This window comes from Pleuronectes platessa, chromosome 20 (assembly GCF_947347685.1).
Source record: "Pleuronectes platessa chromosome 20, fPlePla1.1, whole genome shotgun sequence".
NCBI lineage: Eukaryota > Metazoa > Chordata > Actinopteri > Pleuronectiformes > Pleuronectidae > Pleuronectes > Pleuronectes platessa.
In genome coordinates this window covers 8,956,098-9,100,029 of record NC_070645.1, presented here as the reverse complement: position 1 = coordinate 9,100,029, position 143,932 = coordinate 8,956,098, and the positions used below count along the sequence as shown (strand labels likewise).

Below are 143,932 nucleotides of genomic sequence, written 5' to 3'. Positions count from 1 at the left end.
AGAAAATTCTGAGATTTTGAGAAGGAATTTGTAATTGAGGAGAACTCACAATGCTACAGGAATACTAGAGGAAAGTCAAAACTTTACCAGAAGAAAAATCTAAATACCAGAATAAATTCATAATCGAGAAGTAACTCACAACACTACAGGACTAAAGTTGTAATTTTATAAGAACAAAGATCGGAATATTACAACTTTATTCTCGAAATCTCTGATTATTTTTTCTTCTTCTACATGGCCCTAATCCACGTCATAAACAGTCCCTTTACTTTTGTCTGTGTCCATAGTTCTTCTCATATCTTTGTGTATTAATATGACTGGAATGACATTACAGACTGACACTGATGTCACAGGCCTCAGCCACTAATCCTACCAGGAAGCAAGTAGAAACTGGAGCTGGTGCGAGTCGAGACCAAACATCACACACCCACATGCTAATCACATCCTTTAAACCCACACAATAGCTGCTATAAAATACCTTTCCACATCAAGGCAATATATAAAGTACACGCATACTCATGTAATACTCTGAGTTTAGTTTGGAATCACTCATGCGACTTTTGGAATAACACACAGGCTCTTTATATTTTTGTGGTTTCTATCATTTTGGATATTTTTTTCCTAATTCCTGTGAGAAAAGTGCTGGATTTTTCCCGATAGCCTCAACAATGCATAACATGCGTCACACATTCCTGAGGCTGCTGAGGCCGAGCCAGTGGCCGGCCGAACGTTTCTGGCCTCCTCCTCGTGCACGTCTGCAGGAGCCGACGTGCATCATTTACACACATCAGACCACTCCGAGTCACAGAGAAGCCGGGGGTTAGTTTAAATGACACTTGAAAAATATTTATGAGGCTAATTTTACGAGGTGGTCAAAACTAAGAGAGTGCGGCCGGTAACACAAGCCCGGACGGGGAAGAGAGCGCGCGGGCTCCAAAACCACGCTGGAAGAAATCGAGCATCCGTGGAATTTTATTCAGAGTCGTTCAATATCAATTATGTTTTTTGTATGGAGTGGGAGTGATGTCCGGGGTATGTGCGTCTGCCGGGCTGGACGGGCACCGCCGGAATGCAGCAGCAACAATGACCCCAAAACTGCCCCCCCCCCCCCCCCCCCCCAAACTTCCGAACAGCTGAAAGACTGAGTAGCGTCTGAGGTCCTCGCTGGCTCTGGCAGAGCAGAGGAGGGGAGAGGTGCTCTCTCCTCAGCACAGAATGAAGGTCTGTTCTCTTTGATAAGTTTTCCTGATGCTCGGAGACCTGGCAGGGAAAAGTCAGACGCAACCAGACCAGACGCTTTTTTTTTTCGCGAGCGAGAAAAAGTGGGTGTTGTGGCATGTTGGCCAGCCACACTGGCTGCTCGAACAGGACAGATGGGAATGAAAAACTAAGAGCTAGATTGTGTCTGTTTGGCTTGTGTCGTGTACCTGACTCACACTCCAGGACTTTCACAGTCTTCTCTGTGTCGTCGCTGCTCGGGGAAAATGTCGCGTGTTTGCTATTGATGGGTCGAAGTGTCCCGGTGCCTCAATCAGGCCTACAAGTGACCGTGTTGTTCTCCAGGGTTAGGGTTAGGGTCAGGGCTCGATCTTCGCTGAACTCACAACAACCCCCTCGTGGAAATGAAGGGGGCCATTACCTCGCAGGTCCTCTGTTGGGCATTCCTCTCCGGGACGTCCCGGCAAAGCGCCCGCCCTCCATAAAACTGTACTGCAACAATAAACAACGCCGCCGGTGATTTACGACTTTGCCCAGACAGTGATTTCATGCAGATTTCCATAGAGGGGGCCTCTGACGGTGCATCACAATTGAACTAATATTGTATTACATGCATATCAAACTCCCTCCAAAAAACCTGATCTGCCACATCTCTTTTACGAGCAGGAAGCCTATTAATAGGCCTGTGTTCTCCTCTTGGTGGCTAATGTGTCTCAAGTTAGGGGAATTTGTCTCTGCAGCGAGCAGATGTCCACAGATTGAAACAATAAGAAAGCGAGGGAGGGGGAGAATTAGCCTCAAAGCCGCCGTCTGTAGCCGGGGCTGCAAGGAGTGTTCTGCTCGATCCGAGAAGCGGAGCGACATGCTGTTTGATTGTTTCAGCCTGTCTTTCCCCGACTCTCGGTTTGGCCGACGCATGTTTGTCTTGAGGCGGCGCAGACAAACCAACTGTCCCTGATTGCAGCTCCTCCTCCGGTGGTTTTGTAAAGACGGGGAGAGCCTCGGAGTGCGGCAGGGAGCAGCGAGAGTGACAAACCTGTTGTCATGCTGCGGCGGGCGGCGGCGCTAAACTAGGCCCTTTGTTTACTGCTTGTTTATTTCTCAGTTACTGGGATTTGACAGGGAGAGTGGGGCACGGACAGCTGGTGATCAGGAAGCTGCGGATGCCAGGGATCCCGGGCCAGGAGTGTCAACTCCGGAGGGGCCGGGGCGTCCGCAGCTATGCCTGTCCCACAGAGACCTGGCATTCCCGAGTGGGTCTAGACTGTGACAATGCTATTAATGCATGGTGGTGGAGGGTTTGGGTCGGAGTTCAGATAGGGATACACACACTCAGGTGCCCACAAGGTCTGACAGTATTTGCGGTGTGTATATTATATTAAGGCTCTCTGGCATCCAGAGCTGCAAATAATCTGTAATTTTACCAGATGGAGTTGTTTTGACAAAGCCCACACTGTTCCAATAAAGCGCTGACATACAGTGGAAGCCATTGTAGGAGTCTCCCATCATGCATCTATCTAGAGTTGCCAGCCCCCTGAAAAATAAATAAGGGACACCTCATTGGCAGGGCAGGCCGACCCGAGTGCCTTCACCCTTCCTGGCGTGGTGAATCTTTTTAGCCCCTTTTTGTTTGACGATTCCGTTTTTCAAGGGACGGTTGGCAACCCTACATCTATCCCACATCAGCGCCGCAGAAGCATTCTTGATAGAACATCAAGAAGCAGAAACATGTTGAAATTCAACTCTAACTTTCAGTTTTATTATCATTTTGTAAAGCAGCACGTTCACTTGCTGCTGCTGCTGCTGCCGGGTTGAAAGTGTTTCGAGCGGCGTCACCAGGGCCGGAGCTGCAGCGGCCGCTCGCCCTCTGCCCGACCACATCGCAGGGCCACCTGCATCTGTGGTCACACACACACACATTTACTGGGCCCACCGCACCACTCCATTTGATGGTGACTGGCAGAGATTTATATGTCAACTCGGGCCACCCTACCCCTGAGAGCGTGCGAGTGAGCGTGCACGTGTGAAGACTTCTCAGCTAACTCTGGGCTACCAGATCCACCGAGGGTTTCTTTGGCCGCGGCAGGCCCTCCAGACCTCCCTGTATGTTCTGTGTGACCACGCACAGGGTGTTTACGCGCGGGTGTGTGTGTAAGGACCTCCCTCCCGGGTGTTAATTGGGCCAGCTCTCTCCAGTTAGGAGTCGGACGCAGGCCAAGCTCCCGCTCGTCTGGCAGGAGAAGGAGCCTCTCGGCCAGTTTTATACACTCGATGTCATCCGGTTAATAAAACAGCCCCGCGTCCCACCTCGGCTTGTTTTCGCTCGATAAGTCATGGGTAATGTTTTCTTTCTCCTCTCGTATTTTTTCTAAAAGTAGAAATGAAGGAAGGGTGAACCCTGTTTTCTGAAGGTAGACTGTGTGTTCCCTCTCATTGGACTTTTTTTAATTTTTCTCCCACAACCGAAACCCCCCGTCCTGTTCCCGCTTTATGTCCTGAAATATACCACAGTGAAGAAAATTCATTTAATTACTTTATTTTATGACCACAGCCATGACCACATATATTGGAGTATCAGATTTTTTTTCTATATATCTGTGACCAAACTCGAGGAACGAAATGAAATCGGAGAATTTGAATTTATGTCATAATTTAAAGGAGTGGACGATGTGTGTGTTCATTAAACAGTGAACGCAACGGCCCAGAAGCAATGATTCACCGAATGTCAGCTGGATTGTTTTCTCCTTTCAGGCCATTAGGGTGTAAAGTTCACTGGTATTGATCCAGCAGTATTCTCCTCTCACTAAGGATTTCCCTTTGGCACCTCCCCCGTGATTCACTTCTTGTTTTTCAACATCAGTAGATCTTTGAATCTCTAATTTTATCTCCATGAAATGTCTTTGTCACTGGCGATGTGATATCTCTCTGTTCTCTGATGCCTGGAGGTTTGCTCATGTAATATTTTTGGTCTTTGCAAAATCTTTGTAAAGTAATGTCATCATTTTACATTTCACCCAACACTGACCTCATCACCCCCCCCCCCCCCCCCCTCAGGCTGTAACTGTATTTGCATGGGTTGTGACTTTTTGCAGTGCCTGTGTCGTCAAATTTAGGAAGACGTTTCCTTGATTTGCAAGTGTTTTTTCTATTTGCATGTGTTTTCTTAGTTTGCAGTGCGTTGAGCTCTCTCGGCCACTGTAGTAAAGTGCTTTCAGGGGTCATCAAGAAGAGAAAAGTAGTTTTACACCAGCAAAGTGTTGGTGGATGTCGAACCCTAGTTCTTCTGATTGTGATCCAGCTGTTGAAACACAAAGAAGCGGCTCCGAACCCACAGACGAAGGGGACTGAGATATCTGCTGGGATGGATGGATTTTATCGAGTTGTTAGAAACAGTCATCGGGACAACATTTTATTTCTCGTAAACAGATGATAAGTTCATAAGTGTAAATATAAACTGTCTCGTGAAGACAAAGTTAAAAAGGTTCAAATGTTGATCAACAGGGTTAAAAAATAAAAACCTGTGCAAAGTGTGTAAATCTGGGATCTACCTGTTCGGCCTGTGTTCGTGTTTGATTAGTGATGCCTGCAGGGTCCGGAAGGGGGAGCATATCCTCTTTTCCAGTCGTTGAAGCCACCACAGAAGAAGAAGGGTTTATTTCCATGTGTCCTCTCTGGGTGCGTGATCAGCACGTTAGCGGCTGAACTGTCGAACATGTCATCTGGGCTGTTTCACTGCTGTTCTCTGTACACACTGACTGAATGTTTGGAAGCAGTGTTTAGCTTTGTGATTGTGTTAACTGCCACATTGTTAACTAGCTAGCTAAGACTCAGTTTATATACAGTAGCCTCAGTAGTTAACTGCAACACAGATTGTTTATTTTGCCCAGTAACACACACATACGGTAAAATACTTTTACACTTCTGTGTGTGTGTAAGTACAGCTCACAATGACAAACAGGTTTTATGTATCAATAAATGTGTTTGTTTATTTGATACATATTAGTTTGTTGATTTAAATTTGTTTATTTATACATAAGTTTATTTAACCTGTTTTGAAATTGAGAAGTGTCGATGTTTACTTTGCTGGGAAAACAGAAGAGAATTTTGATACATAAAAAAGAAAAAGGACTATCGGATAAACTATTCATATTCATATTTTTTCGGCTTATTTCCCCCTTTTCTAGGTGTAACACCCATAAAACAATGTAGGTTAATGAAATGTTGATAGATGCTGATAGTTCGAACTGAGGTCTTTGGGTTTTCCAAACTAACCTTTACATGTTCCTGTTCAAATTGTGGAATGTATTTTTATACAGTAAATTGCACAAATGCTTTTGACCTCCATAGTATGACAGGAACAAAAATCAGGACATAACACATGAATCCAGCTGAAGAGATCACAGGTTTTCAGTTTGTTATTTTACAGCACATCACTTCAGTCGGACCTTATCATCAAAAGCTCTAATCTCCTTTTTTGCAAGTTGCAAGTTTACAAATCTTCATCTGTGTCTTCTATATGTGTGACACCTCTTTCCTCACCACTCTCTTAGATATTTGTAACATGACCACTCATCTCAATCTCCTGCTGGTTCTCACATATACTCAACTGGACATTATCTGGACATTTTACGAAAGGCCTGGCAGGAGATACTCCGGAGCACGTCTGAGGCAACAAATTGGGCGAGTTGCATTCGGACACACAGCAACTCTGGATAATTTCAGGAGATTATCCGGATCTCAGTGCGTGTCTGAAAGCAGCTTTGATCTACTGGTACCCCCTCTTTGGTCTATCTGTCTCTCTCAACCTCATACTGTCCAAGTAGGAATGTTAATGTCTCGTTCCAGTTGGCTGAAATGGTTTCTGTGCTCGGCCTCTCACCGGGCAGGGGACACCGAGGCGTCGGAGGGGGCAGGACGGGGCCAAGGAGCCACTGGTATCGCAGAAAATATTCTATATCCTGGGTGACTCCGCTCTTCTGGGGGATTACAGAGGGTTTAACTGGCGGATGAAGGAGAGCAAAGTGGTAAGTGACATTTCTGGTCTGGGAATATGGCAATCAGCAGGATGGAGCCATGGCAAGTCTCCCGGCCTGGGCCAGAAAACGCTAAAATGGGCTTGGGAGAGTGTAAACAAACGCGGCCCTGGCTAGCAGTGAGGGGAGGGGGGGAGGGAGTGGGGAAGGGAGGGCGGTTGGGACGGAGGGGGGTTCGTCCAGGGGGACAGATCTGTTAACCATCAGTAGCTGCGTTTCATCCTGCCGCCCCTCTCCAAAACCTTCAAGGGAGGCTTTGTGTACCTGTTCCACAGACAGGAGCTGGGAATTTGGGGAACAGGAAACCAAGCCCCCACCCCACATCCCTACACCTCACCCTTTCCTCTTCCCCTGTGCCCCCAGCTGCCCCCCAACACACACACACACACACACACACACACACACACAAACCCTACATTCCCTGCTATGCCCTCAATCCAGCACCACCTCCCTGTTCACTCGAATCGCTCATACCAAGCATGTTGTACACAGGTATGTCGTACAGTACACCATTTGTAACACAAACTCACACCCCACACAGCTACTGAAGTTGATAAAGGACACAGGTTCAGTCCCACAGCTCGTCTCCCTCCATAAGAGGTTGACATCTGTGCAGTTCTACAATCCCTCTTTCAAATCGAAGACAACACTTGGAGGTTCTTCTCGGCCAGTTCTTGCTATGAATAATCTGCAGACCTGTATCCTGAAATCAAACAGAGACGAGGATGTTTAAACCGCAATCCATAATTCATGATCCTCCCTCTGAACCTCCAGCCCAGAGAAATTAGAGCATTGACAGAGTTCACTGTGTTAATTGTTTCAGTGGGCTCGAGAGCTGCTCGGGACTGTTCACCACGTAGAAGGATATTGTTCCTGACAAAAAGCTGCTAGGCCTATTACTGTTACTCTGTGAATTATACCATGGGAGAATGAGTTCAGAGCAGCAGTGCATGTATGGATGATAAACAGTGAGGGGCTAATATCCAGGACTGTCCTGTTCATATGTATTTTATAGTTCTGTTTTGGTTCATGGATATTTTATCAGGTTATAATAATAATAATTTTATTTTTAAGCAGGCAAAATAAAAGAATATAACTTAAACACAAGCAAATCGGCGTAGCAGCAGGAGTCACATGCCCCAGATAATCAACAAGTTCAAATGTTACTTCTACAAGAATCTTCTCTACAATGTGTATTATCACAAGCACTGCAAATTTCCGCTGTGTTAAATCATCACCCGCTGACACGTCCTCACCACAAATGTAATGTTATAAGCTTCAAATATCATCTTTTGCAATGTTTCTTTAATGTTCTCATTAGTCAGAGCTGAAGGAGTTGGACGGCTGTCTGTTCATTACAATGAAGTCTTTGGCACCGAGATGACACGCATCATAAAGGCCTCATTGTGAATGCGGACTTGTCTCCCAGTATGTTAAATTAAAAAATAGATGTAACCTAATATGGGATGGTAGACGAGATAAGATCTGCAGTCGGCCCGTGTCCCTGCAGGCCCTTCTCCTCCTCCTCCTCCTCCTCCTCCTCCTCCTCCTCCTCACTCCTCCTCCTCCTCTTCCTCCTCCTCCTCCTCCTCCTCCTCGCTGCACCACGATGGGAGGCAGCGCGGTGACAAGAGGAAGCAGCGAACACCCCTGCAGATCAACAGATAATATTTTTTTGGCAAATAAATTCATTCCAGAACCTTAAATTACATTTTCACCTCCCTCAAAAAATGTCTGCCATCGAAGCCCGAGGCAGTGTTTGTCTGAGTCGGAGGAGGAGGAGGGTGGGGGGGTATCGTGCAGGGGGAGAGGAAGTGCAAGGTGTTAACTGACGGCGGGCCCGGGCAGTAGGCTGTGTTTATGAAAGTGTGTTTACGTGTGTACGCGTGTGTGTTTACAGTTGCATACATGGATGTCGGTGTTTTCTATATGATTAAAGAACACGCGAGGGAATGTCTCTACTTGTTTTGTGGAGCAGGGAACTTATTTGTGTGCAATTGTGAGGTTGTGAGTGTGTGAGTGTGTGTGTGTGTGTGTCTCTGTGTAGAGAGAGAGAGTCACTCCGCAGCACCATGACAACAGTGGGGCTGTCTGATCCTCTCTCTCTAATTGTCTGTGACCTCGTAACTGGAGACGCGCTCTCAAGGCAGGAGGAGGGCCTTTCACACGGCAATCACTTTTGGATTTGTCCTCTATGCAACTCCTGAATACCACTGCCAAAAAGGTGTGTGTGTGTTTGTGTGTGTGTGTGTGTGTGTGTGTGTGCGCTTATATACAGGTGTGACCGCTTCTTTAAATCCAACCCCCCCCCTCCCACTGACTGGCAGAGGTGGACGGTTCACGATGTGTGGTCACAGGATTAGTTTCCTTTTGATGTTCTGGAGGAAGAAGAAAAAAAGACCATCCACAGAAATCATAAAGACTTGATTTATGATCTCAACCTAGTGTGTGTACCATCATAAAGGATCCATGACAATATGAAAGAGAATATGGACTAACAACAAAAGTATGTTGTTCTAGGTCGTCTTTTAATATAGTTTGTCTATTTAGGAGTGAAGCTCTGTCTGTTTGTGAAGTATCCAGGGAAAAATTATAAAATATGAAAAAGTGAACTCTATGCAGTATTGTGAGCTTTTGATTTACTAATTTGGGATGTTTAAAGGGCCTTGTGCCGGTTGTGTTCATTAAGATTCAAGAGAGAGTTCACTTTTTGCTGCAGTGTTCGCAGAATCTTCTCGAAAAACCTCATCTTCCTGATCTCTGCACGTGAACACCAGCATCCCAAACAAGCCGGCTTCCTTTGCACGACTCCAGTGTTGAGTACACATAGATAAAATAAAGTAATTGATTCCGACAATCCACTCTCCTCTATCTCTTCCCCCTCCGTCTGTGTGCAGAGGCCGGGCTGTTCTGATGTCTCTGCTGTGCTCCGGCATAAAGGGGCCTCAGTAATGGCCCCTGTCACACACACAAAGGTATTAAGGCCTAAAGCCTCTCTCTCTCCGACGCCAGTGGCAGCTGGGCCGGGGGAATAATTTGATTTGGTATTTTATGCTGGAAAAGAGCCTTTCTTCCCGAGCCACATTTGCGCTTGGCTTCTCCTCGGCTCCGCAGCCCCCTGAAAGACTTTACATGACATTAACACATTTCAGAGAGCATTACGGCTTGAAAAGAGATTTGTCTAGACAAAGACATGGTTTATTTGTAGTTAAAGCTTCATTTCCTGCCCCGTTCCTTCTCCTGCACTCTCTCGCTGCACCTTCACTCACCCCGGGCCGCTCGCCCCTCCTCCCTGCCGGGGCGCACAATGGCTGGCGTCCTGACAGGTAAGAGGATTTCAATTAGTTTACCTCGGAATGGGCCCTGCAAAACGTGATTAATGAAAGCAATTAGTCTCTGTCATGTCTTCAGCACACTCCTGCTAAATCACCGGACTGCTCCTCACTGACGCTAAGAGCAAATTACATCACCCGGATCCTGTCTCTCTCTCAGCCTCTTTATGAGCTCCCCACGTCTCAATGAAGAGAGCAGCGGAAAAAAAAGGAGGAAAAGAAAGAGAGGAATGAAACCCAGCTGATACCCATGTGCGAGTTCTTCCTCTTTACCCCTTTTTACGAGGGTATCCCATAAACATCCACAGTTTACAAAGACCTGTAATAAAAAAGAATAATACCCATCTTTTGCAATCACTATTCAAAGAGTTTCGGGACACCGCTGCAGAGAAATGAATGGAAATGTTATAGTGAGAAATGAAACGCGTGTTAATCATGATAAATATACTGTGTGCGTGTGTGTGTGTGTGTGTGTGTGAGTGTGTGTGTCTGTGTGTGGTGTTAACCAGCAGTAAATGAATCAGGGGCCTGGGTTTTGCTCCCCTGATTGTAGCGCAGATGAGCTCCACTTCGACACACATGTTTACACTCCACGATTGTACTTTCCCCTCCATAACATCACACAATAAACACAACCTCTAAAATAAAACTGGGATTTATGAAGGCATGCGTCAAACTGTTGAGGCTTCAAAGTGTGTGCATGCGTTCACGGAACCACAGAAACTCTCACCCAGACAAAAAAAGGGGATCAAATCAAATAAAAGGGAATTTAGTGAGCCATAGATAATGTTTATCTAGCTGCAGGCAGGGTGGAGCTCAGCCAACAGTAATCACTGCCCAGTAGGAGGGAAACAGCCTTACCTGCTCCTAAACCATCGCATGCAAGCTTCCTCTTCTCACAGCTTTTGCTCGGGTTATATATTTATGCCACCATCCCACCGCAGCCGCCCACCCACCATCACTCTTTAGCACTCTCTCTCTCTCTTTCTCTCTCCCAGTGCTCACTGACTTCTCTGCTCCGACTGTGGCACACAGTCCCCGGCCCTTACATTCCTACTCAAGTTATAAACAGGGCACACATCTATAGTTCTTTGTTTTCCCCTCTGTAACATCCCAAAAACAGCTGGGCACTGTATGTTTTTGTAAACTTTGCAAAAGCAGGATTTCATTTATATTTCCTGGTGACCATGGAATGGGCTGGGCAATAAAACAAACACTGAGTGACACTCGGTAGAGCGCACACCTCCACCAAGGCCCAACCGTCCCTGCTGGAAACCACATTTACATTCATTACATCTGGATTTTTATCAGAATTTTACACACACATGATGAGGAGGTAGAACATACCATGATTGGTTGTAATGTTCTTCTGCAGATTTGAGGGTTTGTCATTCTCTGCCCACAGGAGGAAAAAACAATCCCTATAGAATCTGTCTTTCTTCAGTGGAACCTCTGTGTGTGGCCTCGTCTGCACAGCTCTGTTCACTTCAACAGAGCTAGTGACGCACAAACAGTGATGTGTTTGTCGTTCTTCACTTTGATTGTTTAATTATCATTTCGAAATCTCTTTTTAATGAAGTTTCCTATAGGTCGCCAAGTCTCTCAGGCCGCTACAGCCGTTTGGCTTATTTTACTGTAGACGTCATCATCACACATTTTTTTGCTCATCGTTAAAACACATTTCTCAGCAAACTCCATAGAATTGTTTCATCTGGCAAAAGGTTAATCTCTTTAATCCTACACCGGTTTGTCTGTGGCCTTTGGAAAGGTGTGCCGGGGATGATAGGGCTTGCATATTTTGATGTTATCCTATTTCTTCATTTCCTGCGCTGGCTGGGAACGAGGCAGCAGCACAGGCTGCAGCTCGACCAGACGTTCTCTCTTTTCCTCTCTCCTCCTCTGCCGTTCCTTCTCTTCCTGACCTGCTCTGTCTGTCAGATGGAGGATGATAATTTGACAGGCTCATTCCTATTTCAAATGAGGATGGTCGGGGGTGTTTGGCATCCACCCGGGCCTGGTCTCCCTCTTTTGTTCAATGCAAAGAGGCAGAGTCCACCTCGGAGCAGAGTTTGTCAGATTGAAACACATTCCTGAGCGTATCCATAAGCGCGGAGATGTGTGTGTTTCTTTAACGCTTCCTTGTCAAGCTGTCATGCTTCAGCACGAGAACATCTGAGGTGCCCCCCCCCCCCCCCCCCCCCCTCTGCGAGCCTCGCCCCCATCACTCAGAAATTGGGAAAGCCAAAATCACTGCACACACACACACACACACACACACACACACATTCAGTACTTTCTCCCACTATCTGTCAGCCTTTTTTTCTTTTTCACCCCTCCATCTCTCTCTCTTGTTGTCTCAGTTTTTTCCTGACACTGAGCCAGAGTCTAATTGTTCAAAGCTCTGTCAGCCTCCGACACTTTGATATTTTTACGAGGCTTCAAAAGAGCCAGGCAACAATGGGCTTACATGACTGCAGGGCACACAGAGGAAGCCAAGTCTATATTAGCTATCGTGTCTTTTTGTCTTAATTTTCGCTGGCAGAGCTCTGAGACTTTCACTGTGCGGGGGGGGGGGGGGGGGGGGGGGGGGGTGTTTCGGAAGGAAGCAGCATTGTTGGTGGTTTCTCAGGCGGCTTGTTCGGTGCCCCGGGTTATTTTTTGGTGCAGGTGAATATACAGTGTCTAAGCTCCAAATGGTGGCGTGTCTATTCTATGTTAATAGCAGTGTTGAGGTCTGTGTAATTGACACTGGCTTAATGCATGTCACTTTTACACGTTGTTATTCACCTCACCACAAGGCCCAACCTGTATTTAATGGTCGGGGATGATCGAGCCTGGAGAGGACAGATGGGATCGGATAATTTGTAACAGATTTTTGGCAGCACTTAAGTAAAAAAGGAAAAGTTAGTAACAGAGAGATTTAATAAAAAACCAAACTGCTCCAGTCTCTCTTTAAAATGAGACTGTTTAGACAAATAACAAATATCCTTCCTCTTAAAAACACAATTTGTTTAATTCAAATGACTACAATTTAAAATGGGGTTTTACTTATATGTCTGGTGACCAGTATATTTTTTGTTGTCCACGATTTGTCCTATTGTTTGGATTTTTTAGCTCTATGATTATCAAAATGCTATGCTACTGTTTGGTAAATGCTTTAGCAGCATTTCTCAATATCTGCAGCATTTAAGCTAGCTTTAAACAGCATCTTGCATTAGTTGAATAGTAAGTTACTTAGTTCATTTCTGTGTAGTGAGAGGAAGTGCAGATGCGTCGTCCATCTTTATATCAAATCTATGGTTGTAACTAACTTGAATGTTGTGTCAAGTTTGCATCTTTCCAGCCACACTGAAATCGATCTTCCATCTGTCTTTGGTAACTCTCCCGAACTGTTCAAAATGAAAAAAGGACACACTCTTATTTACGATTCTTTCAGCTTTTAAATTCAATTTTAACATTGTTCATGTTGAAGATGTTACCTATGTTGAATCGGGCATAACACACAACACAACCTAAAGACATCCTTGTTGTTACTCAATTACTTGTAATGTAATTCTGTCAAGGGAACCAGCACTTGACAACAATACACATTAGATTGTGTTACACTTTCTTGTCTTTAACTCCACATAACATTTGTTCACTTTTCACACAACACTGATCCGATTTCTGTGTTTCTCTGTAACAAGTATTGTTTAGTGTGAAGGTTGCCAGCAGCAGGTTAGCACCTCCTCAGCCCTGCTAACATGATAGGCATTCACCTCCATGGGGGATACGCTCCACACGTTCTATTTATGGATGCTGAGTAAAATGACACTTCACCCTCAAACCCCTCTGTCTGAAAAGGAAAAAAAAAGACGGACCACTTTCATGATTATCAGACGGCACAGATGGACAAGCTACATTTTCATTTTCACATTTCAGATTATGTACAGATTAAACCATATACCGGAGATGGACGCCACGACAGCTTCCAAAAAGTGAAAACCAAAGCGTCCTGATCACCACCTAGTGGCTGGCTGCAGTATAGGTCCTAAACCCTACCTCCTCCATGTCAGCAGATGGGACATGCTACAAACTAAAAATTAAATCTTATAAATTATGCTTTGAGGGGGGTGGAGTCTCTGGTTCTTGTGGATAACCTGTATGATAAACACCTGCGGGGAATTTCATTCTTCTAACCCTAATCCCTCATCAAATTTGATATAAATATTTATTGTGACCTCATATAAAACTTAAAGAAATGTATGTAAACTTTGGTTTTGTCATGTCTATGGAAATATTGGTACCGAAGATACTGTTGTGATGTAAATTTCTAGATCCTCTATACTCTTCATAGGTTTCCTTCTATTATCCTCATGGCTGGATTAATGATGTGACCAAGCAGAGAAGGGATCAGGAATGTAAAACTTTTAATTCAAGAATGTTTTTTTACAAGATACTTGAATAAGCTGATCAACGGAGACGCCTCCGGAGGCAGAGGGCGGATCACCTTAATGTGGTACAGCCAGATGGTGGGCATCTCTTCATCAATGTCAACAGCTGATCTATGACGTCTTCCAGGACTTTAACTACCTGCTCTGCTGTTCAACATTTAACGCAGCAACAGGCCCATCCAGCAATCCAGCTCCATGTCAGGCCCATCTTTAAACTGACAAAAACCTGGCGCACAGTCTGCCACAGTACTCTTGGTGGCCTCCAAGCTGCCATGGTTGAGAAAGCTGTCAAAAATTTTCAAAAATGATCTTGGAAAGCGTCTCCATCCACCTGTGGCTTGGTTTGAACCGGTCTGTGCTTCTTCCTCTTTTTTAGCTTGATCTTGATCCGGCTCCTTTCCACCAAAACCCTGGGAGATTTTTCTAATTTCAGACTCCTGCAGGAGAACGATGGTGGAGTCAGACTGTTCGCTGCTTTGCTGCATCTCCTCCTCAGTGTTCTGGGTGGATGCAACATCAACAGTGTCCTCAGACAGCTTCTCCTCCTCCTCCTCTGTGACTGAGGTCTTCACATGAGGAGTGAGATGAGGTCAGTCTGGCTGCTGATTGGCTGCGTCTCCCTCTCAGTGTTCTGTGTGGATGAAACATCAACCTCCACCTGTGGCTGCTCTTCAGAAGAGGCAGCACCTGCGACCGGCTCAGTTTGAATAGGTCTGCGCTTCCTCTTCCTTTTGCGCTTGATCTTGGAAACGATTGGCTCCTTTCCACCATAACCCTGGAAGATTACACTCCTTTTCTCCTCCTGCAGGAGATCCCCCCCCCCCCAATTTCAAACTGCATGTTTCTCTGTAATTCTTTTGTCGAGGTCAGTGAATTTAAAAAGCAAATTGCGTCCAGAAAGCAAAGTAAACCAAGCGAATCGGTAGCAGAGAGCTAAGTTATCACCAGGTGAACTTATTGAACCAAGTAAACCAAGTGAGGATTTACTTCACCACCTTCAAATTTTCTGCCAATTTTGGTAAGAATTTGAGCATGTTCGAATGTTCGAAAGCCTTCAAAAAGCCAATTAATTTGCCTGAAAAATAATAATAATAATAAATAATCTTTACAATTTCAAAAGGGCCTCACTGTCTGTTAGTGCCTGTCAGTGCTCTGGCCGTAATAATGTTTTTTTTGTGATTTTAGTTAGTTCCTATTATACCGATTTTTGGGTTATTTGTTCCAGCAAGTTTGGTTATAATTAGTTATTTGATGGGGTGAAACGTCATGATTGACAGTTGAGAATGTTTCGCGATTGGTTGAGCACATGTACCAGCCATAGACTGTTTATGGTATCAGCAGGACTTTGATGCCGAAGCACCAGCCCACGATCGCTACAGCACAGAATCTGGCTCCCATCGGCAAGATGGAAGCGTTGTATCCGGAATATTTTGGCTTCATTTCTGGATGGCAGGAGGAAGCGGAGACACGTCATCCATCTTTATATATAGTGTATGGATTAAACAAATGTGATTTAATTGATCTCATTGAAATTATTGAATTTTAAGGGTTTTGGTTGGTGTTCATTTTTACTTTGGAGAGAGCCAGGCTAACTATTTCTCCCTGCTTCCAATTTACCCCTAACTAAACTCACTCTGTGGTTTCGTGGTTAGTGCTCACATATGAGAATGTTATCAATTGACCAAAACTACTGAAATTAGGCCCAAATTGTTGAATCCGGAATCTTGCTTTAAACGTAAAGTACATTACGTCATACCAACTTTGATCCCTCTCCACCATAGTGACTGCAAACACCTTTACCAGGTAGAACAATGTGTGAAAACGGCTGTGGTCTCGGGCCCTGACAGGCTCCTCTGTTTTGACTGAGTCTCTTTTCAGCTCTGTGGGATTTCCTCCAATATCCCACAGCTCCCTTTGAACGGGGAGCGGGTGAGGAGAGAACAGCCTAACAAGCTGCCTTCTCGTCTGAACACCAGGCTTTCACTCACTCTCGCAGAAAATGGCACTTTCCGCTGGGACGGGCCAGGTTTGGCTCGGGCTTCAGAAGCAGATCGCGGTGAGGCCCGCTGGCAGTCGCAGCCGCTCGGTCCACCGGCTCCTCTTCTCCCGGCAGCTGGGAACAGTGGGAGTTACGGGCTGTGATTGCTGGCCAGGACAAGAGCCGAGGTGGAGATCGTTTTGACTCACTCACCAGGAGCTCTGTTATTACAAGCCTCCAAACGTGAAGGGAAACGGGCAGCAAATGAGCTATGATGCCCTTCATCAAAACACACATTCTGATTCTGTTTTTCCCCCGCACGACTAAATATATCATACAATTACACCTATCCTGGACTTTCAAACAACTATAAAGCAGACACAAAATAAAGATGTATAAATCAACCAATGAGGGAAGTATGTCTGTATTTATCAGGTATCAAATTTCAAATTTACATTTATGCTCTGGAAACTGATCAGACAGTATTTACACAACAGCCGACCTACGCACACATTAGCATAACAATAGGGGTACAGGCTACAGCAAGACAACTGTCTCTTGGCCTTTGTGTGTTTTTGTGTTATCAACCAACAAACCATCCTTTTTTTTCCATATTGCCTCCCCGCCTGTGGAGCATCTCTGCTTCCCATCACACTCGTATTTCAAGCAAGCTCAAACAATACAGGAGGAACACATGCGAAATTGAACATGCAATATCCTTCGATAAGCAATCACTCTCTGGTAAATGTATTATGGAATCAGACGTACAGCTCCAGAGCGGATTGGCCCCAAAATGCAAAGTGATCTTTTCATGGTGTCGGTGAAAACACAGAGGAAAACAGAGAGAGAGAGAGAGAGAGAGAGAGAGAGAGAGAGAGAGAGAGAGATGACCCGCTTCTCACTTACACGCATCTCACAGCATTCCGATTTCCCCGAAACGGAGGAAAAAAAGAATGTGGTGTCAATTAACTGTTTTGACACACGTACATACCAGTCCCTGTAAAACAAAGTCGAGATTAAGACAGGAAGAAATTAATTGTGATTCCAGAGGCTTCTCATTTCACCGTGTATATTATTGCAGTAGCTGCTGTAGATATTAAGCCTTGTGCAAAAAAAAGAAGAAGAAAAGCCACTTCCCTAAAAAAGAAAAAAGTTGAAATGATGTGCATCACCTGGCGATTCATGTGGTTTCGGCTGCCTCCACAGAACTAGATGCTATAAATTGTGCGTGGTGTGTGAAGGAACGTGTGTAAAAATTTATGATTTTCATGCTTTTGTTTATGATGTTCACCAAAGGCCTTTATGGCGTCAAAAATCCATTGCTGTCACTATAAAGAAAGAATGTGTTTCCTTTAAGAGCTACATTCTTTTTGGAGTAGTGGCGAGGTCCTTATGCCACTCTCTCACCGCCGCCATTTCCTCTCTGCCTCTTCCTTTTGTGACAGCGAGTGGATTTATGTGTATGTGGTTGCCCAGAAGACCCTCTACTGTACCCTCCCTGCAGAGCCTGTCACACAAGCTGATGTATTCCCCCCCAACCGCTCTCCCTCGCCAAGCTTTATGATGGAAACTGATACAAACCCTGTGATAGGGTTTCGGGATAAATTATTCACGCTTCCAATGCTCTCTGCTGCTGTTTCCCTTCTTAGAGGACGTCCATTTCACAAATGGCCCTTTTTTTAGACCCCATCCTTTTAATTGATCCGTGGCAAAGACAATACGTGTGTGATTGAGGAGGGAGCGGAAGATCACCCGGTGAAAGTTCAGAGCAACACTCTGGCCGGGCCGGTGCACATCGTCGGGCGCTGGCGGCCTCGGCTGTGGGGGCTTTAGGTGCCTTGAGATTTACTGCCTGGTAAATGGAATGGCTGTCCATCGGTTGCAGGGGCAAGCACATCAACGGAGCGCTGCCCTAATGTCTCCACCATCTGGGAGGATAGGCCTTTAATTGAAAAGAATTTCTGGACTGAAGGGGAAGAGCTGGACCAAGTCTCCCGGTTCCCCAAGAGAGAGAAGTAATGAAAAGAAAATAACTTCTCTCCTCTTTAGTGCCTATGGAAGCCATAAAGAATAACAGGACATGGTGATATAACAGACGCGCTGCCGTAGTGAGTGGGTGAATAACTTTCATATTACAGCCGACCATCTGCTAAGACGGTTTCGGAGTGAGGAAGCCAATTGGATTAAGCGTTATGGCCACTTTGCTCACTGCGGCTTTTAGGGCTACCTTCAGGTGGCAGTTCATAAAGCATTTTTTGTCAGATTTATTTAGACATGAAAGATGTGTTTTTACTTTTGTGTCAGACGCACCCACTCCATACTCCCACTTTGAGAGTGGGATTTTTCTTAAAACAAACAGGAGGGAGGAGAGGGCAGACATCCTGGAGGCCATAGAGGATAACTGATGAGTCTAGCAGGACTGAAAGGCAGAATAACAACACTCACCTTTAATGTGGCTTTCACCGTTCGGGATTCATCGAGTCCCAGACACAGCCGGTGTGTGTGTGTGTGAGCCCACCAGTGTGTTTGTAGGAATCACACAGAATCATCTCATGCATTATGCTCATCGTGAACCTAATTGTGTGACGTGTTTGGATTCGGTGTCAACGGCAGGTAAAGTGCACGTCACGGCTTTGCTATTCTCACGTGGCAGTGATTCAACCTTCCACTCGACAGCGCTGCCGTCTGTGATGAGCACGCGCTGCCAACACGCTGGCTGCCTCGGTGACAACCCTCCCGACTCCCAGACTATTCAAGTGTGTGAGAAAATATATCGTTTACATCCAGAACACACCAGAAAAGTGCTGTATGAACCAATTCCACACTTACTTGACAAGTGTGTACACTGGATGAGATCATCGGCTTAATCACTTCAAGCACCCAAAGGAATCCCCCACCCCCCCACGCCCAAGGTAAACAGATATAGATACGTAAGGTAAACAATAAAGTGAGTTTAAAGGAGGCATCATCAATGGTCAATACTGTACTGAGGCAGATGAAATGAAAACAAGAGGTAATAATGATTTTCAACATCTATTTTTCCACGTCTCTGTGTGAATGTCTGCATGACAGGCTCTCTCTGAGCACAAGTCCAATGTCTCTTGTGTGTTTTGGCATTTGTTGTGTTTTACGGGCATCACACTGGCGTCTATACAACCACACACACACACACACATTTTGATTGTTCCAAGACCCTTCGTTTCATGGCATGTCGCTCAGAGCCCGGGCGTGGGATAGACTGCGCTGCACTCGACTGTCTGGCCTCGATGTTGAGTTGACAGGAATGGAGCGTTGTCACAGAATCTGCAAATACGAATAAAAAACGCTCATGTCAACAATGTCTTGGGCGTAATCAGATATATGTCCAGTCACAGATACAACACTGAACAAATTGCACATGGGTAAACCATAATGTGGCAACAATGGCCAGGAATAGGCAGGGTGACACAGACTCTGTCCCAGTGTGCGTGTGTGTGTATGTGTGTACTTGTGTGTGCTTGCAGGCATGGGTCACAGCTTGTCCACTGACATGAAACCCCATTAGATCAGATGACAGCACTTCATAATATTGACACATTCACAGCAGGAGGTGTGCTATTCCAGAGGTCGCCGCCCTCATGATATACTGTACGCACCTGACGTGTCACGGGCTAATTCTGAATCGGCAAACAGCCGCGGTCACCAGACAAAATGAAGGAAAGCTGAGACTTATGGAAATAAAAGGTTTGAATGTAACTCTGAGGGATGAGACACATGCAGGCCGGTGTGTGTTACACACTGTATATATAGTTCATGAATGTGAAAACATGGGTTAGATATATACATTTGTGTATATATGAATTTGTAAAATCAATTTATATCATGATTTAATACTTGATTAGATATCTATATTGATATGAATGTGTGTGTGTGTGTGTGTGTGTGTGTGTGTGTGTGTGTGTGTATGTGTGTTTGTGTGTGTGTGTGTTTGTTTGCAAGTGCAAAACATAATTTCTGAGGCCCTGGTTAAGTTTAGGGACAAAGTTTTGCTTTGTCTGTCCACAATGAATTGAAGTCAATGCAAAGTCTTTATAAGGCTACACAAACCTATGTTAGTGTGTGTGTGTGTGTGCGTGTGTGTGTGTGTGTGTGTGTGTGTGTGTGTGCGCGTGTGCGTGCGTGCATTAAACTCTCGTCCAAATAAAATTAATGGAAACAAATGTATCCCCTATAATTTATATGAATTTAAAAATTCATACACTTTAAAATCATATGAACAGTCATGCTACCATATAATAATTTTGAAAAATGTGAAGGATTCCAGCTAACTTTCTATACTTCTTTGCAATTATTGTTTTATGTCAGGGTAAGTATTTGAAATCACAGCATTTGCCCTTTTCAGAGGAGGTCAGATTACCTCAGAATAATTTGTCAGTGTTCAGAGGGCCAATGGGGTAATTGTGATGTTGACGGCCCAGAGATGATTCAAACTCGTCCTGAAGCCTCCCCAATTATGTGTGTGAGGTAAAGAGGCCTCAGCCAAAGCCGATGAGAGCAGCCGTGGCTCTCCTCGCCTCCTCGCCCTTGGACAAACACGCCAGTCAGACATCAATAGGAAGCGTTTCTGTTTTACCACACCTGACCTTTAGCCGCTGCCCCAGCTTGTGCCCACCAAGACCAGGCCTGCACGTCCCAGACATTCTGCAGTAATCACTAACACCCACGTAGCTCGGTATACACCACGCAAAAAATACATCGTAAACCTGGTGTGACCCCCCCCCCCCCCCCCCCCCCCCCCTCTCTCCTCCACCGGTGGCCGTACCCAGATGATCTGCAAAGTATGACGGACAGATGCATCGCTTCAGAGAACGACAGGAGACCAAAATAAATAAAACAATGCTGCCGGATGACAGTGTGAGGCTTTAAACGGTGGGTGATGGCGGGTGGTGGGAAAGGGGGGGAGAAGAGAAAGAGAAGGCATGACTGAGAATGCGTGAGTGTGAGAGAGAGAGGATCGCAGAGGAAAGGGGCCCTTGTGGGGCTAACATGGTCTGTGTTATGCCGTGCCATGGGGCCAGCTGGCAGGGCCCGAAGCTGGCATGACAGAATGTGACAGAGGATCCGGAGAGCGGGGACTCGGGGAATCCCGACACAATAATGCTGATGGCAGGGCTAAAGCCCAGATTTAATCACAGCCATCACCCACCTGCCAATAGAAAATTACACAACGGATATCGATGGCACCCTCCCAGTAGTGTTGAGCCCCCAGCAGAGTTTCCCGGCATGGCCCTGTTGCCAATCACTGGGCTGTAATGGGGGAGCTCGCAGACACACAAACACAATGAGATGCTATGCAGCGAGCAACAGAACAATGTAACCTCGACAGAACATATGGGAAATTCCCTGATAAACTTTGACAGAGTAGGGGAGAGCGGGGTAATGTGGGACATTTTTTACATTTGCTCCCCTCTAGGCGAGCTAAAATGATATATCAGTAAAAATTTACACATTTCCCATTAATTCAGGATGTTTTCTAGAAACGGAAATGGTCAGAATGTCTTCAGGACAAAGAGCAGTGAAAATATGATTGTTTTAAAAAAAGTGGTCTTGTGTCCCACTTTACCCCGGCTACGGGGTAAAGTGGGACTTTACCCCGTGGGACTTACTTTTTCCACTTTAAAACTACCATAACAACACATGTTGTAATAGTTAAAATCCTGACAGCTAGATTGACAACCACTAATATCGGACTAGTAACAGAATCATGGGGATTGGTCAATTAAGCACATTTATGATTATTATGATTCACGTGATCTCTTGCACACCCTAGCTTACCGGCACAATGTTTCTCTGTCCAATTGGCAGGGACAGGGATATTGTCTTTCTCTGCGTATTCAAATGCCAGTTCACGGCACTTAACTGGAGCAAGACCATGGAACTGGTCAGCTAGTTGATTCAAGTGTTTGGCAAGCTCCTCCTCCATCTCATCTGTGAATATTCTCTTTACCTCAGCTACTGCACCCCAGGCTACTGATTTTACTTTCTCTTTCTCTTTTTTCTTTATGAATCTTTTGAGGGTTGTCTTATCAATATTTTTATCCCTTCCAGCTTTTCTTAAGAACTTCTTTCCTTGCATGACCTCAGCGGCTGCACTCTCCATCTCTGTGAGGGGTGTTTGGCCCCAGGTTGTCTTCCTGGTTTATAGTTTCTTGGCATGATGGCTTTTCTACAATGTTTATGACATTAAAAATAAAACATATATAATGTAATATAACACTAAAATATGTTTAAGACTAAACTTAACTTGTGCTTCATGGTGGAGTAAAGTGAGACAGTGTCCCACTTTACCCCACAGCACCGTTTTAGAAAAAACAACATCTCTTATCAATTCAGGCTAATCTTCAGCTAGTATCAATCACATGGTTTTATATGTTGGAAGTTCACCAACATGTATGATATAAGTTTGTCTACCTGAAAATTTACTTTTACATGCAAAAAAATAAAAATTGTTAAAAAACATACTTTCCACAGCACCAGCACCAACTTCTCCTTCATGGCAAGGGGGGGCTGGGAGGGGCTTGAAAACATGATGGTCAAATTACCACAAATGTGTCTCACATTACCCGATGTCCCACATTACCCCGCTCTCCCCTACAACTTCAATATTTAAAATCTGTATATTTGCAATAAAATCCTCAATTCAATTCTAAAATCAGTTAAGGTTTAACTGTTGGTTCTCTCTGTAATGCTAATTGTATAACATGTACCTTTACAGACCTGCACAATTTATATTATAGACGATACAGAGAGTGGGGCGGAAAAGAAGCTTTTTAACATTGTGACATAAGATGTTTTTCAACGTTTTGGATGATTTCTCAGAGAATAACTCAGTGTGTGTAATTTGGTGCAGCCCAAAGCAAAATTTTGGTCTAGTGAATTTAAATGTGAATTCTGTGAACTGGTGGACTTTGGCAGAGATGTGTGCCCCTCGACTTGATTGATTGTTTCAGAGGTTAAACACGTATATACTGTAAATACATATATGTATTTAGAAGAGATTAATCAACTTCCAGGGGTGTGTTCATCCACATGTTTTTCTTGTTGTTCAAGCTGAGTCAGGTTACTGTTTCAGTTTCACGTGGCAGCTGCCAGGTTCTGACCATCACATCAGCTTGAAAAAACATTGGTCTGGTTCATCAAGGCTGATTTTCTGTGCGAACGTACTTTCTTTTTGGTTTTTCCCTCGGTGTGCCGTCAGAAATCCAATGACCATGATTTAGATTGTCTGATGGCGTTGTCAGCGTGGAGCCGAGCAGACCCTCTGATTTTAACCAGAGATTTTTTTCTCTGTGCGTCTTGAGCAGGCCTCTGGTTCAATCATACCTAATCATGTACGTACACACACATTTACACGTACACACACACGCACAGACATCTCATCAAGTTAGTAAGTGCTGCTCCGACTTGACAGGTAACGGTCCTGTGGTTTGGATACCAATCAGTCTCTGAAAATGTTTACATTTGGACTGTGCTGCGTGCCTCGACTCTCAGGTGCCCCTGTATAGATTGCGCTACCACAATTAAGATCTCTGAGAATGAGAGCGATTTTACATACAGGACACACACATGCAGACAGAGTCATACATATGTTCTTTGTGTTACCTTTGGCCTTATCTTTTTATTTTTTGCTTCAATCTTAAACATAAAGTAAATGATTTTTCTAAATTCTGCTTCATTAAAGCATTTAATCGCACAGATTGGATTCAAAAGGTTTCATCCTCATGTTTCCTCCATCACATGATATTGACCAAAACCCCAAAAGCCCGAATCCCTCAAGTACCCTGTGTTTCAGTGTTTCTTTCTCTGTCAGTTTGCTTGGCCCTGCTTGTGTTTATGTGGCCATGTGCGTGTTTATGCTTCTGTGTGTTGGATCCTGACAGCTATCACTTCTGACACAAAGTGGTTGTTTTCTGAAAGGCTTTGCTCCGTTTCATGCTGTAATAGCTTCCCTGCGATGGCGGAGCGGCCCTCTGCTCCACGCGGCTCTCAGCCATGACTCCTGCAATATTTACATGTTTACGCTCCACAATTTCCATCTGTTGTTTCTGGAACAATCAGCGGCGCGGGGGCCCCGGAGAGAAACGCGGGGGGGGGGGGGGGGGGGAAACAACGGCTGTAAGTTGCGCTCAACTTGGGTTTCATGATTGGGAGGCTGGGCCTGATTATGCTCGACTCAGCGATGGGGTGGTGGAGGTGGTTGGGGGTGGGGGGGGGGAGTTTTCTTTTCTTCAAGGCCCTCTCAAGGTTTCTGACGGAGGGCTGGAAGAAAAAAAAAAGCGAGGGCTCTTGGGATCTGTCCGAGCTCGCCCTGGGAGAGAAGCTTCACCAGGGTGAGATCAGTCACTGCTGGCCAGTAACCCCGCTCACCCCGATCCAACCGGCCAGGGCCAAGCTCGCTAATGGATTTCAGATCCATTACTAAATCAATGGCAAGGTTCAAATGTGGTCAAAAACATTTGAACGTGGCCGATTATGATTTATGATTAACATGCTTATGTGTTTACCTGACTTTAAAACGAGCAAGTTATTTTGGTCTGAATAAATACATATTACTTACTTAAAATATTACTTTTTATATATATGCAATATTTTAAAATGCATTAATCGTTTTTTTTTTTTTATCTTGACTCAAAAACACCAGTCAGAATTTACACAATAAAAACTGACTGTTCTCTCTTGTTTTCTAACCACACTACACCCCTTCATGTAAAATTATTTGTAGGGAGTAATTAGACCCTATCATAGTATCAGTGACACTGGTATGTGTTACAAAATGGCACGCTAAATAATCATTTGGCGTCAAAAGAAAACTATTACTACTGAGAAGTAAAGTTAAAACCCCCGAGGACAAGTGGGAGCTCTACAAGAAAGGGGCGATACTGATGACTGTGTGGATACAGGGAGAAAGAAAGCAAAGAAACACAAGTAGGATGAAAGGGTGTGTTGGTCCCTTGTGATGTGGCTGCAGACGTAGCGGGTCCCAGCGTCGGCCCGGCCCAGCGTCGGGTTTCCCCTTACCGGAAGTGGCGCATTTCCCCTGGCGACAAGCTCTTCCTGCAAAATAAAGAAATCATTAGAAAGATGACAGCTGGGCCAGCTAGCAGAAAGCCCAGGGGTCCCAGCCTCAGAGAGCTGCCACCCAGCATTAGCCCGGTGCTTTCGGCTTCGCCATCACCTTCTCCAGAGGGTAAACAACGGCACAGCCCTCTGCAAGATCACCGCTCCCTATGTCACACTCCATCGCTTTTCTAATTTGTCTTCTCTATCTCTGATCTGGATGTGCTTATCTGGCACTTGGCCTTTGTCTTGCACACATCCCTCAGCTCTCTGCGCTCCCGGAGGAGGACGGGTGGCGAAAACAATGCGGGGGCCGGTCAGCGAGCTGAGAAATATTCTGACACGTGAACCCCAAATCACGCGCAGGGAGTTCTGAAGGATGAAGGGTCCAGGCTTGGGCAGTGACCCCTGGCAATCACGGCGTGTGGCAGCCACACTGGGGCCCACTGCAGCACGGCCTTCGGGGAGCGAACCACGCCACATTCCAGCCAGAAGTCTCCCAGAGCATTTCCTCCCCAAGCCATCGCTTACTTCTGTCTGCCAGACGAACGTAGCCAAAGAGCCGCAGGACTTAAGGGTGCATTAAGAGGGCTCTCCCCAAAAACCATCAGTACTTGACCTCAGCTGAAATGATTACACTGTAAGGAAGATATTCTGCAGTTGATCCCAAAAGATAGTCTCATCATGTGCTTAAAGGCCTACATGGCATGAATTGAAGCTGCCCTCGGAGAAAATGATTGCATTGAGTTATTATTTCAGGAAATGCCTGTTTGATTCAGAAATACTTCATTACTTTGTAATCAGTCAACAAAGCTAAACTCAAATATCATCATTAAATGTTGAAGGAAAAGTTGCAGATTTCCAGATTGATGCCACTTTACATAGTTGTGCAATGGAGAGCAGAAGTCAGGAGACCACTAGCTTGTCATAAGAGCGGCTGTGGCTCAGGAGATAGAGCTCTTTGTCCACTAACTAGAAGGTTGGTGGTTCGATCACTGGCTCCTCTAGTCTGCATGTTGTAGTGTCCTTGGGCAACCTAGAACAGTTCCTGATGGCTGTGAAGCATGGATGGCTGAATGTGACTTCATGAGTGAGCACCGACCATTTACTTTAAAGGGGACATATTATGAAAATTCCACTTTTGTAGTGCTTCCTACGGTGGCCCTGAGAGCTCAACGAACAGCAACTTAAGAAAATACATGCAAGTTAAGAAAACACATGCAAGTTGACAAAACACAAGCAAAGTCAGAAAACATTTTCATCAAGTTCACAACACAATACAACACATTACAGAAACGCGCAGCAAATAGAAAAACGCGCTGCAGATAGTGAAACGCGCTGCAAATAGCGAAGAAACGAAAACGGAAGTGTTTTCAGAGGACAGCTAAAAGTGATGGACACTGCTGCCACAGCAGACACAAAAACGTCCAATACACCATACAAATTCGGTTCCACACAGGGGTCGGCCAGCCGCATCTCTGGAGCCGCATGCGGTTCATATGCACAACACTGTTCTGTACAGCCCCTCTGCAGTGGCTGTACAGAACAGTGTTGTGCATATGTTTCGCGAACGCTGAACTTAACGAATCAGTTTTCATATTATTAACGTGAACCTAACAATTTGTGTGTGTGTGTATGTGCGCATGTGTGTGTCCCGGCGCTCCGATCCCGCCCACTCGCTCGGAGAGACCCCCAGTGAGCTCTGAGCACGGAAGATGGTCCGATCTAGAGACATGCCGTCTTCTCCTGTTAAACTGAATAAACAGCGCTAACAAGCAAGCCCCTGTTTGTGAGGCAATGTATTGTCCATAGTTTGCAGGGGTACGAAACCTTTACTATCAAAAGAGACATTTTGCGCACGGCCGGTGCGCTCGCAAACATACAAACACACACACACACACACAGAGGGGCTGAAAAGCCGCATTCGGCTCCAGAGCCGCGGGTGGCCGACCCTTGTGTGGAACCGAATTTGTATGGTGTATGGGACGTTTTTGTGTCTGCTGTGGCAGCAGTGTCCATCACGTTTAGCTGTCCTCTGAAAACACTTCCGTTGTCGTTCCTTCTCTATTTGCAGCGCATTCACTATTTGCAGCGCGTTTGTCTATTTGCAGCGCTTGTGTCTATTTGCTGCGCTTTTCTGTAATGTGTTGTGTTGTGTTGTGAACTTGATGAAGATGTTTTCTTACTTTGCTTGTGTTTTCTTAACTTGCATGTGTTTTCTTAAGTTGCTGTTTGTTGAGCTCTCAGGGCCTTCTTGTTTACAATACAGACATGAGTGGCACCAAATTTCTCATAACATTTGGAAAAAGAGTGACTAAGCATATATAGAATATACACAAGTACAGGGTGTGTGTGTGTGTGTGTGTGTTTGTGTGTGGAGATGCTCAAAACATTACCACACCCTCACACCTCCAGGTGCCATGACTCTGTTGCCATGGCGATTAGATGTGACATAGGTTAACACCTGCTAGCGCTCACTCATGGAGATTAATGTGCCGGCTCAGCAAGGCACACATATGGAGACACACACACACACACACACACACACACACACACTAGACCCCTGTCCCCTCTAATGGCGACTGATAAAAGACAGGCTCCATCTCTCACAAACAGGACCGACTGGGCAGCTCGGGGTCAGTCCCACTGCAGCCGGTTCCATGTGCTGCTGCATTTACACATACAGGCCCATGACTAGGAAGCAGCGCACACTTTCTCTGGACTCACTCGGCGTCACCGCACTCCCCGCAGGAGCATGACACAGGGCTGGTGGCTGTATGTGGTCGCTACGTTACATTTTCTCTGTGATATTTTAATCATGTGAACATGTGTCGGCAGGTCGCCGGGGCTGACAGGTAGACAGAGGTTGGCTGCTTTTCACTGTCTCTCCAACAGATGTTTTCGGCAGGAAGAACAAGCCACAGATACACAAAAATGAAATCATCTGTCCGTAAAAAAACAACAAGCTGATAGACATGTTACAACAGCAGCCGTCACATCGGGCAGTCAGCACTGTCACATGCTAAATGAAGCAGGATGAGCAAGCAGATCTGAGCTGCTCTGAGGCTGTTGACACACTGTGGCTCATTTCCATCGCTGCTGCCTGAGCCAGAGGCCAGTGTCGTTCAGGCTCAGGCTTATTTACACACACAAATCAGCCTGACAGAAGAGTCACATGTTGCACTGGCGGGGGGGTTGTCAGGATCTGCATTCGACAGCACAATTATTCTGTTGGATTCCCTGTCTTCTCTGAACATCAGTCGAATTTGATAAAATGTCACCAACCACGCTGAGTGCATATATATTCAGATTGGGTTTTATTACCTGTGCCAAGGAGGTTATGTTTTCATCTGTATTTGTTTGTCTGTCTGTCACGGAACTTGTTGGAAGGATATGGTGTTGTGTAGCAAAGAAGCGATTACATTTCGGTGCAGATCCACAGCAGGGGCTTATCAAGGAAATTCGTTTTTTTAAACATTCAGAGAATAATTCATGGATCTTGATGAAAACAATCAGGTGTGATTAGGGGACTGATATTAATGAATGTGCCAAATTTGGTTTAGATCCAAATAAAAATCAGCATGAAGTGAATTTAAATGTCAGAAGGGGATTTTGGGTCCTTGGAGGAGGAGGTAAGCTCTCTTCACTCTCCTCCATTGAAAAGCTTCCCTTCATTCAGAAGTGTATCAGCGACTCCACAAGTGGTTTTCATTGGGCTCAACAGCCTCAGGCGACTCCCAGCCCCCGTGCCGATGTGGGTCCCAGAGCAGTGACTGTAAAATCCATTTGGGACCCTGTAAGCCCTTAATGATGAAGGGATGCTTCGGTAAGGCAGGTACCCTGACGTCCCTCCTCAACTCTGATGGTTTTTTGGACAACTCTAACTCCCCTGGACTTGGCTGTCCATCTGGGCCAAATCACTCACATGGTACTATTTATTTGGCCTGTTAGAGACTCGGGGATAATCGGACCCCCCTGTTTTTGTCTGTCTTTTTTCTCCTCTATTTCCCCTTGTTCCTAATAGCAATTGATATGCCCTATTAGAGGGTATTCGCTGTGTAGTTTGTGCTCACATGAAAGCAGTGGTCTGTTTACAGGATCGTAAATGATTGGGATTTGGAACGCATTGTCATCACGGTTAAGACTCGGCAAAGGATACGAGGCACTTAATAACAATGAAGGGAAAGATCCATGGGCACGCTTCACTGGCCGGGCAGAATGTTGGAGGGATTGATCGCCAAACCTATACACCAGTCAACTGTGGACTGGCATGTTTATCTGTAGCATTTATTATGTTCACTGAAGATCTTAAGGACGCACATTATTTGCTCATGACTTGAGGTCCATAATCAAACAGGATTCTTGGTTTACTGTGACACGGTTGTGTGTTTTTTTAAGAAAACAGATTTCAACTCAACGCAGTGTAAAAGTCCTTCCAAACCGCTCCTGCCATGGTTATGAAAACAAACTCATTCTCTTTCACATGGACAGCAATACTTCATTTTCGAGGAGGGTGCTTCCCGTCAACTAAGTCAAACACTGTCGAAACAATAGTCATAACAGCAGCGTTTTTTTCCCTCGTGATCGATGCCAACTGCAGCAAATGCAACTTAGAGGATCTCAATCTGGTCATGATTATCAAAAATACGTCACTCAGCATTAAATCTGATAGGAGCTGTTGTCAAAGCGCTGTCACGCTATGGGCTGCCAACATAATGACACACAACAACAATAAGGCCCCATTGTGGAGCAGCCCTGTGGGCCACATTCGCTTCTTCCAAAGTTCCCAAAATATGTTTTTTGCAATTGATCGGCCCTGTTGTGCATTTTCGCGTGAGGAGGGAGCACAACAAAGCCAGGAGGTGTAAAAATAGCCCAGAGGCTTCGGGAGCCATTGTTCGGTCCCTCAATGCAGAAGGGAGGAGTGAGAGGAGCCGAGGCTGGGAATCCCCCCGAGGGCCGAGGGTGGGGAGGTGGAGGCACGCTAAGAAACAAAGTCCAGGTGACATCCCAGTGTCAGTGTCACCCATTTAGGGGACGATACAGCCGTATCGGTGACAAGAGACGCTGCGGGCTGTAGGGCTCCGTCAGTGCTGGCGTGATTCTGACAGGGAGGAAAGGAGTCAAGGTTTTCAACGCAGACCTTAAGCAGACAATGTGTCTTATATAAGGCCTCAATCATTGTACAAGCTAAACGTTGCCCTCTTTCAGCGGGTGTGTGCTTTTTTTTCCTGCATGGTTGTTCCTTAAAATGATCTATGGTTGAGACGACTGAAATATGCTGGTCCACCTCCCAAGAAGCCAACTTAGTTCTGTGGGAAGCACATGATTTACATATCATGGAGGGGCCCAGTGTCAGAGCGGCTAAACTATCTTTAGATGAAGTATGCACAAGGCAGAATTTTAAATACACATGTAAAACTTTGGATCATTGTATCATGATGTAATTATTTTGGTCACTATTCACTATATGAAAAATGTATAGTTTGCACCGGAAGTTTGGCGAAGGACACAATCTGGGATTTTCTGGATTTGTACATTGTTTGAAATATTTTGGATTATATAAGAACCCAAGTCAACAAAATATATAACATAGGTCTAGTTACTTTTAGACATTTACATCCTTACATCTTATATCTGTAATGTCCCAGGGTCCAGTTGGAGGATACAAGTAGGAAGTATGACATTGCACCTGCTTTGTTTACCCTGAAGCCACTTCAAACTAGAGCTATAGCTAAGCAGCAGAAAATGAATTCAGACCACGATGTGGAACTCTGGTTTTGCCTCTGTCTCCCTCAGGTGTGAGTGGTTTCTGTTTTGAGATCTGAGCTGGGCCTCCTTCCAATCACTGAGGTGGTCAGGCATTTTCCTATGACGAAGCAGGGCCTAGAGTAATGGATCCATTTAGCAGTAATATTCCTTAATGGAAACAGCCTAATTGCAACCACAAATAACCACAGGCCTTCACAAAGGATTAAATATACAAAAGCAGAAAAAGGGCAGGTATACATTTTCCAAATGATGAAAAAGTGAAACATCTGCAGTTCTTAGCAGGTTAAAAAAGTCTGGGCTGGGGCTCGGAGGGAGAGAGAAAAATGCTTTGTCACTTTAGATTTCACAGCGGCAGTTTGAGCGACGAAGGCGGCCGGTGTGGATTTCAAAGCCCCCGTACTTCCAGAGAGAAAACAAAAACAAATATTTGTTTTGTGGTTTATTGTGTTTTAATGTGGCAGCCAGACGAGACGCAAATTGAACGCAGGGGGAGAAAAAAGCGAGATGCAGCTGCTGGAATCAACGAAAGGGATCTGTCTCTGTGACGATCGGGAATAACCCGTGACTTAATCTCCCTTTGAGGAAGATTTGTGATTTTGATTACTGCCCACTTTGAGTTTTTAAAGCTTTAATCTTTTGTATATGTGACTCAGATACAGATTTCATAGGGTACATGAGTTTTTTTCACTTTCTCAGAGGGTATTCTTAATTTAACTGGTTCTGTCCTTTCTGCTTTATTCAAATTTCCCTTGTTTTTTAAAAACTTTAAAAAAAAACTCTTTTAAAACCTAAAAGAAAACCCTCAATGTACGCTGGTATATCAGAGAAAGTGCCTCTTTTGAACAAAACACAATTTAATCTCTGTACTGTAAATAGTTACAAATAAGGCGTGAGTGGAAACCCAGTACCCGCGGTTATTAATAGTGGATGGCAGGCTACAGTAAGTGGCAGGTATAAAGAAATGAGGCCACTGGGGACTGCTGATTGTGAGTGAGGGCCGGTGATCGTCACTCATCACCAGTCATTACAGCCCTGTCGCTGCCGTCGGCTGGTCCCACTGGCTGCTAAAATTGAATCTCAAGTTGTGTCCTATTTTGGTTTGAGGAACAGGTGATGCACTTGGCCCGACATGTTCCCCTGCCTCCACACCACCCCCTTGGGGGCTGCTGGTGAATGCAGTGACAACATAGTTTTCCAAGAAAAGGAGCAGCGGCAAAAGAAAAAGGGCACGGATCAATACTTGATTAACATATATAGCCCGGGAGCTGCAGGGCTGTGGCCCGCATGGTTGTGTTTAGCATGGGAAAAAAACTGGTTTCCCACAGAGCAACTCAATAAAAGGCAGTTGTCTCCGCTGTTTGGTGAAATAAATCCAAGCTGTAATCAGCCCGGCGCTGTTTTATTTGCTGTCAGCTTGCGTAGAGTGCAGAGCCGTCTCGCTTTGTTGTGCTGTGTTGACAAATGCTTGACTGACTTGAAAATAACCACTCAAATTAGGCAAATCCTTCCTTCCTCGTGTGCCCTGACGGAGTTACACAGTGTAAGAACGTGAAAATATCAAGGTACATGAGACGTCATTTAACCAAATGATTTTCTACTGGAGTAAATCATATGTTCATCTGGTTTCTAGCTGGAAGACAAACAGCAAACACAGAGGACCTGTGTCATTGTCAGCAGCAGGAGCACCTGGACGTCCCTGTGCCCTGCACCTGCCCGGCCTGCTCACAGTGTAAACTTCTCCCAACCCACCATTTACATGCAGGTCAAATCCTATTCAAATGTCTCCATCTAAGCAGCAGAGCGTTTCAAAACAGACCTCCTCAACTGATTTGGGATTATGCATTCATTTGTTTAAGGCCCTACAGACAAAAATAATCAAAAATAATGCTGCAGACATCAATCTGTAATTGTTTTAATGCCAATAGAGGCCTAGAAATTCTAATGAAATACATATTTTCTTAAAATTAATTCACTAGGGAGTATTTCTTGATCATCCTAAATCTATATCTGGCAACAGTAAACAAAAATATCTTCCCTATTACTCACAGCGGGGTGGGATTGAGAGGAATAAAGCTGCACTGCTGTGACAAAATACTTGTTATTTGTCTGGCACGCGACCTAAAACTTTCCTACAATCTTACAATTATTTGTACCATGGGGATGATTACGGGCAGAGCAACAGATATGCACAGGCAAATTATAGTCCAATCTGGGATGCTTAGATTTGAATACCAGCATGCTTAACTGCAAAGACCGAGCTACAGAGGAGCATGATTCATATTAAAGGGGGGAAATAAGAGGAAGAGAGCGTTCAGCCAAAAGTTCCACATCCTTGGTTTCAGGGGGACGGCGTGGTTCATGGATGGTGTATCAGTCTAGTTGGACATTATGTGCAATTATGAGGCTGAATTTAAATGGTTAGCGGGTAAAAACTCTGCAGGATTTATACATCCTGCAGGAATAAATGCCCTGACGCTGTAACTTCATTTACAGAAATGACCCGTTTATATTAACCACAATGAAGACAAACCGGCGGAGTGGCTGCTCTTTCCTGTGAAAGTGATCACATCTTTATGGCTCCCGTCACTGCTCTTTACAGATCTGTTTCCCAGAGGTATTTGATGGGAGAGCCAAAGAGGGAGGAAGTGTGGGTCTGCAGCCCCCGTGTTAACAATGGCTCTCCTCAGACCCCCCGGCCCAGGCCCAGCCAGTCATGAAACACCATGGAGATGTTATTGACCTCAAGGTTAACTCTCCTCAGGTAAGCCTGGGAGATAATGGACAAAGAGCAGTTCTTTTACAGGTGGAGTGACACGGCATATCCGCACAGTGCAGCTCCTCTCGCATTGACAGATTTTCTAATTCATTGCAGATTCCCATAAAACTGGGTGGCCAGGGCCAGCTCTGCCCCGACAGAGGGCCCATTCATGCTGGGTGGGATCGGGGGCCCGGCCAAATTAACCTGGATTAATTTAAAAGAGCAAAGGGCCCTTACATCCGAATAAAATGAAGATCAATAAATTAAACACGCGGGTCAGGATGTCAAGTTGCGGCGATGATCGACTGACATCCAGAAAGCTACGTTCTTTGGCTGTGAGCGGGAGAAGAAAAAAAGAGGGAGGGAGATCCTTAATTACTTTATTCCAAGGAAGAGAAGTGCTTCCATGCATCTCTCTTTACATGCTAGAGTTGCACTCTTATAAACACACTCACGTCAGAAAAGAATGCTCATTACTTCTCTCATTTGGCCACAGGATTAGTTACTGCAATAGAAAAGTCATCAAAGAAACCACACTGAGATTCCTTAAACCTGTTTGTATTACACAGTTAGAATTATTATGTAAATGTGTGATTTATGTCTCTCAGAATTTTCCACGAACTTCTGTTTCCCTGTTTTTTCCCTCTTTTGGCTCGACCCCTCTCCTCACGCTCTGTTCTGTACATTGGGTGTAAACGTGATTCCCCTTGAATTTTTATCAAACCTCGTAAAATGTTTTATCCGTCCACCTGACACCATGAAGTTGTCGCCTCGAAGAATAAGGTTTGCGCAAAAGGAAAAATGTTGATGGCGTCTCCCCGGCGAAGCAGCTAGACCTAAACCTGAACCACATCATGTCATTCACTGCATGATCAATTATCCAGGAAGGGCAGCCTTGTAAGGAGGCCATCTCATCATGCAGCCATTAATATCTAAACAGTGTCTGCCTGGAGATGACATATAGGACAATGGAAAGAGGGCCAAAGAAATGAGCGAGTGGCCCAAGTCCAGGCTGTTAGCAGATTAAAGTGACTTAAAGATGCAGGGGCCTGAATTCTGCATGACAAAGGTAAAGCAGGTGATAGAGATTTTGTTGAGGTCGTCTGAAGGGTGGTGAGTCATTTATGCCACAGACGTACAAACACTATGGATATAAATTTCCGGCGATGACATTCATCCACTCAATTTAGTGATTCCTTCCCGAACCAAACCATATATGAAAAAGGGTTTTAAAGCCTATTTTAAGTAGCTTTTTATTAGTTTTATCAGATTTCAGTCCGGATTTGAAAAATTTTCAGGAGTGAAAAGCTATTTATCCACCTTTACAATATCTCCACTAGAAATCCGATGAGATTTCATTGTGGAGAGTTAAAGTCATGTGCGAATGTGGAACTAAAATGTCTCAATCCTCCGCCAAGGCCCAACAGTCCATTTAGGAAACCACATTAAAACGCACTAGATCCAGATCCTTATTTGGATCTGTACCAAATTGCAACCACTCATAAATATCAGCCTCCTAAAAAAATTTTGATCAAGATCCTCGACGAAATCAATATAAATGATGGGGGGAAAAAAGCCCTTTCCCATAATGAGTGGGAAAAGAGTCTTGGATCTTACCCCGATGCAAATCCGCACCACGATTGAATTGCTTCTTTCCTGACCGATGCCACATCCTTCCACCAAGTTTCATCCAGTAGTTTTTGCATAATCCAGCGAACTAACAGATAAATAAACAAACGCAGACATACAACCTCTTTGAAGGAGGTAATGAAAACGAGAAGATCTTAGTTTTTTTCTCATGTGACATTTATGTCAACTTTTCTATATCCAAAGGATATTAAAAAATTAGAATTAAGATGTACATATTGAATCCTTCCTCCACTGTCAGTCTTATGGTTGCTCTCCAAATGAAATACCAAACCTGTCGCTGGGGCAGCCTTCAGAAATATGCCAACAGGATACTTCCTCAGATTAGCAGGGCTGTTTACACAGTCCCCTGGTAATCTGGGCCACAGGGGACATACCTGTACTGTGTCAGGGGCCAAGCTAGAGTTACACAGTGGGACCAACCAGCCACAACGGCCCAGACCAGAATACGATCCAGAGGGTCCAGCGGGACTGGCCTGGCTCCAGAGGGGTTGGCACTGGGTACAACTGGCCTTGTCTCCTCCTGCCAGACATGGGGAGGAGTGTATGTGTGTGTGTGTGCACGCTGGCGTATAAGAATGGCAGTGGTAGGAGTATACCAGCTGCCACCTCTACATCCTTCCTTCCTGTTCTGTGTTTCTTTTGGGGGGGACATACTTAGGTAATTAGTTTGTCTACAAGTCCAGAAGCAAGACTGTTGAAATACACTGGCACACGCATATGCAGCCACATGTAGAGGAAGCTTTCTGACAGGTAAGGAAGAAAAAAAAGGGCAACCATGCCTTATGGGCCTGGGCAATGACAGCACACAGATAAATATAATACTAGTGTTATTGTGCAGAAAGGAGGACAGGTTTAAAGGAGCCTAAAGCTCATGGAAAGATAATTTGCCATGTTTTAACTGCCTGCATTATAACCATATATCCACACAGATAGAGACAAATACAAGCTGTGTTTACATGCATGCTGGGTATGTGTGTGATTCTCTCCTGGCAGCACTGTTCCTCACAGGTGCTCCTCGCCATTTAACCAGCAGCTGCTTCTCTCTACAAACACACGTCTGAGGACAAAGGGCGGGGATGCTCACCAGGGAAAGAGACAGTATAACCCACACCTCTCCTCGACCAATCACAGCAACACCTCAGTTTGCTCTGCCCAAATAAGTTGCTGCCTGTTCACCAAACTCTATTCACCTGCAAGGGACAGCAGGAACAGGTCTGGTGAGCTTGGCAGGTTCTACATTGATTTACCTGTTTTCCCACTATACCCATCGGTCCCTAACAGAGGGATGGAGGGATTGTGTACCGTAGGGCAGGACTGCACCACACAAAGAGTTTCTTTATAACAACAGGGCTTCAGACCCAGCAGAGTTCAGTTTTCACAAGCTTATCAAGATCTTCTGCAGGCATGCTGAAAAGCAATGGGAAAAACACATTTACTTATGAGGTTGACTGTGTGGATTTCCCAAACCACCCACACACATGTGTTACATTTGAGGTAGAAGGGATGTGTAAATAATAGACAGAAAAGTGATCGGCCAAAAGACGCAGCACATCAAGGTCATGTCTCTGTAATGTATCATGTATTTCAGGGGCATAGGCTACATCCATACTACTGCGTTTTCATCTGAAAAACAAAAACATATTTTCAAGGGGCCACTCACATCCACTGGGCATGTGCATGCCAGTGTAAACAGGAAGGCATACACATGCTTGAATAATGGCTTGGTATAGAACAAGTTATTAGTTGTATCATCAGCAGCGACAACAGGGTCAGCAACGCAGAGGTAACCTCAGCTCCCGCCGGTTTTCTTCCCAGAACGAGGTTGTGTGCCTGAGGAATCAGCAAAGATTACGTTGTGACTGAAAAAAAACAATCAGCAAGTGGTTGTGAGTCTACATCTTCATTTCCAAATATATTTGTTTCTGCCTGTCAGAATAAAATGCAGCACCAGGTCTTTCAAACTAATTAAATGGGGCCAGCAGCGTTTCCAAACCTCTCCATTGTAGCACCTCTAAAACACTTGAGTAGTGTGGACGACAGGTTTATCTGTTGAAGAGTTGATGCATTTTCAAACGGAAACGCACTACTGCAGCAGCTACACAGTAAAAGAAGAGATGAGAGACGTATAGCAATGCTGCTAATGACGGTGAGAATGATAATGGTGCCATTACCCTGTCCGCCCTCCCTCCTTCCTACCCACCCTCCTCCTAATGGGAGAGCAGCTACAGGGCGTGTTCGACAAGCGAGCGAGTCGGGAGGATGATTCCGGAGTAAATCGCTTGTGGAAAGGTGAAATGTGGCCAGCATGAGTCGGCCCTAATCCATGCCAGACATGTGCAGAGCACCAGAGGAGCAGGTGCAAACAATTGACGCAGCTGTCAGTGAGCTGCCGTGATCTCTTCTGATATCTTAATTGTTAGTCAATCCGAGAGCAATTCTGGCAACATTGCTGTCAGCCCCAGGACTTGCCCTGCGCCGCTCCCATCTGTCATGGGGCTCACAGGGCCCTGGTGCTGCTCTCCCTCCCAGAAACCAGGGCCCATGTCTCTGGGATGTGTGTGTCCAGCCCATCCAGCATCTCCGAGGGAAATCGGGCCTGATTGCTGCCATTTCCGCTCACTTTGGCTGTTTGGGTCGGGAGTGCAGGCTAATACTGATAATTGCCACGTTTCAAAACTACTGGAATTTGTCGGGCCTCCCACCCAACTCCGTCTGGCCCTGTCCCGACCCCCTTGTCGGTTCAATGCTCCGAAAGATTGTGATTAGCATAAGAGCAGAGTGTGTGTCAGTATAGATTCAGGCCTGTGTTCTGAGACTCTCCAGATACCCCTGTTATGGAGTCGTTAGGACAGGGTTGATCAGGCGCTACAAGGCCTGAGCTCCACATGTTGAGGCCGAGCAATCAGACAGTAAACAGCACCACAAGGAGCATGGTGAGCTAATGCAGAGCTCAGCCAAGAGTAGCTGAAACAGTTGTGCTGATGTGACTCAGTGGCCAAATTAAAGTGGAGAAGTGCTTTCCAAAAAAAAAACGTTTTCCCACACACACATACACACGTGCTCACACACATTCAGAGACAGCCGAAAGGCGTCATTATATAGAGATAAGTCAAAGTGCAGTGACAGTGAGTGACCCGCTCCTGTCCATTCAACATGAGGTGAGTGCCTGACTCTAGGCCCAGCCTGACCCTCCCATTGATTTATGTGGCCCCAGTAAGCCGGGGTCTGTTTGAGTGCCCAGTGAGGAATGAAAGTGTTAACAGTGGGTGTTGGGGAAGGTTGGGCGCTGAGGGGAGAGTTATGAGTTTTCTCAGCTGAGCGCCAAGCTTTAAGTTTCTGACATTGTTTTCATCTGAGAGGGAGGGGAGAGCAGGAGTAGTAAAAGGTGGAAGGGGTGGGGTTGGGGGGGCTCCGTGGAGCCTGCAGGCTTGAACTCCACAGCTGAACCACTGACCCCGACCATCCATCAGTGCAGGGGTGTGACAAGGCAGGGGCAGGGGTATGTGACAGGAGGGGGGGCAGGAGCGAGGACTATAGGGATGGGGGGGTGGGGGGGTAAAGGGACTGAGGGCCTGTAATGGGCTTTGGGACATGGGAGGGGCCAGGGTGGGGTGGCAATAGGGGAAGGAAAGGCCGGTGTACTGTAGAAGGATGGAGAGGCGTAATGGGCTGGGAGTGAGGGAGGGGTGTCTGGCTGCTGGATGAAACAATGAAATAGGTTTTGTGGGTGGGTGTGTGTGTTTGGGGGGGGGGGGGGGGGGGGGGGTTAAACCTCTTCTTGGAGGTTAAAGTTTTAGTTTGAAACTGCTCTAACTTTTTCATGTTCGCGATGCAACTCAGATCGGAAGAAGACGTTGCTCATTAGGAAGCAACAGCTGGTAAAATGGGACAGATTTCTCTGAATAATGTATCGTAAATTATTAATTTTCATCACCATTAGTCATTTGCGCCATCAGAAATGTATTGGTTATATAACTGAGTCAAAACACCTTGGTGAATAAAAGCATATATTTATATGAAAGAGAACAACCTGAGTTTAGTGTCAACATTTACTTTTGCTGAGAAAACTGGAAAAACCTAAAAGATTTGATTAAAACGTTTAATTAAACTTGTAGAAAAAACGAATCCAAATATTTTGTAGGCAAGGATCTACAAATTCCTAAAATAAAAATCATTCTGTGGACGGCAACTCTATTTTTCTGTTGTACTCTTTCCATTTTTGTGAGATTTAGGCCGAGCTCACACCAGACTGAACCCTCCCCCATATAGATTCAAACTGCCAGCGCCTTTCAGCTGTTGCCAAAGACTCACTGTCACTTGGATCCACACACACACATCCACACACACACAAAATGCATGGCCAATGGGTAGACAGGATCTCAGCATCCGTCCTCGGAGGGGCACTGGCCCTCAGCCAGACAGGCCAGGGCCGAGGCCCCTGTCGCACTGAAAGACTGGAGTAGCACTAATGGTTAACTCTGAATGGGGGAGAGGGACGAGAGGATCACTTTAATATGATCCAGTTTGGAACTCCATAACACATATTCCGGTTTCATTAGAGGCTAAAGATGGAGCCTTATGTCGGCAGCATTAGCAGTTATGGGGGTGACTGTGTTCATCTGCTTGACACTGTGTAAAAGAGGGTTAAGGCGCCGAGACCATGAAGATATGAAAGGGGGAGGAGGGCGTAGAGAGAAAGGGAGATAGAGGAAGAGAGAGTTCACGGCCCTCCCAGTTAGGTTATGGCACTGCAGCATGGACAAATCCATGAGCAAGCGAAACCACTGTTTTAAATAGCAGGTATCTGGTGTCAGCGTGCCCTGAGAGAGGCCCTCTCCATCAATATGTTCCTTTGCCCTTGTCTGCTCCTGATATCTTTATCTTGTCAGGACCTCTCCTGGATGTTCCACCTCAATGGCTTCCGTCTGTGCTCCGCCTGTCCTGTGCAGATGGGCCGCCGCTGGTCCGTCCGATGCAGGCCCTCGAGGCTGGATGCACGGCGGAGGTTGGGCGAGAGCACGGGGGGGGGGGGGGGGTCCAGGCGCAGCGGAGGCGAGCTGAAGTCAGTCTCATGTCAACCTGTATTCTACGGGGGCCTCATTACACAGACGCCAGCGGAGAAGCTTTTAGAGGGTAATTAGACCATTACAGATAGCCGAGGGAATAAATGAGCGCTCCCTGTGTCTTCTGAATGAATGAGATGTTTAAATGTGCAGCCACTTTTTTTTTTTCAATTAGTATTGCATGGAGGAATGTTTCCTTTTCTTCCCAGAAAATATGTAACGTAAAAAGTACTGCACAAATGCACAAAATGCGAAACTGAGCAAAAAGTTGTTTTTTTCAAAACATGTTTGTTTACAATAATCTTTAAAAATGTACAACCTACAAACATACAAACTGGTATGCCTGCATTTATCAAGAAAAGACTGTTGAAATTGACTTGGTGCCAAAGTCAGGGGGAAGTGTCCACTGTTCTTTTCCTGTAATTTCCGGCTTACCCTGAAATGAAAATGGGGAGCAGGATTGTGGGAAATGACAGATGCGGCTCGGGAGGGCCATTGAAGAGGTCATATGTCATCACGGGGTCGCACACGCCCTTTGAGCAGGGGCGGCCGAGGGGCGGTGGAGGGCGGGGGGGTTCGCCTTCCCACACTATACCTGGGGCGACGGTGGCGGCGGGGGGGGGGCCTGGGAATGCAGCCATAACCTGGACCTGACTGACTCCGCTCACCTGTCGTTCCGGTCATAAGCAGCAGCCTCGTGGATTTATGTTGTCATGCCAGTCTGGCTGACTCTTTGTCTGTTCTGAAAGTGAAGCATTTGGCTTTCTTCTTTCTATTTCTTTCTATTATCACTAAATAAATAAAGGTCAATACAATTTGGCCTTAATTTCTGCTTCTATGATTCTGCTCTGAAGGTTTTATCAAAAGCCCTGCTGCACCTATAAATCCTCCTCCTCATCAACGCCATGCTCCTTGGCCTGGTATGTCCTGCCAGTGTCAGAGTCTCACACAGACCGGCGCCTGAACTATATTTCATCTGTCTCTCTTCCTCTCACCCCTTCTCCTTTAGTGTCTTTAAGCAACTCGTCGTGTGTGTGTGTGTGTGTGTGTGTGTGTGTGTGTGTGTGTGTGTGTGTGTTTGTGTGTGTGTGTGCGTGTGTGTGTTAGTGTGTGTGTGTGTGTGTGTGAGTGAGAGAGAGAGGGGAAGAAAGTGAGAGGAGTCACGGACCAAGTGTGTGTGTGATTTTAATAGCCATCAGTTACCTGCTCACACATGATACCCCTCCAGCCTGCTTGGGCAGATGGCTATTACTTTCCAGTTGTGAAAATCAAGCTTATACAAACACAGGCAGGACTGAGACCTGCTGGTCCAAGGGTAGTGTCCCTCCAATAGATATTGCTGTGTGTCAGTGTATGGTTGTGTGTGTCTGTGTGTGTCGAGGGCCTGATTCTCTGGCGTCTGTCATGCACAACCTATCCTGTGGAAATCATTAAGTAGGAGCACTAGGCCGTCACTTCCTGGCAAAGCATGCGAGCGAGATGAAGAGCTTTATCACTTTCCAGGACAGGTGGGAACATTATTGAAGGCCGGGCAGCAGCCCGTTGGTGTCAGACCTGAATGAAAAGTGAAAAGTCATTTTCAGTCCGTCACGGTTTTGCATTTCATTCAAGCTTTGTGGAGCTTTCGGTTTCAACTGAGAACATCTTTTTTACCCCTTGCTTCATTATGACTGCGAATTGTTTTTCAATGACAGCTGGTGCAAAAATAACTTTACAATTAAAAGAACACAGGGGCCAGCTTTGATTAGATATCGTGTACCAACGGTGATTTTCCGGTTTCATTAAGTGTGGCCACTTCATTTTAGGTATGAAACCTGAACTTCTCGCTGTCTTGAAACTCAATAGTCCTTTTAGTGTCAAGGTTGGCCCTGTCCTGCTGCCTCTCTCATGGAATCCGCCGTCACGTGACGTGCCCTCGCTGTCCCAAACCGCCGGGGTTATTGATCACTGGCTGCTGTGAGTGAGACATTTACTGTGGCCCATAACGCTGCACACCGGAGAGCCTCTTTTCTCTTCACTCGATCGATGGGTAACATTGTGGTAAATTATTAAACCACTTCAACAGGCCGACAATGTAATATCTAAATAACAATTATCATAATAATAATAATCTATTCTCCAATTTACAATTTAATAGTAATATTGTGAGAGCGTTAATTACCGATTTGTATTCAATTTTTTTTGGAGGATTGATCTGTTCAAAAACTGTTGAACAAGAATAAAAACGCTAATAATAATAATAAAAAAACCAAATTATTTAAGTACAATGTTAAATAGCAATTTGTGTAAATCACACTTATATAGATGGATGCTAGATGCTTTTAAAATTTTACCTGATTATGCTTCCAGGTTGTTATAACAGCAACACATTATTTTATAACTCTAATTATGATGTAATTTTTAATCACTCTAATTCAGATTTAATGAATTATTATACTATTATATAGGCCTTTCTATTTTGAAGCTTCAGATATTGCAAGTAAGGATTGCAAATTACCTTTAAAGGCTATCTTAATTAAACTATATATTTAACTACATATTTATTATTATCAAATTTGTTTTAATATTATTATTATTATTATTCATCTTTTTAATTTTCAATGTTTCAAATTGTTATTCAAGTTTTATTTATAATTTTTTTATGTAGCCGATTGAAATGTTTATACAATTAATAATCAATAAATTTTATTTTGAACATCACCATAAAAAAGGGAAGAATTAGAAGGATATTTTAAAGAGTGACTGTCCTTTGCAGTAACGGAGGAGTTGGAGGTTTATTGTCTTAGAGCAGAACACTCAAAGGTTTCCATTAAAAACTTCCTCAAGCAGAGGACAGTCTGCTTTAACCCAACTGAAGCGTTGTTCTCTCGGCTAATTAAGGGCGCTGATGAGGGGAATGAGGCCGGATCAGGTGTCTGTCTCTGACCGCTGGCCTCTGCTCGGGGAGCGGCAGCCGAGCCGCTGGAAGGCCGGAGGCCCGCTCCTGGATGACGGAGCACTTCCGTGTACTTATAGCGCCATCTACTGGGCCCAGATGAGGCATAAGCAAGCAGGTGACAGCAGTCTCATGTTTTATAAAAATGTAAAATGACACATGGCTACTGTGCCTGGGAACATGTTCAGGATTGTCTGTATTTATACAGTCAATACTTTATGGTGGCCTCAAATATATTTGTGTTAATACTGACAACGATGATGATGATTATGATGAAAGACTGAGCGTACATTTAATACTTATACATATACTCGTATACATTTTTTATATATATAGAATCAGAGATACTTCCCTGGAGGAAATTGGGTTTCACATCATTCGCCAGCCAAGAATAGAGATACATGCCAAGACAATAACAGAAGATAGGAAAACAAAAACAGGTAACAGAATAAGAGAAAGCGTTTTAAAAAGAGGAAAAATGTCATTATAGTAATATATCTACAAAGATGCTGAAGTATATATGCATAGTAGAAGATAAGTTAAGATATAATAAGGTGAAATGTGTTGACCGGGTAAAATAAATCCAGCTCACATATACATACACATATACTGTACATGTATGAGCTCTAGAACAATCACCTCTAGTTTGTTGCCAAGGAGATTGAGCGGATCGTCCACTAACCAGAAGCATGGTGGTTCGATCCCCGGCTCCTCCACTCCACACGGGCGAGATACTGAACCTCAGTTTGCCCCTGACGGACGTGCCAGCAGAGTGTGAATGGTGTGTGATCGAAAAAGTGCAGCACATAGTAGCACTTTATGAATGTGTGTGTGAATGTGACTTTGAGTAGTTGATAAGACCAGAAGAGCACTACATTAAATACAGCCCATTTAACATTTTATGGTTTCTGGCTGGGTGTTCAGTTGCACTTTCCAGCTCCTCCAGCACTCAGCTTTTTTCCACTTGTACACAGTGAGGTTTTCCAACTGTTTCAAATGGAGATAATTTTTCTTTTTTATAACATAATGTGGAGACTTTGGGACAAGATGTTAATGTTTTTGTTTTGGGCGGATACTTAATGGGAAGTAATTCCAATTATTTTGTCTATCTCAGGGGTGGCTCCTGGTACAGGCGACATAGGCGGTTGCCTAGAGCGCAAAATGCCGAGAGAGCGTCACAAGAGACTGATTTATCATAACGTGACACATGCAATGTAAAACAATACAGTAACGTCACACCATCATCCTCTAACCCCGGGACGCACTGGAGGTAGAAGCGCTGTGAAAAGCGGTCCGCCTCTTTTCCTCGCCCATGTTAAATACATGTGCGCAGAACCGAACTGCGCACATCCTGCGCAGAAGGCCTGCAGGATTTTTAATTTGTATTAAAATTTTATTTATTTAAGTTTTTTCTGTTTTCATATTTAATTAACTTACATTTACATAATGTACGATAATTTGCAATCAATAGGAGAAATCCTGGTAATTTTAAGAGTACAGATTATTGACAGCCTGAAGACAGGAAAGAGTGGGGTTTGAACCCAGCTCCTTCTTGTTGGAGAACAAACGCTCTTCCAACTAGGCCACACCTCGTGATGATGGCTGTGAGGAACTAAGCAGTATAAGAAGATGGACAAATTGTCGTGTGTGTGTGTGTTCGTGTATTTCTATGCTGCTTTTGATATAGAGAAAATATTTTCTACTTTACTACATATATTTGACAGCCTTACTTAAAAGTTACTTTCATAACTTTACAACCAGCAATCAGTGCACGAAAAAAATAAACCAATATATACAATGTAAATAAAACACAATACAAAAACCCTATAGACTAAGTAGCAGGGGGAAATTAGCTTTAAATAAATGAATTGATAAGTCGAGCAACAGAAAATTACCCATCAACTATTTAGATATTCTAGAAATATTTCTTTCTACTTTTAATTTCCTGTTGTGTTTTTAATTATTAGTAATGTTGGTGACATTTCCTTGATAAATGTGTGGAGGTTTTATTACCTCTGCTAAGGAGGTTATGTTTTCACCTCTGATTTGTCAGTCAACAGGTTTATGTAATAAACTACTGGACCAATAACCACACAACTTGGTAGAAGGAAGCTGCATGGATCAGAGATGAACCTATACAGCTCTATTGAGCTCTACTGAGTGCCAGTCTATTGAATGATTCTGGAATCTTCTCTCAAAAAACATTTCCCCCCATAGGGTTTGTAGTGTGAAGCTAATGAGGTGTTTTATAAAGATGTGATCGAAAACGTCAGACCAAGTGAATCCACTTTATTTCTGCATGAAAAGAAAAAAAAGAAGAGAGTTTCATTTCGTCTTAAAACAGTTCCTCACAGCCGTATGATGCATACAAAGAGAATTATAAAAACCTACTGATTTTGGCAGCATAGTAGAGACATTTGCTCACCCGTGTCTCCGTGGACAGGCAAGCCAGCATCTAAAACATCCTCCTGGATGGCTCCCTGTGTGAACAGTCAGGCGGCGGCTCGCACAGAATTTGCACTTCCGCCTCAGGTGTGTCCCTGACGTACACGCTGCGGTGATGGACTGCGGTTAGAGTCAAAGATGAATAAAAAAAAGATTAAATTATCAGGTGCGCATTCAGAAAGCCCCAAAGTAGAGGAGGAGAAGAAAGAACAATATAGAGGTAAGAATCACCCCGATTGTGGACATCATTAATGTTTATTTGTGTCGACATGACATGATATGATATGCTATCAGTACAGGACTCTTTTTATATTTTTTATTATATATTTTTATTGTTTTTTATAGCTTACAAATTTGTCTGCCTGTGTGGGCATCTATATACAGTCCAAAAGTTCTTGGGGATGCATGAAAGTTTGCGTGTGTATGTTGGGGGGCGCCAATTTGAAATCTCGCCTAGGTCGCCCCCCTGGTCTATCTGTTGTACATATATGTACAACAGTCTATCCCTGTGTCCACTGAATCATTTCTCCAACTGAATAATAGAAGATTTAACACTTCTCCAACTTGATCTTCGATCACTGTTCACATAAAAAAAAAGAGTAAAGTGTGTTAATACATGTATGTGCTGTTTCTGACCGGAGGGGGGAAAAAATGCAGAATGTATGTTTTGAATTCTTCCACCGTGAATCTGAGGGGTCCGTTTGGAACTGTCTGCTCGACCAGAATCTCAGCAAATCAAACTTTTACTTCTGCGTCTGTAATCTGCACCGACTCACCCAGTGCGAGTCACAGAACGCAGCAGTGGTCCTCACAGGCAACATATTGCACAGAGGCCAAAAAAACCAACATAGCATTTATAATAATGCTGAAACTGTCTGGGGGGAGGGGGGGGGGGATCCCACATGTGCCTGACTGAACTCAGAGCCCTCTCTGGCTGTATATGGTCGAGCCGGGCCTGGACAGGACCCTTGTGTGGCATAAACTTGACTTTTTCCCGACGCGGTTCATAAACTGATCAATAATAATCATAAGTCAAAGTTACAGCTCCAATTGCGGAATAATTGTTAATATTGGGACGGGGGGGGGGGGGGGGTGGGGGGGGGCGTCTGAGGTCCCTGCTGCCCTTTTTAAGAACAAGGCACTTCATTCATTCTTGCTCGGTTGTATGTTCCTTGAACTTTGCACAAACTCGTCTGAATCGCGTCCAGCTCGAGTTGATGTTTCCACCAAAACAGAGCTGGTATCATTTCCACGTTACTGGTCAGCTCTCCCTCAGCATCACCTCTGACCGCCTTCCTCTATCTCAAGCCCTCACAAACTTTCCGCAGATTCCTCCATCAGCGTAAACTCTCCAACATCTTTGGCGCAAATTATAGTCTGCCGTCCCTCTGGCATACGCAGAATACAAAATAAACTGCCTGTAATTGTGATGCTTTGACCATCTTCCCCCTCGCTGTTATTTAGCTTGGCTGCTGCCGAGGCCTCTGTGGTCACAGCCTGAATAGTTCTGCCGGCGTGATAGGGCGAACGCCTTATTATTCCTGCTGCCTGCTACACTGCACATGCTAATAAGGGAGGACCGGCGGGATGGGGGGAGACGGTGAGGTCATCAGCGCTTTATCAGGGTTGGGATCTTAGAGGGGGGGTTGTAGTTGGGGCCCGGGAGTGAATCTATGGCTTTGCCAGGAAGCCTGTTTGAGGAGATTACTCAGTCACCACACCTTTGTTACATCAGGGGAAAAGCCACAAGCTGTGGATGTCTCAATCAGACGCAATGATGAAGACCTTTTGACACCTAGATAAAAGTCATCGCTTATCTGTATTCGTTGTAATTTCAGGCACTTTAAAATTTTACTCCACTACATAAATCAGCAAATAGCTGCACTTTCTACTCCTGACTTTTGACAGTCTAGTTGCTGATGCTGCACTTTCCCTGTGTGACGTTATCCTGCGCACTGACCTTCCATGTGTTTGTGCGTAAATAACCTTGAACATTTATGAACATATTGTTTTTTACATCTTGGGAACAACATGCAACAGCAATTTTTTCTTTGTGCAAAATGCAACACAGGCAAGACAGTGAGGAGGGAGAGCTGAAAACAACTGAAAAGCAAACTCCTCCACTGGCAGTTGGAGAAAGGTCAATCGCCCTTTTTTAGCAGGTTTACCTACATTTAAAAAAACCTGTGTAAACCTGCTTATTTTGATGTAAATCCCTGATGATGTAGTGGACCTAGAGAATAGGCTACACTCGGCAGGTACTTTTAATAAGTACTTACTGACTTTTACTCAAATAGAAAAACTTAATGTGGTCCTTTTACTTTAACTTGAGTATATCTGTGTCTATTTATTTAAAGTTTACTTGCAGAGTACTTCTTCCCCCACTGCCTGAGTGCCAGGTTTGCCTTTCTGTCTTCAAGGACAGAGGAGAATCAGTTACGTTTTGAAAAGTGCTGATCTGAAATCCGGTTAATCCTAAATAAATCATCAGATGTTTGATCACAGACAACGCGACATTGTTAGTGCAACATTATAGCCAGTTACACCGCATTAACTGCTCATGGCAGACTCACTTAATCAGATAAAGCCAAACACTACCTCATACAGAGCCTTTGTGGTGGTTTCATGCAGTATACGTTAACAGATCCAATGTACTGGACAAATTGTGATTACAAAAATGAGAAAGACACACTTTGTAAAATAAAAAGTAGGATACCCCCGTAGAAATTATTGCTAAGCCACAATTGAATTAAGTCATTTCCTCGTGGTCTGGTAAAGAGATGGAAGTTGAAGTCGTCAGTTACGCGCTCCGTCCTCAAAAGTGATGACTTTAGCGCACAATCGCTTTGCTGCCATGGATCCGAGGGTACAAGACCCACAAAATGCTTCTTGGTCAAAGTTGAGTGAAGAACAGAATCAGATTTGTATCTTGTTGCAGTTACTAGATTTTCCCTAATAGCAGAGTTATCGGACTGAGGAGGCATAAAATCAAATATGCTGTCTAAAACTTAAAACGCTCCCTTCACTGCTTCACTGCTCTTTGCATTTGTAGGCCATACTCCGGGTAAATCTTTATCCTGATTGTCCACGGTGGAGGAGGAGTGAGGTGACAGGCTGGGACTCCTTGAAGGCGGGTGAGTTCCACGGTGTAATCGAGCCACAAAGAGCCTGATTTTATTGCCCTGATAAAACGTCCCTCGGGGTAATCATGGCAGGCAGTTGCCCCCTTCCCATGCCCACGCTCTGACGGCACCACGAGAGGCTGGGGAGAAAAATTACACATCTCATTTCTCTCGTTCCGACCCAAAATGCGTTTTATGGACACCCCTCCCTGCTTTGCTGCAGATGGGTTAAATAGTACATCAAAGCGTCTTTAATGTTTCTCAGTACTTCTCACGTTTCTGCTCAGTATCGAGTTCAAAACTGATGCGGGCTGCATTTTACAGTAGATTTAATGGATCAGTGTCCATAATCACATTGGCACTGGCTTAACGTATAACAAATTTCCCCGTACCAGCATCAAAGACATGACCTCCTGTTAAAATCAAGCATGGCATCTTTTCCTTGAAATTGATGTGTGGGCCGTGTGATGCTCAGAGAAACAAAAAAGTTGTCAAGGCCGTGATCAGCTGTAGCCCCGAGAATATCTGTATGATAGGAAATCGATTTCCCCTCCCTCATGGTCCTCACTTGTTTTTCACGGATCATGCTGATAATCCTTGTCTTCTTCTCATGGAAAAAAAAAAAACTGCAACTTCAAAATACCAGAAACCTTCATTTCTCAGGGGCGCAGGGCAAGCGGAAGGTGGTCCGGCTGAGTGATGCAATTTTTCGTAAAAGAAAAAGAAAGCATGATGTACGATGTCCCGAGTTGGGAAGAAAAAAAACAACACCGCCACAGTCTTCACTCAGCACTTCCTGCGCAGGGCCAACAGGACATCAATGAATAATACAGATTAGCCAAAAATTCAAACAGACAAACTGCAGACAAACTAGAATTGATGGCTTCCACTGAGCCACTCAGGGAACAGACCATGACGTAAAAGGAAAAACATGTCGGGTTCCCCCGGCCAGGTTAATCAAGACAAGCTTCCCTCGCAAAGAGACGTGTGTGTGTGTATGTGTGTGTTTTGGCGGCGTGGGGGGGTTGATTGCAGTCAAGCCCTTTTCATGTATGTGTGCGGACGCATTGCTCATTCATAATATGCAATCTTATTTTACGGCTGATTGTATTTGCCATACACGGGCTGTATGCATGAGGTCCTTGCCCGTATTCCTCTACCCATGCAGCATAGCATAAATAAACAGCACCCCAGTATAATCCATCATCCTGTGTGCTGTGGGAGTGTGCCCAACACAAACATGGCTCCTGTTTTCTATCTGTGTGAGGGAGACTGTGTGAGGGCTAGGATGGGTAGCGCTATTATGTTAGTGCTCACTGATTGTCCATGACTGTGAAACATAAACCGCCGGCACTAAATGAGGATTATACAAATGAGCTTCCTCTGTGCTGGGCTTCTTTTTTTTCTCTCTCTCCAAGTCCAACTGCCGGAAGAAGACGCAGCAAAGGGAGAGCGCACTTTGTTTCATGTACCCCCATAATTCTTTGAAGTCCTCATGTGCGTTTGAGAAATGCTCGTGATATTTAAAACGGCCATCTTGGCGGATACAGTTGGTTTCCATTCTGTTTTAGCATTTAGCCTTTGCAAATTAATATGGACACTGAACAAAAAATATTGAAATTGACCTGTAAGTTTTAAACTGTGTCCCAGGACGTGGGGAATCTGGAAGCAGCAGGTGATTAGCTACCAGACTTTTTCCTTCCTCAACAAGCAGCATTGAATTCCCAAACAGCGCTGGAACCGACTGCTGCGATGGAGCTGCTCCGTGATGGTTTCAGGCAGGTGTGAAATTCTCGGTTAATTCAGTTTAAGGGTGATAAATATTCACGTTAAAAAGAACTGTGTACATGTGGTGCATCACAGTAAAATGTGTATTTATCACTTTTTAACCACTCCTAATATGGCTCTGGGGACGACTCCCTCTTGTTCAGTCAGTCCAGAAAACAATGTGGATCAATTATAAGATAAATATTCCTACTTTTGCAAACTGCAACTTACTTTGTCTTAAGTGTCTAGGCCTGTTAACACAAAAAAAAACAAGATGGTGGCCTGTATAAAACGTTCGATGAGATGACGCCTGCAGTTTAGGCCATCCAACCCACCTCCACCATGTTAGTGGATGGGACTTGGACCAGATGGTGTCTATCATTCTGTATTTTTTCATCACATAGTTGTGTCAAAGTGCTCATTTTCTGATAAGTTTGGTTTGAATTACTTACTTGATGTTATAAGAAGGCTGGAGATGATTGACAGCTGAGACTGACAAATGACTGTACAACAATCTCAGCTCCCCTGTGTTGATCAGGCACTTCATTAACCCGAATGTTGTAAAATCACCGAGAATTTTTGTACTCAAGTATTATTTAAAAGCGAAACTTTTAAATAAAGGTAAAAAACATATATTCCCTCACATGGCCCTCAGGGAGCAGCGATGTATTCTACTAAAGTTAATTATTTACTCTTTATGACTAGATACTGCAGGTAATGGTGCGGTTACATCAGATTTATGGTAACAACTGACCTCATCTACAGTCGCGTAGATTGACTTCCTTGTTACAGTAACAATGGTATGGCTATTGTGCCCATAATGCACTTTGTCCACAATATCCTCATTCATTGCATGTGGACTCTATTTACAGAACCCTATGGGTAACGCAATGCCACGCTCTGATCACACACACACCAGCCCACTGCATGTAATTATCCTCGGCCTGCTCGCCAATCTGTCACTGCCCAGACTCATTTGTACGTGTGCATGTACGCGGTGATTAAAGAAACTTCTGCGCCACTGCAAAGAGGGGGCTTCTATCACTCCCTCGCCCCGCCCTCCTCCACATTGGGGGAATTCTCCAGGAATGAGGCGAAGCTGCCATGTCAGAACGAGCCAGGCAGACGTGTACAGATCGCCAACATTGCTAATGCATCTGCGGCGCTGGTGCAGCAGTCAAGTCATAATAATTAAAGACATACAGCATCTCAGGGCTTCATTAATCATGGTTTATATGGACTTTGAAGCCCTAATGAAAAACAGCCTGCCTCTCCGGGTTTATTGTGTCTGTACAAATTGTGGGGACGGCGTACGCCAGGACTGCAGCCCCCACCCCCCACACACACACAACCCCAATGACTATAGCTGTTACAGGAAGTCTTGATGGAAAACAAAAAGATAAGATTTGGTGAAAGGTCTAGTGCTGGTTACAGAGAGGTCAGCGGTCAGGGTTGTTTACGTAGACGCAGAACGCCATTCAATCAGACACGAGCAAGCTGCTGACAGTGATGGCAGGTCGAGTGTACGTGGCTTTGTGCTTGCACATTTGTCCTCTCTGGTGTGGGTGTGTGATACGATTTTCATGGCCCCTTGTGCTCCAGAGATTCCTCTTGCAGTGTCACACATCATCGTCTTTGATTTACTATTTGTTTCTCAGATTCTCACCGTGCTCCCCGGCCCTTCTGGAGGTGCATTGCAGTAAGATCAGAGACAGAGATTACTGGGTATTATAAGCTCTCAGTGCCAGAAGTGGAAATTACAGAGAGCCTGTCAACGCCAGAGTTCTCCCTCTGCTTGTTTTCTCCTATAGAGAGAGAGAGAGAGGTAATGCTTAACTCAAAACATTTCATCCCAATGGCTTGTGACATGGGCCCTGGCAGCTCTGTCGGAGGTGAGTCACAGCGTGAGGTATGTGTAGCTCCACAAAAGCATGAAGAAGACCGAGGGGGAGAGACGCTGCCCAGGACACATGCATCTTCTCCCAATAAAAAGTGTCTTTGGCAGGTTTACACCACATTAGTCCACTGAGCTGAAGGAAATGTACAGTAGAGGGGATGACGTCATTAAATGTCATCCTTAAAGACAAGTCCCAATTACAGGTGCAATATCCTCCAGTCAAGGGGAACTATCAGCATCACTGTGGGATTGAGTCCAAGTTGTGTGTCTATTTATAGCCATTTATATGGAACAACTATCTGCCTACTTTAAATACACAAAGAGCTGGAGTCCGTCCACATTAAAACTGAATTCAGTGATTCATTTCCTGTCCGACACAAGCTCCCCACTTACATTTGTCACGTTATGGGGTGCCTGTGACGGAGCACAACTGACAGATGAGAGTTAAAGTGGCCCCATAGGAGTAAACAAGTCAGAAAGCTCCAGAATGAAAGGAAGGGAGGTTGGGGAAATGGCTGGGATTTATTTGGGAGCCGAGAAGCATCGTTGCTCTGTGGATCCTGCGGTTTCTCAGCGTTCCTCCCAGGTGAGCTCACATTGGGCCATGGCGACCGTGTCCAAAGCCTCCCACCCACACAACTGACGTCCCAGGATGGAACAGCGTCCTCAGCTCGAGGGGTTGACTCACACAATATTTAGCTGGTAGTCAAAACAAAATTCGCACTGGTTTGTTGTTACTAGTTAGCTCAGCCGTGGCCCCTGTGTTTATCATTTCTGAGGTGAGCGGGAAATGTTTAGTTGCCACCTTGGAGTTTCTAGGTATAGAAGCAGGATTTATGATTCAGGATCAGTGGTGATAAGACATCCACTTTGAATAGGAGATATGCTGGGACATTAGGATAAAGAGACATAGAAACAATAGGGGAAAGGAAGCAGAAAAAAAGCAAGAACTTATATTGTTTTGGGTCAAAAACAATGAACGTGCATCCCAACTTCAAACAGTAGATTGAAAATTAAAGTACCACATCAATCGTACAATTACAGCTAGAATTTAAAGATTAAAGTGCAAATTGTGATGGGATTATATCAAAATATCATATATAAAAATAATATATATTAATATAACGCAATAAAAGAGAGAACATGTTTATACATCTTTATAACTATATACTCTCCATGTTTTGTTCATGTCGGCCCAGAGCAGTGCTGGACCTCACTAAGAGAAGTCAAACTAGACAATGACGCCACCCTGTGTTTAACACTGTGCTTAACACTGTGTTGCAGGAGCATTTTAGTCCTTACCCACAAAATAACTTTCAGCTGAGACATGAAATCAGAGAACAAGTGCTGCATCAATGAGTTGTAAAAGGTGTGTCAAATCAGAAAGATAGAAAAATATGACCAACACATAAGAATACAAAATAATTTATCTTTATCATTTTTTGTACATCACAAATAATTTATATAACACAAAAATGTGAAAACAAATTTTAGCCATTTTGTAAATTTTCTCTTCCAATGTTATATCAATGAAATGTTTGTGTCACATTGACACGTGATATATTTAAGAATAATATAAGGTCTGTAATATAAGGTGACTATTCTAGTCGCCCCCAACAAATGTTGTTGACATATATTTCATGCAAGCAGGACTAAATAAAACTCTCTCTATATAAATTAGAACAACTGACTATTAAATACTAATAACTTAAATAAATTGCTAGCTTTTTGTACTGGTAATAAAAACGCTAACTAAATCCCAGAGTGGATAATGGTGGGTGAGGATAAGTGTTGACTATGTGAATATCTAATAAATTATAAGCACCATATGGAGATGATATTCTAGTTCCTTTCTGTCAAAGGTTCACATTTACAGTAAGTGCATCTCTATCTTCTGTACAACTTTGAATGAAAGTACTTTTTCAGGGTTGTAAAAAGATCCTCATTCTTCTAATGCTCTTTGTTTCCTTCCCCAGACCGTCCACCTCATCTGCCTCGCTAGACTTCTCCCTGGGATGCAGGTAGAGGTAGTACAGGATGAGGCTGCCCAGGCCCAGCACTGACCCTCCACCAATCAAACAACCAACTACCAGCAGTAATGTCTGCTGTTCTGGCTTCAACAGAGCCAGCAAGACCGGAGCCGTAACGTTTATGAGAAAGTTGAAAATGTAGTAGATGGTCATGAGCACTTTCGTGTCCTGTCCTTTAACATTGAAAAAAGTGAAGGTGAGGATGACTCCCACGACGGTCTGGTAGAGGAGCTCGAGGCCTTTGGATGAGCAGAAGTTGGTGTGAAGCAGGTGTGTGAAGGTTGTCATGAGCAGCCAGAGGAGGACGAGGGCCACGGTGCTGTAAGAGCTCAGTATGAGGAGGAGGCTGTAGCTGAGGATGTGGCTGGTGATGGTGCAAAGTTTGTACAAGAGGTAGATCGCTGTGGGGAGGCCTGAGGGCATCTCCTTAATAAGAGGGAGGGATCTGCGCAGGCAGCGGCGATAGTCCACCAGGGCCCAGGCGATATTGAAGAAGGAAAAGACCATAGATAAATCTGAAAGTAAGGGACATGTGGTGTGAATAACGACAATGTAAATTCATGAATATGCAAAGACTTGATTGTAACTCACTTACACTGCATTAGAGAGGCTTCTTTGTGATCCAGCACTATGTAAAGCTGTAGAAGGAGCTGGGGGGCACTCTCCAGGAAAGCCTCAAACAGTTTGAGCATGCTCAGATCAGCAGCCAGGCAAAACAGAAAGTAGTGCTCCTCCCTCCTCTCCTCCGCCGTGCTGCACTTTGGCGTCATACTAGTTACTTTAAAGCCCCTTTTCAGCAGGTGGTAATACCTAGCAACACAGACACAGTGAAAACACAGACAAACAAGTTTCTGCATAACTACACATTGTATTTGTCACTCGTTCATCATTTGCCCTGTGCAACTAGGATGTATTTGCAAGGCTTTCTCCTGATGTGATCCAACGCAGCTTAAATGTGGTTATTCCAGTTTCCACATACTGCAATACCAAGCCATTGGGCAGGAGTGGCATGCCGAAACTTTTGAGTCACCACGTGCAGACATTCCTTCTTCCAGCCTAAAGGATCAGTTCGTGGTACTATGTAGATATAACAGGGGGGATCAGGGCCTTCTGAGGCTGCAGCGCTCTTATCACAGTCAGTGTCATCATTTCATACCTGGAGACAACTCCCATGCCAAATACGTGCAGGACAACAAGTAGACCAGTTGACATGCCGGCCACGGTTCCTCTGCCGCCTGGGTTTGTCAGCCCATCCTTCATGTCGTCCCTGTACCAGGCAAAGCTGAAGATCTGGCTCACCAGCAATCCAGCCAGAACAAACAGGAGAGTCAGTCCAGCCCCGACATATTGTTTCTCACCAACATATCTCAGAGCCAGTGCAACGTCTGTCCCAATGTCCACCACATAGAGGAAAAGTCCAGCAATGGTTAGTAGCCATCGCAGTTGTGTGTACTGACTGTTAGAGTCAAGCATTTCGATGGCACTATGCAAGATCAACCAGAGATTTAACTCTGAGGTCTCGTGAGAAAAGCTGCTGTGGACTGTTTCTTGCTAGAATCTGGGAGTTCAGGTGCCATTTCAGTCGATCTGAAGAAGCAACACACAGGATAAAAATCTGTAAGTACTACTCACAAACCTCTCATGCAGATTTACAACAAGGTGAAGCAAAAGTTTGCGGAAAGACAGTTGACGTTTTAAAATGTAGCGTGACTGCAGTCAGCTGCTGCTGTGTCATATTCTACTGCCCTTTGACCTAATGTAATAAACACTTTATTATACGGAGTCCTGATATTTGACACACTTACTGTTCGTGTGCAATAGAAAAATAATCAATGTTAATTGCTCTGCCCTAAATCTTGCCCTGCCCATTCTGAACCCTTACATAACTTATTTAGTATTTGCCCTGTAACTTCTTACACTACATGTGAGGTCTCCTGAGCATATCTGGCTGCAATATAAGTGTTAGGTTAAAGAGAGTTACTAAGAGACATATTTTAAGGCAAATTCAAGATATGACACTTTCAAAATTACATTCATATTTTACCCAATTTTTTTAAATAAGCATGTTTCATGTCCAATCATTGTATTTTTATAACGTTTCTTTATAAATGAATCAGAACTAGAACCTAGACACCTACTACTTTGAATTACACACAAAAATGCTGTCCTACAAAGATATTCACATCTATACACATACACACTTACCATAATCTTTTCCCCGTGGTAGACAGCTGAGTAGAGTCACACAGGGAAACTCGTCTGCAATCAGCTGTTTGCTTTCTATTTGCTTGAAACTTGTGACAGGCTCCACCTCAGTGACTCTGAGCCAAGATAGTCATACCGGATAGACGCTATTACACAATCTACCTTGTAGGTATGAATGTACAAATGCGTTCTTTTGTTGCTTCATTCCGTGAAACGAAACATGAATACACGCTTGCTATTTACACAGAGGGTGGGAGGCATCCCGTGACACCTTGCACAGGTTTCCCTGTAATTAAAGTATTTACAGTAAGTGTTGGAACAGATTTATCTCAGATCAGGAGACCTTGACTGCACCTGATTATTATCAAATGACAAATTTGGGCCACTGGTGATCACGTGTGGAAAATGTGGAATATGTCCAAAATGCCCACTAAATGCAAAAAAGCAGGCTTCCTGATGCGTTTTTCAAATTGCACCTATAGACTTTTTTGTTTGCCTGGTCAATCGATTTTTGCAAGAATTAGAGCATGTTAAAGCCCTCAAAAAGCCAATTCATTAGCCTGAATAATAATAATATCCCTTACAATTTTAATAGGGCCTCACTTTCTGTCAGTGCCTGTCAGTGCTCGGGCCCTAATAATCTATCTAACATGTTGTCGTGTTTTATTTTTATTCACATGTTTTTATTTGTATCTACTGTACAGTGTATGTAAAGCACTTTGAGCTTCATTTCTAGTATCACAGGCTCCTCCGGGCCTATAGGGGGCGACCGAGGGTAGCAGCTGCACCCGTCCTGTGCATAAAGCAGCGTCGTTGGGTCGAGTCTCCCTCTCCTTGGACCCTCCCACTCGCGAAGAGTGACACGCCATTCAATCGCTCGCCTGGCCCTACGCTCGACGGACTCGGGAGGGAGCTCTGAGCGATCTCGAACGCGCGGATAACAATAAACACCAATCTGACAGAAAGCGACCACCTCGGCGCGGCTGCTGCGTTAAACCCCGCAAGACAGAAAAGTTGAGCCGCATCGTGCGCGTCATGGCGATCCGAAAGAAGGCGAACAAGAGCCCGCCGGTGCTGAGCCATGAGTTTGTCATCCAGAACCACGCAGACATTGTTTCCTGCGTTGCTATGGTGTTCCTCCTCGGGCTCATGTTTGAGGTAAGTCCCCCGGACACATGTGAATCAAGGGACGGGGGGTTTGAACCGTGTACGGTGGCGGAGGGGTTGGGGGCTTGGCTGCTGGAGCTCGGCTGGCTCCCGGTCACAAACCCATATGGTGGCTGACATGGCTGTCTGGTCTATTCCGCACTACTTCCTCCCGGGCATCGAAAGTTTGTCTGTCTCCCCCTGTCTCCCCCTCATCCCCCCCCGGGTCCCTGCAGCCTGTAGTGGAGCCCGGGGTGTCTGAGCTGGGACCGGAGCATTGTGGGAAGTTGGGTCCTCTCTCCACCTGACTGCAGCCCGCGCTGATTTCGGTATTTCTCCGCTCCGCCGGCTTCGATCAAACCCGCAAAAAGTTGCTTCTGTGCAACAGGGTCACTATTTGGCAGGTCGGCGAGTCGGTGTCGATCCCGCTGGGTTCCAGTATTGTGCAACAAACAGCCTGCACTTGGTTTTAGTTTTCGCGTCGATGGGTTACGTGGCAATCACACAACGAGTGAGCGAGCGAGAGAGGAGAGAGAGAGAGAGAGAGTGGGGGCTGTCATCATCTTCCTCATCCTCATCTCAAAGTTGTCCCCGGGGACCGAGAGCGGCTTCAACACATCTCTATCCCCCGGTTCGACACCTTCCACCCGGCCGGACCGGTCTCTGCGCTCCGGTCCACTTTCTCTCGGGAGTTGTTCCATGTTTGGTCCCTGGTGTCGTCACTGGAAAGCAGCGCCATTAGTGTCAAGGCGCACGTAGCTGCAACTGCTTCCTGTTTTTCTTTTCCACATTAAAACTCCCGTTGTTTCGTTTCTCATCGCAAAAGAGCCATTTATTTACTCAACCAGCTGTTTCTGCGTTGATTTAAAGACCGTGTATCTGAGCCACGTGGCCCTATTGTTGTCTCTTCTCCACGCACCTCTATTATAATACTCCCTACATAATTATGTTGATTAGTTAAAATCCAAAATGCAATTTCTTTAGAAAAGCAGTTCCGCATTTTATGCACCAAACCCGAAATAAAAAGTGAGTTTGTGCTAGTTTATCACCTAATTGCAGTTCTATGCCAGTTTTTGGATGTTTAAAGTGCATTTCCAGCACAAAAAAAAGATAAGGTATTGCTGAAATAAAGCATACCATCACTTTAACACTGATTCATTGTCAAAGTTAAATAAAATAGTGTTACGCCATTTTGGGTCCCTTTATATGCAAATTAAAACAATGCCCCTTGTTTGAGTGCATTTTAATCAAAGTAACGCTCGAAACCTGTTTGTGCATTTGGTCAGTACAGTACTAATTAATTGATCACAAATGTCCTTATAATGAATTCTAGTAGCTTTTCTTTTAAAATTAAAAGTTTATTCTGATTTTAAAGCATTTTCTGTTATTATATTCCCACAAGGTCTCGGTTTTGGGTGATTTTTGTTCAATACCAGCCAATTATTAAAGATGCTAAAAGAGAATGGTCTGTGACTTTAAAACCAATTAGAAGTTTAAATTCAATATGTTGCCTTAGTGCATGTAAATAAAATTAACCTGTATGTTGAATGTTAAACTTTTTTTTTTTTTTTACATCCACAGGTCACCTCGAAGTTTGCCGTGCTGTTCATAACTGTCCAGTACAATGTCACCATATCAACAACCGGTAAGTTAAAGGTTAAATGGAGACTTGGATGTTGTTGGATTGGGTTCAAGGTTTTGGCTTCAACACGTACTGCAGCGTTTCGTCAGCGTCGTCCTGCTGGCAGCCTCTCATTTGGATTCTAGAGCGGTACTTGCGTGGCCTTACACAAACCCATTTGAGAGCTCCTTTTTTTCCCTCCGGAGCTAAATTTAGTACGCCTGATTTACAAAGTTCTCTTGTGGCAAGGTTGCGCCGGGCAAATTTGGGTGTAATATAGGCCTCTTGATTCAAGTCCTTTGGAGGCTGGAGCGCTGAGAGCTGCAAGCTGGTGATTCGGTTTTTATCTGAGGGACCTTGCCACTTACCTGGCTCTGTAATTTATTTACAACCTGTATCTAATAGAACAAATAACACACAGCAGCTAAATATCTCCTCTGTGAAAAAAATCCACTGCTGCGTCTTTTTCTTTATCTGTGCCGACTTTTTCAAATTGATTGAATTGATTTCGTTAGGCGGTTTTATAAACCTTTAGCCTCCAACCTTCGCTCAAACTATTTGCTCACGTATCGTCTACGTCTGTGCCACAAATAATCGCATCATTCAGGGTTTCACTAATATGAAATTGCAGGTTTGCGACAGAGGACGTTTCTGTTTGTTGGTTGGATGCTGCACAGTCAAGACTTTTTGTCCAAACACAGACCATCTCAGGGTTCCAGATGATTAAACTTGTGAATCACTTGATTCAGTTGCATTAAAGTGGCAAGACAGATGGTCTGTCAGGAATTTGCATGGAATGGATAAATTAGATGTTATGATGTGAAAGGAACACATCTCCAAACTATCTCCACCCTGGTCCAACAGTCCCCTTTCATCAAGATCCAAAAGCATTCCTGGATCCACCCCCGATTTTGATCTGCACCTAAATGTAATGTCTCCTTCCACCAAGTTTCGTGGTTATCTGTCTAAAGGTTTTTGCGTAATCCTGCCAACTGATAATTGCCCAATATGCAGACTAAAACCCAGCGGCAGTATTGTTTATCATGATGACTTTGCATTACTTATGTACTTTGTGTGTCTCTTCAGAGGGCCTAGAGGAGACGGCCGTGAACCACTTCCACCATGGCATCAAGGACTTGGCCACCATCTTCTTCTACATGCTTGTGGCCATCATTATGCACGCCATCATCCAGGAGTATGTGCTGGATGTGAGTCCGGACACACACACACTTTAATGCACTGCTTTTTAATCTCATGGAACTGTTTATGCATTGTTTCATTTCGTTCATCTTTGCAGAAACTCAACAGGAAGAAGCACTTCTCCAAAACCAAGCACAGCAAGTTCAATGAGTCGGGCCAGCTCAGCGCTTTCTACTTAGTCTCCTTCGGCTGGGGCCTGAGCATCCTCCTCTCTGTAAGTACAGTAGCTTCGTGGGGTTTGCTTTTATATGCAAATGAATGGGGCCCTGAAACTGTGGATGAATTGAAAATAAAATGCCTGTTTGTTCTCAGGAAAACTTCCTGTCCAGTCCAGTCACCCTGTGGGAGGGATATCCCCACACACTGATGCCGTAAGGAGGAATATTCTCTGAGACCGGCCGTGTTGTAGCTTGTTATGTTGTTGATCATTTTTCAAGAACTTCATGTTTGACTGTTTAACTTATTTACTTTTGATTTGATTTATTCAGATTCCAGATGAAATTCTACTTTATCTGTCAGCTGGGTTACTGGCTACACTCTCTGCCTGAACTGTACTTCCAAAAGACAAAGAAGGTAAGTGTCTGTTTGTTTGTGTGTGTGTCTGCGTGTGTGTATGTATCATTTTTGAATAGCCTGACATTACTGCAGCTTCTATGTGGGCCCTGAGGGGACTTCCCGTTGGACTTCCTTGATTATGTTGTATTGTTTCAGTGACTCAAACTCCTTTCGCCTAATTCTACGTGTCGAGCCGCGCTGCTGTAAATATTTAGCCCGGACTTCCTCTGTGTTTATCGTTTAGGAGGATATTCCGCGCCAGCTTGTGTACATCTTCCTGTACCTGGTCCACATTGCAGTCGCCTACATTCTGAAGTAAGAGCTGCTGTTACAGAAAGCCTGACATTACGTGTGTGATTGTGTGTAACATGTGTAATTTTTGCCCTTCAGGGGAAAGTAGCTCTCAAGCCATGTCTCCCTGTCTGTTGTAAAAAAGTGTCTTCTCGCGTCTTTCAGTCTGAACCGCCTGTGCCTCGTCCTGCTGGTGTTGCACTACTGTGTGGAGCTGCTCTTCCACATCTCCCGCTTGATCTACTTCAGCAACGAGAACAGACAGCTGGGGTGAGTCCACAGTTTGTTTGTTTTTATAACTGTTAAGGTTTACCAATAGTTAGAAGTCATGATTGCATCACCTCTCATCTTCCAGTTTCACCATGTGGGCCGTGCTGTTTGTCCTTGCGCGGCTGCTCACCCTGACCCTGTCCGTCCTCACCGTGGGCTTCGGCCTCACCAACGCCGAGAATCAGGGCTTCGATTTCGCAACGGGAAACTTCAATGTTGTCTTTGTGCGGTGAGTGTGTATGAGAAAAGAATATGAAAAAAAAATTGAGAAAAAAAAACTTATGTGGATGTTTGTAGACTGAAAAATTGCTCCATTGCTGTTATAGCATTATCAAGATTATCTGGTTTGCAGCTTACTGTAGAATAATGGAACAGCTTATCTCAACACTTCACATAGCCCTGAGGTTCAACATACAGAAAGAACTTCCTTACAGAAGAGGAAGACAGTTATTCACCAACACAAGTTTTGGTAAATTAGAATGAAATGCAATATATCACCTCTTGTGAAATAGATGTGCGAAAGAGATGTGAGAAAATTGTTTCTACACACAACTTATGGGTAAGAAATCAAATAACACTTAACAACAAACACTCAACTAAACTGTATCACTCCATAATGAACTAATTGAGCGAGAGTAGGACCTACACATGTTTTTAATGACCCTATGACTTACTGACTGTTTCCTCTTTGTACTAGGATAACTGTGCTGGCTGGCATCTGCCTCACTCAGGCCTTCATGATGTGGAAATTTATCAACTTCCAGCTGCGCCGGTGGAGAGAGCACGCTCAGGTTCAGAACTTGACAAAGAAACCAGTTCCAGCCAAGAGCAAATCAAAGAAAGACAAAGGTGAGGCAGTTAACGTCTTTATGAAGATTCCTCGTCTTTCCTGATTAATAAGAAACACACACACACACACTGCTTCAATGAAATGGACAAAAAAAAGACATGGGATTTAAAAAACTGCAGATACCACCATATATTCAAATACTTAAGATATGACATAACTAGATTGGCACTCAGTGGAGCACGTCCCATCAAGCTGCGGCAATTCGCACACACTCATAAATATCAGACGTTTTCATCTAGATCCATGAATTATTCCCTGGGAAATTGGCGAAATGTCAAAAAACACATTCTTGCAATGTTGGAAGAGGGTGAAACAAATCCTGGATCCTCCTCTGCTCCAAAAGTTAATGGGTTCTTCCCTGATCCATAATGCATTTCTCTACCCAGGTTTTGTGCAAATCTGTTTAGAGGTTTTTGTGTAATTCTGCTAACAAACAGACAGACAGGGGAAAACACAAGAAGAGTACAATCTATACTTTCTCCTCTTCTCGTGAAACACCATGTTGAATGCACAATGTGAAAATAAACTTTGATTTGATTTGATTTTGACAATGTTCACTGTTACCGACTCTTTACATTGGACCTACCTATATGTCTTCTTTGTTTTCAGCCAATGGAGTAAATGGAGTGAACTCCCATGCAGCTGATTCACCAAGAGCAAGAAAGGAGAAGTCTTCATAAACGCATTCCTCTCAGCTAATCCCATATCTCCCCGTGCCTCCGTGTCTGTGGCCAACCGGCGGATCCTCCACTCCTCCGCCATCATTCGCGTTTTTCTGCTCCCACGCGGGGTCTGCCCTCCCAGCTGGACTTCCAAGGGCCCGACTGCATCTCGCTTTGCTCGCCGCCAGTCGTCCAGCACGCCTTGATTTTGAGAATCATTGCTCTGCTGTGCCATTTCCAATGAGAAGAAAACTAATTTCAAAAAAATAAACTATGGAGAAAAAAAAGAGACCATTATTTAAGAAGTGCCTATTGATACAGATTGTGTTGTACAGGGTGTGTAAATTTTAAAAAGATCAGGAATGATGACTTCAGTGTTTCGTGTTCCTCCCGGGTCAGACCATGCTTTCCCTAAATACCATGTATTGCAGCTTGTGCTTTATTTCTGTTTGTCCAAACATTTGTATTTTCTAGCTCAGCTCCTCTTCTTTTTCACCAAATCATGCTTTTGCAGTTTAGGAAATTCCTTCTTATTTTTCTTTTTTTTTTTCCTTTTTTTTTTTATGACAGGAGGTTGTAAACAGTCGTGTTATGATCTTTAGGATACAAAAGCCTTCACACCTCAGACTGTTCAAACCCACTCAGCGAGGCATTTTTACAGTGTTTTCACTTGTCAGTCACCAACACACTTTGTATGGAAATCGAGGTAGAATATCCTCATGAATAGGAAAATCTGAGACATCGCCCTGTAATACTGTGAGTTGACGCAGTGTTCAATAATTGGAGTTAGGAACAGTTTTTTGTAGTCATGAAATGAAGCTGAATCTATCACAGTCCCTCCTTGATGCTGTTTGTGAATAAACTCACCATGTCTTAGCTGTTTGAGTGAAATAAGATCATTTCACTTGAGATTGAAAAGACAAAATCAGGCAAAACATCCCTTTTGTCAGTGTGATTGAACCTTGTATGTCCCTCCTCATATGTCGTGTAAGTGAACATGGGTTTCTTGTTTTTCTTTGACCTCATTGAATTAGAATGATTTGTTTAAAATAAAAGACGTGGACTGGGATGTTTGGCTCTTACCCTGCTCTTCTTTGGACTGTGCCAAATGAGCCTGGTTGACTGTTGACAAATGCCTTTTTACTTCACATGCCATAAAATGGATTTATGGAGCGCAGCTGTATTGTAAGAATCAATCACCTAGGTAACGCCGGCTTATTCTAAAGAATAAACCCATGTACTGCTTTTAGTAAATGTCCTGGGGGTTTGTCTCTCCTTCAAAGGAATAAATGGTTTTATCGAAGAAAAAAGAGATCAGCGTTCTTATTTGGCTTTTTTTGGGTATTGAATGTATTTTACATGTAAAATATTTTGTAGTATCGCATTCTTTTAAAATGATAGTCATGAAAAAAGAGAATAATAGTGATAGTGTGACCCGGCATTGCTAGTGCTACCAGAAATGGCTGCAAAGACGAGAAGAAGGCTTAGTGGAGGATCAATAGTTCCTCCTGCACACCACTAACCATAGTCAATCTAATTTTAACAGAAAAATTATAATCTGACTAGTATTGATTTGTACAGTAATTTTCAAAGAAACAGGTTTACAAATCTTTACAGACATAAAAAAAAGTACATTGTTCAGTTACAAGCTCATGCAGGAGAGGAAGGATAAAACAATTGTTTAAAATGGGACTTTGAGGAAAAATTTCTGGTCATTCTACAAAGCTCAATTTCTAGTTGAGTTTCGACCATTTCCCACTATATTTTTACTGTGGTTTATACTGTGTCTAACATAGTCAAAAAATATTGAAATTAACTTATAAAAATACACAAACTGTGAATCTCATTCTGAATGTTTAAATATCCTTGAGGCATAATGCAGAATACAAAAAAGCTTTCTGTTTTGAGAGGGACAGTCCATATTTGACTGTGGTCATTTTACTGTGATCAAATCTGAAATGACAGATCAGAAAGGATCTAAGCACAGGGTTGATGTTTCACCTTTCAGCCACACGATGGTAGAGTTGCACAGGATTTGCTGCGGAGAACACGCCTGTCTGCTGGTTGACGTTTTGACCAGAATAAAGTGGAACTCAGTTGTTTGTTGTATTTACAAAGTTTGTCGATAATTTGTATTATGAAACAGCAACACAATGACATGAATTTAGGTTAAGTAAACAAATTATATCTCATTAGTTGTTAGTAAATGTTGCAGCAAGTTATCTAGATTGCAATGCATTTAAATGGTGTGATAAAGGGAAGTACATTCACCCCACCAGCCTTTTCTTTTCTATTTGTAGTCATTGTTTTATAATCAAGATTCAAGAAGATTTGTTGTCATTCCGAAACATCAGGAGCTAATTCCACTAAGTAGCAATGAAACACAACACCAGAATCTAAAAACAAGCAAAAGCAGCAAATAAATTGGAATAAATTGAATAAAACGATAAAATCTCCCACTATAAAGGGATAAAAACAATTCAAATAAAAAAATACGCAAATGATAAATATAAATATTCAAGTTTTATTGCACATGTTATTTATTACCTTAAATTCACACATGTGTGGGATCCCACTGGTGCAGACGTGTTGATCCAGCACTTGACATGTTTTTGAATATGTTCAGAAAGGACGGAGGGAGGGGGTGCCACAGTTTGACCACATTTTAAAAACCACAACACGCGTTTTAAACCCCATCGCAGCCACTCGTGGACACAGCGGTGTTTCTGAAGCGGCTGATCCGGAGGCTGTCAGCAGTAAACACGGATGAAACCCCCGGTGCTGCGGAGTCGGGTCCATGGGCTCCTGACAGGTAAATCGCCGCGGGGAGGGGGTGGGTTTGCTCACGGAAGCCCCGGCGGTGAGTGAGCTGATAGCGCCGCTGCCGGAGCCCCGTGATGTGGTTTGGTGTGGGGGAGGATAGCAGCAGCCAGATAAACACACACTCAGTGTTGGGTTTGCAGCGCAGGGACAGAAACATGGCGGCGCAGTTAGCCAGCAGAAATGTTGCTCCGCCGCCGCGAAGGTCAGAGCCGCGTCGGGTAGAGGGGATTTAAACCGCGAGGACACGGGCCGACAGTATTAAAAGGTGAGTAGCCATCCGCCGCGGCGAGACGCTGTGGGGGGGACACGGGGGCCGGGCTGTTTTGGTGACGGAATCCGCCTGCGAGCTCCTCAATCTCGGCTGTGAGTCTCGTCTGGCACGGGGCTCCTCTCGCTCGCCTCGGCGCTAGCTCGTTAGCGACCGCTAGCTTCCCTCGGCTAAGCCTGTGTCAGCGGTGTTTTCTGCAGCAAACTCCGCTCGGACAGCGATGTTTGCGGGCACTTTTTGTGTGATTTACCCGCAGGTACGGAGGGCAACAGTGCGTCCGCGGTACTTCCCCGTGTCAGTGTGTTTTATTGTGTGCTGAGTGAGCGGGGGACGGTGCGCACAACACCGGGCGAAGTTCGCCAGTGTAGCAGCGGCAGAGGAGGAGGAGGAGGGGGGGCGTCTTTAGCATGCTAGCCGTGTAGCTGCGGGCTAATGTGGCCGTGTGAGCGTGGTTGTCAGGGCTGTAGGAGTGAGTCAGGACCCGGGGACACTTCTCCCTCCGCCGTGTGTGTGTGTGTGCGAGCTGGATGTTCACCCCTGCGTGTTGTGCTTCGCGGCCGCCTCCCCTCCTCAAGCAGCGAACCCCGGGGTAAGTTGACCGAATGTCTGCGTAGTCGCTCAGGATGCAGGGAGCACGCTCGCTTTTTCTTTCCTGCCGAACTAGTGGTGCACTGGTTGTTTACTGTGCGGGGCTCCATGTTTGCCCCGCTGCTGTGATAGTCAGCGGAGGAGCTTGCAGCACTCGAACCAGCAGTTTTCAAAACATTTGGGGAAAGTGCTCAGAAAGTTGTCCGGGGTTGTGCGCTCAGAATCGGGGGGGAGGAGAAGGAGGAGGTCTGCAGGGTGCTTGCAGCTTGTTGTTGCATTTGCTCCTTCCAAGACCCTGCATGTGTCTTACATTCACATTTGAATTAATCATGTGGCAATGCACGCATGCATGCATCGCTGTGGACATTTTTAGGGACCCAATGCATTGGCTCGCGGGCTAAAGACGCAAGGTGCTGATGCAGTATGGAGGAATGCAGCTCAGTGGGGGTTGCCTGGTGTGTTTGGGAGCGCACTGCCCTGCTCCCTGAAGCCTCTCTTGCTTGACTGCTCCGGGACTATACAGGCAGACAGCTTGCGCCATTTCAGCGGTCCTCCTCCTCCTCCTCGGCGACGCTGGAGGAACGCAGCCCGTGGAACCAGTTGAGCGGTGTCTGTTGCGTCACCCTGCCCACCTGATGGTGCACGGTTTTTCTCGTGTCACATCGCCGCTGATATGGGATTTAACGCGACGTGCTGTTCAGCTGCGGTTTGGCCGGCCCCCCCTCCACCTCCAGTGACGATGCAATGTGCTGGATTTCAGGCAGATCTCCCCGCTAGGAAGATATTTAAAAGAGGATCACACGTTTTGTTCCTTTTGTTTTAAACTGTTAAATGGGGCTGGAGCGTTTAAAAATAGCGTTGCTGTCTTTTAAAATCCAGTGTGCCTGTGCCAGCCTGAGAAGCTTGTTATCTCAAGGGCATGGTGCCTGAAGTTATTGACTTTTGAATGTGCAGTGTAACAGAACTCACTGAATGATTTTCTTTTGAGAACAGCAGGAGATTAAACTGTCTGTCATTAGAATAAAGGGCAAGTGGAGAAATATATGATCCTCCTAAAAGGACCGGATTTATAACTTTGAGTGTTTCAATGAAAACATCACAGTATAGTTTGGTCTACATGAACATGTGTTCATAGAGTTAATAGTTATATTGCACCCTCAAATTGTGATTGTTTCATTGTCAAGGTAGAAACTTACCACAGTGTTTAATAGTTTTGACATAACAGTGCAAAGAAAGACTGTCGGGATCGAGACAGTCCAGGAATTCATGGGAGCGTGTGTGCATGTTTATGGATGTTTATACAAGGATAACTGATTGGAGGCTTTTTTTTTTTTTTTTTTATCGCATTGGCTTGGCACAGTTTATACGACGTGTATTACCTGTATTTCTCCGCATCATAAACTATAGCTACTGCAGCAACAAGTGTGTGACTGAGCAAGGTCCAGCTTGTCACTTCATCAGGAAACCACTCATCTACATTCATCTCATGCAAACTGGTAGTTGCTCGGTAGTTTCCTTCACACAACTTCAATGTCACTCTATGTTCGTTCTATGTTCCCATTTCCATGAAACAAACTAGTACGTTCAGTGATTCAGACTTGTCATCTGGTGATCCCTGGCCTTTGCCCTGTGATTAGGTTTAGTTGCGTCACCTGAGTGATACTGTAATCATTTGAACCTTGTTCTGCTGCATACGCTGCCACTGATTTATGTACTTAAGACCGCTAGAATGTAAAATTCAATATAATTTTTATCCTTTGGATCTTGTGCAAATAGTTAACACATACATTTTTTGTAAAGTTGTTGATTCCAGCCTCTCCACTGTGAATATTTGGTGGTTTCATTTGGCCTCTATGATTATAAAACTTTGAATTAAATAAAATGTTGAGGTCAGGGACTGATGGTCGCGCTCAAATCATCAAAGAAATCCTTTACAGGGAGCTTCTGTACAGATTTCTTTTTTCAGTGATATTTTGTTAAACTAGCACCCATCACATTTTTTCCTCCTGGTTGTAAATGTTGTTTTTTTGTCTGTTGGTCCAACAAAACAACATAACAAGAGCTTGAGCCAAAATCTGGGGCCGTCCCCAGATAATGATGGCAGAGGTCGACGTTGCTCTCAATTCTTTGAAATAATTTTAGTCCCCTTTTCAGGGTCAGCGGGATTCATAATTTTTGCGCGAATCCATGTGAATGTATTGTATGGCACATATTGTGAAAGTGAGATCCTAATCTCATGCTAGGTAAATCTAGTCCTCTAAGAGCAATAATGTTTTTTAAGTAGCCAAACTTGGTTCAGGTTAGTAAACAAGGCTCCATTCAAATCAATCAATTTGAAAAGAATGAATGTATTCACACTCCCCTCGGTGCTTTAAACTCATTACTGGAGTTTTCAACAAAATGCTGATTTTAGATGTCAAACGTTTACATTAAGAACCCTCAAATTCTCTATCACCTCAAATCAGTAAGAACTGCTTCTGTTAAAATTATGACATGAATCCCATTTTGAAGATGTCTTGTTTTACCAGTAAATACAATGCTCCTCTTGTTTCCACTCAATCTTCTTTGATAACAACATTCGGTTGAGTCATTTGAACCAGGCTGGAAAACGACAGCTCAGTCTCTACTGCTGAGTATGTCCACCTCCTCAACACCACCACGCTCCTCAGTCGTACACAGGCTCTTTTTGAAACGTGCACTCCTGGTTTAAAAAAGCAGTGTCAAATTACCACGTCCAGCGCTGAGAGGCTGGCAGGAATCTGGGCGCTCGTAAGGATGTTGCACAGTATAACTGCCCCTACTAAAATCTGCACATTCCTTTCAGGGAGTTAATGCTTTTCTTTCGACTCTGGTCGGACATGTTCAAGACAAATAGTTGAGCTTTGGAATTATTAACATTTCTTCTTTTTTAATTTCACAAATTACATTCAGTGATTGATAAAGATGCAGTAAGAAAAGAAAAGACGACTCCTCAGAAAACATGTGGCTCTCACTTGTGTTGGGTTGTGACCGGGCGACTTTGCGTTATCCGTCCATCACATGCTGTGTAATGTCCACTGTAGATCCTTGACATGGTGCAGCCCTCCCCCTGATATGTTTGCCTTGTCTCGCTGGGCATCTCACCCTGCTGTTTCTGCGTTTGCGTTGTCATGGAAACAGCACGGTGACAGATCCTGGGTAGGCGTGAGGGATGAGCTGTGGGGTAATGGCCAGGTTTTTACAGCAGAGGCAGAGATGAGGGTGGGGGGACGGCAGCGGAGAGAGAGGTCTGTTTGAGAGGTCTGAGCCCAGGATGTTTGATGGAAAGCTGAGAGGGCTCTGACATGGAAGCGGAGGAGCAGAGAGTATTTACTCCCTCTTCGCTTCGAGGCATGTTGTCATTGTCTTGTTTAGCTGACCTCAAATCAGCCATCCCATCTATCAGTGCCCGGAGAAAATCCGGTCTTGTTCAATGCAGTTTGCACAGGAGCTTTAACTGACTCTATAGTCGCTTTCAGACATGCAATGAACTCTGGACGTTTTCCTGAAATTATGTGGTGGGGGTATATGTGAAAACGTGAATGTCGCTGCTGTGTATATTTTCAAAATTTTATCTTGCAGCCCCCCCGCTAAAATGTCTGAAAAATTCACAGCGAGCACTTGATCGCAAAATGTAAAAAACTAAAATAAAACAAATATACCGGGACGAACAAGATGGGGCCATACCTGTAGAACGCTTGTCAGAACAGAGTTGAAGATTCAATAATGAAGAGAAGACTTTTAGTGGCCTGTGACATTGCAGTTGTTTTATGATAATATTAAGCCCAAGTTTGCTCTTGGAATAACATTCACCTGTAGTTTACATACTCAGTTTTTTCCCCCTCAATAAATCTAATCTGTGATGAATAGCTTTGCTGGAGTCCACCTCTCAAAATTAATATGTAAGAACATTCAGGTGCTTCTATAAATTGGCAAACAAATGCACTATAGAAGTGTCCTTGACTTGTCTGTGATTATTTTCCTGGCAGGGTAATAACCCATAGCAGGTAGTTTGTGTTATGGCTCGCCATTTGATGATTATTTAAATATGTAATATTCTTTAAAGCTGAGATTTGTAACATCACACCATTGGCTGCCCCATCCTCTGGCCCCATGGAGAGTCCACCAGGGCTCCAAGGATCTTGAGTCTCACAGGCAATCCAATGATTTCGACAGGCCACACTCCTCTACTGATGTAGGTCAGCCACAGCAAAGTGCATATTGATCTCCCAAGCTAAATGATATTGTGGTGTCTACTGCTCAATGCTAAGAAGGTGACCTTAGACAGTTGGCTTGGACAGAGGAGACAACAGAGGTCACATGATTGTGTGACAATGCTTCTGCAGCTTTTTTCCACTCATGTTATGAGGCTGGCGCTGCGTATCTGTACAATATGGTGCATGCAATAACTGTTACTATTTTGAACATGTAAGCAGCACAGTTTTATTAAGACGAGCTGAGCTCTCTGCTCGTTCCACAGTCGTCTAATGTGTAATGATACAAGAAATGAAAATAATAATGATCTACTTAAGTAGCACATATTTTAATAGAGTGGATATCGAGCTTTACGTAAAGGCAAACCTCAAGAAGAACAGAAGTTGATGATAAATATATGAGATGGTATTTTCTAAATTGATTCACGACTGGATGCAGTTGTGGATAAAGGTTATCGAGTGTGAGTGGGTGAATTGCCTTTTCCCTCTGCCACAATGTGTTTGTGGCAGAGGGTGCTAGCGAGGGTGCTAGCATGTGGTTGGCACCTTTCCCACTGCCCAGGGTGGAATCCTTGGCACCGAGGGAGGGAGCGAAAACTTGGATTGAGCAAGCTGCCTGCTGGAGTCGGGTGGGTGGTCCAAAAATATGCGGTGTGAATCTTTCCTGGGGAAAATGTAGAATACTGTCTTATACGGTGGAGCAGAGGTAAATGGCATCCGCTCCCCACCTCCACCACAGGCACCGGCTGGGCTGTAAGGTAGTATGGAATGACTTGCAGGGAAGCAGCATTTCTCACTTGCTTGTCATAAAGCCAGAGGAATGTAGGAATTCAGTTTCAGGCTTTTCAGTTCTGTACACATTGTGAGGGTCAAATTCTGACCGGCGTGATTTCTCTTTCCCTCTCTATCTCTCTCTCTCATCGTCACCCGCTGCCTGCTGACTCAGCAGTGTTCCTTCGGTGACCTATAATATGGTTCTGCTCACTTTATCTTTAATGCTTTCAGTGGGGGTAGGGGATCTCCGAAACTGTCCTGTGTTTTTCTGCTACAGTGGGACATACGGTAGATTAATATTATGACCAGATTAAGCACAAACCCATCAGGTGAAGCACTTGTTTTCCTTTATTAATCGCAGAACGTAAAATGTTGCTCAGGTTCATGAGGCTCGTATCACGCCCCGTTAACTCCCACAATGAACCATAAATGTGGAGAGCGCGATGTGCATGTAAATGAGCTCCTCATTAAGTTACCTGCAGGATATGCAGCCGTAACCAACAGGTTATTCTACAGTAACAAGTAATCTAGCAATAGTCCATATAATTACAGACACTTATTGAGTTAAAAAAATGACGTCCTGTGTCTGACATTTGTTACACAAGTTATCAATGTACAATAACATGGGGCAGATTGTACAAATTAATTTCTCATAAAAGATGCAATCAGCAAATTATCTGATTTTTAAATGATAAATGACTCCATTAACAACTATGAAAATGTAAAGATCTTTTGAAATTGAGTGTGGAATAGATAGTGCTGATTAGATGTTCACTGAGTTTTTGTTATGTGATGATCAGGCAGAAAGTGTCACAAGTTACAACACTATCTAACTACGTACTTGCACAACATATAAGAGCCAGAGCACATTGATAGTCATGGAAGCATAATTCAAACATCACAAGATTATTTTGACTGATGTGACATTAGCGGGTCAGTCCTCCCCAAAATCCTTATCACAATCTTTTAAAATACGAAATCACATTTAACTTTGTACATAATCCATTTATTTCCCCCAGACTAGTTTAAGATGTTTTTTTTATTTTTCTATTACGGTTTCGTTTTTATGTTGATAGTATTAGGATGAAAAGGCAGATCATGTATTTTTTTAATAGGGCAGGAAAGGAAGGATTCTCTTTCTCCACTGTTCCTGTTTACACTTTAAGACAATGTTTAAAAATCAATATGATCTGAATCCATCCCCACACCCTGTTAGTAAGTTAAAAGATAAATAACAGGAAAATTACTAAATATATCTTTAAGTTGCGATATTAAATAAAAATCCCCTTATTCTCTTTGCCAAAATAAAATGTTTTCATAAGAACAGATTCTGCTTTTTCATAATTTGGGGGAAATAAATAATAATTAAAAAAAAAAGATTTATTTATGGCATAACAACTTAATACCGCTCAAAAACATTTTGTACTCTCTTGTACTGGTGCAGTAAAACATGGACCTGGTGTGTAAAAACGTCAGATGAGCAAAAAAATGGCTAAACTGCTTCAGGACCAGAGGTTTAATAACAGGGTGAAACGTTTCTGGTGCTTAATAATATTCTGACTTTAAAAATCCTGTCTATTTGCTGTAGTAGTGGCATTGTTAACTTACTTCTGTATTACTGTTTAGAACTTGTATATGCAAGTCATGAATTGCTACATAAATTAATTGCATTGTGCCCTCAACAGACTGGCTAAATAACCTATATTTGTACCTCATAGACTGTTAGTGTGCTGCTATTCATGTCTGTGCTCCAGAGATTTGTGGTTTTGGCACCTGAAGATGTGGGCTGTCAAAACAAAACCGCTTCCCTTCACATCTGCCACTGCAGTACAAAACAAAGGCACTCATTGGACATGTAATTGCATAAGAGAGTCAACCCATGATGTTCCACTGACGCTTCCGCTACAGGAGCCCACTGACAACAGTCTGAGTTTGAAAACACATGGTGGGGGCAGAGATCTTTCCCCGACATGGATTTGAAGGCAGTAGGGGAAGAATTACAATGTTAGAAGTCACCATGTTCTTCAACTTCTCATCATCAACCGGCAAACCATCCAAACAAAATACTTGTTTGGATTTATTTCAGTGGCTTCCTTGAGTTTCTGGGGGGTTTACGGATACACACGCACAAATTTTTGTGTGTGATCACGTCTTGCACCAACAAAATGACTTGATTTAGTGTGAACGTTTTGAACTGAAATGTTCTCCTTCCATCATGTCCATCTCACAATATATTTGTCCTAATCTGGCCACTTGACAAACGTTTTGCTCTTGTAGACAGCTGAGTTTAACCTCAGTAGCAGTAGTAGTCATAACCCAGTGATGTCACTGACGCGCCTTGAGTCGTGTCACATTCCTCCAGCTATTTTCTCTGACAGTTAAGTTTCCTTTTAGACATCTGCCCGCTTGAGTTGATCTGTGACAGAAATTTAAGAGATTTTTGGTTTCATTTCTGCCGGATGACGCTAAGAACTAATTTTCCATCGCCATTAATTAATTTCTTTTGAGGCAGCAGAACATCTTGCATTATAAACTTCAGAAGCTTCTGCAGGTTGAACTTCAAGGCTGATTAACTCTGAAATACACACAATAGACTAACTAAATAACACCTGCAAGCCGAGCAATATTAAGGCTACAAACAACCCTGAATTCAACTCTCTGTAATAGACCAAACCTACACTGCTACTATTTGCATTATTAAACAAGTAAATATCTATATATGTACATACAGTTTCCATTCATTTAATTTTCCATCCCACAAAACTTGTTATCATAGTAGGGAAACCCTGTTTAGATAATGAACCCCCAGCACTTTCTTATTTCTTATCACAAATGCGATTGACTCTACCTGTGCCCTAAATAGACCTGAAAAGACCAGAGTCCTGTTTGACATGGCAGTGTTTCATCTGTAGCTCTTTCTGATGTAAAAGGAGTTCAATTGTTGTTAGTGCAAAATAATCATTTACATCCATGTGGTATTTGCAGATTGATATTATGTTGCTAATTCCTAACAAATTGCTCATACTTGCGATCTTCACTGAAGGAGGTGACAAACTTTTTTTCTTGTTTTATCACATTTTAGAATGGAACGACATTCTAAAATGTCGTTCCATTTTAGAATGTCGTTCTACCTGTGCCCTAAATAGACCTGAAAAGACCAGAGTCCTGTTTGACATGGCAGTGTTTCATCTGTAGCTCTTTCTGATGTAAAAGGAGTTCAATTGTTGTTAGTGCAAAATAATCATTTACATCCATGTGGTATTTGCAGATTGATATTATGTTGCTAATTCCTAACAAATTGCTCATACTTGCGATCTTCACTGAAGGAGGTGACAAACTTTTTTTCTTGTTTTATCACATTTTAGAATGGAACGACATCCTAACAGATTTAATTTAAATATGTGTCGGTGATAAAATCGGTAAAGAAACACAATTTAACTCCTATTAGTGACTATCGGTGACCTGCTTTTCAAAATAGAGGTTAAATAGTTGCAGGGTCTACCTGACCTGACTCTCATTGAGTGTTTCACCAGGGGACTGTTGAAATAGAGAGAATCACGGAGGGAGGGAGGGAGGGAGGAAGGAAGAGAAGACACTTTTTTCTCTTTGCTCTGTCTGCTCCAATTACATTTTCTATTGTCAGAGGCGCAGTACTTTTAATCAGGTAATGCTGACGTTTAAAGTCATCCCTCTATACGATCATTCTAGCAGAAAACCACTGAGGACCCCGCCCCCCCCCCCCTTAATTTAAATCTAAATTGAATTATTTCTTTCAGATTTGTCTGACTTTAGTGTTTTGACTTTTCTGTGAGCCCGAGCGTCGGCCTGTCACATTGTCTCAGTCTTTGGCTGATAGTGACATAGTTGTGTCAGCTGATCTCCTATTCCCCTCCCCTCCTTTCTAACATGGCACCTCCTGCTCCTTAGTCTGCTTCCACTGTATAGCCTCAGGGCTCCACGGGAACTAATTCCTTACAAACTGTGACATGCTATAAAAGATGGTGGACACACACAGGCACAATGGAGACGCAGTTAACACGCAGGCCTGTCACAAGACGAGCTCCACATTTTCTCAAAAACACGTTGCAATCAGCTGTGCATACAAATTGTTCTTCCTTCTCACAGCCTCTCTCACACTTGTGTTCTTCATTACAGGACTGTTTCGGTTTCCACACACATTCGGTTTCTCTTGTCGTTATGACTCACCTCTTTATGACGCTGAGTCTTATCAGTCTCATTATGCCTCTTACACGTTGGTGTTTACTGTCCCTGAGGTCACAGCTGACGGAGCTAGCTGTCGCTACTGGAGCAACAGATGCAGGGGCACCTGGCACCGGGTTGCATCTGCTTCAGAGAAGCCCATTGAAATCTGCTGGCAGGGTTTCAAAGTGTAATAAGTAATAGGGTTTTATGTGAGGATCTCTGTGTACACTGATCTCACCAAGACAAATGGTCTGCCTGAGCTAACAACAGCAAGAGCTTCAGTTCTTTTAATGCACTCGTTAAGTTGTTTTCAATAAGGTCCTCTTGAACCATGAGTGTGGTATAGCGTATTTACTTAGATATTTTATATATTTTTTTAACTATATTTATGCAAAATATAACACTTATAGGCAAACACTGTTTCAGTTGGTATTTTCTTATGATTTGTTTGGCATGCATCAAATATACCCAAAACTGTGTAAATAAAGTGTGTAAATATTTCATACCCACCTTTTTTATAATAATTTTCATCAAAGTTGGAGGAAAATGAAACGTAATGAAAAATAAATAGCTACTGCCCTGATACTCATCACAATTCCAGCATCCATTCCCTTCTGTATGCTTGGAATCCTACCAATATGCTCTTCTAGGTTCTCTTATTTGCTACTTAAACATTGATTTTGTTACTTAACGTGTAGCGAGTTGTATTTGTGTTCTTTGATGTCTGGCACTTTCAGACAGAAATTATAGACAAGAGCCCCTCTATAGATCCTGTCTATGCCTTAATGTGGTGCTTTCTGGATATGTTGTCATTTTTTAAGCCATGCATTTAACATCTCCTCAGAGAAACTCCATACAACCACAATATGGTGGTGACCCCCATTTCCAGTTCATGGATTTAAACCAGCAGCTTATAAACCACTTCTCAACCTTTAATCCGTCACAAGCTCCATTGTGGGTGAAACGTATATTTTTGGTTACCTTGTTCCAGATTACACATGAGGAATTATTTTCTTGGTTGATTAATCTAATAGTGTTATTTACCACGCTCCACCCAAACCCAGCCCCCATCACAAACATCTATTGATTATTGGTTAGGAGGGCAATCTTGACCAGACCTTGGTGTGACTAGAGCCATGAGGCTAAGTGTTTTCATTAGGGCATTAGACATCAGCCTTGATTCTTATTAAATTGGAGGCCATCAGTGGGCTGTTGTGAGGGCACCCAGTAGAGGCTCCATTGGTGTTTAGCCTCTCCGTGACCTGGTCATTTTGGTCAATTTCTAGCACATTTACTCTCTCCCCGTTGTCCTGTCTGAACCTGATTAGCCAGCTCATTAGCATTGTTAGCCAAGCCTGGGTGATGAAACCTTTCACTCGAGCTTCTTTCATTCATGCACTGAACTCCGCGGATCCTCCGGACTTTCTCTAGGGGAGGTGCAAGTGTGTGGCTCTACAGTTTCTGCTGACTAGCATAAAGTGAGTAGAAATTCAGGAGAATTCGATGTGTGAACACAGCAGAGAATCCCACTCTGGATCCACGGCAAGCATGGGGGGTTGATGACTCTTCTGACGCATGACAGACGCAAAAATTATAAAAACAAAATTGAAAACAAATTTCCCCCGGTGAACACGTAGAAGACACCGAAGACATTACGACAGCATATGTTGAACTTAAATTTTAGCCCGTCGATGTTTTGCAGTTCAGTGGTTCCGTGTTGTAGGTTGTCACGCCCATCAGCTGATTCTATATTAAACATAGCAAACATGTCCAGTTCCTTTTGCTTTCTTTTCATTTCCTGAAAACTTCCTCCAAATGCCCAAAGGAGCTTTTTGCAACTCACCTGCATATTCAGATGTACTACTAAGCTTATGTTTTGGCAGACTGGGATAATGCAGTGTTTCAGCCCTTACCATTTCCACTTGCCACACCGTGCATGGCCCCCACCCCTGGTTTAAGAAGGGCTTGAACTTTTAACCGATGATCTTCGACCTCCCTTTCAATACCAACAGATGGTTTAACTCCAAGTGTATTTGCCAAATCAGAGTCTCACATTATCCAATATCAGGATTTATGTCTATTTCTCTTGCTTCGTCGATCTTTGTGACTTTGCATATTTGTGTTTGTTATTTCTATTATTTTATAACAGGCCCTTACTTTTCACTTACAAGTAGCTTCACTTGATTGTGTAATGCAAGTATTCAGGGGTAACATGAAACCCAATTAAAGCAACAGTAACCGGCTTGGCAGAGTGGTTTGTGTTTGTTTGTTACACCATGTGTCATTCAACACTATTGTGCCAAGCACAATAGCTCTTAAAGGATAGAGCGTTGCCTGAGAGAAACAGTCTATTCCTGATTAGATCTTCAGCCGGGTTTTCTTTGCATGTGTACTTTTTGTATGCCTTGCCAGTATGACTTGGATCACTCCACTACTGTCACCAGTGGGTCTTTACCCCTGATGTTACAGAAAGCTTTGGTCTGACTCAGCTGCTCTAAAATAGGAGGGATGGTTTGGTGCAGTCATTTCCCACATTTGCTCACATGGTGCATTAAACTCATATTGAAACATATATTTATTTAGTTATTTTAGTTTAGACACAGGCTACCATACCAAGGCTCTGGGATTGCAGGTTTTTTTTCTGTTTGTTATGCAAGATTACGCAAAAACTACTCTAATACTAATTTTCCGGAGGGCTGGGTATGACCCAAGGAAAGAACATTTAAATCTTGGTGCAGATCCAGATCAGGGGATGGATCCATATCTTAACCGTTGCAAGATTTGGGCGTTTTTCAACATTTTCTCAGAATAATTCATGGATCTTAATTAAAAAAAAATTCAGTGAGTGTGATCTAGTGAATACTAGTTAAAGTATTGTTACTGGATCTAAAGATACTCTCTTTAGTATTTTTCTGTATTTTCTCTCTCTGATTAATTTCTTCCTATTGTAGCTTCTAATTGATTGTCTGAGAGGAATCCACTGTGATCATGGCTTTTCTGAGTGATTGACTTGAGTAAACAAAGAACAGACTCATCTCACTGTCATTCACGTTATATTTTGGTCCAGTCTGAGTAAACAAAGAACAGACTCATCTCACTGTCATTCAAGTTATATTTTGGTCCAGTCTGCGCGTTAACAAAAAAAAAGATTTCTGTTAAACTAGTTCACTGGAGTGTTTTCACACTCCGCCTTATTCTGTCACTCAGTCCACAGATTAAGGCCTGGACTGTGACTGAGCATGTGACAGTATTAAAACCCAGAGGAAATTCCTCCAGAGGATGAGAACTAAGGGAAGGAAATGGAAAAAGGAATAGAGGAAGGTGGAGTTGAGAAATTCAGAGTTATGAAATTACATAAAACAGATGAGATTGACTGTAGCATTTGTGACTATCCGTGACTATTTATGGCTGGACTATATTTGATGCTAGGCTGTGTGCTGAAGCAGAGGACTTTGTGTTTAAACTGTACATGCTGTTGCCTTCTGTTTTCAGCGGTGACTCATCACCGATTTGGGCTGTTTCCCTGTCGTGTGCTGCAGTTCAGGATACAGAATATCACCTTTCTTCATGGCTTCCAGCTATGGACTTGTGCAGGGTTCAAAATGGGAATCGGTTTTCTCTTGTTATGTCAGCACATGACATCACGTGAATGCATTCCTCAGCTGGCTCACTTGGCAGGTATTTTGGAGAAATCACCCAGGCCAGGGCTGCCCGCCACTCTCTGCATCAGGCGAATTGTAGTACAAAACGAGTTTGTCCGCAGAAACTATTCATTCTTGTTGTTTTTTCAGTCTGGCCAAATAGCCTCACAGAATCTCCCTTTTGTTATTACTTAAAATTTTCATTTTATAATTATCCAAATGGGAATATGATTCAAAATTGAAACTTTTCTCCTGTCTAATTAATTGTCGGCCACGATTAATAAGGAACATTGTGTTCCACAATGTAATAGGCTTTGAGGTCCCTAAGGACATGAACACACCCTGTGGACATTTAACTTGCATCTCTGCGCTAACTTCACAGAAAGGGTTAATGCTAGATAAGATGAGTTGTTGTGAGTTTGAGACATTGACAGTTAAAGTTACAGAAGTGAGCTTGTTGAGACACGACTTGACCTTTTGCATTCTGTCGACTGATTGCACACACCATCATAATACACTTACAATACAAATGTCCCTACATTTTTTTCAGCTGTGGTTTGAAACCCATGGGTCAGTAAACATTACTCAGTGGGAATGGCTCTACGAGTTTGAAGTATGACGTAAGTATGTTGAAGTGTAGGATTTTTTTGTCATGATGCTTTTCTATTTAGGAGCTTACAGAAAGTAGATTTTTATAAAAGCTAAAACATGGATAGTACAGGGGTTTTACCAAACCAGGTCACCACAACACATCTAAGCTTATTTCCTTCTCCGAGTAGTTCATTCAAGGTTTTATCTTGGTTCTTCAAATTAAATTTCCGGGGGTCCCTGTGTTTGAACTTAAATTAGCAAAAGGAGATTTCACTTTTTCCTCCGGGACATTTCATAGACCAAATAATTTATTGATTCATTGAGATAGTAATCAGTAGATTTTTCATTGACGACAATCTATGCTGCATGCCCTTATATGTTGCTATTTTACCACTTGTCAACATGTTACTATTGCAGTACAAACAAAGCACAGTACAGTTACAATCTTCGGGCAGTCCCTCATTATACATGGTTGTGCCTTTGTGCTGATTCACACTATGTACTGCAAATTCATGGTTTCCTGTTATTTCTTTCAACAGGGAGAAGTGGATGATGCTTAAAGGTTTCATAGCATTACTGCCCTGCAGCCATGGCCTGAGGGACTCTCTGGACTACAACCAAGGTAAGAAGCCGGGCCCAGCTCTCCTCAAATTACGAAACTCTACTGTGAAGATACTTCTGGATACTCCCGCCTGAACTCAAAATGAAAAATTGCCGAATGATGCAAAGTAGATTAACTTAATTCTTATTATTATGATTATTTAGATTAGACTCAGTCTCAGGAGTGTCGGTGTCTCACATGTGCTCCAACGTTTGTTTATCGGCATGTTTCCCCACCTATATTATTGAATGTGATAAATGTCCCCAGTGCTTGTTTTGAACTCTAAGTGGCTTGTTAGCTGATTTCTCTGGTTATAAGGGAAGACCATTGATGTTTTTTTTATAAAATCTCCAGGCATTTTTCCACTGATATCAGATGAGCAACACAGTTAGAACTTTGAGCTTTTGTGAGCGGTTTAAGCCATGATCTAGTTAATAGTGTCCCTGTGCTAATGCCGTGAGATGGAGGCCTGCTAAATTCCTTTCTGTTCCTTCATTTCAACACAGTTGAACCTTTTTCTATGGGCCTTTTCGGTGTCCTGATCCAGATGATTGTGTAAAAGTATTGTATTATGATGCATCCAATAGTCCCCGTCTTTTCTGTCTTGTGTGGGGGAAACAAGGTCACTGTTGAAACCATCATTCTCTCTACAAGGTTGTTTGACTGTACTGCTTGGACGGTGGCGGCCAGAATGTGTCTGTTAGGATTAGTGTATCGCCAGCAGTTCTTACAACAACATTTACCATAATGTAAAGACATGGTTCGCATTGTTTGCTTTTAGTTCGCTCTTTATCAGAAAATGTTAACCTTTGTGTCAGTATGAGTCATCAAAATGATGTATTCAGGGTTTCTCAATGTAGCGTTTACATATTCATATGTTATATTACTGATGCAGTGCACACACAACTTAAAGTCAACGTACATTAAGAAGGTAAAGCTAATTCAATCTACCAGTTTCCTGCAGTGTTTAATTTATATGCTGAGCGGTGAGTGTTTCAATGCATTTGTATGCCAACGGGAGCACTTTGTAGTAAATGCAAACGTATTTATTTGCTTAAAGCAGCTATGCTCTGTCAATATGTCCGTATCATTTTATTGAAACTGTTCCCTGCTTGTTTGTGCTGCTCCACAGTGGCACGGTGAATTAATATCCAGTGTTTAAACATGGTGTTTCACAATGGTTACAGTATAAAAAGGATCATAGATGGATATCGCTGTCACGATCAATTAAAACAAATGACCCTGAGGGAACGGCTCAGGATGTCCCTACATTTCACCTTATACAATAATCTGATTTCCGCAGTGACATCTGAATCTCCCCTCTGGCAGCCCTCTCAGCCACAGATGAACTGTTGACTAGATTTCTGTGGAGAGGTGCTTATTTATACCAGTTAATCAATTTTCCCAGTGAGTCCTTGTGTCCCTTCCCCCCCTCTTGATTCCAGCTCTCATCTCCCCTCATGGTTTCTCTCTTTTGACAGCCTGAGCCCAGCATACCGTGCCAGAGTCCTGCACTGGTAACCCAGAAAGATTCTGTCTAACGGATACAAAAAATATAATCACATTAATTAACAGTTATGGTCATTGGTAAAAATGAGCTACATGCAGGCAAGATAAACAAATCAAAATAAATGCATTTGATTTAAATGTAATTTTTCCAAGCCTAGTTAGCTGCCATGATTATATTTTTATTGTGCATAATAAACAGGGCAAATTTGTTATCCTCCTGTCACTTTGCATAACATCGACTACAAGTGGAAGATCCCTGATGAAGTGCTGGCACAGTATCTCAGCTAAACTGCACATGACGTCAGTCCAGTCATCATGTGACTGAGCCCTGATGAAACACAATCTGAACGACTTTTAAAGTGAGTGTCTATGTAGAAATCAACGTTATGGCGCTGGTCCGGATTTGACTTACAGATAATTGGAGGTACCACTGCGGCTCGTGTACCAAGCCTTTCAGGTGTGAGTTTACCAAATTTGCCCCATGCAGACCTCTATTCTGTGCTTATTTTACAGAAAGCCCTCCCCCCTTCCTTTTCCCCTCCTGCGACATCCTGAAGTGACTGCCTGTGTTAAAGATTCATGAGCGTGATCAGCTTTCAGTAAATGGGGGAGCCTGGCTCTTGGTAGCTCTCCGGCACTTTAGAGCCATTACCTTGCAGTGATTCAACAGTGGGCAAGCACTTGAGAGGGACTTGGTAGCAAGGTGCACACCACTGTGTGTGCTAAACAGCAGAAGCTTGTTTGTGTGTTTGGGCCAGATGTTTTTGGACACTTCATGCTTTTTTTCTACCAAGCGTACCAAAAATATACAAGGATTGAATGCAATTGAAATGACTCTGAAAACTGGACAGTGCACATAATTGGGCGAACGATGGCGACCGAGCTTGAGGAGAGAACGGAGAGTTAACTTAATGCACTCAAATAATATTATCATAAAGACGTGTGATGACAGATTGGAGCTCTTAACATTGACGCTGAGGATCTAGTGAACACATCACACACTCAGTGAACCTTTTCTGTGAAAAAGGCCCGTGACCTATTTTTGTTCCCTTTGTCTCCTCATCTTCTGTCTCTGTGTGCACACTCGGTTTTCTCCCAAGCCCGTTCTCCATCTCTGATCTGATTCTTCTGTATGTTCAGAGTGACACGCCCATTACTCAGATCTCGTTAAAGTCACCCAGTTTCAAGGTTTCAACTTCTCCTAATCTCTTTCCGTCCATCATCACATCTCTCCTCCCACCTCCCTCTGCCTCTCCCTTGACCCAAACCTAATATCACAACATCTGGTTCAAGGTAACGGCAGCTGTCAGCAAGGCGAAAGTTCACTGCAGACCCCCACCCAAGTGGCGTTCTGTTGAAATCGATATTGTTTTTAAATACATGTTGGTCTTTAATACATCTGACATGACTTCAACATGTAACTGTGTGTTTTGGCTCTTTCAGAAAATGTTCTCACCCTTGCAAATATTGAGACGTAAAGTGAGAGGACGCCAGTCCTCGGGGCCCCTCCCCCGTCGTGATTCTCTCCTCAGTTTGTGGGGAAATAAATGGCCCATGTTGCAGCCCTCCAGAAGCTCTCTTTATTGGTAGCGCTCTTGTTCTACATGTCTCTCTCTGGGCCTGTTGTGCCAAGATGTCATGTGAGGACAGATTACACACCAGCGAGACATTGTTCAGTGCCCCACAGTGGTTTTGCACTTTCCAGAAGGGCCCTCATTATTATAGTGCAGGAGACTTCAAACACTTCCCCAATAGCTTTTGATGCAGTTAAATGCACAGTCATGCCCAGCACTCGCTGAGCTCCAGAGGCCCTGGGTGTGTCTCTATAATCAAACCCCTGCTAACCCACATGATTACAGGAATGGCACACTGGCACAAGCCCTCTCCCCCTGGCAATCAGACACTGATCTCCACCCCCCCATTGCATTCATGTTTTCCCTCCAATATACTATGACTGGAATTGGTGATTCAGTGCTTTTTGAATTATCCCCCCTCCAGTGATGTGCCTGCAGCCCAGCTCACGTTGTGTGGTTATGGCAGCTTTTTATAAAACAGTCTTGTATTATTGATTTAAATATGTTAAATAAAGACCTTTTTATCCTCAACGCTTTGATTTGCATCTAATTGGGACAAAAGAATTAGCGTAGAGAGGCTAGAATATTAATTTTATTTACTAATCACAATATTGTGAAATAGCGCTATATTAATTGCCATTACTCTGTTTAAGACTGTTACAAACTTAAACCAAAGCAGCTGTTTCCCTCTTTCTACCAAAATACCTAAACGTTCTCAGGTTTTACGTCTCTGTCACGCACACTGTGAAACTGACAAACAGGAGATGACATAGCAACACATGGCATCATGCACAAACCAAAACAGACCGTGGTGGACTGGTTTTCAGTGTGCATGCAACCTACAGCACTACGTCAAGTGTGAGCGTTGTAGCGTCACTGTCATGCCCAAATGTAAACTTCCCTGGCACCGTGTTTCCTGTGTTTTTGTGTATCACGTCATGTCAATCTCACGCACTCAGTGTAGTTAAAGGTTAATTTTGTTGAGCCTTCGAGGTGTTTATTGTGATACACCGTGTCGTGTAAAGGATGTGTGATACTAGCTGAGTTTTTCAGGAGGGATGTTGTCGTCTGCAGCAGTAGCCCCTTGTTGACTCTGCAGTTAGCCCCGGCCAGACTGGTTGGCTCCAGCTCAGTCCCAGAGTCTACTCTTGTGACACCTAAGATATAAGCAATGACACACATCTGTGATCACCTCGCTCAAGTGCACCCGCTGCTTTCAAAGTCGATTGATTTTTTTAAAAACTTTTGCTGGGTAGTTTATCTTTGTGTTCTTTATCTTGTTTAGTTATATCACCTATTAATTAGTTCCTTAACATGCAGCTTCACGCAGTTCAAAGAATATATAATTACCTCTTTATTTATCTTAGAACATTAAGTTGTCCTGGTATTTGATAAACAGGTACAGATATTGGAAAAAATCATCAGCGTTGTGTTGCTGAGACAGTGTTGTGGCTGTTGCAGTGGTTTGGTAACCTAACCCCTCATTTAGCCCTGTGAGTCAGACACACAGATGATGAAGATGAAAACCTGTAATGAAGTAAGAAGTGATGAGTTCACACTGGCAGGGCTGACCTGTCAGCACACAAATATACAATTATGTTTTCCGTCTAATAGATGTGTATGTGTGAGAGAGAGATGGGAAGAGGGGAGTCTGGGTTGAGGTGTTTACTACACTTACGTAAGTGGGATCTTGAGTTCAGTTGCAAAACAACAGCATAGAACAGTATATGCTCCTATAAGCCTCATGAGCCAAGCACCATCTCAGGTCAGATCTGGAGTTTGTACTCTCCGAGTGACCGTCGGCGTGCCAGTGCTTTGCCAACAACAGCAAGCAGTTTGCCAAACTCACTGTAAATAGCAGTTCATAGTTAAAGCGTGAAATATGTCCCCTTTTTTTCTGTATGGCATCCATTTATAGATCTGTTTTCCTCAAAAGCGCATTGGGTGATGTTTGTCAGTAGGATTGGGATATTTTTCTCTTTCTTTTCTTTCAGGAAGGTCTTACCTATGTTCACACGGGAAGTAACTTGAAAAGAAATGTATTATTACTTAAATGTGTACATGCTCTAATGTTCAGAAAACATCACAGTCCATTGCTGCAGCACATTCTTTTCAGCCTTGGTCTGAAACTCTGATCTATAACACTCATGTTTCCTCAATCTTTTTATGATCCTAATGTAAATATAACATGACCAGCTGAAGTACTTTCCTTCAGTCCCCTGGTTATAAGTGATAAATAATATCCTTTTTCAAAGCTTATCTGTTTCATTCATCTTGTCTCTGGGAATTTTGGTAATCCCTTATTAGCCTCACACTGATTCACACCATCTATGACCACAAGTTAGTACCTGATGGACCGTGTGTCTCAACTTGCAGGACTAATGAAGCGAATGAGCTGACAGCTTGATGAACTGTAGATTTGGCAGATGCCTTCCAGAATATGCCGGTCAGTGCTATACATAACGCGGTATAGTTACTGTACCCGGTGTTGCTGTGTGGTAAATGATACAGTGTCTGCACATAGCACTTGTTCCAATGTGACGCTAGGCCATATCACGACAGCTGTTCCAACACACTTAAACATGCCAATGAGATAGTTACAGGCTAGCTAATGCTAATTCAGTCTTGAGTTATCAGAAAATATAATTCTTCTCGAAAAAAGTTTTTCAGTTAATTGGTGATTTCCCCCTGAGCACAGTTTTTTTATATTGCAGTGTAGGTAATAGTAAATAAAAACATATAAGACCGTAACCTATAAATGGGTTTATATATTTTTCTGACTAATAAACAGTGTTCTGTTGTCTTCACATCGTATCAGCCGTTTACTTTTTTGCTATGTGTTGCTTCTGGTATCCCTTTAAATTACAGTTTAAAGACGTTCCATTTAGAGATTGAAGTGCAAGTGAATAATTGATATGCATGTGTCATACTAATGTAGATTGGTCGGCCGAATCATGGACTCAGCTCCGAGCTCAGCTTGCATTCAGAGCCATGAACACGATAGCTTGCGATGTCATGGACGGCTCCATTATAATCATCCTGAAGATCCCTACTGCTACTTCTGTGATGAAAATGTTTTGCATTCGAATGTGTATCTGACTGCTACTTGATAAAATGTCAAGTACAGATTTTCTCCTTGTAAAAATATGTCAAGTCCTAAAACTAATCAGGTCTATTTTTACAAGATATGTTCTTTTATGGTATAATTAGATCATCAAAATATTCAATTTTTCAGAAGAGTAAAAGAGGAAAAATGTGTTAAATAAAACTAAATGAGTTTGGGCACTAAACATAAAGACATTGGGGAATTTTTTTTTTAGCTTTCACATTTTCCCTGACATACTGAGTCATGAGAGTCTTCGCTAAAAAGGTTTCAGATTCGTTCAGAGAGGAACACTCCCCTAGTGGCCGATGTTGATAGTTATCTCAGTGACAAAGCTCTGCACAGGAAGTGCCAACAGCTGTCCAGGGATTCAGGGAATTGTATGGGATTAGAAATCCGTTGCTACTCTGCCCATGTGAAGACCGGACCCCCAGCAACAAAAAACGGCCTGCCAGCCCGGTGGCCAGGCTGTCTGTGTTGCTGTCATTGAAACGTGCCTGGTACTGGCAGTCTCTCTTATTTGTCTCAACGTACAATGACCCATCATTACTGCCATGTCAAGGAGACGAAGGCATCCAATCATATCCGGCCCAACGGGACATGCACAACCAATCAGGTCTAGAATCCCCATGGTAACTTGCGCTGGAAAGCCCAGACATGGCCAATAGGAACAGAGAGTGCCATTTAGCTACGAGTGTTTAATGGCCTGTTTCTGTTGTCATTAATAAAAGCACATAAGTTCCGCTACCGTTTTCATTTCAGTGGACAGTGCAGCCGTGTAAAGACACGCTCCAAAGAGAATAATGCAAGGACACATGCTTGACGACATTTGTGTACCATTATCTGATCATATGCCGTCCGAGCCAACAATAGCACTAAAGTCACTTGTCAACAGAGTGGTGAAAATGTGTTTTACCCTTCAGAGTCTCCTCTGCCTGTCTGGCAAGTCACCGCTGCGTTTACTTCTACCGTTCGAGCGCAGACCCTACCATTAGCTTAAAGTAGGTCACTCCAGACCAGGGGTGAGCCCGACTCAAGTTTGCATGGTCACTAGCTCCCTTTTCAGTATAGCCTGCTCCTGCTGAGCTACACTCCTCCACACTGCTCTATGTTACTGTGCTGTACTCCGTGCTGCCTTATGTAATGGCTGAGCAGTGAGCAGTGTGTGTCATAGCTGTTTCCATGGTTAGAGTGGCTGAGAGTGTATCACAACACAGCATGCCCCAACCTCGTGCACTGGGCTGGGGAGAGACATATTTTCTTTCACTGGGTATGTCCTTGCCCTCCATCTATCACCCTCTTAAAGCAAAGGACTGCAGATCACCCCTCATTCTAAATGTCACCATTTGTTTTGGAAGTGTTCACATCCTCTATGCAGCAGAGCTCCTTCTGAAATCCAAGGCCATTAGCCGTCATCAGTTTTTGGTGCAGATGATGGTGGTAATTAATAAGACATTACTTTGATCAATTATTGATCGTCTTTCATTTAGAAGCATGAAGTTCAGCCCGTGCTGGCTTGCAGGGTAAGAGGAGGAGAAGCATGAAATGTATGTCTGTTTGGAAGATTTTTTTACATCTGCAGAGGGGCAAGCAAGTCTCTGAAGTTTCTGGACTCACTAATGGCTCCAAGCTGTTTAAATGGACATAATAAAAATAAATATACCATTATTAAATTTAATCTTAGATTGCAGACAAACCGAAGATGCAATATGTAGGTTCTTATTAACAGAAACGGCAAACACTCATTTCGGATAGCACGAAACGGTTACAACATAAATCCTTACTAAGATCTTACACTCTGTTCCCCCGGTATAAAAGTGTCAAAAATGTCAGTGATTATTTTTTCTAATGTTTATTTTACAAGCTGATACGAGTAAGCATTCACTGTGGCCCTTGGTAAACACAGACACATGTTGTGATGGTGGAGCCACCGTGAGTTGGCTTTGCCTGGTTTTTCCTGTAACGAATGGGTTTTTCTTGGTACATGGCTGAGCGCGCAGTCTGGTGCTTTGGGCAAAAGTGCCGTGCTCTCATTTCAGTCTCTCTGGGGAGAGGTGCACCATCAGAGAGAAATGATTGAATCTCTTTCTCCGCTCCATTTTCACTCATTTCTCCAGGTTGAGTGGATCAACCTGTGCCCCTGGCGCAGAACTATGTGTGTGTGTGAGTGTGTGTGAGTGTGTGTGAGTGTGTGTGAGTGTGTGTGAGTGTGTGTGAGTGTGTGTGTGTGTGTGTGTGTGTGTGTTGTATGCTTATGTCCTTGTTGGCTCACACACCTCTATGGTTGGCTATCACTTAGTATAGTGGTTGTTTGTAATAAATCCATCAAGTGTTGCATATGTTAAACTGTCTTTGTTTCTGTGTGTTTGTTTTCCAGACGCTGATATGCATTGAGGATGAGTGGAGTTGGTGAAAACCCATCTGACCCTGCCAGGGCAGAGTCAAGAAAACGCAAAGAATGTCCTGCTGAACTTTTAGGACCCAGGTAAGATTTTTTCTCCTGTCCACAATGATACACTCCCCAAAAAATCCTCTTAAGGAAGGTAGTCTTGACATTTCTACTCCATCACAAGGCAGTTGTGTGCAGCTTTTGCCACTCTTTCATTAGCTGTACCAGGGACATAAAGACAATAATTCACAGTTAAACCTAGAGACAATTTAGGGTGCAACTGAGCCGACTATTGAGCCTTCGGCTTGTGGGAGGATGCGAGTATCCAGAGAAAACCCACAAAGTCAGAAGGAGAACATGCAGACTCGAAATCCAGACGCCTCCTTGCTCTGAGGCGACAGTTCTCACGACTGCCCCACCATGCGGCCCAAGGAGGGCTCAGAGACTCTTTCACCGCTTCTTACCAACTGCAAGATTGTACAACACAAAGACCAACTTCTATTACATGTACAGTAGCAACCCAGTAGTTACAAACAACAGCATTATTCTATTGTGGCAGCTAACCCTGGAGCACTGTTGAATTCTGCACTATAAATTTGCATAATTTATCTGTAGACAAGCAGCCGAGAATGTAGGTTTCCTTTATTGATGTAGTTCTGTGTTTGCACAATGAAGAGGCCTAGAGATATATTTCATGCCATATGCAGCATAATTGACCCGAACCTTATTCCTCTGCTTCCTCTCCTCCATGCCCAGGTTTACAGTAGACGTTGTGCACTGTCATTTGGCAGCTATGAAAATGAGAGGGCTCTTCACTCGTGTGTGTGAACACTCCTCTCTGGAGTAGTTTTGTAGATGGATTTTTTTTCCTTCCCCGGCTCTGTGTGCTGTCCTACTGCCTATTCATTTGTTTTATTGTGTTAGAATTGTAATTGCTACACCAACATTTACAAGCAGTCAAACCTTTTTAACCATACCTCTTTATCTTCCCTGCCGTTTTCCCTGCGTTTTCTCACCCCGGTGTTCTCTCTTTGTCTCTGCAGTCCCAAGCGAAGCAACGAGAAGCGCAACCGCGAGCACGAGAACAAATACATCGAAGAGCTCGCCGAGCTGATCTTTGCCAACTTCAACGACATCGACAACTTCAATGTCAAGCCTGACAAATGTGCAATCCTGAAGGAAACTGTGAAACAAATCAGACAAATAAAGGAGCAAGGTACAAGTGGCAACATGTCATGTTTTTTTCCCACTTCATTGCATTTAACATAAGTAGATAAAGATGATAGATCCCCAAGTACAACTGTAACAAGAATACTGAGCTGCTTTTTCTAAATAAGACACATCTATTCAACTAGAGGCTTTTCTGTTCACTTTATACAACATGCTGCGTAGTTCTATACTGAGCTAAATGAATACTCACAGCTGGATTTAACAGTGGTTTGATTTGTGGTTCCTAATCCTGCATATAATCTTCTATATCATGAATATGCGCAGGATCATAAGGCTCTGATGCAACCATTAGAGCCACAGGTGGCACTGTGTTGGCAGAAACCTCAGATTTGATGGGACAGTATAAATATTATGGTTTGGGATCTGCTCCACACCCGGTAATTGATGCTGTTATTAAAGAGCAGCACAATTGATTTAATGTTCCCCTCCACCACTTCATCATATAAGTTGCATGAACCAGAGCAGTTTAATGTTGGCAGCCGATCTTTCCCACTTTAATTCTGAGCCAGAACATCAGGCGAATGGATCAGTGTGCTTGGTTGTACTTGCCAGCCTCTCCTGTCTCCTAGTCTTCAGCATCACTTTTTCATATTGGATCTACCAGACCGAGATCATTAAAATCCCTTGTTTTCTTATTTAATTTTTTTTGCTATAAGGTAAACATCAAGGTAAATGCTAAATAAAGAATAAGATTGGACTTTGTGTACATGAAAAGCAGCTGTGTGACTGATAGACACAGAGTGCCCCCATTAAGGTGTACATGAATCAAATCAGTAGATGATGTCATGTTGTTTGTGACTCATGCGTTATGTAATGATGAGCAATGTGATGCAAAAATCACACATAAACTCCGGTTACAGTCTGTCCATTCCTCCCCCACTCTGCTGTCTTATTCCATAATCCTCTCTCTCTCTCTCTCTCTCTCTCTCTCTCTCTCTCTCTCTCTCTCTCTCTCTCTCTCTCTCTCTCTCTCTCTCTCTCTCTCTCTCTCTCCCTCTGACCCTTCCTCTTCTTATTCTGTTTAATTTTTATATGTAAATTCATGCTGTGCTCAAGTAACAACACAAAGTGCTACCAATGAGGGAAGGGCCTTTACAGTATTTTGTAAAGGCCCCCACCTAGAAAAAAAATCCTGTATATATAAAACTACTTCACCTCATCTGGCTGAGTTCAGGGATACAGTCGAACCAGGGAAGCACTAGTTGCTCATTTAGATGTCTTTATGCTCAGAGTAGATGTTATATCATTTAACCGCCGCCGTTTCTTCTTGTCATCGCACCTCATCTATCTTCTGTTTTAGTGTTATGTTCCAGGACTGTACAGGATTGTTTATAGTGTCCTTTTTTTCTGTAGGCCCGGGATTATTTCCCCCCTGACAGCATCGTTACAGTGTAAAAGATATTCCCATTTTATGGTGACATTATTTAATATATTAAATTAAACTAATTGGACTTGATAACTCTCACTGATTGGTGTCACAGCCCTGCAGAGAACTGGTCCACTATGAAAAGCTTTTAATTTATCCTGGTTTATTTCACTCTTGTCGTCTGCATGTTGCTCCTACTTGAAATGACGTGCAGTTGTATGCTTAGCACATGTTTGCCTTTCAGTCTGTTTCCATTTAGCTGCATCCTAACAGAAAATATGTTGAGTAATAATATCTTTAAAGAGCCTATAAATTAATGGTGTACCCGAGTGTTTTACAACTTCCTTTACACTCTTGTGCTCACTCTTGCCAACGCAGTAAAAGCCCAGCTCTCATTGGCTGGAGGCTGGGTCATACAATATAGCTTCTAAGCTACAGCCAGTACATTGTTTGGTATTTTATTTGAATTCATTTTACATAAATGCACTACTTGAAATATTTAAATGAGAGGGGACAAAACGAGAAATGTCTTGCCATTTACAGATAAGGTAGTTATTTATACATTTATTATACCATATACAATCCTGATAATGTAAGTGATCGATCCCTCAGCCTGTCTGTGACACAGTTCTGCAGACCGACAGAAAGCCAGTGAAGGCCGCACTGACATTGAGTGATGGGTCTGTACCCAGGGCAGCTGTGCTGGTATACTGGGCCCCGCTGGGCCTGGAGAGGTCCTGCTGATGCACACATCATTAATGCTGAAAGAGATGAATGTTGGTCGGTGCGTTGTTGCACGAGCCCAAAGAGCAGGGGCGATTTGAGTCTGCTTTCACACACACATACACACAAAGAAAGGACGTGATTTTTGTTTGCTTTTTGCGAGTGTTTTCACACCATATGGTCAGCCTGCTTCTTGGCACGGTGTGACAGTTAAATGTGTCCCCCCAGCAGCCCACTTATATTCTGCCTCTCATCATCATCTTTAAAAGTAGGGCAGCCTACACTCTGAACATAAGGCTTCTCTGCATGGTTATTAACCCACTCACTCATGTACAAATGCATAGCACCATAGTGCAGGTACGGGAACTCAAAGGATAATAAAATCTTTCACCAATTAAACCAATCAAATAACCTTTACATTTCAAGATGCGTAGCAATGGAGTCAAAGGTGCTTTATTTGTGATTTTTAACTTTTAACAAATTATTTCGAGTTTTGTTTTGCACTAGTTGGTTAATGCTACAAGGATCTGTACACCACTATACATCACAAAGCAATGATGCAGTTAAGGAATTTGAAAAAGGCAGCCCATTTGAAAAGATAGTCGGCACCTGGCTAAAGAGTAGTTATGGGAACAGTTCACCACAAAAACGCTTATTAATTTTGTCTTAATTAAAATGAGAGAAAATTCATAGTCTGTTTAAAAATAAATAAAAGGTTCTTAGTTCTGCCTTTGCTGCCTGACCATGTTTGAACAACTTGCTTCTCTATTTGGAACAAGAGTTGTTTACACGCTGTCACTGTGTTTCCATAATAGCCTTTTTTCTGTGCATGACAATGCAATCCATCCAGTGGCTGCCACCAGCTTGGCAGCTGCGTGTCCTCATACACTCATTTACAATAACCTTTCACTCTGCTGGCTGCTCTATGCACTGGTTTCAGCATTGGCAATACTTTTTTTTTATTTGTTTGCGTTGTAACCAGAATTATATTACATATATAAGAAAACATTTAACAAGTGAACTCTCCACAGTCTAACTTGGTGGGTCGATTACAGGGGAAAGTAACAATTTTTTTCTGTTTGAGAGGAAAGAACAGAATACAGTGCATTAAATTCATAAAATTAAGCTCCATGAATCAGTTCAATACATTTTGTTGTTTGTCTGTAAACCTTTGTCACTGATTTCCCCATCTACAGAAAAAGCTGCTGCAGCAAATGAGGAGGAGGTGCAGAAGGCCGATGTGTCATCAACAGGCCAAAGTTTGATTGACAAAGAAGCCTTGGGACCAATGATGCTGGAGGTGGGTACAGCGCCTTCTCTTGCTTAATCATAGTGTCATATCTGGGAAAGAAAACACTGAACACTCAAACTGAAGTGCTCCACCTCCACACTCATACTTAACACTCGCATAGGATATACACTCCTCTTTATATCGTGATTGGTATATAATGAAGAGTGCTATCCGCAGAGAACAATCACAGATGTGGCTGTAGTGGTTGTGTAGCAGTGTGAAGTGAAAGCTGCCAGCATCTTGTATCTGCCCTGGATTGGCTGTAAATCACGGAGCGGAGCAATGGCCTCGTTGTCCCACGGAGGGCCACTGAAGTGCTTACGTATAATAGGAAGAAAGCAACAGCCTGGCGAATGAATCAGTCCATTGAGCCTGTCCCCTCACTCACTTCCTCCCTCCCTTTCTCTCTCTCTCTTACTTTTTCAGTTCTTTTTTTCTCCCTCCCTTCCTCCTTAACGTCGCATCTAGATCTGTCCTGTCATGGAATATTTATAGCTCTCCTGGTCCAGCGTCACTGAATCGACATGCTAACTTGTGGCTAAATATAGCCCACTGCAGCCTGCATGCTCTCCCATCTGTCAGCAGCCCCAAAACACAGTGATCGGCCATTCACACCCGGCTCTGATCAAGCCATGCCCCCCCCAACCTCTCCGCCAGCACAGGCTCATTACTTGATGCTCTGAGGAGAATGGCTGTCTGGTGGAAATGCACCCTTGTGCCCGTGACCCTCCTCAAGGCTCTCGGCTGCCCACCGACACAGGCACAGAGAGACACACATGGCTGTGAAAAACATTAGTTAGCTGTTGTTATAAACTTCTGGGAGCAAGTCTTGTTCTGTCTCATGACTGTTGTGACACACAGTTTGCATTCCTGTGACACTGCCGCATATGGTGTTGTGGTTTGATGACATCATTAAAGGGCTGAGATTGTTTTGAATTTTTAAAGCTACAATACCGGAATTTAAGCAGCCATTATATAATTATATAATTTTAAAAAAATCTGGAAATTTAATTCAAACCCTTTGTTAAATTTAACAAAAGAATCAAAAGTTGCAAGAACTTTTGCCCAAAACTATACTCAAAATTTGCAAATTTGTGTTGTAAATCAATGAATATCTGATTTTAAAACAAGCATGTTGGCCAACTAGACCTTCAGTGCCAGATTCTGGTACCTGCCAGTTTTTTTTATAGTCTGTGCTTCTCACAAATTTAGGTCAGTACTAAAGAAGTTTCATGCTTCTATTCTTGGGCCCTGCTAGAGACCACTTTGACTTGTTTTCAGTAAGATAGCAAAGTTTTGTCATGCTGCAGATATATCATGTTTCACACAAATGTATGTGAGGAGGAGAGGAGAGGAGACCCCGACTGTCCTCTCCACAACAATTCCCTATCTGCTGTGTTTTGCACTAGGAAAAGGAGAAATATAGGGTCATTTATCAAAACAACGCGCTCGGTGCAAAAGGGAACAGGTGCACATAGATTGTGGCGGCTCATAGTATATTTATTTAGAGTGTGTTCATTTATAAAGGCTTTAGTCATCTCTACAGTGCATATTTAAACAGGGCATTGTAAATTAAGTTACAGGCTAGCAGCATTATGCAAGAGTGTCTGGAAGAAAGCAAGAGTTGGCACTAGAGAATGTTTGCTCTGTTTCTTTTTGCCCTACTTGTCCAGCACACAGCCTTTTCTCATACAGCATGGACTTGCCCAACCATGTTGCAAGTTGCTACCCTTTCTATCATGCAGCCTGAGACAAGATCCTTTTTTAAAGTCTATTTTAAGCTCAGACTGTGTTCATGCAGGCTTGGGAAATACGTGACTGTCCCCCTTGAGATCATATGTAATCTGTTACGTTTGAGACTGCTTCACCCTAAAATTACCTTGTTGGTTAATTTCCATGTGTTATGCAGTGTAGGTATAAGAACAGGTCGTTGATTATCAGACAGGGTTCTGTATCAGGGGAAGGGAGATAAACAAACCTCAGTCAACAAGCCTTACAGCATGTAAATATATTAAACTTTGCATATTGTTTGTTATAAATACCTAATGTGTGGGAGTGTGAGTGTGTGAGTGTGTGAGTGTGTGAGTGTGTGAGTGTGTGTGTGTGTGTGTAATGGTTATCTATGCAGAGGTGAAGGGCAGACACCATGGCAGGAGTCTCTCATCTCTTATCTTGACACCAGCTTTTACAGCTTAACAACCATCAGGATTCCTCTTTAAATGCTCCTGGTGATTTGATGGCCTAATTGACACGATCCTGTTTTGTAATTGTTGACCTGGGGCTGTATTATTTCAATTAAGTGCTCCTCCTCCTCCACATCCTCCAACCTCTGCAGGCTCATGCTTTTATCCTGCGTTCTTTCAGCCACACTGATGTCGAGCATCTGCAGGGTTGGATGGATGTAACCGGCACACTGAGAACTAATCACCTCTTTTCAGACACTATGCAGATGAGAAGCTTGAGTAGTTTTGTCCTATTTTTTGTGTATAATTTGCTAATGTTGAGAAAAGCAGACATACACAAAGAATAATACTCTGTCGAGCTCACAGCTTACTTTGCTTCTGTAGAAAGCCTTTAAAATCCTGCTCATAAACGAAATTTGGATTCTGCTGTTGAATGTGAGAGTTTCAGACCAGCACAGTAAAATGACCCTAATAATCTATAAGTAGGGAAAAGCACATAAGGGTAGGTAGGCTTTTAATAACCTACTCCGCTGCAGTATTATTTGTATTAGCAGTGGAAAGTAAATGTGCTCAAACATTTTTTAATGTCTTCTTCCTGCTTCCACTTCGCTGTCGGACAATTATCCTGTATCAGTGTGAAAAAAAGGGATAAATAAACGCTCTGAACTCTCTCCCCTCTCAGGCCCTGGACGGCTTCTTCTTCGTGGTGAACATGGAGGGCAACATCGTGTTCGTGTCGGAGAACGTGACCCAGTACCTGCGCTACAACCAGGAGGAGCTGATGAATACCAGCGTCTACAGCGTGCTGCACGTCGGTGATCATGCCGAGTTCATCAAGAACCTGCTGCCCAAATCCCTCGGTGAGCCTCAAGCTTATTTCCCCTGCCAGCTCTTGGCTTTGCTCTCTTGCTTTTTTCCTACCTGTCAGTGTTGGTCTCGCCGCGTCACTTGTGTTCCGTACATCTCTCTCCTGCCTGACATCGCATGAGTGTCCTCTGTGTTGCATCCCTTCCACCTCTCCTCTCATTTACACACTGGCCGCATCTCTAGTGCTTTTCACACAGTGTTCTTTCTCTGTATCCTAACACCATCATGTCTCTTCATCACCCTGTTCAGACAGGTATGGTGTAGGAGGCTGTTTGATAGTGGTGTTTAATTAAAACACTTAAATGTTCCCGGTTAGAGCTGCTGCAGTGAGGATGTGGGAAACCCGGCTAATAGAAAGCGTTATATAAGCTTTATATGCAAGGATGTAACTGTACATAATACATATAGGTTCTTCATTTTCTCTTTTGCTGATGCTCAGCCCAGACATTTGCTCTTCCTCTTCTCTTCTTCCTCCCTCTCTTTTCACCTAATTAACTTCCTTTTTTGGCTTCTCTCCCCTGTCAGCAGTATCGCTCCCTATATTCTCATCTCGTGCCCTTCCTTCCCCCTTCTCTTAATGTTGTGTGTTATTTTTCTTTCTCTTTCTACTACACACCCTCACCAAGTTCCCATTTTTATGTTTCACTTTCCCATTACCTAGCCTTACCGCCATAGGAACCATTGTCTTCATTCTAGCATTACTCATTTTCGGAAAACAGGCCATTTATTTTTGTTTGGCAGATGTTTACCTTTTTTCTTCCTGTCTTTTAGTTTTGCCCTTTTCCTCTCCATTTTCTTCTTTCTTGCCTTCTATACCCACATCCATTTAATATCACACATCTACATTGCCTCCCCTCAAGAGGTGATGGTAATGTATGTCAGGGCGCCCCATTAGGAGCTCTTTTTAAGTCCTTCCTGCGATTCCTCTCCTGGTGCTTCAGTTTGAGGTCTGAGTGCCCAGCCATCTGGGTGGCAAAGCTGCACAGAGAAGAGTACCCTGGAAATGATCAGTGGGCTGTGTCCCAGATACTGGGAGATTATCAATGCACTGAAGGAGATCACAAACCAGATGGAGTGTGATGGGAGTTTGCTGGAGTGAAATTCGTTGTGTGTGTGACTGTATCAGTCTCTTATTAGTTTCTTAGTGCATGTGTGTGCATATCTGCCTACACATGTTTGTACATGCATGTTTGCTCACACCTGTTAAAGTGTTGGAAAGAAGAAGGAAGATTGGTGCTTTAAGCGACATGCATATGGAAGCCTGGCAAGGCTGTTGATAGATGACACAGGGCTCCGGGTTCTAACTGCTCATTATGACTGATCTCCATCCATTAACTGCTCTCTCCATCTTACACTCTTTCCACCTTCATTCATTCTATCTTGCCGTCATTATGTGTTGAACTCGCAGTGTCGTAGCCTCTCTTGGCCAGCTCATCGCAGCTCCTGATTTTCTCTTTTGTTGTTCAGTTTTGGCTGCAGGAAAATATGTCAAATAAAATCCCTGAGAAAGCCTCACTGAAAAGCTCTCTGTCCCCTTCTTGCTCCCTTCCAGTGAATGGCGTCCCGTGGTCCAGCGACGGTCCGAGGAGGAACAGTCACACGTTCAACTGCCGAATGCTGGTCAACCCCCTCAGCGAGAGCCAGGACGAGGCGCACGAGCCTCAACAGCAGAAATACGAGACCATGCAGTGTTTTGCCGTTTCGGAGCCCAAGTCCATCAAGGAGGAAGGAGATGGTACGAAAGGAGAGAGTTAAAAAAATGTCTGAGCATAATCTCAGAACTCGCAAATTGAACGAGTCAAATCAATTATCCAGAAATACAAGAATAATCTTTGAACACTGAGAATATAATAAACAGGAAAAATAAAGTAGTCTCGAAGCTAAAGACCAATGGCAAATTCCGAGGACAAATTCAAAAGCGTCTCTACCTCATGTAACATCCGACTGATTGTGTGTCTTCGCTGTACAGTGGAACGAAATAATACTTCAGGATGATGTCAATTTAGCTTTATGAATGGAATTGTATGCGGGCAACTGATGAATAGCCGTGCTGATGCTAGTCAGCTTATACCCATGAAAAGTTAAGTGACACAAGAGAGAGAAGAGAGGCCGGGCAGCTGTCATTAAAGCCCATCTATAATTAATTTACATTCCTCACAAATCAGAGCTTATGAGGCAAGGATGGGCTTTAATCGTGTCTGTTGCATCAGGAGACCGGACTTCTGATAACCTTCAAATAGGACAACCGCTTCATTGAGCAGAAGAATATGGAAGTAGAGAAGGAAAGAAGCTGCTCTTAAGTGTTAACATCTGCGCTTCTTTCCTAGGAAGTGGTATGTTGTCTCTGATCTCTGCCAATGTTCTGGCTACATTCACAGAACTACGCTTCCATTTGAAAAAGCATCAGCCCTGGTACTGATGAGCCTGGCGTCCACACTACTCCAGAGTTTGAGATCCACTAAAACTGACAAGTTCAAACAAGCAAAGCTAAATATTCAACATCTTAACTAACTAAATCGTTTTTGTTCTTGGGCTTTGATGACTCCAGAACTCCCCTTGGCCAAACTATAACTCGTTTGTTTATTAAAACAATAAGCCACCTTTGTGCACCAGCAGCTTGACAGCCATACTTTGGCAAATAGATAAACTCGGAATCAAGCCAGAGGGGGGTGGGTGTGTGGTAGTAGTTGTGGTTGCAGGAATTTGTCCAGCTATAGACAGAGAAGGAAGGAAGGAAAGCAAGTAAGAGAATTCTTAGACCTATCAGGGACCACCCAAGATGCAGTGTTTACAAGTTGAAATGAGGTGTGTGTGTGTGTCACTGCTAGTCCTGGCAGGCATTTCTTAGCCAGAAACATGTGTGGTATTGTGGGTATTGCTGGCACAGGGAAGTTAGACGGTGGACTTTTTGGGGTGACCCCAGCTCTGGACTTAGTGTTGTCATCCTTGCGCCTGTTAGAGGCGACTGTCGTGATTGAGCGATGGCAATCTTTAATGTTGGGCCATGGGAGGTGTCATCAGTGTGAGATGGCACTGTAGGTGAGACCAGCCGGAGATACGTGCACACTCATACACACACATGCATTCGCACACAGACGCGCACCTTCAAAGGTCACACTTCATCATTTCCCTTGCCAGCAATGGCTGCTCCTCCTCATGAAAGGAATGGGACTCTGATCCCCATGCTCATTAATAACTGTATTAATTATGCTGCCTGGAAATAACATGCATTTCATTTTCTTTCCCTCCCTCTCTCTATCATTTACATCCCTATCCTCCCCTCTCCCATCCCCCTTCATCTCTAATGTCTCTGTCCTGTCCTCTTTGTTACATCCTCTACATCATCTTTTTTTTTCTTTGCTACGCACAATTCTTCTCTCCTCTCCTCTCTATCCCCTCTCTTCCCCTCTTGTGAATTCAGACTTCCAGTCGTGCCTGATCTGTGTGGCTCGCAGGGTGCCCATGAAGGAAAGACCTGTGCATCCCACGCCTGAGAGCTTCACCACGCGCCAGGACCTGCAAGGTACACACTCCAGTCACCCATCCAGAAGCTACTAAACTATTATAAACAAAACTCAGCAAACCATTTTTTTCTTAAGGGATGGGAGGCTACCAAAACTAGCACTAAGTGAGGAGCAAAAATAAAACGTTTATGAAAAATAATATAGTGCTTCACATGAGGCAACACCCCGACAACCTCATCCCATGTCACCAGCCCATAAATCACCTCCCACTACACAGTTAAGCTATTTGAAGATTATTACATCTTTGGTAAAGTTCTTTATCATCGAGTGTGTGAGTTGAACAGCTCTGTCTGCACTGTGGGAGGTAAAATACCTGTCTGAACGACGGCACAGAGATGCAGACAGTTGTCTGTGTTTGACCTGGTATTTGATGTGATCAGAATATCTGTGTGTGGCATGTGTACACACATACACAACATCCATTACACACATAATAATTTGTCACTGTAGTTTCACAACCATACATCAGTAAGTATGAATGTTTGGCTTCGTGTCTGTTAGAGCAGTTCTAGATATTTTTTTTTTTTGTCTTATTCAAGATTTAGAGTTACGATTTTTCTCCCATGGTTATTAAAATGTCATCTACAATCTTCCTCTGCCTGAGGGAGCTTGCTGAATGTAGTGTACAGTTGTAAAAAGCTATTGCTTTGATATTCTGTGTGACAAGTATTTCAGCAGTCTGCTTGTTATCCCATAAAATGCATCACTGCCTCCATTTAAATTTCAATCTGGTGAGGGGCAACTTTTACACTGCTACTAGTGTGTGGTGTGTTGATGTGCTTGTCTGTACACGGGCAACAAGGTTGCATATGTTGATTTCTGAAGACAGTTGATGCCTTGACAACCCTGGGGATTTTTTTAATTTATCCTTTAAACTATTGTTTTATGGATCTAGATGTTAGCTAAATGTCACACTTAATGTGTAGTTTTCTCATGTTTATTCTCATGTATTATTATTTTTTTTTTCTTCTCTTATCATACGTCACCAGGTCAACCCCACAGCAGACATTTCTAGCTGAAGCTTTTGAAAAACTCTTCTTAACTTCTGGTCAACAAGCTGCTCTGCATGTTTGTTTGACAGAGACTTTAAATCCCCATCAGCTCAGTTGGTGTGTCCATGTGTGACTAAGGCCTTCCTAATCCGGTCCTCTGTGTTTAGGTAAGATTACGTCCCTGGACACCAGTCTGCTGCGGGCGTCCATGAAACCAGGCTGGGAAGATCTGGTGAGGCGCTGCATCCAGAGGTTCCACCTACAGAATGATGGAGAGATGTCTTTTGCCAAGAGACATCAGCAGGAAGGTAAAGTGTAAACTGCTAAGGATAATACTGTTCAATCCTCAGCTCTTGTTAGTTACTCCTTTCAGTCTGGCATTGTCCAGCTACTGCACAAGCATATAATGTTTAATTTATAAGTTGTGTTAATATTTCTTGTTGTCATCTACTGATGTATGTGCACATGTGTCCTCAGTGCTCCGACATGGCCAAGCGTTCAGCCCCATCTACCGGTTTTCCCTCTCGGACGGAACCATCGTGTCAGCCCACACCAAGAGCAAACTTGTGCGCTCGGCCGCCACCAACGAACCCCAGCTTTACATGTCCCTGCACATTTTACAGAGGTATGTCTCAGTAATCTACAGCTGTGTCAGAACCAGAAAGACAAATCTGCAGCTTGAACTTTCTTTTACATGTTTTAGCCTGTTAATAGCCTGCAGCATAACCATGCTGATGGCTCCTTGTGTTCTGCGTGGATGAGATAATATCTAGAAAGTTCATGCTTCCCAATGGTCTTCGTCTTGTGGGGATAATGTCGCAGTGAAATCAGAAAAATATAATTTATTTGTCTACCTTTGTCCCTGTCGAATATGCAGATAGTTTGTGGTTGTATTTAACTACTGCTAGTAAATAAAAAAAAAACAGTCTTCAGTTGTTGTGCTAAAACAAGAGTAAAATCCTGTTTGAAAAAGCTACAGCAATCTCTCCAAGACAAACACCAAGACCCTGCAAAATTCTCTATTTTAGCCTCTTCAGTTGTGTCAAATTCTGCTCAAATTTGAATTCATCAGCTGAATCATCTGTGTGTTTTTCCACATCTAGGGAGCAGACAGTATGTGGAATGGGCCAGGATATGGGTCCTGGCAGTCAGGCCACAGGGATGGCTCCAAAACCGATGAACTCCTCTACTCCCTCCATGACTCCTCCAACCCCAGGCAGTTTGCCAGGTTCGGGGCCTCAGGGCCAAGACATTACCTTTAGCAGCAACAGCACGCCTTTTTCACCCCCAGGGCCCGCTGGACCCAGAGAACCAGCAGCCATGGGCCATATGCAGGGCTACCGTTTTGGCTGCCCCCCACCACACAACCACACTGGTGGCATGCAGCCACCACAGCAGAGCCCAAACTGGAGAATGAACAGCCCCTCTCGCGCTAGCCCAAGCCCAGCCGGAGGGCCACATCCGCCTCAACAGAACTCAATGCTGTCACCCAGGCACCGAGGTAGTCCCGGGGGGGCGGGCAGCCCTCGTGTAGCAGGAGGCCTGCACTCACCATCCCCAGTCGGGATGTGTGGCGGAGGACCTGGATCAGCAGCCGGTAGTAGCACCACTAGTGCCCATGCTAACAGCTACACTAGCAGTTCTCTTTCAGCTCTGCAGGCCCTAAGTGAGTGTCATGGTGTAGGACACGGGCACGGGCCCCCTCACACACACACACTGGGGTCTCCAGACCGGAAGATGGGCTCCCCAGCAGGGGTCACACAGGGATCCGGGGTAAACTCTCATTTGATGTCAAAAATGGGAGGAGGCTGTGGAGCTGCAGGTGGCACAGGAGACTCATTTGTTCCTCACACAGAAGTGGGTCAGGGCCACACACAGGGTCAGACAGAGGGCAACCTAGGTGAGGCCAAGGAGGAGAGGGAAGGGGCGCCTGAGTGCCATGACGCTCACAACCGTCTTCATGACAACAAGGGCCACACCAAACTACTACAACTTCTCACCACCAAGCCAGAGCCTCTAGAGACACCCCTGTCCCCTGGCGCAGGAGGTGAGGGCAAAGACCAGGCTGGGACCGGGGTCAGAGGTGGCCCCACGGGAGGAAACACTCATGCCACATCCCTCAAAGAAAAACACAAAATCCTCCACCAGCTGCTGCAGAACAGTACGTCTCCTGTAGACCTGGCCAAACTCACTGCAGAGGCCACAGGCAAAGAGCTGGGCCAAGACCAAACCCAGGGTGCTGGTAGTACAGCTACTGGGGCAGACATTGCTCCAAAGCAGGAGCCACTGAGCCCTAAGAAGAAGGACAATGCCTTGCTACGCTACCTACTGGACAAGGATGATAATGCACTGAAGGACAAGCTCCCTAAACTGGAGCCTGGGGAGGTGAAGGTTGAAGGTGGCAAAAACACCCATGTTAAGCAGGAGAAACAAGACTCAGGATACGACCGGGCTGAGCAGGTCAGTTTCTTACTTTACCTAACTCTGACTGTGTGCACATACAAAATTTGTTATTGATTTTGATAAAAAAGTAAATTCTATAAAGCATTTTAAAGTTGGAAATTATACACGGGTAAAAGGTACCGGAGTTGTCTTAAGTGATTTGTAAAATGTTTCATTTATCCAACACTTTTCTAGTCTTAGACACTCAAAGCACTTTACACTGCGTCGCATTCATCCATTCATTCTAACAGAACTTTGATCACTCACACACTGATCGCACAGCCATCAGAGGCTATTTGGGGTTCAGTGTCCAAGGACACTCCGACGTGAGGACTGGACTCGTTAGCTCATTGCACAAACCCAAACTTTCTGCCCTGTGCTGCTCTACTTATCTCTTCAGCTCTGTGTCTGAGCATTAATCTGGGTTAGGTAGCAGATGTTTGCTTCTCCAAGTGCCATGTTCACACATGATGTTAGAGCTAACCACACAAATGTTCTGGCAGTGTAAAGACCAAACAGAATTTGTGACCTATCTACAGTCAAAATTCATATTTAATCTTGTCATATACACACAAGACATCCTGCATGTTTTTTTTACTCCTGTATATAAACACATCTGGTCCTTTTGACTGCGTATGTGTTGGCAGCTAATGCTGAGGAAAGCGTTTCGCCAGCTTCAAACAACTGTGACATTTGGAAGGAGCCCCTGTGGTTCTCCAGCCATTTGATCCTGTTTGCGTTTGGCCAGAACCCTCAGGTTTGGCACAGAGTGCCGGTCCGACCTGGCACCCAAGACAGACGAGGAGAAAAAGAGTAAAGAGGGGAGTGAGCAGGGAGAGTGTTGCTGGTGAAATTCACCAGTTCTGTGGATCAGGAGGCTTAAGTTTTCAAATTCTGTGCTGCGGAAAACATTTTTTATCACACACATCCCTGATAAACCACAGAACTACATAGAAATAAAAAAAATTACATGAATGCTCTTTGCTATCTCTTCCCTCTCTTTTCTCTCGGTGCCTTCCTCTTAAACCAGGCGGGTAATCAAAGACTCAAAGATGCTCTTAAAATGTCACGAAAATGGAACTACTGCAGCGTCAAAACTGATCGTGATCCTAGTTAAGAGTATTGATGGATGCATTGGAAATGTGCACCAGTATAGTTTTGACCAGGATATTAGGAAAAACCTTTTTAAGACTTAGTCGCTCCCTAATTATCCTTCTCCTCCTCCTGCTTCGTGGCACATTCTGCAGAAACATGTTGTTTTCGCAGTCACACAGAGAGAAGGACAGTGGTACATAATGTCAGCTAGCTACGCCTGCTAGCCGTGTATGTACAGTATGTGCTCAGCCACTTGGGTGCACACGAAGAAGACAAGGAAAAAAAGGTGATTGGATGGATAATAAGAGCTGCTGTTGAACCGAACAAAGAAGGAGAGATGAGAGAGGTGTAGATACCCCCAGGAGAGCCCAGCGTCGGCAGGCAGAGTGAAAATGATGAGCCATATGCTCCTGCATGTCCTCTCTGCTACCATGGAGATAGAGGGGAGAGGGAGTGGTGTGTTTGTAGAGCGAGCAAAATACAAAAAACAAATCAGAAATTGAGAGAAAGAGGTTTAATATGTATGATGCTGAGAGTATTATTCTCTCGAAGTGGCTGCAAAACTGAAAAATTTGTTAATTTCTGCCTTGTGTTGGCAATAAGAATGAAACATGTGAATTCTGGGAATCACACTTAGGTTGTGAACAGTGATGGTGATGGTTCATTTGACTTTAACTAATTCCACTAACTATATATATATATATATATTAAAAAAAAAAGGTATTTGTTTGACCTGAACTAAGCCACGGCTTCATTAAAGCCGTGGAAGTGGGTTTCTCTTCTTTGCTGGTGAATGGCTGCCTGGTCATGTGTGAAAGCCGACTGTACTAGTCAAAAAGTCCTCTCAACCTTCTCTCTCCTGACCTCGCTCACTGTTTTCTCCCTCTCTCTGCCTCTCTCCTCCTCATGATTGTTTGAGGGCTGAATTATTGATGGCTGGAGCAGAGCTAAATGAGAAATCAGAGCAGAGAGCAGCAGCAGTGGCTTAGCTGATGGCTGAAGGAACTATAGGTATGGTTGACTAGTCCCACGAGTTTATGGGAGGCAGGGATTATCTGCGTGCGCATATGTGTTTGTGTCTGTGTGTGTGTTCGTTCCCAGGTCTATTAAAAAACATATTGTCCCAGGCTCCCACTGATGCGATATCCATATGTTCTGTGTAATTAATTTAGCCCAGGATTCAGTTTCTCTTAATCCACGCTATATTATGTTATAATAATAATATTTAACATGAATGTCATAGAAGAGAATCTAGGTTGTACTTTGGTTGCATGATGTGTTAATTCCAGTGTTTATTAAGTATTTCTTTTCTTTTTTTAAAGTTGTACAATAGCAAAACCCCCTCACTGTCTGTAGATATGAGTAAGCAGGTAAACAAATGACTTAATTCAGAGCCAACGCAGTCAACTATTATGTCTTAATAGGATATCAGTAGTTCCTGCTCGACCCCCTACTTCTGTTTCACTTTCAAAATAAGAAAGAATATGTCAGAGTGCGTGCCAAAACATGTAATTTCCATCAGTGCGCACTCACAGGTAAACACACTCTACACCGTCATGCAGGCCTGTTTATACAGTAGGATTTTCAAAACTGCTGAGCCAGTATCCGACTGAAGGACGAGGAAGAGTTATTCAATATCATTAATATTATTGAAACTAGTACTGTTTCACTGTTTAACTTCCCCCTTTTCTCTGACAGTTTCTAATTTAAAGACAAAAAGTACGATCTAGTAACAATCCCAGCACGACAGTTGACCTTGCATTTGCAAGTAATGTTGCATCCACACTTTAAAACTGTAATTTCAGCTCTGTGAGACAGCGATAACATTTTCGATAAGTTGTGTTTATGGAATTCTTTTATAAATACACAGATCTGGGCTGAAACAACTTTTCCTTTTGCCTCACTTGACGCTGGTACTTCTGCTTTACCAACCCCGTTTCTCACTTCCCTTTCCCATAAAATTACATGAATGTAGGTCAGAAAGACACAAGTCTCGTTCTATTACCCCGAAGTGACGTCGAGGCACAAATGCCGTACTTGAAATGTATAGCTTTCCAAAATGACCGGATTGAAAACCTGCTTGTTTACAGATGTGACTTTAGTTTAAGCCGTGTTCCAGACGGACACAAGTCAAATTGTAAGAATCCACATTTGGCAGTGCCTCCTTGCCACCCTGCTGGGAGAGAATCAGCCTCTGCTGTTGCTTAGCACGCAACCGTGCCTTCTCTATCAGACATGCTTGAACTGCACGGTGTGTCATCATTTGTTTCGCTCCGTACAGTTAATTTCTGCAGTTTCATGTAAATTTAATTTGAGTGTGCTCATAAGAATTAGGTTAAATGTGAGTTTTTCTTCCTTCACTTCTGTCTCTACCCTGCATTTCAATCGAGCTGCTTATTTGTGTGTTTGGTGTGGAGGTAAATAAGCAGATGGAGCCCGAGGCAAAAACCATAGAGGATTTTTAAATATGCATCTGAACCCTTTAACAAACTGCCTCTTGTATTTGTCCTTAGCTGCTCGTCCAGATTGAGTACAGTTCTGGATTCAAGATGTGAAATTGTCTTCTTTAAATGGGACATGGCTTAAAAATGAATATTTAATAATGGTAATTTGGCCTCACAAATCTTTGCTGTCGTACCAAAATACAGTATGGCAGCCGGATAAGCACGTGAGAAGGACTTGGATTGCATTACATGCACACACATGCATTGCAGGCAGAGAGTAACAGGGATTGATGGAAATAGGACCCATTAAGGGTAAAAGCAACAAGAGAAGTCGAGAGAATAGAAAGTGGGAGGGGAGAGACATGGAGAGGAGGAGGAGGAAGAGAGCGAACCGCGAGCGTACAGGAGCATTACATCATTCCTGACCTCATTAGGGCTTCTCTCTCTCCCACCGCCGCCACCCCTCACTCTGCTGCTCTCTCCCTCATATCCTGTATTCTGCTGCCCTGTACAGTGTGAGGCTGCGTGTTTCCCTCTGCGTACATTTTCATAACAGGAGCCTCCTCCAAAGTGGAAGATAAAAAAGGTCCAACAGTGAAACGTGTTTGTCAGCAGGACCAGAGCTTTAGTCCTTGGCTGACGCAGATAAAGGTCTTGTCTGCAGTTTATCTTATCACTGGTAGCATTTTACATACCTCCGATATATGTCATTGCCAAGAACAGGGGATTGCAACATTGAAACTGTGGCTGCTGTGCTGTTTTCCTGCTGTACAGTGTGTCACGATCAGTTGTCAGTGATTCCAAGTGTGCTGCACTCTGGTGGCCACTCGCAGACAGTGCAACTTATTTACCTTCAGTCCCTCAGGCCTGTGTAGGAAGCACAATGATCGCCTATGTTGATATTTCAGTTCAGTACTGACTATAACCCTCCTTTTTTTGTTGTGTTATTGAGCATTCAATTTAAGTATGCTATAGTTTGTTACCTTTTGTAAAGTTGTGTATGTTTGGCTTTGTCAGAGTTGTGTTCATGGACACTGATACTTCTCATGTTGTTGAATTTGCTGCATTGTTCAGGCGTTCCTGTTATTTTGTCCACCCCCTGTCTATCGTACAAATGGATAGAAATACAGAAGAGACAGCTCCAGTGTCCTAAAACAAACCCCTGTTTTCCGAGAAGTTCACCTTTCTTAGTTGTAGCGATTCTTCAGTTCAGCAAGTGAAACCAGACCCCAGCATGGCGTTGTCTTTGTTTAAGGTGGTTGTGTGAAAAACTAAACAAAAACAGTGCAGATCAGCCGAAGACTTTCTGTATATGAACACAGCCCAGGGCTGTGTGGGGCTGGCTCAGTCCAGCTGTTTACAGAAGGGGGAGAGAGAACTGATCAAACTTCAGAACGGACCAAACTCCTCGTGTTGCTTTCCCATGCTACTCAGCAGAAATAAGACTCGGTAGCCTTGTTCACCATCTTTAAATAAAATGTCTAATCGTATTCCTAATTATGTGCTTACAAATTGTGGACTATAAAAAGGGCAGGAGCTGTAGTGTAAGCAAGGACTTGTGTCTGCTAAGTTAAAGGGAAGTGTGGCCTGGATTTGATTGAAATGGTCAATTTTATCCCGAGGTTACTGCTGTTATTATAAACAAGGCCAAGCCTGCTATCCTCATCTCACAGATACAGACTCATTATGCGTTTTTTGTAGTGTGTATTCCCCTTTTTTGCTCTTTCAGTCTGTTTTTTATTTAACAGGTAAAGCAGTAATTGGTTTCTAAATGGAACATCTAAATCAATCACCTGTTCTTGTGTTTTCACACTTTCCCTCTTTTTTTGTCTCGTGTCCTCGCTAGTCGTCGGAGCTGGATGACATCCTGAACGACCTGCAGAATGCACAGCCACAGCTCTTCTGTGAGCCGCGGCCCGTTTCGTTGCCCAGTCCCATGGACAAGCAGAACATCATCAATGACATCCTGCAAATGTCCGAGAACAACCCCGCCATGGTGGCACAGCAGCAGCAGCACCGGGGCATCGGCCCTGGCATGGCACCAACTAGTGAGTCTCACACTTGGACTTGGAAAATTTGCACAAATGTTTCTCTCTCCCAGTGGACCACGTTGTATTAAAACAAAATTCTTCAATCATACAATCATAATGTTTTAAATATTACATTTTGTAATTACAACTCCACAATGTGCGATTGGCTAAAAACCCATGTGTTCCTGTCTTCAGACTTCGGGGGTGTCCGACCAGGCCAGCCAACCAGGGGTCTGCCTGTGAGGAGTGTTTCTCTGGAAATGTCCCCCCAGCAGCCCTCGTTACAGTATCCCATAAGGGCCACAAGCCCATACACCCTTATGCAGCAGCAACAGCAGCAAAGCATGGTGGGAAATCACAGCATGATGGCTAACCAGGCCGGTATGGTGAACACAGGTAGGCGTGAGAGTCGGGCCTTGGTGGTGACGCTTCATGATGTTATTGACACTGAATATGTTGCCGTCATTGTTGCTCAGTGTGCCTTGGTTTAAAAGGAAAAAAGATAAAATTAAACCGGTTCCTGTTCTAACAGTGATGCCTCCTCTTATCTGGTTGTTTACCTTAAATATAAATGACCAACTTCTTTAGCCGTCTCACATGTTGTCATACAGCTCCCAGAACATAGTCTGACTTGTATAGAATTAACAGACTACATACACAAAATAAAATTTACAATGACATCATGCTATAATGGGTGGAACGCTTGTATCAATTAATTATAACACACGCTAAGAAAAAGTGCTTAATGGGCCTTTTCCAGTTTTCCCTCTGTCAAATTTTCCTTTATTAACTGCTTCAGTCTCTCAGTGATTATTGTAAATGAAGCACAGTTTGATTATTTGCATGAACACATGTAGCTGCTTTCCAAATGCTGAGGAAGAAGCTCTTCCCCTCTGTGTCTGTCACTCTCAGCCTATGATAAGTCATGTAAAGACATATTGACTCACTTCCTGTGACAGGAAACAGTCAGTCAGCCGCACTGGCACAAAGTCTCTCCCTCATATTCACAGTCCTCAAACATCCCCATGCCACCACACGAGTGGCTTATTCTTCCATATTGCCCCATTGCATCATGGTAAAGGAGAACATCCAGTGATCTCTGTTCTGAGGCCTCCCTCTTTGTTTCTTGTCTCCCTCTGTGCTCTAGGACTCCTGGCTCCCGGTGGTCCACGGCCGGGCATGCAGCAGCAGCAGGAGGGCTGGGTGGCTTCAGCCTCTGCCCCTCCTCTGGGGGCCTCTGGGCCTGGGCAGCCAGGAGCCATGCAGGGCCGTATGGGGCCAAACGGAGCACCCATGAGGCCCAACAGCCAACCAGGGCCCCGGCAGATGCTCCAGTCCGCGATGATTGCCAACGGTGAGAGGACAGTTTAGTTATTACGTTTTTTTCAAATGCAGTATTTATGTTACAGTAGTTTTTTGATTGGATTTATTTAGATGAGGTTAATACAGAAATCATATGTCAGCACTTGCAGCACCTGTGGTGCAGGGGGGACCTCAACACTTGTGCATACAAATTAACTTCCTATCTGAATTTATACTGCTGCCACCTTGTGGTTCATCATAATATTAAAGGCAATACAATAAAAAACCAAGCACTTGCATTTGGCCTGTTCTTGGATTGTAGAAACAGTTTTTTTATTTCCAGCTTGGCTGTTACTAACTGTCTACTGTTGGAGTCAAACTGTCTTTTTTTATGTTTCCCTGTTCAGCCCAACCTGAAATGGAAATTGGTATGGTCAGCCACCATTTCACCCAGCAACAAGCTCCACCCAATCAGACCGCCCCATGGCCAGACAGCATGATGCCCATCGACCAGACAGCGTTTGTAAACCAGAACAGGTACTAACTTGCAAATTGATTAATGATTCAGACCAATCTCTCTATGCTGATCATGTTTATACCGGGGCGTAAGTGTTTCAGTCATTATTTTAAACTTCTCTGATTCCTCTCCAGCAGGCCGGTGCACTCGGCGCCCCAGGATGACTTGCTGTGCAGTACGGGGCTCAGCTCTGGGGAGGGCAGTGGAGTCGACGAGGGGGCTCTGATGTCCCAACTCTACACAGCACTTAAAGATTTTGATGGCTTGGAGGAACTCGACCGTGCCCTGGGGATCCCTACTCTGGTAGAACAGGTGACACCATGAGTCACAGTTTTGTGGGTTTATTTTTGATTCACCTATCATGGCTTTACAATGTTTTTCATCTGTGCCTGCCTGTTTCAGAACCAATCCCTGGAGCCGGAGCCCCCCATGTACACCCAGCAATTTGGTCCCCCACCATCCCACATGCCTCAACGGGGCTACCCTGGTGCTCCCTTGCAAGAACCAGGCTTCCACCCCATGTCTGGTCAGATGGGTCCAAGGCCGAGTTATCCCATGATGAGGATGCAGACGCGCCCAGGACTAAGGCCCACGGGGGTCCCTAGCCAACCCAACACATTAAGGCTGCAGCTTCAGCACCGGCTACAGTCACAGCAGGTAAGCTTGTATCCAGACCAGGGTTTAGCCAAAACAACTTACTACAACAACTCCTCACCTGTGCTGTGCATGGCTGGTAAAGACAGTGATTCGATCCTTGTATCATGAGATTTATATTTATTAATTATCTCATGGCCCACATAAAGCTGAGTTTTCCCACTCCTGATCCAGACTGTCCTGACACTGCTGGAAGTGATTCTGACCATCGATTGTTCACACTTTGTGTCGTAACCACACTGTTTGATCAGCAGCTGTGTGATTGAACAAGCAGATGGGAGTTGTGTGTATTTATCCCTGAGTTTGACATTTTGGCAGATCTTCTGTCTGTTTGAATCGTGTATTTGTTGGTGTCCTTTGACTATATATAAGCTGGACTTATGCAGTACATCTTAAAAAGTAAAATATAATGTGACGAAATTAGGGATAGTGAATAAATTTCCATTAATTATAGGACGTTGGTGTATTTTTTACCTCTTCCTTTGTCCCCCTATAGAACCGTCAGCCCATAATGACTCAGATGAGTAGTGTGTCAAATGTGAACTTACCTCTCAGAGTCAGTGCTCCAAACCAGGTACGTCACCACTGCACAGACATGTTTCTGCGACTGTATGTGGTGTTTGTTGTTGACTCACAGTAAATTTGAGGTTTGAATTTCATTGTTTTTTTATGATGTGGACACAGACTTAAGATAAACCTAATGTACTCCTGTTATAATTTTCCTGTATATCCGTACTCGTCCTTCCACTCTCACTTCCAGGGGAGCATCAATGCTCAGATGCTGGCGCAGCGTCAGCGGGAGTTGCTGAGTAATCACCTGCGACAGAGGCAGCAGCAGCAGGTCCAACAGGCTCAGCAGGTCCAGCAGCAAAGGAGCATGGCCATGAGGGGGCCGGGCCTCAACTTGCCTCCCAACATGGCTGCCGGAGGAATGAGTAATCCCCGGATTCCCCAGGCCAACCCCCAGCAGTTCCCCTACCCGCCCAGCTACGGTACCAGTACAGGCCTGGCCTCGCCACCTCCTTCTACCAGTCCCTTTTCCTCCCCTATCTCTCCCAGCCTGCCCTCTCTCCCCCCCAACCCCCAGCTCCACATGCATGGCACCTCCTCCTCTTCCTCCACCTCCTCCTCCTCCCAGATGATGATGGGAAACACAAGCATGATGGGCGGACAGTACGGGGCCGTACTCAGCCCCCAAATGCAGCACAGTGCCTTTCAGTTTCCCAACTCAGGTACTGCCTCGACACCCCAGCCTAACACCCACTTTACCTGACCACCTCAGTGTGTTTGTGTGCGTACCATTGTTGTGTCTTTATGTGACGCACAGCATCACATGCTTTTTAATTGGGGCAATCATCTGATTTGTAATATTACGCACTGATGACTGCGTTAATCAGCCGTTAATGAATGATCCAAATCATACTGTTTATTTTACTCTTATAACTAATGAGCAGTTATGAGTAAGTTCTTTCTTCAATCTCATTATCTCATCATTCTGTGCACTGTCCAAAATGGTGTCCTGCCTATACACTCTTTCTCCACCAGAGGGCACCAACACACAGTGATCAGAGCACTGGCAGCTGACTCAGGCAGATCAACAACCTGGCCTGTGTCTGTCAGTCTGATCTCGTCATCTGATTTGTGTAATGACATGTTTGATTTATCCTCCACTCTAAAGTCTGATTCTGGCCCAGAGGTTCATACAGAGTGAAAACCTCAGCTCAACGTTGCTTCTCTCTTTCCACTTCTCTCCTTATCCTCCTCCTTGATCCCTTCCTTCCTAGTTGCTTGTCCTTTCGCTCCTTCCGTACATGCATGTAGAAAGTATTAACTGCCTGTCAATCCCTAATGCGACCTTCATGCTTACATCCCACTTGTTCATCCTCTGCTATTTCCGGTCAATGTGAATTTTGACTGTGACGACGAGATCTACTCTCAGTACGTCCTTTTGAAGTCGAGTCTAAGCAGGTCCTGTGTGGTTGACCTTTTTTGCTGCACCACAGGTATGAGCCAACAAGCAGACGGAGGCTTCGGAGGCCCCGGCACACCACAGAGCCCGCTGCTTTCTCCTCGCATGGCCCACACGCAGTCCCCCATGATGCAGCAGGGACAAGGAAATGCTGCTTTCCAGGGGTCTCCTGACATGAACGGCTGGCCACAGGGTAACATGGGAGGCAACAGGTAAACGTGGCTTGAGATTCCCTCTCTCTATATTTGAAACATTTGAGCTCCCCTGTCCGCTTATACATCTGTTTTCCTCTTCCCTTCTCTCCAGTATGTTCTCACAGCAGCAGGCATCTCCACAGTTCACCCAGCAGAGTAACAGCAACATGTACAACGGCAACGGTTTGAACCTCAACAATGTCTCCATGGCCAACAACATGGCACCGAGCAGCATGGGCCAGATGGCCGGACAGATGAGCGTCACGTCCATGGCCTCAGGTCCCTCACCCAGTTTGCCCTCCATGGGGCAAGAACAGGTAAATACTGCCGGGCCAGTCCTGACAGATAAATATTGTAAAAGCTTTAAATCTTTTGAGACCTGGAAGAAAAATTCATTAACCAAACTTTAGTTTTAGAGAAATAAAATTTCAGCCGTGCGCCATTATAAACAATGGCCTGACCAATTAGAGGTTTTTACACAGCAGGATAATATCCTCAGGATATCCCTTTACTCCTCACAGCTTTACACAGTAATCAGGGGACCAAGAAAAACTAAAAGCTCCATCTTTCTGTCTGCCCACTCGCGGCTGCACACGTATGTGTTTGTCTTATCGTAAGACCCTAAGTGTTTGGGTACACTTATTGAACAACTGTGCTGGTGAATAATTTACTCGGTAGTTTATGTAACTCCACGAGCCAGAGTTCTGGTGCTTGACTTGAACTTAGAGGACAATGATGTAATTAGCAGCGGGCACTTTAGGGCCAGACCATTTAGACGAGGTAGACGTTACAGTGCGATGTTCAAAGTCTGGACTGTGGTCACATCAGCTGATTCGCTTCAAACAGAAAACTTGTGGTCCTTCGACTTGACTCAGGCCAAATCTGTGATCTTTCTCTTCACACTCACACAAGCTGCGCAAAAGTAGATTTAGCGAGATGACGCACACTGAGAAGCTCTAAACATTTAACTCCTTGACTTTATCTGCGTTGATATACTTGTGATTTTCACTCATTTAATGTGAACTCTCCTCCTTTGTCTCCATGGTGTTGGAAGCTCAGTATGTGGAATGCACTGCTGTTCTCCGTGATGCTTTTAAGCCCAATAAAGGGCTATGAATATTTAACCAAGGTGCTGCTGTTTGATTTGCTGCACTTCAGACAGTTGTAACATACCAGTATATCTGTCACTTGATTTATCCCCCTTCCAGGATTATAGAAAATATATCGGCACTTAGATTTTTTCAATTATTTACCATTCAGCCATTAGTGCTTCCGTGATATACTGACTTGTTTAAGACTTGATGTTCTAAGATGGTTTCTCATTGTTTATACTCCTGTTAAGAATTACGCGCGCTGTTGAGTGGGGACTCAATAATTATAATAACAATATTAAAAACAATATAATTATAGAGAACTTTTCAAAATACACAGTGCTGCACAAGAAGGAAACAAACGGTTTAAAATAGAGAAAGAAGTACAAAAATAATAATAAAAGAGATACATGACCAATAATAACCTGACCCCCCAGAAATACGCCTCTCGAAAAAAGTCTGATTTTAGCTGAGACTTAAAATAAGACACATCTCATACACTGTTATTTCCTCAGGCAATTCATTCAACAGCCCCGGGGCCCTGATGGCACAGAATTTTAGCCTAGTTTCAGGAAGTGGCAGCAGGACCTTGCCTGAAGATCACCAGCTGCACAGAGGTACAGAGGAAGGAAATGATCAGAGATATAACCTGGGGCCAGGCCATGAAGTCCATGAAATCAATAAAATGTTTAAATCACTCCTAAAACAAACAGGGATCCCGTGTTAAAAAGATAAAAACAGGTGTGATCATATCTTCTAGCTCTAGTAAGGAGTGTAACTGCTGAGTTTTGTTCAGTTTAAAAAAAACTTAATAACGTGTCTCCTCTCTCTCTGCAGAAGTACTGTTGACCCTCATGGAGTTCTCAACCTGAACCTCAGTGATCAGCTGGTGCAAGGAGAGCGTCGGCCCCTTTTGAAAAATTGTACAAACATGTAAAACCAACCGACCGTCCCTTGAACCAGCCAGGCCGTTCCCCCGACCCCGTCTCCCCCAGCCAAAATTTTTGCCGTGTGTCCCGGCTGGGCCGCCTCAGCAGCCTCACAGAGGAGCCCGGCCCAGAACAGACGCAGGAGCGCGGAGAGGGCTTGTGGTGAAGGATCGTGGATCCTGGTCCCAACACGCCTCACCCTCCTGGAGGAGCCAGTCTGTCTGCCTGTCCGGCTGCATTCACCGTAGTGTGACTTACTGTAGGCCTCCTGGTGGGGGACACTGACTTTAGGGGGCAGCAGTGGGTGAGATCCCTCGTTCTGATGAATGTATTCCTCTCAGTGGACAACGGCCATTTACAATCTCATCTCAAAAACGACATACACTGATTTTTTTCTTTTCTTTTCTTTTCTTCTCTCACACATTTGTGACATTTCCACATAGTTCCAAAATGGCAGCAAAGACTCCAAGTTATGTTCAGAATTATGGATGGAGCTCGAACACTTAGCCGGTTTTGCCTTTTTGCTGTTCTTTATTTTATTACTATGATTTTAGTTTGTTTTTGTTTTTTTCCTGTGAGAAATAAGATGTAGATTGAAGATATGGTTGAAAAAACTGATCTTGAAAAACACTGCAGAATAATGGTTTGAGTGGAATTGTGATTTGTATGATTAGACTAATTTAGTCAAGAGGTTTCTATAGTGTATTAAATTAAGTTTTATTTTTCTGTATAGATTCATTTTAATTATTGTAGATGATTCTTTATCCTAGTAGCAATGAGAAAAGATATTTCTAAAAGTGTGAACAAAGCACTTTTTTATATAATTTTAACAGTAATGGTTGTATTCTTTCTGAGCAGATTCTTCTTTTAACCTGAGTCATGGATTATGCTTTGGTCCTGTAGTTTCAGAAGAAGATGTCAAAGTCAATTATGGTTTAAAAATGAATTACAGAGATTGTACATACCAATAAGTAAGACATTTTCTTTCCTATTTATTTTATTCCTTATGGATTTGTGTTCCTCCTGTCTGGTCACAACTGCCTCTTGAAGCAGAGCAAGATTTTGTTTTATTTTTATTCCTGAATTTTTGTTTTTTGTGTCCTCTGTTGTTTTTTGGAAGTGGAGTGGGAGCCTTCACGTTCTGAAGTGCTGGTACGATGCAGACAGGGGAGAGGGTGGGAAGTAGGGACGGCTTGTACGGGGGTGTGCTCTGTATACAGTGTACAGATTATCGCTTGCTTCTCTGCCTTTAGCATAGAACACAAAAAGGAAGTAAAAAAAAAAAAAATTACAGGACAAATTCAACACAGCCATACGATAACTCAAAAAAATAAAATAACAGAAGTGTGCTTTCTATGTTGTCTGGAGTGAAACTGCTTCATACAAGCTGCTAGGTGCAAACTGTTCTGGTGTGATGTAAACAAGCAATAACGATTACTTGAGAATCTCTTGGTTATTTTATTTTTTTGGTGTGTTTTTGTTTTTGTAATTTTTGTACAGTTTCCTGAAGAAGAAGAAGAAGAAGAAAAAACGGACACACTTTTGCTCCATGTTTGGATGCAGTATTAAACAACGTTTTTTTTATTGCAGTTTGTACCAAGAAAGTCTACATCCACACACAGCGTTCCTATTAGATTATGCAGCACTGGCTCGGGGGGGCCCAGAGAGAGAAAGAGAGAGGCATGTCCGTGATCCACCGCCCCCATGATGACAAATGCTCTCTCCGCCTCCAGCCATTCGTCTATAGCAGAGGTCAGAGTTAAGACTGCACGGTTCACGAGACCTGCTCTGACAGACACTTAGCCATATTTTATGACCTCAGGCGGTTAGTCTAACTGTAAAGTGTTCAGTAATGACATGCTATTTTTGTGGCCCCAGTAGGGGTTCGGTTTGACCTTCACTAGATCTGAAGCGAGTCATCTTCTCTAACCTCAAAACGTACATTTTTCCTCAAAGAGACAAACCTTTTTTATATCGACTATATTAAACCCAGGACAGACATGGAGCAAAGCCAAAAAAATCCTCAGCCACCTCTCAATTGGATTTTCAGAATTCTACCAGCTTTTATTTCCACAGCGAGAGACGACCTGTTGGCTCGCGCTCTGACCGAGGCCCTAACGACAAACACACACGATGATGTCACTTAACAGGGTCTAATGTAAATGTTATTGCCGCATTAAAACACGACGACGAATCATTCTGAATGTATTGTCATTAACGGCCTATGGATGTGACTGACGGTGTTCCTTGTCAACATGTTGACAACGCAGGTGTTGAGCAGTCACACCATGAATCTCTCAGCATTTACACAGGAAGTCGCCCATCGTTGCTCATTCTTTCTGAAAGCGTTCTTTATGAAATTTGAAGCTGTAGCAAGTCAACTTTGGGACGGAGGACGTCTGCTGTCGTGTCCTGTCCGTCCTCGCCACTGATGTCACGCAGGTGTTTTTTCGCCGCAGGCCCACAGGAGATCACGCTTCTTTGACAAAAGCTGTTTTGATTGTAAAATACAGTCGTGCAGAACAAGCCTTTTTCAGCCATTTTAAAAGAATGATTCAGAGCCCTTTGCAAATTTCCAAAGATTGTCGAGATTTTGAAAACTTAAAGCCATGTGGTAGCAATGCATTTTTTAGCATTTATAATGAGGACGGGTGCAAAGAGATGATTTTTTGCCCCTTTACAAATATCCAGGCTTCGGACCCACTAAACGAAAATACGTTGTTTCTCTCTTTTAACTTATGGTTTTGAAGAACTTTAAATGCCCTTTTGTATTGTCTGCAAATTTCTTAGAGCTAAGATGCAACCTTGAAATGCTAAGAACCCTAGCATAATGCCTTAGATTTCGTCCGTTTTTGTTCTTGTACATTACACCGCTGTCTGTATAAATTTGTATAATGACTGTGTACAATATTGAATGGGTGCATCATTCTCTAGGTTGAAATGTCCCTCATCATCGCTCTCTGTTCGGCTTTGGGTTGAAGACTCTGTTGATTTCATTTCCGCCCCCTCCTCCCTCGCTCCTTCCCTCCCTCCGCACTGTTTGTATGGAGAAGATAATACATAGGGATATTGAAGCAATATGTAATATACTATATGGACTTTACTGAAGAAAGCTTACTGTTGTGTTTTCCCCCCTGGGATATTTTTCTTTTTCTGCATCGTTCACAGGAATCACACTGTACACCCGCATCCACCTTCGTACCCCTAGTGTGTGAGCGTTTTATGCAAAATTAGATATACAAGAGAAGTTAAAACCACAGTTATGCAAGTTGTGAACTAATATGGCTTCGCTGATGCTATTTGCCTTGTAAATAAAGAATTCTGTTATTGCAATATTTAACCAAGTGACTCTTATTTCACAGAGATGAAAGTGAAGGGGAAACACCATCCAAGGCCTCCATCCATCCACCCTCAGTGTTTTCCAACATATAACAATATAATAAGCCATTCTTTTAACTTTATATTGACTAAAATTTTTAGAAACTACTAGAAAATGCATTTGTTTCATGGTCAACTCTTCTGTTTTATAGAAAGAAGAGCTATTAAATAATCTCCAAATATTAAAGTAAAATGTAGATTAAAAATGAGAACTGAATAAAATGACTATGGAAATCACAAAAAATTTGCAACTAATTTCTTCAGGAATTGTTTTTATCAACCTTTAATTTTGGATGCATTATAAAAAATATATTATAAATTATTTGAAATACCAATTACTTTTTTAAAGAAATGAATAACTGAAGGGCTAAAGCTTATTTTTCAATGTGGAGCAGCATTTAGTTTTAAGCTTTATATCTTGGCTTATGCAGGAGCCATTAAATTAATATGCATTCAAACTACAGCCAATCAATTTAAACATAACTCCTGCAAATCGGTTCCAAACAGCTAATAGTGTAATGTGATTAAGTTAGAAAGCCCCTATAATGTGTTTTCTGACAGTCTAATTTGAACTCATGAATTCCCCACATCCAACTCATAACAACTTGCACTGAGAGGGGGGGTGCTCTAGATAAGATAAGATAAGATCTCATCAAGTGATTTTTAATGGGGGTGGGGAGGGTCTTCATATGGAAATGGTTGTTCTTGAGAAGATGTGGGCTTATCCCTGTGGTGGTGGGGGGGAGGTCATTGAGATACATGAGGTCGGTCTGACCAATAGGAAGGAGGAGGTGCCTCTCGTGCAGGACCTGACTGTATACAGTACAGATGCCCTCAGATGACCACAGACCCACACAAACACACACACAGAGAGAGAGAGAGAGAGAGAGGGTCCTGCAGCAGCTCTCACACTCTGACGTTTTGCAGAAGTGGAAGATTTGTTTATCTGGAGGGTTTTTTCCGAAAGTGAAGCCTGAGGACATGACAGAGGAGAAGACTCCACTGTGAACTGATTTCTTTATTTTAATAAAGGTAAGAGGACTTTCCCTGATTTTTAAATCCCTGCACACCCGTTTGATGTATATTTACTTAGGAAATTACAGTGTTTGTTACTGGGGCTCATTCTTCAATCTATAGGTTTATATATAAATTATTTGTACATTTCTAAGTTTATTTCTACTTATTTTATTGATATAATAATAATAATCCTATATTTTGCTGCCCTGCCAGTGTCTTCTATGTAATGACTGTAGTGTAATTGTAAGGTCCATTAACGGCTTCATTAATGTTGACCTCTGCTCGGGCTGGCTGCTCTTGTAATTGGTGTCATGACCCTGGTTTGTACCTCTATTTACTGACTGATTGGTAAACGGTTCCTTAAAAAAAAACATGCACACACACAGACTCTGCATGTTCATTTGGTGTGTGTGTGTGTGTGTGTGTGTGTGTGTGTGTGTGTTTCTGCTGTTGTGGGTCCTCTCAGCTGGAAATATTGCAAAATCGGCTGTTCATTTTCACTGCAGGCAGCTTTTCCTTATCTGGCAATTCATGTGGGTTAGTCAGTGTATCCTCATGTGAATCTGTGCTTTTGTTTTGAAGGGTTGGTTATCCCCCCTTTATCTGGATTCATTGTAGATAAATGAAAAAATGTAACTGTCATTACCGTATTAATAGTCTCATTTGTCAGTTCATAGCCTGTTGATCGCTTACTGGTACTTTATATCCTGGTTTCCTTTTGGGATTTGTAGCTTTCTGGGATATTTTTATTCTCATTAGCAAATGAAAGTGTTTTATTCTCTTATCTCTGATGATTATTGAGGTGGGTTTGTTGACGTGCTGAAATAAGAGCTCGCTAGAATTAAAAGAATCAATCCAGGTGTGGTCGACCTCTTCTGGTGATGTCAAGTTTCCTTTTTTAGTTTTCTTACATTAAACATTTATAACTCACCCTCTCTCCCTTCCCTCCCCCTGTGCTCTCCTCCATCTCTCCCCTCATCCACTGAAGGATCAGCCGCCCTCTCCCCATCACCTCGGTGCTCCCATGTCGGTGTCCCTCTCCGCCATCCCCGTCGTGCTGAAGGAGAAACGCTTCCACGCCGGCATGCTCAAGGGCCCCCCGGCTCGGGGCTTCTACCACGCTCCTCTCCCCGGCCCCCCGCCTCACTACATGGACTTCTTCCCGCACCCGACACACGGCCTCCTGCATCACCCGCTTAAACAGCTCGGCCGCCTGGTGTCGGACACCCAGGCGTCCCTGCAGCTCGGCCTACAAGCCGGGGTGCCGGCGTTCCTTGGCGGCCAGGGCGGCCACCACGTCTCGCTGCTGCACGAACACATGCTGAGCGCCTCCGGGATCCCCTACCTGAGCCAGATGCTGCCCTCCGGACACTCTCTGTGCGGCAAGCCCGAGGAGATGGCCGCGGTGGTGACGGAGCACGCCGCCGGCCCGCTGTCCTCGGACTTCAACAACCCGTCCAGTGACAGGTCTGGCTCGGCCTCCTCTTCCTCCCTGAACACATCACACCCCAAAGAGGCTTTGCTCCGGTACCGGGGCGCGAACTTGGCGCCTCCAAAGACGCGCACATCTTATAATTTCAGCCAGGATGACTTGTTTATGGTGCTTTATGGTTATTCTGGCAGCCAGGAGCGCATGGGTCACGCTCTATCTGGAGTGGCCCTGCTGGAAAACTCAGGTGAGACTAAGAAGCTCATATAGAAATAACATGATGGGGGGTTAATTTAGTTTGTTATAAAATAATATATTGATGTGCACAGTGTGGCATGTTTGAGGTAGAAGTAGTAGAACGTTGCATTTGTCGTAGGAGAAATGTCAAATGACAAACGACTTTTGGTTATCATAATCGTTTTTGTAATTCCCATATTAATCTAATTCCCTCATTTCTCCATCTTTAGTTTCTGAGTCTCACATCCTCCCGCTGGACAAACAGACACTTGAACTTCCAGAAGGTACGAACTTACATCTCCTTTCTCTCTCGGTTGCATGTCGTCCTGTTGAAGATGTCTGTCTCACGCTGTCCTCTCTCATGTCCTGCAGGGTTAACCGTCCTCCAGGCTGCGTGGGAAAACGTGTCCCACTGTGGGGTCTTCACGGACAAGAGCAGTATCGCCAAGGGGACCCGGTTCGGACCTTTCCAGGGAAAACTGGTCAACACCAGCGAGATCAAGACGTACGACGACAACACCCTGATGTGGGAGGTGTGTGTTGACTTCATCCTCCACAAAGAACCTGCTCCTTTGAGTGTTATTCCCATTTCCAGTCTGATCTAATGGTTCGACTGTGTCCAGGTGTTCGAGAACGGCAGGTTGAGTCATTTCGTGGACGGCAGAGCAGGCTCCGGGAACTGGATGTCCCTGGTGAAGTGCGCCCGGTTCCCGGAGGAGCAGAACCTGGTCGCGATGCAGGTGCAGGGTCAGATCTTCTACGAGACCTGCAAGGAGGTGAGGCCGGGCCAGGAGCTGCTGGTGTGGTATGGAGACTGCTACATGCAGTTCCTGGGCATCCCTCTCACCCTGAAGGGTTCCATGGAGGGACCCCCCGTCGAAGGTAAGACCCGAACCCGGCATCTGCTGCTTGTGTATCCCCTCTCATAACGTGGTGGATGTTAAACATGCTGTTTGTCCTCTTCTCCAGATAACGGAGAGGGCTTCAAGTGCGACAGGTGCGGGAAGGTGTTCGCCTACAAGTACTACAGAGACAAGCACCTCAAGTACACACGCTGCGTGGACCAGGGCGACCGGAAGTTCCCCTGTCACCTGTGCACCAGATCCTTCGAGAAGAGGGACAGACTGAGGATCCACATCTTACACGTGCACGAGAAACACAGGCCTCACAAGGTACGAGGTCAAACACGCGTGTGCGTGGTGCTGAAAGGACAGCTCCCCGCAGGATACTCTTTATTTTAGGTCTTATTCTGAAGGGGAAACACTGGTGTTTGACATTCTGCCTGAAGAATCACGACGAAACCACGTGGACAAAACGATTTATAAAACAAATAAAATAATAAGAATTAAACTAATTTGTATCTTTCCAAAGAAAGTCCAAAATGGACTGAGACGCTGTACTTTGCAGTTTATTTCAATGTCTATGCAGCCCTGTGATATGCGAGATTTGAAATCCAGAATCTTTTATTTTCTCTGTGTGAGCCCTAAAAAAAATATTTCAATTTGGTTTTGAAGTCCTGCACTAAAATGTGAATGATTTTTGGTCAGTATATAGGAATATGAATTGATGGGAAAGTATTGATAACTACGGTAATGATTTGAAATGAGTAAGTAACACTTTCTCGTCTGACCCACAGTGTTCAGTGTGTGGAAAGAGTTTCTCCCAGTCGTCCAGTCTGAACAAACACATGCGTGTGCATTCTGGAGAAAGGCCGTACAAGTGTGTCTATTGTAATAAGGTAAGAAGCTATTTCCGTAATTATTTTTAATCTATTAAAATCAAATGTATAATATATAAGTTTATATTACATAAATGATGTAGTTATTAATACTACAATTATCAGAAACTGGTGATTAAGTTGACACCGTTTATATTCAGATATTAGGCCTAAAATTTGAATTTGAGATTGTTGTATTGTTTTAATTATCATATCTTAAATAAACTTAAATAACAATAGATACAAACACATAAAATGAGGAGAAACCTTCAGCATCATTCTCATTGACTTTCTAATAAAAGTGTTTAAGTATTATATTGTATTTCAGTCCTGAGTGTCTCCAGTCACTTCCGCTGCTCCTCCTCACGTCTCCTCGTCCACGCACCTTTTCTGTGTTTTAAAAGCCGCAGTGTTGCGACTCCATTTAGCGCTTCACCTCGTTTCAAGCCGCATTTGACGCGCGCCCCTCGTCATTGTTGTCTCTCCACGGGCACGCTCCGCGGACACACTTACATGCTAATTATGGCCAGATGTACACCCACGCTTTTGTCTGCGCACATAACACTTTTTATTTACGGCCCCTGCGATGAGCACCAAGTTCCCAGTTCTTTGTTCTGGGTGTCCTGCCTCTGTTTTATGCACAGGAGAAACCTTTTGTTTCACTTAATCCTCTTTCTCCTTTACACACTGCGCCGCGAGACCCGAGGCCGCACGAGGCCTGACCAGGAGGCTTAAAAAACAATAAAGATATAATGACTGAATAAAAAATCTTAACATGATTTCGTTGATAAAGTGAATTTGTTGTTAAGCAGCTGAGAAAATAAACTGAAATAGAAATACAGATGATATTTGGATTAACCTCAGAGTCAAAGAATGTCCTGTGTCCTTCCATAATTATCCAAACTAAACTTTTGAATACAAAATTATATAAACATACTAAATATATGTCTTTATTTATTTGTATTTTTATTCCCTGTGTTCCAGGCCTTCACTGCCTCCAGTATACTGCGCACTCACATCCGCCAGCACTCCGGCGAGCGGCCCTTCAAGTGCAAGCACTGCGGGAAGGCCTTCGCCTCGCACGCCGCCCACGACAGCCACGTCCGGCGGACCCACGCCAGGGACAAGCCGTTCCCCTGCGACCTGTGCGGGGCCTCGTTCCAGGAGGACCTGGAGCTCAAAAACCACATCAAGACTCACAAGAGTAAGACATTCATTCTTATTATTATAAACTGATTTACGTCAAGTGTTCATTCATTCATTTTTATTTAACCCTTTCTGTCTTTCTCATTTTGTTTATTGAAATCGAAATTATTTATCGAAAAGATGTAGTCAAAATAAAATTGTTCTTTACTATCCCATAATAAGATAATAGATATTACCCTAAATGTGGGAATTTCGATTTTGAAAATTGTAATACCTTAAATAAATATTGTTTGAAAGCACTGGTTCTAGGATCTTGTGTTTATTTCTTTGTACAAGTTATTTAAATAAAGTTATTTTCGATTACAAAATAAATATTATGGGCCGTAATATTCCATCTTTGAATTTATTGTTTATTGATGTGGTTGTTTCTCCGCAGACAGACAGATGTTGGACACCACAGTCCTTCCGTCCACTCCGGGCATTGGAGTCCAGGAGGACACCGTCATCCCGGGGAAGGACACCCCAGCAGCTCTCACCAAAGCCGGAGAAAACTTCCCTTACACTGGCTTAACCGTTTTAAATCAGGAATACCGGCCCTGGAACTAGTCTGTTCTCATTTTAACTATAAACCCACAATGACCACCTCTGTAATCCACTGGGATATATGACTATTACAACATCTATACAGGAGCATGGTGGGGAAATAAATACAATAAGGTAGGAGCTCATAGCGTCTTCTTTAAATGCTGCTGAAGACAAAATAAAATGTTCATCTAAATAGATCATAATTTAAAATGTATTTATATGTTAAAATATGTTGTGTGTCGTTTTCTGGCTTAAAGCTTTCACTCTGCGATGCTTTTGTGAACTCAGTGTGATTCCTGCAAAAATAATAACAACGTTAATTATTATTGTTATCATTATTATTGTTATTATTATTTGCTAGCAAAGCTATTTTGTATGACTGTGGGTTTAAGCCCATTTGTGTATAGAAATAAATGTTATATCCTGTCTTAATTTATAAAAAAAACATATTTTTTACTGTAATGAAAGGCTTCAAAAAGCAAAATGTCTTTGGTCCTTTTGAGCGTTCGCTTTTTCATGAATAAATGAAATAAAATCTGAGCATGGAAATGAGATTGTTGTTTCTGGTTTATTTCTAAATTGCCTTTAAAATCACAGAGAACGAATAAATGCGACACACAAAAAAAACCTGAATATAAAAAACAATGATTTTTATTTTAGATGTAACAAGAAAATGGTAATTTTGCAGACGGTTTAAGTAAATCATTTAAATTACTTTACATCATATACTTATAGATTTAGTTGTGGGTGCACCAGCTACATTAATAAAGAGAATATAAAGTTGTTAAATTACTTAAATCATGCACCTGTGTTCGCACAGTGGGAACAATTGCCCAGTTGCATTGTGTTGCATTTGTGCGTCTTGTTGTCCACTCTTCACTTGTGCACCGTATAGTCCCATCAGTGCAGCAGTCTGTGCACTCTGTATGTCGGCTGTGTTTTAGCCATGTGATGGATCACAGGCTGCATGCTCACTGTAAAAAAAAATGAACAAACCCCAGTGGAGCCAATGAATGACAATGGAGTGCAGCAGTGAGGTGGTCTATTGCTCCAGTGACAAAGAAGCTCCCCATGACTGACATCTGCCCTCACACTGTCACCAACTGGACCACATGCTCTTCTCCAGATAGATAGATAGATCCATAGATAGATAGATAGATAGATAGATAGATAGATAGATCCATACATGAATAGATAGATTCAGAGATAGATCCATTGATACATAATCAACAAAGAAACATGGATACCTATATAAGTGTATCAGTGTGTCAGTGTTAATTTGAGGAAAGCACCAATTGGCTCTGCGGTGGTGGCGGCAGCATGGGGTCTGACAGACGACACAGTGTCCAGCCTTTGTGTTCGATGCTCTGTTATGTCACCTTTAACCTGTGGGTCACCATACGTCACGATGAGGACACGGAGACGCACATTACAACACAGCGACCGAGCTCAGGCGCCAAAACACACATTCAAGCAGCGGGAGCAGAGAAGTACAGCAGAAATAACTAGAAAAATAACAATCAGAGCGATCCCAGTAGGGTCTGTTGCTGCTCGGGCCCTAGATATAAAGGTCATGAGGTTTTTTTCCCCATAATGCATCAAAGATAGGAGGTTTTTTTGGGAGCCTGAGAGATTTCTGTACTGAAACTCAGGCTTGACGTTTTCTGTGTGCAGCGAGAGGAGCAGTAAAGTCATCACCCGCCTCTCCTGTTTGTTTTCTGTAACGGATGGACGACAGTCTTCGGGGTCAGGGGTCACCTCCTTACTGAATGTCTAACAGCCTCCCACTCCCCTCAAATAGCCTAAATATGGAGGCTTGAACAAGTGTAGATCAACCTCCAATGGGCCTGCCCCTCCCTCGTAAACAGCCCCTCAGCCTCCATGATGGGGCCTGCGGTGAATGGCGAGGATACGCCCCTTTGTGCCCCTGCAGGAGCGGAGGGGTGGAGAGGGATGGCACCGGGAACAAAGACAAAAAGAGACAGACAGAAGGAGAGAAAGAGGAGAATGAGCTGCCAGAGCTGAAATAGTGAGATAGTTAGCGAGCGGTGCTAAAAGACAGATTTTACTGGCGACTCTCTGATTGGCTGATTTAAGACCCTCTCTCTCTCTCTCTCTCTCTCTCTCTCTCTCTCTCTCTCTCTCTCTCTCTCTCTCTCTCTCTCTCTCACGCATGGCATAATTTGTATGTGGCCTGTTTATACAGATTGATTTCACACTTAACCTCCCGCCAAGTTAACAGCGCCTCTGGAGGACGATCCATCAGATGAATCTCTGTATTAATGTGATATTAATGATAGGAGCGCTGCAGTTTTATGACTCGGCTTGGCAGAGGTTAACTCCCTGTGAGGCTGAAGCAGGCGGCCATAACTCAAAACAATGTTTGACCAAGACCCCAGCTCATAAACTCGACCACAACTTAATCCAGTGTCTGATTTATATGTTCAGACACAAGGTTTTGTGATATAAAGAGTATATATATATATTTATATATATATTTATTGCTGTTGCAGGGACATTGTGACATTTTAGGCCACTGAACCTTCTTTATAAAAGAGATCTTCTTTCTCTTCCTTTCCTTTCCTTCCCTTAACATTCCTTTCCATTCCTTTCCTTTACGTTCCTCTGATTTTCTTTCATTGCATTTCCTTTACCTTCCCTTCCTTTTCCTTCTTTTCAGTTTTCTTTGTTTTCTTTCCTTTACCTGTCTTTACTCCTCTTCCCTTTCCTTTCCTTCCGTTCATTTCCTTCTCTTCTCTTCTCTTCTCTTCTCTTCTCTTCTCTTCTCTTCTCTTCTCTTCTCTTCTCTTATGAGCTGAGGGGTAAAATACTCTACTTCTATTGATTGCTTAATAGCTATCCAGGGCAGTGTTGCATGCATGTGTGTGTGCGTGTGTATGTGTGTGTGTGTTTGTGTGTGTGTGGGTGTGTGTGTGTGTGTGTGTGTGTGTGTGTGTGTGGGGCTGAGCTGAGTTGCCTCATAAACGATGACCACAGCAGCTCTTTGTCGATCAGAGCCTCTGTCTGCTTCAGACCACATGAAAACTCAGTGATGATGAAGGAGCATTTTCAAACTTCTCACTTTTTGGTTTTTGTACATAAAGACTCTCCATAATCTCTCTCCATTAGTCCTGATGGCCTATCCTCTCTCTGTATATATCCTCAAACACACACACACACACATCTCCTTGTGGCTTTCTAACTCAGTAGACCTGAGTGCAGAGATTGGATCCACGCCCGTTTCCTTTCATTCCACAAGAAACAATTCAAAGAATCAACGTTTTATCTCTTCAAGAATTTTGAAAACAGCCAAATATCATGTATGTTTGTTGGCAAAACTAAACTGCAGGAATTAACACTGAACTTTGAGGTTTTTCAACATTTTCCTTAATTTCTCAGATAATAATTCATGTCTCTTGATGGAAAAAAAGAGCTGTGCATTCGACTGATATTTATGAGTTCGTGCAATTTGGCGCAGATTAAAAAAAACCTGTAGATCTAGTGAATTTAAATCTGATTTCATTAGGGACTGTTTGGCATTGGTGAAGGAATACACATTAGTCAGTGCCACTTTAGTTTGTTTGGTAGCAGGATTACACAAAAACTACTGCACAATTATGACAAAACTTAATTGAAGGATGTGAGTCCGGAGAGAACCCAGAAAATGTTGGTGCAGATACAATCTAGAGGACTGAGTGAGTGAAGTTTTGACGCAGCTAGATTGAATTTAAGGGGACTGGCAGAAGTTTGAGATCTACTGAGGGACATTCTAGTTCTCCATGGATTTTGAGGGACATACTCTCCAGAATAATTTTTTTCATTAGTATCTTTGCATGAATATCCTATTAAAGCAGTTTCCTTGATTTGTCTGTTACATACGTGATCTTATTTCTACATGTAAAACTCTGCTGTCCCCTGCTCCTCTACCTTTGACTCATTCATATCTGCACTGCACTATTAAAGTCCACACACAACTTATTCTTACTAACTACAATTACTTTTCCTGTGTGTTTCCATCAGTAAATCTGTGCGACGTCTGCAGAAACATCTCAGTTAAGTGATTTAGTTTCAGTGGATCCTCTGAACTTTAACTCCCCCCCCCCCCCCCCTCCTGTTCGCTCAGTCGAGAGATGAGGCGGATCAGCTTGTGTTCTGCCATTCAAGCCTCAGGTTGGGAGCTGCTGTTATCGGCCGGTGATTTCCACTGGGACGGTGGACAGTACAGCAGGAGACACACACACACACACACACACACACACACACACACACACACACACACACACGCACACACACAGAGGCTCAGCGGCCTGCATGCGGCCGGCCGGATGAAAGGCAAACACTGTCCGCAAAGCCTCCACATATTGCTGCCCAGCACTCAGTGTGTGTGTGTGTGTGTGTGTGTGTGTGTGTGTGTGTGTGTGTGTGTCTTCTAGGTGGGATTGATGCTCGAGGAGGGCAGATGGCCTTATCCTTTTCTGTTGGGGGCTGGTGTGAGGTTCCACTTTGGTCCCGAGGGGCAACATATTTTGGCCTCCACCCCCCCCCCCCCCCCCATCCCTTAAACACACACCTCAATATCCCCCATCAACCCCTTAAACATCTATCTTTCTATCTGTCTATCTATCTGTCTATCCATCCATCCATCCATTGTCCATCTATTCAACACCTTCATATCCAACAAACATCAACTCCTAAAACATCTATCTATCTATCTATCTATCTATCTATCTGTCTATCTGTCTATCTGTCCATCATCCATCCATCCATCTACAGTATCTGTTTGAACTATTCCACCCTGATAGACTGCAGAGTTCTTCACTCAGGCTGATTCATATGCAGTTCCGGTGAAAAGGGTAAAGATGCTTGTATCTTGACATGTGTCATTGTCATGCGTGATGTTAGAAAGTGTCGTCGGCTTCTTCTCACTGTGCGTCGCGCTTTACAATGGTTCCCAGTGTGTTATCTGGGTGTCTTTATGCGCAAGGCCATTGTGTGTACCCAACTGTTATTCCTGTGGGTGATGAAGCCGGCAATAGGGTAGTGAGGAGAGGGCCTACTGTTACAGAACCCCCTGCCTTCCTCCATCCCTCTCTCTCTCTCTCTCTCTCTCTCTCTCTCTCTCTCTCTCCAGCCCAAGAGCTTTTCTCCATTAAACCGACACGACGGCATGGTTTTCCTCTTTCCGCTGCATTGTGTGAGGCTCTGATAGAATGCGAGCGTGTAATTCCCATGCGACAGTTGCCTCATGTTGCTCGGCCGGCCCCTGTTGTGCCGGGCTCTATTCTCAGGCGAATGTTCCTCTCGGTGGGGCGGAGGTGTCGAAAGGCACGGGGACGTATTAAACTGATACTTTAGGACAGTGGGACCTCATGTGGCTGGGACACTGTTGACCACAGGAAAGACACACACTGCTTCTCCTGCTGCCTGAACCCATTGACATTACAGTTCAGCCCATTACGGCGAATCTTTACATTTCTCAGATCCAAGTGGTACAACTTTCTCCGAGGAGCTGAAGGTTTTCCGAAACAAGGACTGGGATTTGAAAAGCACCAGAATATTTACTCTGTCCTGGCTTAAAAAGAAAAAAGGACAGCGTGCGTTGTCCCTGAGGGATTTACAACATATGGACACTGTACTCCAACCACATGCGCATCCATGCTCGGGCGAGGTGACCTCCCTGCCTCCAAAGATGTTTGCTGTTAGTCCAACTAATCCGAACTAAGCTGTCCATTCAGATGAACACTTAGAAGGCAGCGCTGGTGTATGGCAGCCATCGACCCTGTCACTGTGGAGATGTTTGCCCTCTTCTCTGCTACTGTCTGAGAGGGGGAGGCGAGCGGCGCATGATGGAGGACAGTGTATGATGGAAAACAGATTTTTTTAACCCGTGTATTGTGTGTTTGCGAGTGAAAAGCAGCAGCGAGCGAAGGAAGTGGGTGATTTGAAACCTCTTGAAGTGGATTAGCTAATGAGCACTCTTGTCCTCTCCTCACCAACCCTGTTCCCTTCATCTCTTCTCCATGTGCTGTCACCGGCCGCTCAGGACAGCCCATGATTGATTCCCCCTGGGCCATCACGGGAGCAAAGTACAAAGAGTGGGCCGCACAGGATATTATAACCCCTGCAAACCAAGCTGTCATCTCCACACTCTCCCGTGCATGGGTCTGGATTGTATTGTGTATGCATGCAATGAAATGCAAACAAAAACAAATCTTCACATGCACAACGAGGCATTTGCACACACACACACACACACACACTCACACACAAGTGAAGTGATGGACAGAAGGGGGGGGGGGGGGGGGGGGCGGGTCAGCTACACACTCATCAATAGCTGTCAGTCACATTTACCAAAGATAGCGGCGCAGAGACAAGGGAGGACAACGGCTTTATCAGCTAGTTAGTCCTCTCCTCGTCTCATCACCTCCTCTACCTCGCCTCGCCCTCTCTAATCATTGTAACAGTGGTGCCACAGCTGAAGGGATTTTATGTGTGTGTGAGGCCGTAAAGGATGAAGAACTGGGTGGCGTGTTTATGCCGTTATCTGTGCAAACCTGGAGTTGTGGCTTGTTGTTCTTTCTGTTCCTAAGTTGCCTCCTACCTGACCAGTGGTGTCGTGTGGGAGGCTGGGGAGTTAGCTGCAGTGAAGCTACAGTTCATTCTGACAAAAGCTGCGTTCGGACAATCACTGAAGTCTGGACATCTCCCAAACATTTTGTGAAGAGGCTGCACATGATACAAATATCAGTTCCTCTGTGAAATCTTCTTGCCATCTCCTTCCTGTCATTGGTGTAATTGTTTCATATCCATCATCACATCGTTGGCACTGGCAGGTTATGGAACATCAGGACATGCGTCATTTGTTCCCTGTGTTTTTCATTCTGCTTATCCTCAAGCTCTGGGCAGATATAACAGGGAACTCATGTCACACTGCCCTAAAGGGACTGACATCAGGGGGAAAATCTCCATATTACTATACATATCTGTATAAGCCTCATGACTGCAAGGTGTGCATCAGCTATATTTAGATATATTTTAGATTTAGAAGTATATGGGAATTCCCCCTGCCCAGATAAGTGAGTGTATGGATAACTTTTATAATTGCATTTACACACTATTGCACCTCTGCTTTATTTTCAAGTCTCACTTTGTAGTATGTGTGTTTTCCATCACTACCTCGTCATCTGGTTTAATAAGTTTCTGGTTGTAATATACCTTTTTTTTGTGTGTGTGTGACTCCCCTGCATCCTCCCCTGAGCAGGATGAGACCCACTGTCCCACAGAGGTGTGTGCATTCAAATGTCCTGGTTGGCTGCACTCAATTGAACCACAATGAGGCAGCTGCACCAAATTCACATGTGGTGTTTATTAATCCCACTGGAACAAGCCTGTAACCAGACGCATTAGAGCCTCTGACACTGACTCCAGGGTAAATATTCTCTTTTTCTTTCCTTCCTCTTCCTTTTATAAAATCAGTTCACCACTCGAGCTCATGTAGTCTCTGTTATGAACACAACCACACTTCTGTTGTTCACGGGACAATTGGCCGTGACCCATGGCAGCTCCCAGAGGTCTGCAGGGTCAAAGGGGACAGGACCCTGACAGGCCCCGGGGTGTGGACGTTTAGCAGCCACCTTGAGGCTTCGATGACTGTTTAAGCACCTGATGCCCGGCGGCGGTGCCAAACATTAGCGCGCGTGAGGCTGGAAGGTCTTAAACCTGCTCATCCGAGAGACGAGGGGCAATGATTCAACAGGCCGTGTGCTGACAGTGATGGAGACGGTGAAGGATGAGCTGGGCACTCAGTGCACTACCGCAGCTAAGAGTGTGTGTGGTGCGTCATGCAGTGTGTGTGTTCCGCGGTGCATTTTCTGTCCACGCGTGCCACAGGGAAATAGAGTGTCTTGGCCCCCCCCCCCCTCCCGCCCGCCCCCGGAGCCGAAGTCACCCACCCACCCACCCCCCTGCAGCTCTGAGTCATGATTGCTTTTTGACAGTAGAGCTGGAAAACAAACGCCCCCCCGTCCTGCTGAAACATTCATGAAGCCTTATGACCCTCTCCTCCACCTAATGTACCCTAACAGGCCTTTATAGCTTCTCTCTCTAGCCTAGCACCACCTTAGTGCTGCTTCCCGGCATCTAACTTCTTATCACCCTGCCGCCACTGGTCCTCTTTACGTCCGTTCAGCAGTTTGGTGGAGCAGCCTCGACCCCTCCCAGTGAGTCCTCTGTAAGGTGGCTGCAAGTTGCTGGTTGTGCTGGTGTACGAGCAGGGTCTCATCCATGCGACGTCCTTTTGGGGCATTTCTGACTTTGTCATTCTGTGTCCCTGCGTGTGGTCATTGACAGATTTTGAAATGTGACTCCCACGGAGGTCTGCATTGATCTGTTAAGATTGTCACTTTAAAAAGAAAAAAGGCCCCATTAGGGTTTAAGGTTTAACAGCTGATATCAACATCCGTTAGTGTTGTGACAGCTTTAAATGCCCTTTGACCCCCCCGCCCCGCCGCCCTGAAAAAAGGCTGGAACTGGGTGGGTCTGTGCATGAGAGAGCTGGGTAAAAGTGAAGTCAGGTGCATGATGGGACATCGCAAGAGTCAAAAGACAGAAATCAAATTAAAGGAAAGATGCAAAAGAAGAGCTTCCTGTGTGGAGCTGAATGACCTCAGCTTGTCATTAGACCTGGACACTGTGTCCTCTGTGTGTGTCCACCCTGTGTGGGTCCACAGGGAGATCTGGTCTGAGCAGTGTGTTTTACTACTCTCCTGGCCTCCCCACTGTGTTTACCTCTCCGTGGTAAAAATGCCATATGCTAAATGGGCTTGTGTTACGGCTCTGGTTACCGGGCGGACCATGGGCCCCACACACACACTCCACCATCAAGCAGAACGGATATCTAAGCCATATCCAGGCCTATAAAGTGCAGCTCCATTGATTTGTTTATGCTTTTTTTAACAATCTCCAACACATGAGATTCATCTCGGCCACAGACAATCTTCTGATGGTCATTGATTCATCTGGTAACAACAGGACAATTAATTAGTGGTGGCAATCATTGTTGCATTTTGTCGTCAGTCGTTATCACAGCATCGGCATTATTTCTTTCATAAAATATTAAATAAATACTGTTTATTAAATAAACCTTAGTTTGTTTTGTTCGATACTTAAAAAGAAAAATCACAAAGCTTTACTTAATACAAACTATACATCCCAAACTACATTATTGACAGTGCTCTTATTGACTGAGGTAATAGAAGTCACAGAGGATGGCTCACAGTCAGGATAGTGGAGTCAGTCTATATCTCTGATAATGTACATTCATCAGAGGAAAACTGCAAAGCTCGGCAAGAATTTTCCTCACTTTAGAATCTATTTTCTGGTGCGGACATGGTGCCTGTGGAGTGGCTGGATTCCGGTTATAAACTCCGCCCTGGCTGCTTTATCGATTAAAAAAGACACATCATTCTATAAAGACGCAATTCTTATCAAGATCCATTCTAAAAGCAGCAAAACCCCATTTATGCCTATTTATCTATATCTTATACACTACTGCATCATAACAAACCGCTGAGGTTGAAGGGACATCCAAAGTGCATGCAACAGAAATGTTTATTTGGCTGGATTATGTAAGAACAGCCGAATGAATCACAATGATTGATTGATTGATTATTTATTTAAGCCTCGGAAAACACATTTAGGAATAAGACCCTCATTTACAATGGTGCCGAGGGTACAATGCACAGGTAAAGTGAAATAAATATGCATATATACATACAACAACACATGGGAAAAGGTCACAAACAATCAACCCTGACAATTCAATAAAATACTATAAAATACTATGGTGAAGCCTCTCCTGGAACCGTCACCTTATCGTGGTGGAGAGGTTTGCGTGTCCCTGTGAACCTGAGGGCTGTGTTGTCTGGAGCCTTGTGCTCCTGGTAGGGTCTCTCATGGCAGAGTGGTCTCAGGTGAGGGGCCAGACTAAGAATGGTTCAAAAACCCTCAATGAATATCGATACAAGAGGAGATGGGACCCAGCCCGGAGGAAGCCCGGGGCCCCCGTCTGGAGCTAGGCCCAGACGGAGGGCTCGATGGCGAGCGCCTGGTGGCCGGGTTTGCCACGGAGCCCGGTCGGGCACAGCCCGAACAAACTACGTGGCACCCCCCCTCTCTTCATCTCATGGGCCCACCACCTGTGGGAAGACCCGTTGGGGTCGGGTGCGCAGCCACATGGGTGGCAGCGAAGGTCAGGGGTCTCGACGGACCAGACCCGGGCGGCAGAAGCTGGCTCTGGGGACGTGGAACGTCACCTCGCTGTGGGGAAAGGAACCGGAGCTTGTGAGGGAGGTGGAGCGCTACCAGTTAGATCTGGTGGGGCTTACCTCCACGCACAGTCTCGGCTCTGGTACCGTACTCCTGGATAAGGGTTGGACTCTATTCTTCTCCGGAGTTGCCAAGGGCGTGAGGCGCCGGGCGGGTGTGGGGATACTCATAAATCCCCGGCTGAGCGCCGCGGTGTTGGAGTTTACCCCGGTAGACGAGAGGGTCGCCTCCCTGCGCCTAAGGGTTGTAGGGGGGAAAACTCTGACTGTTGTTTGTGCGTATGCACCAAACAGCAGCTCAGAGTACTCGGCCTTCTTGGAGACCCTGAATGGAGTCCTGCATGGGGCTCCAGTAGGGGATTCCGTAGTTCTGCTGGGTGACTTCAACGCCCACGTGGGCAACGATGGAGATACCTGGAGAGGCGTGGTGGGGAGGAACGGCCTCCCTGATCTGAACCCGAGCGGTCGGTTGTTATTGGACTTCTGTGCTAGTCATGGATTATCCATAACAAACACCATGTTCGAACATAAGGGTGCTCATAAGTGTACCTGGTACCAGAGTACCCTAGGCCGAAGATCAATGATCGATTTTGTGATCGTGTCATCTGATCTGAGGCCGCATGTTTTGGACACTCGGGTAAAGAGAGGGGCGGAACTGTCAACCGACCACCATCTGGTTGTGAGTTGGATCAGGGAATGGGGGAAATTTCCGGATAGACCTGGTAAGCCCAAACGAGTAGTGCGGGTGAACTGGGAACGTCTGGAGGAGGCCCCCGTCCTAGGTATCTTCAACTCACACCTCCGGCGGAGTTTTTCTGGCATTCCTGTGGAGGTTGGGGACATTGAGCCGGAGTGGGCGGTGTTCAAAGCCTCCATTGCTGAAGCTGCGGCAGCTAGCTGTGGCCTCAGGGTCTTAGGTTCCTCAAGGGGCGGTAACCCTCGGACACCGTGGTGGACACCGGTGGTCAGGGAAGCCGTCCGATTGAAGAAGGAGGCCTTCCGGGATATGATATCCTGGAGGACTCCTGACTCGGTTGCAGGGTACCGACAGGCCCGAAGGGCTGCAGCTGCTGCCGTGTCGGAGGCTAAGCAGCGGGTGTGGGAGAAGTTCGGAGAGGTCATGGAGAAGGACTTTCGGTCGGCACCAAAGTGTTTCTGGAAGACTATCCGGCACCTCAGGAGGGGGAAACGGGGAACCATCCAAGCTGTGTACAGTAAGGATGGGACTCTGTTGACCTCAACTGAGGAGGTCGTCGGACGTTGGAAGGAACACTTTGAGGAACTCCTGAATCCGAATAACACGCCCTCTATGTTGGAGGCAGAGCTCGAGGTTGATGGTGTTTCGTCGTCAATTTCCCTGGTGGAGGTCACTGAGGTAGTCAAACATCTCCGCAGTGGCAAAGCCCCAGGGATTGATGAGATCCAGCCAGAAATGCTAAAGGCTCTGGGTGTTGAGGGGCTGTCATGGTTGACACGCCTATTCAACATCGCGTGGGAGTCGGGTACAGTGCCAAAGGAGTGGCAAACCGGGGTGGTGGTTCCCCTGTTCAAAAAGGGGGACCAGAGAGTGTGTACCAATTATCGGGGTATCACACTTCTCAGCCTCCCTGGTAAAGTCTACTCCAAGGTGCTGGAAAGGAGGGTTCGGCCGATCGTCGAACCTCAGATTGAAGAGGAACAATGCGGTTTTCGCCCCGGACGTGGAACTACGGACCAGCTCTTCACTCTCGCAAGGATCCTGGAGGGGGCCTGGGAGTATGCCCATCCGGTCCACTTGTGTTTTGTGGATCTGGAGAAGGCGTATGACCGGGTCCCCCGGGAGAAACTGTGGGAGGTGCTGCGGGAGTATGGGGTAAGGGGGTCTCTCCTCAGGGCCATCCAATCCCTGTACTCCCAAAGCGAGAGCTGTGTTCGGGTCCTCGGCAGCCAGTCAGTTTCGTTCTCAGTGGGTGCTGGTCTCCGCCAGGGCTGCGCCTTGTCACCAATCCTGTTTGTGATATACATGGACAGGATATCGAGGCGTAGTCGTGGTGGGGAGGGGTTGCAGTTCGGTGGTCTGAGGATCTCGTCACTGCTTTTTGCGGATGATGTGGTCCTCATTGGATCATCGGCTTGTGACCTTCAGCACTCACTGGATCGGCTGGCGGCCGAGTGTGAAGCGGCTGGGATGAGGATCAGCACCGCTAAATCTGAGGCCATGACTCTTAGCAGGAAACCGATGGATTGCTTACTCCGGGTAGGAAATGAGTCCTTAGCCCAAGTGAAGGAGTTCAAGTACCTCGGGGTCTTGTTCGCGAGTGAGGGTACTATGGAGCGTGAGATTGGCCGGAGAATCGGAGCAGCGGGGGCGGTATTGCGTTCGCTTTACCGCACCGTTGTAACGAAAAGAGAGCTGAGCCGCAAGGCAAAGCTCTCGATCTACCGGTCGATCTTCGTTCCTATCCTCACCTATGGTCATGAGGGCTGGGTGATGACCGAAAGGACGAGATCGCGGGTACAAGCGGCCGAGATGAGTTTTCTCAGAAGGGTGGCTGGCGTCTCCCTTAGAGATAGGGTGAGAAGCTCAGTCATCCGTGAGGGACTCGGATTAGAGCCGCTGCTCCTTTACTTAGAAAGGAGTCAGCTGAGGTGGTTCGGGCATCTGGTAAGGATGCCCACTGGGCGCCTCCCTTGGGAGGTGTTTCAGGCACGTCCAGTGGGGAGGAGACCTCGGGGAAGACCCAGGACTAGGTGGAGAGATTATATCTCAACACTGGCCTGGGAACGCCTCGGGATCCCCCCGTCAGAGCTGGTCAATGTGGCCCGGGAAAGGGAAGTCTGGGGCCCCCTGCTTGAGCTGCTCCCCCCGCGACCCGACCCCGGATAAGCGGATGACGATGAGATGATGAGATGAGACTATGGTGAAGCCTAACCCAACTAACAGTTACAATCACTGCAGGAGAAGCCAGCCGTACATGAAACAAGACTCGAGAATTCCCTTAATGAAATAAATGAGGCCAACTTTAAAGATTAAAGACAATGAAACCTGGTGGGAAGATGCAGATCTGGCCAGGAAAGAACCTCTCAAATTTTTATTGGATCCTCTTTCTTTAGGACTGGGAGTTAGGTTATCAGATAATAATTCATGAATCTTGATGAAAATGAATAATGCATGTTTAAAGGATATTTAAATGCATTTATAATGATTTTTTGGAGTGTGTGCAATTTGGTGCCGAAATGTAAATCCAGTGAAAAATCTGCTCACATTGAGCCAGTGTTTCTCCTGTCTGTTCAAGTGTCCTTTTCTATTTCAGGAGACGGTTCCACATGTGCACATGCAGCCAAAAGATCGGCTAAAAATAATCATGTATCATCATCATCATTGGCTGAATGTGGCCAGGATGTGACACGCATACCGACAAAGTGGGGATGAACCTTACAAAAGGTGATGCTATTGGTTGAGTCCGGACAGAGTTAAACTCTGCATGCAGCCATGTTGTGGATTTGCTTCACCACAGGAAGCGAATATGAAATTAGACCCCCTTCTTATTCGCACTGGAAGGAAGTGAACGGGGGTGCAGATATTTTTTCTTCTTATTTGATTTACTTTGAGTTTATAGACTTAAAAGTAAACTGACAACCGAAGGACTCACAGAAAACAAAACAAACAAAATCTGTAACCCCCGAGTCGACATTTTCACATCCACCTCTGCTCTTTCTCTCAGATTCCAGATCAGCTCTGCTGCCCGTCCACTCTGAACGCTCCAGCAGCGGATCAATGTCTCTGAAATGGAGCCGACCTGCAGTCACATTAATGGTGCACACATTATCTTAAAGAGGCTCTTCCCAGAAGACCCTTCCTGCTCACACTCTCCAACACAGCAGCGAGTACAGGGGGAGACACAGAGGTCAATACAGGCGACCCAGTCTTGTTTAGCCTAGCTTGGCCTGCTAACAGTTAAAGGCTTACATTACAAAGTCCTGCTCATTAAGGAACCTGACAAAACCAGAGATGTTTCTCAGACATAAGGGCGTAACTTATCTAAAAGAGGGGGGGGGGGGGGGGGGGGGCGTGCTCATCTTATGATCTGCTTCTTCTCTGCAACTTCTTCTACTAAGGTGAAAAATGAATCAAAAACCTTTCCTCTCAGCCCATTGAAAGCCCGTGGAAATCCTGTTCCATGGAATAACAGCTCACATTCAAAGGATAGCTCTCTCACAAGTGTATACAGTAGGTGACACGTGCGCTGACTGCTTCCATTGGAGCTCACATTAGCTCCATTGATGAGGGTCTTCATTCTAAAGGGCCTGGTGGAGCAGAAAGCTCCTCAGGGGAATACGGTTTGGATCTGCTTGGGCCTCCTGGGTGCAGTGTGAGGGCCTGCTGAGATTCAATAAATTGGTGGAGACTAAGATTTAGAGAACACCAGAGAATAAGGAATGAAGGCTCATGGTTTGAGCATCGCTAAGTCACCGCTCAGACCAGGTATCAACATCCATCCTGAGTGATCCAATCATAAGTGGAGGATGCTACAATACAGATTTTGGACTCTCAGCTCAGTTTTCCACAATGAATGTAATGTATTCTTAATCCTTTATAGTGAACATACGATGATTTGTGTTTTTTATCATCTGTATTTTTTGTTTGGGTAAAATCCTGAACTTTTCTTGGAAGTAATTTGCTTTCTTGTTTTCAACTGAAGGTTTTCTCAAATTTCTGTGACACAAACCGGCTCATTCCTTCCTCTTAGTTAATATTTGGGTTATTTAGCTTCTATCAAGACGAGAGAAGTGAGAACTGTTTTACATACATTTTACAGAAACCTCAACTTATAAGTCGTCAGGAAAGAAGCTTTGCATAAAAGGATGGATTGATAACCAACACTTTATCATTTCTTCAACTGAATGCAGTCCTTTTTTTAAAGTTTATGTCCTGATTTCAATATTCCATTTAACTGCTGTCCTGTCCTGTATTGTCTCTGATCATTTCAAACCCAAGGAATCACAACTTTTCCAAAGCAGCAATCGCTCATCATGAAAGTCAGGGCTGGAAAGCTCCAAAGCCTCTGCGACTGAAAGTAATCCTGAAAATCAATCCACCTGTCCTCCTCCTCCTCCTCCTCCTCCTCCTCTCTCCACAGAGCAGCAGGATTGGTTACACACGCCGGTCATGTGTGTGCCGACTCCATCCCAGCTGCCGAGCACGGAGCGCGGCCTCTCTCTCCCGGTCTTCCCCCTCTGTCCTTGCAGTGTTCGGGCCCAGCGCCTTATTGATCGGAATGAGTAAGTTAATAAGCTTTAGACTCATTCATCAGCAGGGTAGAGACTGGAACTGCACGCAGCCGGCTTAATCAAGTCATCAGTGCCCGTCAAGCATGAACACAGTAATTAAAGGAAGAGGGAACGTGGAGACGAGGGGAGAGGAGAGGAAAGAGATAGGGAACTTTAGTGCTCCATTTGTAAGGCACCATCTTTGTAAAGGACACAGTGTGGAGTCGTAACTCTTTCGCCTTTTGCCATATATAGCCCTCACATTAATCTGGCCTTAGTTAATCAGCGGCTGAAATACAATCAGCCAGGTGATCCAAACAGTGACCCGAGGACAGACGATTCATCCCGCTGTGGGCCGAGGGACGGAGAGCAGCACACTCCTTCCTCCTGGGGACACACTCCAATAATCATCGTCTTCCTCACCCTCGATATCTCAGCACAGTAGCAGAGCGAGGCCCCAAAGGGTGAGCTCATTTGGTTTTCTTGGCGAGTGGCGGATGCCTGTCAGATTTACAGCGGCTGGCCGTGAGCGATGATGCACCTCTCGGAAAAACAGAAGCCATCAGTCGTTTCTGGAGCCGAGGAGGAGAAAGGCCGGGGGGGGAAACTCTTGATGGGCTGCAGGCCCTGATTTAGAGGCTGTGGCTGTGGATCCTTGCTGTTGCCACAAAGGTAACAGTGTGTGAGGGATGTTATACTGGAGCTGCTCCTTGAGGTCAGGGTCACTCGTGATAGGCATCCTGCTTTGGAAGGTGTTATAAAGGACAGGCTGAGGTTTGTGTCACCAATGTGCTTAATCACACATAATGTAGGAACTTTTAAACGTTTTTTATTGTTTGTGATGATTCCTCTTGTCATAGGAAACCATTCCAGTATAAGGAATGCGACCAAACACAAAATACCCTGTACCATGTCCCATCCTTCCACCAAGTTTTGTCAAAGATCCATTCAGTAGTTTTTACATGGTCCAATCAAACAAACAGACAAACCGCAGTGAAAACTTATCTTCCTTGGCCGAGGTTAAGGTCTCATTAGCACAATTCACATTAAAATCTTTACTTTACAGCCAGTATATGCATAAGGATTTATTTAACTATTTTAAAGTACATATGTGCAAGGGGACTGATGCTTTGAATGAGAATATTATACTTCCTCTCCTCTTCAGCTGACCAACAGAAAAAGTCTCCTGCTTCCATATCTCTTTATTCCTTTTTTGTGCAGCCTCCACTGTACAGTCCATGTGTTTATACATTAGTGAGGTTATAACAATATGGAAGCTGCAGGTCTTACTCAGGTGCTTGTATCCCCCTGTGGCCTATTAGCCTTAAACCTGACCATTAGACTGTTCCTCCAACTCCTGTTAAACACACACACACACACACACACACACACACACACACACGCACACACACACATACACACACGCACTTAATGAAGGCAACTCCCAGACTGAATGTCCATTAACTGTGACTGTTGTTGTCCTGAATCCCATCTCCTGCTGGATGCAACTGCCTTGTGTGTGTGTGTGTGTGTGTGTGTGTGTATGATTGTGTGTACGTGTGTGCGTGTGTGTGTGTGTGTGTGTGTGTGTATGTGGTAGTTAGACGGTATATGTCGCCAGTATGGCCTCTGTGGTGAGGGAGCTGACAGGTAACATTAGGATCACAGGTGACCACGGAAGCATGGAAGGCCACAGAGGAAACATCCCTCACACGCACACACACACACACACATGCCTGGTACACACACATGCACATACCCCTACACACACATAAATACTGTTTATTACACTCCTACTTTTTTAGCATCCCCTCTGAACTCAATACACATTAATCACGTTCATGTCAGTGTGTTTCATTAAACATTTTGCCAAAAAAAAATTGTATTAATGTGGCTGTAAAATACATGTTTTCTTATTTCTTATATTCTCTTTTAATTCTACAATTTGTATTGAGTTTTCATGTTTATTTTATAACATATGACAATCAGACAAATATAAAATGGAACAAACAGTCATGGCATTCTCAGAAATGTACAATATATTACATTTTAAGTAGGCAAGTAGGTTACTTGTTCAAATTATTAAGTTTTCCCAACTTTTATTATATTTTTAACTCTCAAACGTTTGGTCAGTTTTTCAATTACAGTTACAGTTTTGGGAATGGTCATCTTTACACTATTCTTCTACTAGAGTAGAAGTTTAGCCAGGTGCTTACTTTTACAGCTACTTTGGTTTTGTGCAACTCAATGAAATACGTCTATCTTGAAAACAAAAGTCTCACTAATACATTCTAACAGCTGAGAACCACAAACCATGTTACATGATTCACTTAATCGTAAATACTGTATTTCTATAAACTTTGTCACTGTGTTAATTTGT

General features: G+C 44.1%; 4 protein-coding genes across 12 annotated transcripts; 3 read left to right on the top strand and 1 right to left on the bottom strand.

The window, feature by feature from the left end:
- Positions 1 to 53,908: 53,908 nt before the first annotated feature.
- Positions 53,909 to 57,177, bottom strand: xkr9 (XK, Kell blood group complex subunit-related family, member 9). The gene is made up of 4 exons (XM_053412472.1): positions 56,735 to 57,177; positions 55,686 to 56,116; positions 55,125 to 55,339; positions 53,909 to 55,044 (listed from the first exon to the last, which is right to left on the bottom strand). The coding sequence occupies exons 2-4, from the start codon at positions 56,000 to 56,002 to the stop codon at positions 54,422 to 54,424; spliced, it is 1,155 nt and encodes a 384-aa protein (XP_053268447.1). The 5' UTR covers positions 56,003 to 56,116; positions 56,735 to 57,177; the 3' UTR covers positions 53,909 to 54,421.
- Positions 57,178 to 57,566: 389 nt separating this feature from the next.
- On the top strand, positions 57,567 to 64,639 carry tram1 (translocation associated membrane protein 1). Its single transcript, XM_053412471.1, has 11 exons — positions 57,567 to 57,892; positions 59,462 to 59,525; positions 60,588 to 60,709; positions 60,799 to 60,915; positions 61,014 to 61,072; positions 61,190 to 61,274; positions 61,501 to 61,571; positions 61,713 to 61,817; positions 61,903 to 62,046; positions 62,515 to 62,666; positions 63,277 to 64,639. The coding sequence occupies exons 1-11, from the start codon at positions 57,770 to 57,772 to the stop codon at positions 63,345 to 63,347; spliced, it is 1,113 nt and encodes a 370-aa protein (XP_053268446.1). The 5' UTR covers positions 57,567 to 57,769; the 3' UTR covers positions 63,348 to 64,639.
- A 1,259-nt stretch (positions 64,640 to 65,898) lies between these two features.
- ncoa2 (nuclear receptor coactivator 2) lies at positions 65,899 to 119,808 on the top strand. 9 transcript variants are annotated; one of them, XM_053412144.1, is made up of 23 exons: positions 65,899 to 66,141; positions 80,409 to 80,478; positions 80,989 to 81,071; positions 89,614 to 89,721; positions 90,669 to 90,841; positions 94,141 to 94,244; positions 97,101 to 97,278; positions 98,838 to 99,020; positions 100,707 to 100,808; positions 101,969 to 102,109; positions 102,279 to 102,426; positions 102,905 to 104,261; positions 109,629 to 109,830; positions 110,008 to 110,208; positions 110,960 to 111,166; positions 111,522 to 111,651; positions 111,766 to 111,943; positions 112,034 to 112,288; positions 112,782 to 112,859; positions 113,046 to 113,517; positions 114,289 to 114,466; positions 114,561 to 114,765; positions 116,377 to 119,808. In XM_053412144.1, exons 4-23 carry the CDS (start codon positions 89,633 to 89,635, stop codon positions 116,386 to 116,388), a joined length of 4,593 nt encoding a protein of 1,530 aa, XP_053268119.1. In that variant the 5' UTR covers positions 65,899 to 66,141; positions 80,409 to 80,478; positions 80,989 to 81,071; positions 89,614 to 89,632; the 3' UTR covers positions 116,389 to 119,808. The 9 variants fall into 9 exon arrangements, with proteins under 9 accessions (XP_053268119.1, XP_053268117.1, XP_053268118.1 ...); XM_053412143.1 differs by lacking the exon at positions 65,899 to 66,141 and adding an exon at positions 66,203 to 66,417; XM_053412145.1 differs by lacking the exon at positions 65,899 to 66,141 and adding an exon at positions 76,045 to 79,895.
- Positions 119,809 to 121,887: 2,079 nt separating this feature from the next.
- Positions 121,888 to 125,998, top strand: prdm14 (PR domain containing 14). Its single transcript, XM_053412862.1, has 8 exons — positions 121,888 to 122,539; positions 122,760 to 122,813; positions 122,902 to 123,062; positions 123,153 to 123,411; positions 123,499 to 123,701; positions 124,166 to 124,267; positions 125,231 to 125,450; positions 125,829 to 125,998. The coding sequence occupies exons 1-8, from the start codon at positions 121,888 to 121,890 to the stop codon at positions 125,996 to 125,998; spliced, it is 1,821 nt and encodes a 606-aa protein (XP_053268837.1).
- The last annotated feature ends 17,934 nt before the right edge of the window (positions 125,999 to 143,932 follow it).

Coding starts and splice junctions, on each gene's coding strand:
- xkr9 (XM_053412472.1), bottom strand. CDS start 56,002: ATGCTTGACTCTAACAGTCAGTACACACAACTGCGATGGCTACTAACC. Junction 55,340..55,685: donor GGCATGGGAGTTGTCTCCAG/GTATGAAATGAT, acceptor CTGTGTTGCTAG/GTATTACCACCTGCTGAAAA. Junction 55,045..55,124: donor AGAAGCCTCTCTAATGCAGT/GTAAGTGAGTTA, acceptor CCTTACTTTCAG/ATTTATCTATGGTCTTTTCC.
- tram1 (XM_053412471.1), top strand. CDS start 57,770: ATGGCGATCCGAAAGAAGGCGAACAAGAGCCCGCCGGTGCTGAGCCAT. Junction 59,526..60,587: donor TGTCACCATATCAACAACCG/GTAAGTTAAAGG, acceptor GTGTCTCTTCAG/AGGGCCTAGAGGAGACGGCC. Junction 62,047..62,514: donor TTCAATGTTGTCTTTGTGCG/GTGAGTGTGTAT, acceptor TCTTTGTACTAG/GATAACTGTGCTGGCTGGCA.
- ncoa2 (XM_053412142.1), top strand. CDS start 89,633: ATGAGTGGAGTTGGTGAAAACCCATCTGACCCTGCCAGGGCAGAGTCA. Junction 102,110..102,278: donor CAAGAGACATCAGCAGGAAG/GTAAAGTGTAAA, acceptor ATGTGTCCTCAG/TGCTCCGACATGGCCAAGCG. Junction 102,427..102,904: donor TCCCTGCACATTTTACAGAG/GTATGTCTCAGT, acceptor TTCCACATCTAG/GGAGCAGACAGTATGTGGAA.
- prdm14 (XM_053412862.1), top strand. CDS start 121,888: ATGTCGGTGTCCCTCTCCGCCATCCCCGTCGTGCTGAAGGAGAAACGC. Junction 124,268..125,230: donor AGTGTGTCTATTGTAATAAG/GTAAGAAGCTAT, acceptor CCTGTGTTCCAG/GCCTTCACTGCCTCCAGTAT. Junction 125,451..125,828: donor CCACATCAAGACTCACAAGA/GTAAGACATTCA, acceptor GTTTCTCCGCAG/ACAGACAGATGTTGGACACC.